This window comes from Leucopleurus acutus, assembly GCF_964270905.1.
Source record: "Leucopleurus acutus genome assembly, chromosome: 2".
Lineage (NCBI taxonomy): Eukaryota > Metazoa > Chordata > Mammalia > Artiodactyla > Delphinidae > Leucopleurus > Leucopleurus acutus.
The window spans coordinates 109,644,980-109,789,158 of NC_139143.1; the positions used below are offsets into that span (position 1 = coordinate 109,644,980).

General features: G+C 39.8%; 2 protein-coding genes across 7 annotated transcripts; both read right to left on the bottom strand.

The window, feature by feature from the left end:
* Nucleotides 1-7,203: 7,203 nt before the first annotated feature.
* Nucleotides 7,204-18,094, bottom strand: RWDD3 (RWD domain containing 3). Of its 2 annotated transcripts, none has more exons than XM_082834509.1 (4): nucleotides 18,000-18,094; nucleotides 10,046-10,533; nucleotides 7,794-7,909; nucleotides 7,204-7,695 (listed from the first exon to the last, which is right to left on the bottom strand). In XM_082834509.1, exons 1-4 carry the CDS (start codon nucleotides 18,082-18,084, stop codon nucleotides 7,581-7,583), a joined length of 804 nt encoding a protein of 267 aa, XP_082690635.1. In that variant the 5' UTR covers nucleotides 18,085-18,094; the 3' UTR covers nucleotides 7,204-7,580. The 2 variants fall into 2 exon arrangements, with proteins under 2 accessions (XP_082690635.1, XP_082690636.1); XM_082834510.1 differs by having other exon boundaries at nucleotides 7,568-7,695; nucleotides 10,093-10,533.
* Nucleotides 18,095-55,940: 37,846 nt separating this feature from the next.
* On the bottom strand, nucleotides 55,941-121,071 carry LOC309958201 (TLC domain-containing protein 4-like). Of its 5 annotated transcripts, none has more exons than XM_082833888.1 (7): nucleotides 121,003-121,071; nucleotides 98,807-98,972; nucleotides 94,752-94,841; nucleotides 92,942-93,000; nucleotides 90,670-90,764; nucleotides 75,528-75,601; nucleotides 55,941-60,764 (listed from the first exon to the last, which is right to left on the bottom strand). In XM_082833888.1, exons 2-7 carry the CDS (start codon nucleotides 98,959-98,961, stop codon nucleotides 60,446-60,448), a joined length of 792 nt encoding a protein of 263 aa, XP_082690014.1. In that variant the 5' UTR covers nucleotides 98,962-98,972; nucleotides 121,003-121,071; the 3' UTR covers nucleotides 55,941-60,445. The 5 variants fall into 5 exon arrangements, with proteins under 5 accessions (XP_082690014.1, XP_082690010.1, XP_082690012.1 ...); XM_082833884.1 differs by lacking the exon at nucleotides 121,003-121,071 and adding an exon at nucleotides 119,574-119,828; XM_082833886.1 differs by lacking the exon at nucleotides 121,003-121,071 and adding an exon at nucleotides 119,110-119,194.
* Between the last annotated feature and the right edge of the window lie 23,108 nt (nucleotides 121,072-144,179).

Genomic DNA, 144,179 nt, shown 5'->3' on the forward strand with positions numbered 1-144,179 from the left:
GAATTGAACAAAAGACTGACCTCCCCTGACCAAGAGTGCATTCTTCCAGCCTCGGCCTCCAGACCTGAACTGCAGCATTGACTCTTTCCTGGGTCTCCTGTCTGATGGCTCTGGGACTTTAACTACAACATGGACTCTTCCTGAGCCTGCTGGCCCACTGCAAAGTTTGGATTTGCCAATCTCCATAATCGCTTGAGCCAATTCCTTAAAATAAATAAATATATATCCTATTGGTTCTGTTTCTCTGGAGAATCCTAATACAAGAAGGATAGAAGGAATAAAGCTACATAACATCAGGTGATCTGAAGAAACTGGAGAAACTGAAATCTGTGATCCGGGTTGTCTGGAAAAAAGCAATGTAGTCAAAAACCAAATGGTGAAAAGCAAACTGATTGGGGCATTAGATTCGTTAAAATGGCAAACTGATCAAAAATAAAGATGCCACTCCCCAACTTTTTTATTTCTTGATAATTTTTATACATCACTGGCAGTTTTGCAACCTTTAGACATTTTTGTCTTTTTCACCAGATGAGGGATTTGCTATTTTTTTAAATTTTAAAATCATTTTCCTGACCAATCAAATTCAGACTTTTGCACATCAAGTGACAAAGGAGTCAGCTATCCTATGACAATTCCAAGATTTCAACAGCACCTTTTTATATAGCTGGATTTGTACAATCATTTAAATGTTACATTTTCCCTTTTGTTTAAAAATAAATGGAAAACAACAAATTAAAGGGCCAAAAATAATGCTAGCAAGCAAAGGTCTCATAAAGTTAGCACAATTGTGACAAGATGGAGATCACTTGGCATGCAAAGAAAAGTGGACGTACAGCTTCTGTCATACAATTGTTAATCTTTACTCAACTGCATGTTAATTATGAGACAGAGAACAAAATTAAGAATATGTAAGAAATGCCACATTTATATGATCAAATATTGTTTCATAGACAGAGGTAATTAGGAATTTTATAATATTTTTAGCTTCCCAGGACTGGAATGCCCCTTACAACATGTATGTCTATTATTCAACTTTTCACATATGACCCCCTCACATATTTTAAGAACATAGATATGTTGACAGGATAGTGCTTCTCAAACTTCAATGTGCATACAAATCACCTTGGGGTCTTGTTAAATTGTAGATTCTAGTTCCGTAGGTCTGGGGTAGTGCATGAGATTGTGTCTGTGAACCACACCATGAGCGGCATGGTTACAGGAGACTCACACTCAAAGGTGCATACAAACATTGCAAAAATTACTCCGCCCATGGTTCACCAAAAGTACCACTAGATGAAAAACCAGTAACTGATATTACTCAATCGAAACAATTGATTTTAAACCAATTTTTTTAACCAATCTGCTTTTGGAAAAATTATTTTAAATTATTTCATTTGCTGCCAAAACTTCCATTTGTTAACTTGTTGTTGGCTCGTAGCTTGCCCCCATACATGGAGGGCAAGGAGAGACCCAAGAAAGAGGCAGATCACTCCAGATTGGGAGGTGGTGGTTTTAATAAGCAAGTGAACTTACAGACGAGGCTTGTGTTGGATGGCCATAATATGAGTAAATCTCTGCACCCCACCAGAATCTTAAAAGTTTACATAGAGGCCTTAAGTGGGTTCAGTCACATATTCAGTCCAGGTGCTCTCAACCACCTTACTGTCTCAAGGCTGCATCCCTGAATGGCTCCTAGTGTAGGAACGGTGGGCAGAATATACGTTCCAAGGACAGGGGAGGGGTGAGGAGCCTCTGATTGCCCAGGTCCAGCTCTTGGGTCAACCGGCAGTTCATATCCTCTCAATGACCTCCTCCAACACTAGTTGAATTCATTTTTTAAAATCCTTTTTCCCGATAGACCTATAATGGCAGCAAAGAGGAGGCAAGGAAATATAATGACTTTTTCTAATATATCTCTCAAATAGGCTCCTTCCTCAGACTTCCTTAATTCACAAGTCAGTGGTACCATCATTCACCCAGCTACTAAAGACAAAAACCTAAGTATTGTCTTTCATTTCTTTCTCCTTCATCTTCTACATCCAATCTGGCATCAAATATACTCAGCTCTATCTCCAAAAATGTATCTAATATCTGACCACTTTTCTCCAATGCCATCACAACCAAGCCACCATCATCCCTCAGCTAGACCACTGCAACAGGTTCCTAACTGGCCTTCTTTCTTCCATTATTGCTCTCCTATTACTCATTTGCTCTGTAACAGCCAGATGATCTTATTAAAGTGTAAATTAGACATCACACCTGTTTCCAGTGCAACTAACTCCCACTGCAGTTAGCAAAACAGAAAAAGGCTTATATTGGGTTTTAAGACTCAACAGGAACAGGCTCCTATATCTGTCTCTCTCCAAACTTATCACTGTGCATGTAGATTGTAGATGTCACCTCATACATCATTCTTTCCCATACAGGTCACTCTTGTTTCTGACTATTTCAAACAGGCCATGCTCCTTCAGGCCTCAGCTCTTTCACACTTATTGTTCCTACTGCCTGGAATTCCTGCTGCCTCCTTTTCCTGTGGTTGGTCCCTTTCATTCAGCTATTGGTTCCAATGGCATCCCCTTACAGAAGATTTCCCTAACCACTCTGCTTGAAATAACCTACCTTCTCTACGTAACTTACAATTTTGTCTGAACCAAACTTCAGGATTAGAGAAATTGCTATTAATTACAAAGATTTAAGAATTACCCTCAATATTTTTCTTATTTACCAAAAATATAATAACTGGCGTTTTTTAAGCCAAGCCTACTTTTATAGGGGAAGAAATACAGAAATATGCATTAAAGTAACTTATAGCTTAATGAATTATTATAGGGACTTCCCTGGTGGCACAGTGGTTAAGAATCCACCTGCTACCACAGGGGACATGGGTTCGAGTCCTGGTCCAGGAAGATCCCACATGCCGCATAACAACTAGTCCTGTGTGCCACAACTACGGAAGCCCGCATGCCTGGAGCCCGTGCTCCACAACAAGAGAAACCACCGCAGTAAGAAGCCCACACACTGTAGCGAAGAGTAGCCCCTGCTAGCCACAACTAGAGAAAGGCGACGTGCAGCAACGAAGATCCAATGCAGCCAAAAATAAATAAACAAATATATCAAAGAAATAAAAATAAAAAATAATGAATTATTATAAAAGAAGCGTCTGAGAAACAGCACCCTGGTCAGGAAGTAGAACATAGCCATTCCCTACCCACCCCCCAGAAAAACCCCTCTTTCCAACCACAACCCCATCCTTTCACCCTATAGGTAACTGCCATCCTGACTTTTATTATACCAACTTCTTTTCTTGTCTTTTAGTTTCAGCACTTGAGTATGCATCCATAATTTAATATCATTTTGCTTGCTTTTGAACTTTTACAATCATAGGGTACCTTTCCTGTTTACTTCATTTGTTCAATATTGCTTTTAAAAGATGAATGCATGTTGGCTATAGTTCACTTATTTAGTTTGCTGTGCAGTATTTCATTGCATGAATATACCACAACTTACTTGTCCATTCTATGTTGATGGGTGTTTGGGTTGCTTCCTTTGGGCTATTAAAAATAATATTGTTATGAACATTCTTGTACAGGTAACCTCACACATACATGCACACATCTGTAGGGTATATGCCTAGAAGCAGAAATACTGGCTTATAAGGTATGGAATTGTTAGTTTTTCTAGATTATGCCAAACTGCTTGTTCAAAGCATTTGGGTCGATTTATAGTCCTGCCAATGGTGTATCAGTGTTGCCATTACTCTACTTCTTTGTCAGCTCTTGCTACTGTCCATCTTTTAAATTTTAGGTATTCTAGTGGGTGGCTAGAGGTGTCACTGTGGTTTTAATTTGCATTTCTCCTGATTACTAATGAGGTATTACTTCATCCATGAAATCATGAAGTTGGACATGTACAAGTGAAGTGATATGTACAAGATCAGGCTCAAGCAGGCCCTGATCATGAAGCTGCATGATCAAGTGGCTCAAATGCCTGTAGCGACTACTCCTGCACTGCTGCTTCTTCCTTAGTCCACATCTATGCTGTCATGGGGATACCCATAACTTATTTACTGCGGAAGAAAGAACTCAGGCCTGGTATAGGGATGGTTCTTCACAATGTGCTTTGGCAATTATCACTGCAATCTAGAGTGTCTCTGAAAGGTAGTGAAGAGAAATTTTCTCAGTGGGCAGAACTTTGAGCAGTACTTCTGGCTGTCTACTTATCTAGGTAAAGAGATGTCCACAGGCGTAGATCTACAGTATTTCATGGGCAGTGGCTAATGGGTTGGCCAGGTAGTCAGGGACTTTGAAAGAATAAGATCAGAAGCCTAATGACAAGGAAATCTGGGGCAGGAGTATGTGAGTGGACCTCTCGGGATGAGCACAAAATGGGAGGATATTCGTGTCCCATGTGATGTTCATAGGGCAACCACTGCAGTGAATGTCTTCCTTGCTCAAACGGACAGGCTGACTCATCCTCTGGATGTCAGTCATCCTCTTTCCCTAGCATCCCAGTGCTGGCTCAGCGGTCTCATGTACAAAGTAACTGTGGCAGCAGGGACAGACGTTATACACGGACTCAGCAACATGAAATTCTTCTCACCAATACTGATCTTACTATTGTCACTGCTGAGTGCCTAACCTGCTAAGAACAGAGACGAATCCTGAGCCACCAGTAGGGCCCCACTTCCTGGGAGACACCAGCCACCTGGTGGCTAATTAATTACATTGGATCTCTTCTCTAGTGCAAGGGTCAGCAACTGTTCTCATGAAAATATTAATTCTGGATATGAATCCTAAGTCTCTTCCTATAAGACTACCAACCATAATCTTACAGACATGGTTATCTCTCACAACATAAATTCTAAATGAGAAATTCATTTCACAACAAAAGAAATGTAGCAATGGGCTCATAGCTATGAAATTCATAGGTCTTTCCATGTACCAAATCACCCAGAAGTGGCTGGCTTGATAGAACAATATAATGACCTACTAAGACTTTGAACCAGTCACCAATATATGATGTTATTTCTCCCACTGCCGGAATACATGGGTCCAGGAATCGCGGAATAAAAATAGGATGGATTTCTCTCAGTATTATGTTTAATAACCCACTCACAGAATTTTTTATTACCATCCCTATAAAGGGGCTATGCTGATTTGGTGGTCTTAGCTCCCATGGAAAAAAAATATTTCTACCAGGGCACACAAAATGGTTCAAGTGAATTTGAAGTTGAGACTGACACCTGAATATATTAGGGTCCCTATGACAGTAAACCAACAAGCAACAAAAGAGGTTCCTATAATGGCTGGGGTGGTTGACCACATTATTACAGGGAAATTGATCTACTGCTACACAATGGAGTCAATAAGAACTATGTCAGGAGCCCAGGGGTTCTCTGGGTTGCCTCTTAATATTCTCTTATTCAAGAGTGAAAGTTAATAAACAACCAACTCCTAAGGACCCAGACCTTCCAGAATGAAGATTCGCCCACCCTACTAGGTAGAGGCAGCCACGAGCAAAGCCAAATGGAGCAGAGGAAGAAGTTATAAATATCAACTACAGCTTCAAGACCAGTTATAGAAACAAGTACTTAAGCAAATCTACTTCATCGTTTGCAGATATTTTTGTACATATTAACTATTTTTTCCTTCCCCTACCCCCTATCAAGTTACATAAGAAATGTTGGTCGTAGTGCACTTGACAGTTTAATTGAGGTGGGATTGTGACTGAACCAGGATAAGCAACACCACTAAGGATAATAGTAACTGATAGAACTTTACTTTTTCCCCTTTTGGGGGAGAGGTGAGAGTTTTTCCTTTGTACAAAAGACAGTAAAATCTGCATAGACTGAAGCATAAACTGTTGCTGTTGTACAGAAATTTAAATATGGGTAGAAGGCTGTGCGTGGCTGCTTAATAGCTAAAAGGGAAGGTCGTGCTCGTTACTCGCCATAGGCACTCAGCTCCCTCTCCCTCACTGACACACCCACCCTCCTGTATTCTGCTCTGTTCTCCTGGGGTTGGGACACATGCAAACTACATTTCCCGACTTCTCTGCCAACTGGACTCCTGTTAGGTTTGGTCAACAGGAGGCACCACTGGGAAGTCAGAGGCAGCAGAGGTTCTGGCACCATGGTAGTTGTTGGCAATGGCTGCAGTGGCAGCAGGGGTGGAGTGACTGTGAATGCCAACAGACCACAGATAGTACCTATCAGCAACCTCAGCTCTGGTCCAGGCAGTACCACTTGAGCAGATCTAGGATCAATTACAACAGTCTCCAATAGTGCAGTGGCGGGTACAGGCTCCTAGCAGTTTCTGAACTCTGAGAACATCACCCTCCCATAGAACAACCTAACTACATTTACCAGTTCTCCAGGAAAAAATCATCAACACCCTAGAATGACATAAAACGAACAAAAAAATCCCCTCTAATTAATGGAATGATCAAGAGGTAGGTCTAATTTAATTACAAGGGTGTCTGAAAATGAGACAATCAGACGGTACTGCCACAGTCACAGAGCAGCACTTTCAAGAAGCACTACTGGCCGTGCCACGGCATCTCCTTATTTCTCTCTCCCATCAGTTATAACTTATAATGACATCACTGTACCTCAGATTACAGTGAGGGAGATTTGCCTGGCCTTTCTTCTATTACTTGGCCCCTTATTTTAGGAGCACAGGTAGCTTCAGGAACACAAATATCCTTTCTCAAACATAAATGCCTGTCTATACTTTTGGTACAAATTTTAACACAGCTTTTATTTTATGGCTTCTCTCCTTACGTCATAATAAATATATTCTGAGATTATCAGACTTTAACAAATTTCATCAGAAATAAAAAATAGTATCTCCATATGATTTCTTCCCTCTGGTAAGCCAAGTTCATTTTGTGTAAAACACTTCTTCCCTTGTAAGTTTTAATTTAAATTGAAGAATTTTATTTTAATTTGACTCTCCAGTCCTATCACTAGTAAGTATCATGCAATTCTGGGACCCCAAAGAAAGCAATTGTAAATCAAGTTCTATAGAACTTCTTTAGTTTGTATTTAAACTAACCATTTATCCAATTCCACAATGAAATCAGTGTTATAATTTTCTTAACATTCAACTTAAAACATTAGACAGAATAATCTGAATGGGGGAAAAATCATTATCAAATGCTAAAAATGTAAACATGAAGGAAGTAAACATGAAAACAAATCTCTTTTTAAAAATTCATTTAATTACAAGAAAATTAGGCAGAAAATTGCACAGTTCCAAACAAATCCTCTGTATAAACACAAGGGCTCATTCACCATCATCTTTTTGTATTTATCTCTCAAATAACATTCCATCTATTGAACCCAGCCTATACTGGCAAAATTAGAATACATGGATATTTTTACTGTTTAATATTCCATAAACAGAATTGGCTTTTGTCCTTAAGTTATGATGGTGTCTGTCATTTTGCTTCAGAGAAAACTCTAAAATTGTTCCCTTATGAGTATTTCAATCAGCCACTCTCAAAATCCAACGCAAAAAACAAAAACAAAACAAAACAAAACACGCTGTTGTTTCACTAAAAGATACCTGTCTTCCACTTCATTTTACCAACCTAAGTACAAATTCGGAGAAAAGCTTCTTAAGTCCTGCAGTTTCAAATTCCTTTTGTAACTCATCCAACGATGAATACTCTTTGACTTCAAATGCCAGAAACCTGCATTATACAAGAGAAACTCATGAATATGCCTAAATTTGTCAGAGTATAATTATCGATTCAGTTGCTTTTCCATCTGCAATAGTACTAAATTATACCTTTTGTGTTCTGTCTGTACTTTTGTTTCAAACAGTACACTAATCATTTTCTCTTTGCATTTCTTTCCACTTGAGTCCACATCTACTTTGCAGGTTTTCTGAAGGATCAGGTACTCCTAAATGATAAATCAGTACGTTAAATACGTATCTTACTCTGAATCTCAAAGTCCTAGTTTGAAAGGAGCCATAAACCTATAGGCTTATTTCCACACTTACAGAGTACTCACTTTCTGAATCAAGCAGTAAGAGAGTTACACAGTGTTTTCACATACTTTGAAGCATAACATTCTGGTGAATGCTGGAGTAAAGAAGGGTCTAATCGAACTACGTAGGCTTAAATATAAACTAGATCTGATTCTGGGGTTAGTTATCTAGATCTTCTGTGCCTCAGTAACCTATTCCATAAAATGGTACTCATAACATCTACCTTATGGGGAAGTTGTGATAATTAAATGAGTTCATACATATAAAGCACTTAGAGGAGTTCTTGGCACAATAGTGCTTAATATAGTACCAGCTACTGTCATTATTATCACTTCCTCAAGGTCGGAATGAAGTTAACAGGCACACAGTACCGAACATTCCAAATTGATGGCATCTATAAATATGTGCCTGTAGTTCTCAATCCTGATATACAGTCTTATAAAAATTTAAGGGATATTTACATTAAATGACATTTTAGGGACAGCTAATAAAAAAGAAAGAACTCCTTAAAAAGTACTCTACATTACCAGAGGTCAAGCCATATGATTAAATAAATTAATTAACTGATGGATCCAATCTGAGAAACAACATCTGCAAAACAGCTACACTTAGCCTAATATGCCTGAGCTGGCTTAAAGAAAAATCTGAGCCTTTTGGGGATATATGAGCAAAGAAATTAATTTGTATTCATTTTGTCAGCCAGTATTTTATCCAAAAGGATCAAACTTTATAGATATACTGTAAATCACCTTAAACTTTGTGGTTCCGGGGCTTCCCTGGTGGCACAGTGGTTAAGAATCTGCCTGCCAATGCAGGGGACACAGGTTCGAGCCCTGGTCCGGGAAGATCCCGCATGCCAAGGAGCAACTAAGCCCATGTGCCACAACTACTGAGCCCGCGTGCCTAGAGCCCGTGGTCCGCAACAAGAGAAGCCATAGCAATGAGAAGCCCACACACCATAACAAAGAGCAGCCCCCGCTCACCGCAACTAGAGAAAGCCCACACACAGCAACAAAGACCCAATGCAGCCAAAAATAAATTAATTAATTAAATAAATTTTAAAAAATATATGTGGTTCCTTGGTCAGACCCCAACCCAATATCTTTATTAAATCTGAAAATCTGTTGTACCTATACACTATAACCCAGCACTACTCTGGTCAACTGAAGTTATTAACCAACAAGTTTTGGGATAAGAGCCCATAACAAAAAGCTAGGTAGTTATCCTACAAATCTTTAAGATGATAGGTTATGCAAGATAAATCTGTTTCAAATAAATTCCATTGTAATTATTCTTGACCCAACCCACTTGAAAGCATAAAACCTATTAAGTGATTTGCAGCTCTTTTAAGATTTAAAATGTAATAAGCAGCTTTCTTTGTCTGGTCCCACATAAAGCAGGTTAGATGAGTTTAGAATGAGAACTTGAAAACTCTGAAGAAGACGATGATTTTGAAAGCAGCTGCTGAGACAAGTCAGGTGGAAAGCAAAAGTTAGGGAGGAGGTGACAAGCTGACAGCCCTAATGATTCTACTTCCACTCACACTAAATCCTGGCTAGGAGGGAACAGCTCCTCTTTTCAGGTATAACAGATACCAAGTTCAAGCGTCAGAACATATCTTTAACTTCCAAAAAGTTAAAATTTTTGCAGGCTACCCAAAAATATACACCTTGCTGTGTGCCTAACGAAGGAAAGAACTATAAATACGCACAAACTTTTAGTGCAAATTTATAAAATTTAGGCTCAAAGCTGATTACAGAAACAAACACTCATGTACCACAGAGATTTTTTTAATAACCTATCACTTTCATTAAGTGGCATGATTTTTAAAACATAATCTTCTACTTATTCTTCAAGCTTTTCAAGTCTGTAGTTGTAATTAGAAGTTAAAGACAGTCTTTAAAAAGAAAGATCCATTAACATGGTAAGAGTGAAAGCAGAAACATCTTAATGATTAATCTGTCCCATTGTTATCAAACACACTTATAGACACACCATTTTAGCAGAAAATAGCCAAATTCATATTCAACATTAAAACTTTTTGGCACCTTGATGTTTTTTCTGTCTCCCTGCAGTAAAATCAGTATTAATTTACCCATGAACATCAGTCTTCCTGTCAGCCTTAAATCAGAAGCCCACTTCTCCACACTTTTGACATATTTGGTCTTTGCTCTCATATGATCTAAATGCAAAAGAGTCATCCACAATCCATCATCCACAGTCGTGCTTGCTGCAGAAGTGCACTTTTCACTGCCACCTCCAGCTTCTGGCCGCTTGAGGATGTGCCTGAGATTCTGCTGAATCCAGAGAACTAGCTCATGAACCATAGGTTCCGACAAAAGGGTCTCTGCTTGCTCCAGTAACTTCTCCTTCACAATCTCACACTCAGCCCTGGTCAGGTGTTCGGAGTTAACCACAATACCAGGCAGACACGACGGGTAATTAACCGGTAAATGGAACAGCAATCGTAAGGGTATATCCGCATCCATAAATCCTTCGGCTCTTGTGAGAATTCTGAACACAGTTCCATCTGTCTCTGGAAAGCATCCAAAAATAATGATTAGCTGTACCTAATTCAATTTGAATGGAACACTAACAAGTTAAAATTTTTGTTTCAAGTGTCAATTTATTTTTCATGTGAAAACTAAGTTATTTTATGAAGAGATACATCACACTAAGAAAGCCATGATTTACAGATTCTTACTTTCAGCCATACATATATATTCATAGAATCATGCTCACCAGCACCCAGGATTTCACTGGCATTTATAATTGCCATTATCCCATTTTTATTAAGGTTACCAGAAAGGTTTCTCATCATATGATGTTTTTCCTCCCCAGACTTAGTTGATAATTCAGAAATTCCTAATAAACTCATATGAACATTCAAAGAAACAGTATTGTGTATTTATAAAATCAGTGATTAGTTTAAAAGTTATACACTAAATCTGGCGAAAGTCATGTTGCAGTGAGTCTGAATCAAACCAAATACTGGATCCCGTGTGGTTGCAGGGGTACAGAGCAAACCATGACTGTGCATACACAGTAACTGCCTGGACCCGCTCTTTTTCACTTCAAATATATTCGTATCAGTGTAACATGAAGGCAGCGGGAGGAACTAAAATTGGGCAGACATCAGTTCAGCTGTTTCTGGCTCCATAAGGAGGAGGGGGAAAGGGGAAAGCGCACACAGGATACGAGATGAAACACTCTGCTCTCTTTCAGATTTGCTCCACTTCACCCCTCTGATGTGTTCCACACCACTTCACCCCACTTTTCAAAAGTTGATAAAACGTCAGGCTGATTCATTCTGCAGGGGGCAGAAGCACACAGATCAGAAGAGCAGAGTAGAACCGAACTGGGTGCTGACGAGGCTCTTTGAAGCTAACTTGCCTCCCTCTACCCTACTTCTTTCTCCACAGCCCTTGTTTCATTCTCCTTCACAAGACAGGCAGTCAGATTGTTCTAATTTTCATACCTGGATCGCTGCTCAACACCCTCAACAATGGAAACCTGAGTGCATTCCCATTTTAAAGAACCTAACAGAACATTAAAATGGCTCTCTAGCCATCCAATTCCATTTATACAGAAGCTGTTGTTACAGACATGGATTCATATAGGACCAAACACATCCATTACACCAGGTTTTTCTTTAATAGAACCTTCAGTATCAGCTGCAAAGCACTGCCATTTTAGGACACCACCCCGAAACCCAGGCAGTAACCATTATAAAGATCACATTAGGGCTTCCCTGGTGGTGCAGGGGTTAAGAATCCGCCTGCCAATGCAGGGGACACGGGTTCGAGCCCTGGTCCGGGAAGGTCCCACGTGCCGTGGAGCAACTAAGCCCGTGCACCACAACTACTGAGCCTGCGCTCTAGAGCTCGCAAGCCACAACTACTGAGCCCGTGTGCCACAACTACTGAAGCCCGCATGCCTAGAGCCTGTGCTCTGCAATGAGAAGCCACCGCAATGAGAAACCCGTGCACCGCAACGAAGAGTAGTCCCCGCTCACCGCAACTAGAGAAAGCCCGCGCGCAGCAACGAAGATCCAACGCAGCCAAAAATAAATAAATAAAATAAATAAGTTTATTTTAAAAAAAAGATCATATTAAAGTGATATAACTTAAATTTGTATTACATAAGTAAAATATATGCTGCATAAAGGAAGATTTTCCAAACAACTTAGTACATTCCTCTAAAATCCATCACCAGCTTCTCAAAACCCTTCTTTCTTCTATCCTGTTACCTATCCTTTGTAAAAAATATTTTATTATTAAAGTAGGCTCCCTAGATGTCAGTTAGATCACTGCACTTCACTAGATAAAATGGGCATTATAAATAGACCTACAGACATGTGACCACTATGCTAAATAAACCCTCCAGAAATCATCTAGAGGGTCCACTTTCCCTCTCAAGGGGGAGGTATAACTTTTAAAGCTCTTCATTCATCATTCAACAAACATTCACTGAGTACCTACTAGGCCCAAGGCACTGTTCTAGCCTGAGAGAAAACAACGGGTAGGACACAGATCCTGTCCTCTTAAGTCAATCCAGTTCCATAACACGAAATAGTGGACAGAGCCAAAGTGATCCTCCTCAACTTCTCTTCTACACCTAAAAATGTCTTTACTTATAAACATACATACATATACTTTCTATAAACCTGTATTTTATATATTTTTTTTATTTCCATGGAGATAACTCTCCATGGGAATAGCATTTTTTAATGTTTTCTGAACAAAAGGTGCCTCCCTGCTGACAACTTGACTACAGCCCCGTGAAAATGATTTCAGACTTCTGACCTCCAGAACTGTAAGAGAATAAATATGTGTTGTTCTAAGACACCACATTCGTGGTTATTTGTCACAGCAGCCACAAGAAACTAACACAGTATCTGTGCTCACAAAGCAAGGTTTTCCCTGCAAGCAAGGCTCCCTTTCTGGTAAAAACCCTGAAACCTAGAGTGTTCTCCAATCTCTGCCATCTAAACAGCCACCTATTCGTCCCCAGGGCAGTGACCTAACTGACAGAAACAGGCAGTCCAGGGAGAAGGTCTGGAAAGCCTACTGAGCTGGCTCTTCAAATCCTTACCAACTTTCATTCTTCTCTCTTAGTGATTTTCTGGCCCTAGTCAGCAAAGAGAAAAGCAACAGGAGAAAATCTTGACTTCCGCCTTAGAAAACCGTGAAATTATTAGTTATAAGCTTAGAAGGAAACCTACTTGGTCTTCTCTTTGACGCCCTCCGTAGCTACACACACACACACACACACACACACACACACACACACACACACACACACACACACACACACACACACACACACACACACACGAGCTGCAAGCTGAAATTACACAAAATGACGCTATCTCTGTAAGAAAATGAAAATCCCAACAACATACCCCATTCTGCTGATACTTAATGCAAGAATAAAATTACGTATTCTTTTAAAAACTCATTTTCTCCCTAAAACTCTAGAAGTATGTATATTACCCTTCCATTTCTCATCTGCCTTGGTTTGTACATGCAATTAAACTGGCTCTTTTTTCCTCAGAATTTTTCATGTAATCACATGTACTGTCAGTCTGATTTGGGGGGGTTTTTTTCCATTAAAAAAAGAAAACAAGGTTGTCCCTATCTACTTTAAGTTTATTAACAGCTTAGAAACAGAGTGATTAACAGAAAAATAATGGTGTTCTACATCTAATGCTAATCTCTGGCCTTCCCTGGCACCAAAAAACTCTAGTCATTAAGTTTAACTCACAAACTCATCATTCTCAATAAAATCTATGCCCTAGAAAATTTATGCCTGCCCCACAATCTAAAATTTTCATGAGTTCCAAGACTATTTTCATCTATTCTAAAGATTCTACCAAAAGATGTAAGTTTTGCCTCTGGTTGAAGCTTGCATACATATTCCCTAGTTTGGGTTTTTTTGGTTTTTTTAAATAAGTCATTGTACCTTAAAATAAGTATATCAATTTCATAACTAAAATAGGTTAGTTTCAAACCTTATTCTTCCTTACAAGTACCTGAAGGAAATTATGCTCCTAACCACACTCCAAACAACAGAAATTCAAACGAGAGAAACTGAACTGAACCCCAAATTCCATACTGTTATTTTTAAGACTTCACTCTACTTCATAATCACACACAATAAAAATTCAATAAATGCTGTCCAATAACAGAAGATAGTGGAAAATGTAAACAAAATTTAAGAGGATGAGTTCTTCAAGATTCATTTAGAGCCCATTAAGAAATCATTTATATACCATATACAACTGAATTTCCCTATACTTGCTTTTTTTTTTTTCTTTTTTGCAGTTTTATATGTCCTCAGGGTAAGACTTTGTTCAGAAAACCACTAAAAAGCCCCCAACACCCTCTCTTACCTCACTGCACAGGATTTTTTTCCTCTCGCTCTCAGGTGGCTCCCCACAAGTATACATCCACCAGTGCTTCTTTTTATGTTACAGCTGGAATTTTATACATGTTAAACGTGGTTACAGAAAAAAAAAATAAACTAAAAATAAGTGAAGCTAAAAGTGGCAATCCCATCCTTTAGACGTGAAGTTCAAGGCTGATTTGTTTTTAGAGACGACCTCAGTACTGACAATCAGCAGGACACAGGGCTGAGCAGATTTAGAGGGGTCAGTGGGTGACAGTCATGATTCATTTTGCAAGACGGCCCAATCCAATCTGAACATTAGTGTTAGCAGAATACAAAAAGCTACTCTGAAGCTACTGTGCGAACATATCATATGATATTGAGTCTTACACACCTCCCATTTTATAACTTCTTTATCTGTAAGATGATTTCCAGAAACACAACTCCACATATAATGAGCACTAACTATGGCAATATAATCTCTGTGACCTTCAATTACCTCATCAGGAAAATGCAGATTTATAACAATACCAAATCCCATCTACCTCATAGGTACCTACACAGGCATGCACACACACTCCCCTTCAGAACTATTCTGAACATAAGTGGGGTCATGCCCGTTTCTCTGCTCTGGGTGCTCTTCTTGCTCTCTTCTTCCTCGACAGGTGTCATCCTTGCTCTCCAAGAACTGTTTTCCTGATGCAATGGCCGCATCTCTGTTAAGGAGCATGACGCAATGCAAGAGTCCATATACTCTGGAGCCTGGTGGTTACTCAACCAGCCTGAGCATCTGTTATCTTCTTTATAAAATAAAGTTAAGAATACCCCTCATCGGGCTTCCCTGCTGGCGCAGTGGTTGAGAGTCTGCCTGCCGATGCAGGGGACACGGGTCCGTGACCCGGTCCGGGAAGATCCCACATGCCGCGGAGCGGCTAGGCCCGTGAGCCATGGCCGCTGAGCCTGCGTGTCCGGAGCCTGTGCTCCGCAACGGGAGAGGCCACAGCAGTGAGAGGCCTGCGTACCGCAAAAAAAAAGAATACCCCTCATCAAGTAAGACGCATTTAAAGTATCAGGTCTGTGGTAGGTGACCCCATTAAACCTGGCACCCTGTCTGACTGCACAGCACAGGGAGAAGCAGAATACCCCTGGTTTGATCTGCCCACAGCCCTCCCTAGTGGACAGGAATAGGAGCTTACAGAACTTGCACCCATCAGAGACAGTTACACCTGATGCCTCTTATGAGCTTTCTACAACCATCACAAAGAGGCCACAGTGTATGTAAGTCCCCTGAAATTCTCAGCACAAATTAGTCCAGCTAAAAGAATCCAACTATTCAAACTCTTCAATCTTATGACCTTCATAGATGACCCTAGGTTTAGCAGCCTGAGCCTGCCTGGGCTATCTCGTACCAGAAGTGCAATCCTACCCAATGTTAACCTGATTCCGGTGGCAACAAGGAGCAGCTTATTTGAGGGGAAGGCCAGGAAGGAACTGATGGTGTTCAGAATGTTCTTATATCCTCCAACCCAAGCTGACAGTGACCATGACAGTGGTAGCCAGCAGCCCACTGTATATTTACTGAGGTCTATTAAAGAAGTCCTTACCTTACCCTTAATTCCCAGTTGTGAACATCAAACGTCCCAATTTCAATCACTGAATTGTTCTATTCTCCAATGAACCTTTCAGCAACAAAATGTCCTAAGTTGTTACACTGAATTCTTTTATAATTCAATTACTTATTGATGCCAGAACACTGAATTAAATTAATTAGGAGGCATGGCTTGAAAGTCATGCTCAATTTAACAGCAGATAAAGGGTCCACAGTGCTCTTCATATAAAGAAATTGCTCTTTCTTTCTTTCTATGCTTACTTTTTTGGGTTTTCTCTGACCTGTCAGCAGTGTCATATGCTCAACCATACTCATGACCCAGACCACCACCACTCCATCCTCTTTCAGGTGTAATGGGAAATCATAGGTTCATTTTCCCAGGATATTCCTAGTTGAGCCATAATAAAGGAATTTAAGAAAACTGATGATCTCTTCAAACAGCCTGCCTCAAGCAGAAGTAATTATCAATAAAGAGAGCCAGAGACAGCAAAGTAAGATGACGAAGAATAACAAATGCTATCCAATCAGAAGAGAGGTGACGAGAAAACACTAAAAGTGAATAAATCCTTTCATATGGATTTTAAACAATTGTTTCAGAAAGCTACAAGACAGGCTAGGCACTGAAAAGAAAGCGGCTTCATTACATGAATTGGTTCACAGTGCCCAGAACATAACAGTGCTCAATGAACGTATAGACACGGGTGATCAAGAAAGAATAAATGAAAAGGAGCCAACTCCTGCTCTGTAGGTGAATAACACACCACGTAGATACCAGGAATGGATCCTAACCCTTGATGGCTTTCTCACAACATTCAGAACATTTTAGACTACCTTCTTAAAGGTCAACCAATTTATGGTCAGAAGGACAATTTTAATAGTAGCTGAAACATAACAGAAGTTTAAATCTTATGCCAAAAAATTCACAGAATGTATCTGAAAGCTAAGTAAAAACTGAAAATTATGTGCATCACTGCACTTTTTCATAAACTGAAGTTCTGGTTTTTACTTAATAGAAGCCATAGACAGGCAGAGAATAAGTTTTCACTATCATGAAAATATAGCCAAAAGAACCGTTCTAGACTGTAAGCTCCTAGAGGCCCTGAGCAGTCAGTGTCTTTGAAACCCTGTCAGCGCTTCCGGGGTCTCAATAAATGAGTTGAATGATTAATGCGCCCCCAAGAGCCTGTAATTGGCAACCACCCTTCAGCCGACTAGAAAAAGCAGGAGAAAAGCAATCAAACTGAGAGTCCTGACTGAGCACTGGTCGAATTCAAAAATTCATTTAACAAACATTTACTGCATACCTACCACTGTCGTAGGTTCCTGGAGTTTTGTGATTACAAAACGGACAGGGTCCCTGCCCTCTTGCAACTTGAAACAACCAAATACCCATATAGTTAAACTGTGGTGGGTGCCCTGAAGGACATAATGCATGGTGCTTACAAAGCACGTAGTTCAATTTGGGGAAGCTGGATTTAAACTAGGGGTGTCAGGAGAAACCTCTTTTCAAGGTCAGATCTGACGGGTAAGTACAGGACGGCCAGGGAAAGCGTGGGTGGGGGGACGCTTTCCAGGAGGGCGCGGCTGGCTCGTAGTGCTCAGCGAGTTGAGGAGACAGGCGAGTTAGAGAGTGCAACGGCAGAGTGGGGACGGGGGGTAACGGCGGATGGAGGGGGAAGGGCGAGTGCGGGTGCGACGGGAGAGTGGAGGGTGGGACGGACGAGTGGGTGGAGCGGCGCGGGAAGCAGGAACCGGTCCACGGGCCGCAAGAGCCTGAGCATTATGCTGTCCGTTCACTGCAGAGGAGCGAGCAGGGGCGCGATACTATTCACGTTTTGGAGGTCGCCGCACTCTCCCGCGTGCTTCCACACACGCCCAGTCCCGGGGCGTGTCGTTCCCTCATTCAACTACCCCGGCCCCCAAGTGTGGGCCCGGGGCGGGGAGCCCAGCCTTGGTGGTGGGGAACAGAGGGCGCCCAGTCCGTCTGGCGCGGGGGTAGTCACCTGAGCGACGCAGCACTTCCCACTCGCCGGGCCCGCAGAAAATCGCACCCAGGGCCGAGAGCTCCTCCCGCACCGGCTCCGCCATGGCCGCGCCGCTCGGCTGGCTCAACACCTCCCCTTCCGCCTCCGCCGCCGCCGCCCCCGCCGGCCCCGAGCAGCGCTGCAGGGCTGCCACCGGGGGGCGCCCCGCGTCTCCGCAGCGCGCGGCGGGCGGGAGGCCCCGAGAAGCCCCGCCCACAAGCTCCCGCTCACTTACTCCAGACGCGAGGCTCCTCGCCCTCTCGGGGGGTTTCTGTCCGAGGGGGAAGGCCCCGTGGTGTCTGCCAGAGGTCACCGTGCAGCTCACCCGCTGCTTTCCTGACGGAGGGAGGCCTCCCAGCAAAGCCCGAAATTCTCTAACTTTAGCTCGGGCTTTGAACACTAGCCCTTCCCGCCCAGACTTGGCCTTGAAAGGAACTTGGAGGTTAACAGGAGAAAACAAGCAGCGAAGTGACCAGAAGAGGTTAGCCTCTGTCTGGCTCAGAACTGAACTAGGTGTTGGGGGTACTGCAGTTAACAGAACAGACGAGATTCTCCGCCCACCTGGAGGCACTAGCGACCCAGGCGGTCTGGGACACCCGGAAAACGTCCGGGGTAGGAGCAACCTCCAGATGCTGAGAGGCAACTGGAGCTCGGACTCTGGACCAGAACCGGGTTTCTGGGACGTCCTTCTCCTAACAATGGTTGCAGAAGGGGAGGGTTGGACCTACCACCTCTGGCATTCTAAGGATGTGACTGGGGTGACCCAGAACCTTTGGGAGACCTATGCACCCGGGTGCTGGGAGCAACGACGTAATTTCCCATTTGTCTCCCGCCTTCACAGGGGACAGACCTGCTGAAATCGGCCAGGAGAACTCCTGGGCCTTTAGGGGTACAAAAAGTATGAAAATGTAGCAAACGCTAGCTTTTCAGAATTACTTATTTTGTGATATTTGATGCATACAAAGCAATGTGATTCTTGAAGTTCAATAATGAAATGCTCATCCTTGAACTCAGCACTTAAATTTAAGATTGTTTGCAGTTCCAATAGGGTAACAGAATTATCAATCCATTCTGTTTCAACTTTGATTTCATGAACAAGGTTACAGTGATTGTGTGTGATAGTTCTGTCAGTCAGCATCTTTGGCTTGTCCTTTTGTTTGTCAGGTAACAATTTAAAATTTTGCAGCCTCAGATAGTAGCTGGTCTAGCTCATGGAGGTCCCACAATTTTTTGTTTGTATCAGAGATAACATTTTCTGAGATAAATAAGGGATGTAGATGGCTACACAGTGACTCCTGACATTGACCTACAGAAGTCAGGAAAACGGGGCTGATTTGAAGACTGCATTCATGTTACCATCATCAGCATCATTCCCACTGTTGCTAAAAAGAGATTTTAAAAAGGAAAAGATACTGGCTTCCGAGAACAGAAAGGAAATCCAACAAGATAAACTGCAGGAGAAATGCTTCTCAGAGGATGCCATGGGATTTCAGTGACCCCAAGCAATTAAGAGCACTGCTGTGTACATAACTGGAAAGACAAAGGTTTATTTAAACACATAATTGTCTCTGATGTGGCCAATTTTTGTTTAATAATAGTAATAACTCCTTTGAGTTATTTCCAGAATAGCAGTTCAGTAGGTTCATAATTAGCTGCTAAAGAGTTTGGTGAACAAAAGAATAAATTTTTAATTTAAAATATCATTAAATTCTTTTTGATTTTAGCTTGAAGTCCAATGTTAGTATTAAAAGTGGTAGGAAAGGGCTTCCCTGGTGGCGCAGTGGTTGAGAGTCCGCCTGCCGATGCAGGGGACACGGGTTCATGCCCCGGTCCGGGAAGATCCCACGTGCGCCCGTGAGCCATGGCCGCTGAGCCTGCGCGTCCGGAGCCTGTGCTCCGCAACGGGAGAGGCCACAACAGTGAGAGGCCTGCGTACTGCAAAAAAAAAAAAAAAAAAAAAAAAAAAAAAAGTGGTAGGAAAATGTTAATTTAGTTGTTTGACTTATTTATTAAAGATTGACCAAAAATCAAGTAGTTCATATCTTATTTTTAATTTCCCAAATTCAGTATAAGTGGTATGAGTGAAATAATGTGAACAGTAAGACTACAGCCGTCAGAAATATTTGGAGGCAGTCCCTAAAGCCTGCTGTCAGCAAGGTGATGTAAGAGTACCTCAATCTATTTAAAATTTTCTTGTCAGTAGGTTTCTTCTTTGCTCTTCCTTTCTTCATTGATTTCTTAACCTGCTTCTCATACTCCATTTAGTATGTTTAAATAAAAAAGAAGTCGATATGAATGTCTTTTAAATTGATACTATCCTAAGGCCCTGAAGTCCCATGAATAAGTTACTACTCTCTGACATTTGGAAGTAATCAACACAGAGAAAGCATAATGTCAGCTTGATATTTCTCACACTATGAAAATATCAGCTACATGTCAAATATCTAAAGCCTACCTTAAAGCAATAAGTTTTCTTGTATTCATAAGCTACTGAAAATTCTAAATATCTAAATGTGCTATGATGTCTAGACATGTGGATGAATGTCTGGTTAGAACATTTCTCTTTCTCTCTCCACTCCCCTGCCCGCAGTAGTGTATGGTTTCCTAGAACAATATTATTTATACATGAAACTTTTCTAAATAGTTGCTTTCCCAAGACCATACAAAGGAGTAGCTTTAAATCTCTCACCTCCAGTTAAAACCACTTGCCCAAGAGATAGTTATTTTAACTTTTCTAGGAAAACGTTTCTACTCACTTTATCATGTGTAGTATGTAGACTTAAATGTTCAACTCTGTCTGCAATTTTAAGTGAAACCTTGTAGAATTGGGCATAGAAATGAGAACACACAATTTTAAGAGTATTAAGAGAGGTTAAGTGGTAGTATCATGTCAAAAAAGCTGAGAATCCTAATTCTGAAGTGAGTGGGGGTGTGATAAGAAAAGTGATCATATTAAGACCATGAGGCAAGTAAAAATGCCTTCAAGAACCACTAAGAGGGCTTCCCTGGTGGCACAGTGGTTAAGAATCCACCTCCCAGTGCAGGGGACACGGGTTCGAGCCCTGGTCCAGGAAGATCCCACATGCTGCAGAGCAACTAAGCCCGTGCACCACAACTACTGAAGCCCGAGTGCCTATAGCCCGTGGTCTGCAACAAAAGAAGCCACTGCCATGAAAGCCCACGCACCACAACGAAGAGTAGCCCCCCTGCTCGCCGCAACTAGAGAAAGCCCACACACAGCAACGAAGACCCAACGCAGCCAAAAATAAATAAATAAATAAACTGGGGGTAGGGGGGACCACTACGAGTAGGGGACTTCCCTGGTGGTCCAGTGGTTGAGAATCTGCCTTCCAGTGCAGGGGACGTGGGTTTGATCCCTGGTTGAAGAGCTGAGATCCCACATGCTGTGGGGCAACTAAGCCCACGTGCCGCAAGTACTGAGCCTGCGTGCTCTGGAGCCCACGCACCACAGCTAGAGAGAAGCCCCTGCGCCACAACAAAAAGCCCCGCCACGAAAAGATCCCGCATGCCACAACTAAGACCCGACACAGCCAAAACTAAATAAATAAATAAGAACCACTAAGAGTAAAGAACAAGAAAGGCATTAAATGCCCATTTGCCAAATGAACCCGAACTCCAATAAGCTGTGTGCTACTGGTTTTGTCTAAAGGTTTCCTGTATTTACTCACTTCATAAGTGTTCTTGGGCGCTCGTTGACTGTTGGTCGGCTTGACAAGCTGTTTTAAGATACAGAGAGGAAAGCAGCAAGCCTTTGCTCTCTTCAGTCTTTGGTCTAGACAAGTAAACCCAACGTGCAGCCATTGCAAGTTCTTTCATCCTGCTGAGGCTACAAGAATTTCCACATTCCCTGACTGGTGTGACGCTCACTATCACGGTAGAGGTGAAAGCGAAGGGGTGCTGCATGACATGTAACTCTTACAACTTCCCAGAGGAGAAATATGTCTGTAATGCTCAGGAGCATAGTAGGTTTCCAGAAGGACAAAAAGTCAGTGGTGTTGATTGGTCATAGTTATTTGTGTTCCGTTACCATGTGCGAGTCACAAATTTATTTTTCACCCAGACAACAAAATAAAAGCAAGTCAAATGTGTAAGAATTTGATACTGACACTGTAATCATACCCTTTTGTGGAAAGATCTGCCTCCACCTTGTCCAAGTAATCTGTACTCCCTCCAAAAAATTGGTCACATTCTGCCTGGGAGAAACATGCTTGATTCTCACACATGAGTGATACCAAAACAGTTTCAGCTTGCTTTGTGGGAAAACATCCACATGGCCCAGGTTCACTGACATAAAAGTTCAATGCCTTATCCATGTTATAAAAACAAGTCTTCGGTATCATTAGGGATTTAGACTTTGTCTAATGCCCAATAGTTAATTTTGATTACTACTGTAAGTGTATCCTTTTTATTCATTGTATTTTGCCAGTGCATATTACTAGTTTAGCGAGTTTTTATTATCTGGGGGGATGGGGGGAGGGGGTCCGCAGGGCTGGGGACTATGTGAATTTTATAAAAAATCTTTTTCTCCAAACTCGTAAAGGGACTATAAATGAGTAAATGCTGCCATTTTGGCAAAATAGATTCTCAGTGGTTGACAATTAAAAGGGAGTATATCAAAAAATCAAAACTGTGACTGGGAAAATTAGACCTGGATCTCCTTAAAAAAAAAAAGAGTGGGGGCCCCATAAGCAGAAGATGTATTAGCTGCAGAGAGAGGGAGGGGAAAAGGGAGAGAGAAAGGGAGAAAAGAAGGAAGGGGGAGGGGCAAAGAGGAGAACTAGGAAGATGAACGCTTTAGAAGGTGATGTGAAAAGGATGATTTTTATGAAGTGAAGGAAACCATGAGTTAGGAATTCGACTTTATTTCTAGAAGAAGATTGATTTATCAGCTTTTTACACATAGAGAGACCTGAAACTTTATTCAGTAATAATACAAGGCCTGAGGTTTGCTTCAAAATAACATAGGAAGGGGCTCCCTGGTGGCGCAGTGGTTAAGAATCTCCCTGCTAATGCAGGGGACACGGGTTCGAGCCCTGGTCCAGGAAGATCCCACATGCCGCGGAGCAACAAAGCCCATGCACTACAACTACTGAGCCTGTGCTCTAGAGCCCGCGAGCCACAACTACTGAGCCCGCACGCCACAACTATGGAAGCCCGCGTGCCTAGACCCTGTGCTCCGCAACAAGAGAAGCCACCGCAATGAGAAGCCCACACACCACAACGAAGAGTAGCCCCCGCTCACTGCAACTAGAGAAAGCCTGTGCGCAGCAACAAAGACCCAATGCAGCCAAGAATAAATAAATAAAATAAAATAAAATAATAACATAGGAAGGGGGAAGAAGCTGGGGAATGGATGGAGCTGACTTGACCATAGGTAAATAATTGGTGAGGCAGAGTTGTGGGTACAGGATTTGGCATTTTATTCTATTTTTGTATATTTTATACTCTCTATAATAAAAGTTAATTTTTAAAATGTGATTGGTAGATAATATATCAAGCTACTTGAAATTTGCACAGTACTCAATTAAGGAAAAAAGGACAGAAATAAAAGGGATAAATAGGAGCGAAGGGAAAAGAAGAAAAGAACTGGAGCTAAGTAGAGAGAACAGAGTTGGTGAAGGACATGAAGAGAGAAGATAACAGGTTCTAAAGTGATATGTTCAACAAATGCATGACTTCAGAATTTGTTCAGGTGAGAGAAGCACAGAACCTAAAACTTCAGTGTCTTTCACAAGATACAAGTGGTTTCCTCTTAGACCTTCAAATAGAGGGAGGCAGGCAGAGCTGCTGGGCCCCTCAGTGTAAGGCTCCAAACTCCTCTTTTTTTTGGATTGACTTAATTTTAATGTTTTTTAATTTTTATTGGAGTACATTTGATTTACAATGTTGTGTTAGTTTGAGATGTACAGCAAAGTGAATCAGTCATACATATACATATATCCACTCTTTTTTTAGATTCTTTTCCCATTTGGCCATTACAGAGTATTGAGTAGAGTTCCCTGTGCTATACAGTAGGTCCTGGTTAGTGATCTATTTTATATATAGTAGTGTGTATATGTCAGTCCCAATCTCCCAACTTATCCCTCCCCCCGCCCATCCCCTGGTAACCATAAGTTTGTTTTCTACACCTGTGACTCCTGTTTTGTAAATAAGTTCATGTGTCCAAACTCTTCTTCTGTGGCTCTGCTCCCCACAGCTGGGACCCCCTCGGTCATGCCATGGTCTGGGGTGGCCACTGGGGCCCCAACCACCAAGTCTACATGTGGTCAGGAGAATGGGGCTCAGGCACACCCCACTGGCTGAAATTTAGTCGCATGAGTGCTCCCAGCTAAAAGGGGGGCCAGGAAATGTCATTTTTCTTCTTGGCGGCCATGTACCCAGCTAAAGGTGGAGGAAGAAATGAAGTATTCTTGTTATTATTTCTTTCTTATTATGGAGAGAGGGAAAACAGCACCAGGAGGCAGCTGGCAGTCCCCGCATGAAGTCAAGTTTTGACCAAGAGGTTAAGTAGTCATATACCATAATTCTGTAGAGCTCACCCTTTCCCTGTCCCTCGACCCCCACCTTTACTCCTTGTCTCACTGTCCCATTCTATTTTTCCCACAACATTTACCATTACCTGAAATCTTGTTTATTTGCTGACAAGCATCTCATGGTTGCCCCAGAGAGAGCAGGATGGCCTCCCACCAGTACCACCAAATTGGTTCAGATGTCCAGAGTGACGAGGACACACAGGCCCCAAAAGGGTCTGAGAGGGTCTGTTACTCACAAGCTGAGATTTTCTGGGAAGAGCAGGGCCTGAATGAAGGCAGGGGCCATTGGCTCTGGGGTTCATCTGGTTAAGGGCAGGGCCGGGCTGGAGCTCTCCTCGGCACCACAGGGGTTTCTGTGGTCTGAAGGAGAGAGGGAGTGCCCAGACTTTCTTACCCACTTTCCCAGAGGCGAGACAGAGGGGAAAGGTTGGGGGGGGGGGCGCTTGAAAGCTGTGGGCAGTCTAACATCAAAAACAGAGTCAGGCATGTCTACTGTCTATCTCCACTAGCATTCTAACTCCCACGAAGCCAGGAGCCCTATCACCTCGGTATCCTCCACGTCTAAAACAGCACCTGGCAAATCAGGAACGCACTAAACATATATTTTAATACAAATAAACTCACTGCAAAGTTTATAAACTCTTCATAACAATTGCGTATTCAACTGGATCACGCAGTGCCTACCATATGCTAGTGACTTCGTGAGGACTCAGGCATTCAAGGCTATTAAATAAGACACATCACTGCCCTCCAGCAGCTCCAAATCCAGTCTAGGAGACATCAACCTTTCCTGGGGTGGGGTGATGAGTGTCCTGCCAGGTGAACGGAAGGCCATCAGAGGAGGCCCAGGAAAAGCCTGGTTTGGCTATTGTGTTAGAGGTTCCCCATCACAGGGCCAGGGGAGGAGGAGGAAAACTACAGGGAAAGATGGCTGGAGAGAGATCTCCGCTTTCATTCTTAACAAGCATTTATTGAGCACCTTACCATGTGCCGAGTATTACACTGGGTCCTGGTGAAACTGTGGTTGCAGTGAAGTGAGGGAGACAGGTCTTAAAAGACCACACATTTGGCAATGGGCAGCCTGTTGAAATCATGGAGTAGATGAGATTGCCTGCCCACATCTCAAGAATTTCACAATGAAGGTAATGTTATTTCCCAGCAGTTGGAACAGAGAAACATTGGTTTGCAAGTTTCTAACACAATCTGCGTCAGAACAATAGTTGCTTTGTGGTAGTGTCTATGTATTTCCCCGTTGTTTTCATTTATTTGTTTTACTCTGTGTTTAGTGAGGAGAAAAATCAAGCTGATAAAACAGAAAAAAGTTTCCTTTGTGGCACTATTAGCACTTGGAAGGGTCTCTGTCTCTCGTCTCTGTCTCTCTCTCCTTTGGAATATAAAAGCTATCTGAGAATAAAACACTGGACTAGAATACTTTGTCTATTGTTGTTTCAGATAAAATCCTGCTGTATTTATGTGATTCTTAGTGCCCTTTGAAACATTAATTGGCCAGAAATTTCTTCATTGATAGCTTCATTACTTTTAAAAGGAACATTATACTTCTGGAATAGGCAGAACCAGGGTTCCTACTGTTGGGATCATATTACCAAATACTTTGTCCTTAGCTCCAGTTCTCCTTTTTCGTAAGATATTTTCCCACATCTTTGCCTGGTGAATTCTTATTCATTCTTCATGTCTGAATCCCACCCATCCTTCTAAGTCTGAGTTGAAGACCCCTCCTCTACTTCCCCTCCACCTATCATATTTACACACCTGTCAGGCTGCATTATAGTTGCTCATGCGTCTACGATCCTGGTAGGGTATGACTTTCATGAGAGGAGGGGATGTCTCTCTTCCATCTTTGAAAGTATCTCCGACTCTTAGCACAGTGACTGGCATACAAAAGGAGCTCGATATTTGTAGAATAAATCGAAAATGAGTGACTGCATGGTCATAGTGTCAAAGTAAACAGACTGGGCTTTGTTTTTCTTGTTACCTCTACTCTGATTCCCACCAGTTTTTTTCACCCTTGAATATGTTGATACACATCAACATCAAGCAAGCAGATTACTACCCATGTCTTTACTTGAATCACATTCAGAGGAATGAAGAAAGCATGAATGGGCAAAGGAAAGAGTGGATTACTCCTAACGAAGCCCAACAGTTTCATACAGGGGAGTGAAAAGGGAGATGAAGTATATTGTCACATTTACAGTAACTTTTAACCTGTGAGTAAGAGTAGTCCACAGTTACCATTTTGCTTGACTATATTTTGAACAAAGAAAAAATGAATTTTAAAGTAATTATTACAGCTAATACACAATACTAAGACGGGAAGTCATGTGGTAGGTAAATCTATATAGTGTCTATGTCCCAAACTGAAATGGGACCCCACATGGTACATGATCCAGTCTGGCTAGAAATATATCATATTTCCACCTGAATGTGTGACTGGGGTATATATTTTATTTATTATTCAGGTTAATACTCATCATTTTAAGCCTTGGTTTTTTTGTTTTTTGTTTTTTTGTTTTTTGCGGTACACGGGCCTCTCGCTGTTGTGGCCTCTCCCGTTGCGGAGCACAGGCTCCGGACGCGCAGGCGCAGCGGCCATGGCTCACAGGCGCAGCCGCTCCGCGGCATGTGGGATCTTCCTGGACCGGGGCACGGACCCATGTCCCCTGCATCAGCAGGTGGACCCTCAACCACTGCGCCACCAGGGAAGCCCAATACTTATCATTTTAAAAATAAAAATGTCACTTGACAACAGGGTATTATATATAACAATGCAGCTGTAGTAATTACTTCGAAGTTATGGGACTCAGATTTTCCACTGTGTAACTCATGATCATTTAAAAAGATTCTTTTCTTTTCTCTTTTCTTTTTCTGATACTTCAATATGTTGTTGACCCATGATTTAAGTTAAAGGATAGATTATGTTGAAGGGACGGGGGATTGATGGGAGAGAGGCCCAGGGAAATTTTTGTCACGATAGAAACATTCTATTTCTTGATTGCGGTGGCAGTTGCATGAGTTTATGCCATTTAACCATACCTTTAAGAACTGTGCATTTTATTTTATGTATAATATATCTCAATTTTTTAAAAAGAGTATTGGTGGGAACAGAAAGTGTATAATACTTTTATAAGATCTCTTCATTTTTCTGAATTTGACCTGAGTATGCCCTTGACTTGAAAGCTGAAGGGAATTATTCTTGAAATAACTGAAATATTGAAACCTTGCTGCTGCTTGATTTTTATGTATAACAACAAATCTTGGCAAGAAAAAGCTGCAGGTTTCAAGTATCTTCAAATGGCACCAACTTGTCTCTCTGTGAGTAGGATGTTAATACAAATGAAGAAAACCATCCCTTCACTCAGGGCAAGTTGTTTTTCGCCTAAAAGCTCAGCCTACCGTTGTCTGTTGATGTAAAAAAAAAAAAAAAAAAATGACCGATACAAGTACACCTCATTTTATACAAACTAAAGAGCAATTATTCAAATATTATTAATGCACTAGATGAGCTCACTATTACAAATACTTTTATGATGACTTTTCTGCTAGGTGAGGAATGTGTAATGACATAGACCATCTACCATTTGTACATCAATTCTTAGATGCACATCGTTTTTTACATTTTAACATCTCTGGAATTGAAAAGCTTTATACCATGGATGGTACCTTCTATTGGCCATTGGCCAGGCAGCAGAGAAGATTGATGTGGCTTGCACGTGCATTAATTTGGTTGTTTTCCTTGATGACTTGATTTCTGGTGAGATCATGAAAATAGCAGCATCAAAATTTGCAGAATGGCAGTATGGGTATCAGCAACTTGGAAAAAGTTCTAGAATTCTAGCATTAGTGGAGCATCTTTTTTTTTTTTTTTTTTTTTAAGAAATACTGTCTCACTGATGCTTTCGTTGGAACAAAGGATGACATATGTGGAAAAAACAGACACCAGTGCCTCCGAGTTGATGTATGATTCACAGTCGACAGACACAGAATGTGAAGTTGTTTTAGGACTACTTTAGTTATTTTGGTTATATCTTCCTGTTTATGCGTGCACAAGAGTGATATTTGATAATGTACATCTACATAAGTCTAAAAAAGCTTTTTCAAGAAGTGTAAAATAGAAACTTCAAGTGATAAGAAAGTGAGCCACAGTACAATTGGCAGCATATTTTGTTTTGTTTTGCAGTGGTACATAAAATAATGACCCATCTTACAACTGATGGCATCTTAGAATCTATTAAAGCTGATCTTTGCACTTTTTGCCTGCTTGCTTTTCAGCCAGGGGGATGATAGAAGAGCAGGCAAGAAACACTTGTCATCAAATAATATCTTAAATTTATAATAATAACAATACTTTGTACTGAGTGGCTACTATGGGCAGCTGCTATGCAAAGTGCCTATGTATATCATTACATGTAATTCTCCCCAAAAAGCCTGAGAGAGAGTTGTTACTGAGCAGACCTTTATCCTTTCTGAGCCATTAAATAACATGTCCAAGTGAAGTTTGCAAAACCGAATCTGAACCTAGTTTTGAATGACCCCCAAAGTTCTTGATCTTTGTATAGTAGATTCTTCCCCTGCCTCTCTCTCCACCCCACCATCACCGTAAGTTCAAAGTGAAAGCTTACAGAAGGTGGAGAGAGAGAGAGATGAGAATCCGGGCATCATTCAGTTTCTGTTCAGGTTGTTCTTGAAGACAGCTTCATCCTTGATCTGGTGATACAGTTCTTCCTTCAATTATGTGCACAAAATACAATATATGATGACTTTTTTCCCAAAGTGATGCCCTTAAAAAAGCACATTAAGGGAATTTCCTGGTGGTCCAATGGTTAGGACTCGGAGCTTTCACTGCCAGGACAAAAACATATTAATAAGTGATTTGCAATTGTTAAAAAATATTTCTGTATTCAATCTCAGACAATCAGTACAATTTTATAAATCAAAAATTAAACTCTTCAGTCAAAATTGTGACTTGGAAAAACAAAACATGAAATGTGATTGGAAAATTATATTATTAAATATTTCTTCCAAAAGCACTAAGCATTTTTTTCCAGCAAAAGTGGAAGTGATTCAATAAAGTAACTTCAAGTTATATATAATGTATTTGAGGAGATACTCCTCAATGTTATTCTTATTTGTGGTGTCATGTAATTCCCTGGAGCGGCTATTTCCTAACTCAGTTCAACTATGGTTTGGAATTTTTTATCGCTTTCTATGATACCTAACTTTCTTATACTCAAGAAATTATTCAGGGGCATAATTTCTCTCATTTGATCAGTACTTTGGGTAGCATTTTAATAAAAGAAATCGAGGAAAAAACAAACCTACCTTTACTAAATACTAAATCTACACAGCCTTAAATGTTCACAGCAACAGATGGGGGTCCACAGGACCACACACTGGGAAGGGCTGTACCAACCTGGCTTGCTGACTCAGCCATCGCAAGCGCAAGCACACGTTCTGCAAGAGGAAAGATTGCCTTTCAAATTCCCCAACCCCAGATCTCCAAGCATCACAGCATCTTAATTATTCACATGTAGAGAGGCCCAGGTACTGTGCTAGTCCCAACAGTACATAAGTAAATGACTGTGAGGGCCAGGAGGAAGCAGGCTCTCCGCGCAGCTCACAAGCAGCTAGCAGCAGTGATCATCAAAATGTTAAACACTATTGCAGCTTGGGCTCTGACCAGTCTAACAAACACTAGGCATAAAGATCTATACTGGCTGCAGCAGTGCACCCTGGCTGAGTGTCACCCCAGGAATAGTAGCTTGAGTGACTAGTGCAGCTTTATAGGTTACAAATATAGTTTGAAATACATTATGTCACTTAATCCCCCAAAATTATGTTATGTAGGCATTACTATCATTCTAACTTATAGGTTAGAAAATTGAGGCTTACAGAAGTTAAGTAATTTGCCATAGCTCACACAACTAGTATGGGAAAGAGCCTAGATAAACTACCTACGGCTGCTTAACACAACCAGTTTGTTTTATTCTGTGGTTTCTCTTTCTTTCTTAGGGCTAATTATAAGGACATGAAACTCACTAACGTTGACTTTTTTTTAAGCTGTTCTATCTATTGAGAAAATTAGAAAATAAAAAGTGACAAAAAATGTTGATTCGGTACTTCAGCTTCATGTTATTCAAGTCACTCAGTTACCAGCAGTTCTTATTAAATGACTTTTTTCTTGGCCTATGGGAATGTTAACGACTAGTACAAGAAATACGTGCATAAGACACTTTCAGTGATATTTTTGTGAGGCTCTTCTTCACTGCTCTCATCTTCTGCTACTGTCAGCATGTTAATCTGTATTGGAAAATATGAACCAAATAGCTAACTTCCTGGATGAAATTTATGCTACAGGTTTAATCTTAGAAAGCAAGGCATGAAGTCATTGAGTCTTTTATAGGAGGATTAAAAATTCACTTACCCTAGAAAGAAAAGGCTGTGGTTCAGAAGACTTCCACATAAACTATGTAGATACTCCACCCTCACAGAGGCGAAGCCTGTCTCCTGATTCCTTGAGTGTAGGCTGTGCATAGTGATTTCCATCCAAAGAGGGCAGAATGGGAGAGGCCGGTGTGCAGGGAGTAACTTTACAGTGGAGAAACCTGACAAATAATATTTCATCCGGGTGATCAAGGTCAAAATCAAAAGTGATAAGTCGGGCTTCTCTGGTGGCCCAGTGGTTGAGAATCTGCCTGCCAATGCAGGGGACACAGGTTCGATCCCTGGTCTGGGAAGATCCCACATGCCGCGGAGCAGCTAAGCCCATGCACCACAGCTACTGAGCCTGTGCTCGAGAGCCCATGAGACACTACTGAGCCTGCGTGCCACAACTACTGAAGCCCACACGCCTGGAGCCCATGTTCCACAACGAGAGAAGCCACCGCAGTGAGAAGCCTGCAAAGAAGAGTAGGCCCTGCTCGCTGCAACTAGAGGAAGCCCGCGCGCAGCAACAAAGACCCAACACAGCCAAAAATAAATAAATAAAATAAATAAATGTATTTAAAAAAAAGTGATAAGTCACATTAATGGTATGTACCTTTGACATGATGTGATTAACATGGCATTCTGCAAGATGGTTTTTCAGAGACTCGCAGATCTTCCTGGTCGGCCAGCTTTCCAAATAAAGTCATACTCCTTGTCTCTGATTCACTAGTCTATCATGCGGCCAGCAGAGGGAGCTTGGACTCAGTAACAAACTTGGCTTAGCCAGCCAGGAGCCTTGCTGCTCCTGGCTAACTGGCCCCGGTCAGGGGAATACCGCGGCAAGGCCCTAACAGCTGCCAGGACCATTTGTCCTGAGGATCTTCCCTTCAAAGTTCCCTGAAGCGGCACTGGCTACCCCAGAGCTTGGCAGTTGAAGCAAGGAACCGACAAACTTCAGTTTGTGGCTATGGACTCGATTTGATTCTGGAGGGTAAGTCGAACCGGCGTGCATGCCGGGAACATATTCCCCCCATGATCTGGGCTTTTCCTTTACGGACCAAACCAATCTGGTTGGGGTACCCTGTTGGAGGGGGTAATTGTTGGACTCTACCTGATCCCGGGAACTGGTTCGCTGGGAACTAGTTCATTGGTTTTGTAGGGTAAGTCTACCCGATCTGGGAACTAGTTCGTTGGTTTTGCAGGGTAAGTCTACCCGATCTGGGAACTAGTTCGTTGGTTTTGTAGGGTAAGTCTACCCGATCTGGGAACTAGTTCATTGGTTTTGTCTTGGTTTTGTGTGCATCGAGGCTAGAATTTGTGCCTTTTGTGTTGGAATTTGTCTGCGTCTTTTGTGTCTTGGTGTTATCAAACTTTTAAAGGTGGAAAATACTCCATCTATCCCTAAGGAGAGGCCTTTGGGGACTATATTAGATAAATGGGCAAAACATAGCCGCGAGCCTATAACTAAGAAAGACATGATACACTATTGTAATAAGATGTGGACCCAGTATATGTTAGGGTCAGAAGAACGGTGGCCCCTGAATGGCTCACTCAATTATTATACAATCTCGCAGTTAGAAATGTTCTGCAAAAGAGCAGGGAAAAGAGATAAGATTCCATATGTAGGAGCATTTATGCTATTGCATCAGGAGGAAAAGGAGTCAGAGGGCTGCCACCTTATGGTGCAGTGGTCTGAAAGGAAACACAAAGGGAAACCTGTTCTACAAGAGAAAAGAAAAAGAAAATGCGAGTGGGGACATGTTATTTCAAAAGTTAACCCCCCAACCCAGCCTGTTCATCTCCCCAGGGGCCGAGCAGGCTGCACCGGCCCCTGTTCCAACGGACCCCGCCCCCTCCCACCCCGTGCCGCCAACAGATTCACCACCTCCTGTTTCCCCTACCTGTGGGGATCAAATACAAGTTTCTATGGTAACCCCCAGGACACAGGGACCTGGTTTAGTATCACCGTCTAAGACCCAACAGGGCACCCAATTTGGACCGGGGCCACTTCTGCAGCAGGGCAATTTCCCGTGCCCCGATATCCTGTAAAAGGCCAGGGGACTCCCTTGGACTTAAGGCGTCCGATTCTGATTTCCCCACAGGAGCCCCAGGTAACATTGACAGTGGGGAACAAGGTGATTGATTTTCTAATAAATACGGGTGATCTTAAGAGACTTATAAATATTAAACAAAGGGGAAACAAAGTCATCCTAGGAGAAACTTGCCTATATCTTTGAGATACAAATGTCCTGACTGGTCTTCTCAAAAACACTTATTTCTGCCATCTTTTTAAAATGCAAATTTTGAAAAAGAGGGTACTAAATAAAAAGTAATTTAGAACTTGACTTGTTTTCCATAAGTATTAGTAGAAAGGGTTTAACCATCTGAACAAGTGAGCTTAATTTTTTCCATCTGCCAGAAACCCAACTTTAATCCAACCTCTTTTGTAAACTGATGGGGTTTACATTGCTGTACCTGACTTGGGATGGAATTTTGAAATGAGAACTATGACGTCTGTTTGTGTGTTTGTATGTGTTTTTGTCTTTGGGTAACATTGCTGAGGTTAGTCTGTAAATGAGCTCTATTTAATTGGCTTAAAGAAAAGTGCTTACAAACCAAACAATTCTAAATACGAGAGAAATTAAGCTAAATGAGTTTCAGGTTCATGTGAACTGGGAAATATTTAGTATTAAATTAATGCCTGGTATTCATGTTTAAGTTTGTTGATCTAATTAATAGAGACATGTCTTTAGAGCCATCAACATTAAGTATAGTACTTTCACTGCACCTAGGTTTAATAGAAGTTAAATGAAATCTTGTTAGATCTGTTGCAAATTTGTCAGCAAGAAAAATAACTTGATATGATGAAACTTTAAAGTAAATAAAAATAAGAGATTTTAGGTAAACTATAAGAATAATTGTGTTCTAAAAATCATCTAAAATAGGTTCTCCAGATTTTGGTAACTATTACTTGCCTCTTGGTTGTCACTAGAAATTAAGGTTTTCAAGAGTTGGGGATTCTAATTTAAATATATAATTAAAGCTACTGAAAATAATAAAACATTTCAGTATGGTAGAATGTGTGTTTTCAGTTAAGAATGTATGAGGAATGGAATTACATTTTGCTGAGAAAGTTTTGTACATGATCAGGATTAACTAAGATTGATGTTAACTGAGTAAATGGATTTTTTTTTTTTTTAGATAAGCTAATACAAGACTGGAATTTGATCTCTCTGTGTTAGAAGTGCTTCTTTCGATAACAGATTATATAAGTTTCTGTGCCCTTAAGTGATCCATATTTGTTTTCTTTGAATCGTTTTGTGACTTTGGTTAAATGAATAAGTACTCTTTCACAGTGACCTACGATCCTGTTGTATTTTAAAACCTTTCTGATATTTTTAACAAAATTCCCATATATCAAAATCTGACTAAAGCTTTTTAGCCTCCATCTGACTCCGGTATACTTCGAAAGAACATCTCTGAAACATCTCAGAGAGAGATGTCAAACTAAGTTTATTTCGTATGTTAAATTACTTCAAAAACATTGTCAAGTGACTGGAGATGAACCTTAGATTACAGAGTATGGATAAATGTCATTTATAAAGATATTCCAAATTTTATATGGAATCCCTAACATCTGATATGTCCTGATATGTTATCAATCATAATACTAGTTATTCTAAAATGTTATATCCAAAATTACATTGTACTCAAATCTTTAACCATGCTATTTTAAGTTTTTTGTCCTGATGCTTTTACAAAATGAAGATTTTTCAAGAAGACTGATAAAAAGGAACTTTTTAACAAATATAAGTTTCTGATAGCCTTTAGATAATATCACTGGACTGGGTAACAAATGACAAAACTAAAGGGAAACCTGATTATTTCATCCAGATCAATGGGAATTAATTACGTGGGAATGAATGAACTGGTAAACATGATTTATAATTTTATGACTTTGGGAAATATTCTGGCTTTAATCTTTGTTTTTCAGAAAAATCTTTTCTCTTATGCTGTGACCTACAACAGTTGATAAAGTATGCCTTTGTAAACAAAGAGGAAATGTTTATCTTTTTCTCTCTACCTGACCCTGCCAGAATTTGTTTTCTCCAGCTGGCTCTCCTGTGGACTTCATACTATGCTAATCATTGTTTTAATTAGTTCTTTATTTCCAAATTGTTTGTGCTTTGTATCTCCCTGCTGCACTATGTCTTTGTCAATGTTACTAGCTGCATTACTTATATCCTGTCTATTTTATGAGTGTTGTCTCTTGCAGTACCAAGTGTGTAACCAGGCCTCCAACAAAACTGCTATGGCTAAACATCTTAAGGAAATAGATCACTTTTATAACATAATTGTAACAATGCGATTCTAGGTATGGGAAGAAGCAACAAGGGAAAATGTCTCCTGGATCATAATTAAACAGAGGATCCAGAGAATCTTTAATTATCAATAGGGCCTAATCCGAAAATTAGCACTTGGAGTGGCATATCAAGAATTTTCACCTGACCTGCGATGAGCCTCCCAGCACAGTGGGACAAAATTTGATCATGAAATGTCTCCCAACTATTGGTCAAATTCGTGACCAAGAGGAGAGGATCAGTCATCAGCGATCGCAGCCCTCCAACCTGAGCCGGTGAGCCCTGAGGAAACGCAGGAAGGAGAAGAATACCTGCCATCTAGCAGCCATCAGACTGCAGCCACTCCCTATGGTGAGCTCTGAGGAAACTCAAGATATGAAAATCCAGGATACAGGCCCCAGATAGCTGTGGTGCATATCAAACAAATGATTTCAGTGAGCCCAGACTCTTGCATCTTCCCATACATAGAAAAATGCTAAATTCCTTAACTTGAGATGTGGCCTCCTGGGCTTGAAGACCTCAAAATTCCTGATAACTCTCAACTTCTAGGTTATAAATATTTTCAACTGTACAGGCATAAAGTAGACACTTCCAAAGTGTAACACGAATCTCAACATTTGGATCACTGACACCCGATGGTGGACACTCCCAGAAAGATCCATCAGACGGAACAGTTAAAACGTTGTCACCCCTTTTTCCACAAGATTGTGGAATGGACATTGACAGTGGGGAATTGTAACAGGAAAGAGCTAAATCAGACTCCATGTTCAATCTGTTTCTTTGACTTTAACCTTTCCTTTTCGTTGCTTTTGTTAGGTTTTTTTTTCAGTACGCGGGCCTCTCACTGTTGTGGCCTCACCCGTTGCGGAGCACAGGCTCCGGACGCGCAGGCTCAGCGGCCATGGCTCACGGGCCCAGCCGCTCCGCGGCATGTGGGATCTTCCCGGGCCGGGGCACGAACCCGTGTCCCCTGCATCGGCAGGCGGACTCTCAACCACTGCGCCACCAGGGAAGCCCGCTTTTGTTATTTTAATCACACATAATGGCCTGCCTCAGGGAACCCTGCCCCTCTGCCTGAATGTTAAAGTGCCTTTGTTCAGCTCACAGGGAGAGGATCCGACCCCACCCACCTGTGGATGGCTTCAAGAAAGAAGAAATTAACACATCCCCTCGCTGAGGCTGGCCATTCCAGGGGATATTTGCAAAACTTCTGGCCTTTTTACTTTACTTCCTCATCTCCTCCCCCTCTCTGTGCTATAAAAGAAACTGGCATCCAAACCCCTGATAAGATGGTTTTTCAGAGGCACCAGTCTGCCATCTTCTCGGTCTGCCGGCTTTACTTGCCTTAAAAAAAAGAAAAACAAAAAAACAAAAACCGGCATTCTGGGGTCTTCCCCTCCAAAACTCACAACCCTAGTCTAATCATGAAAAGCATTAGACAAATCCCAGTTGAGGGGCATTCTACAAAAAAATACCCTGACCAGTACTGCTCAAAATGGTTGCGGTCATCAAAATCTAGGGAAGTCTGAGAAATTGTCAAAGCCAAGAGAAGTCTAAGGAGACATGATGACTAAATGTTACGTATCTTGGATGGGAGCCTGTAACAACAACAAAATATCAGGTAGACGCTAAGGAAATCTGAATATTGTAGGAACTTTAGTTAATAATAATGTACGAACACTGGTTCATTACTTGTAACAAATATACCAATACTAACGAAAGATGTTAATAATAGGGGAAATCTTGTGAGGTACATGGAAAACTTCTGTACTATCTTTGCAATCTTTTTTTTTATCAATCAGAAATTGTTCTAAAGAATGAAGTTTATTTTAAGAAAATAACTCATTTATCATTTTGATATTTCAGTAGGTGATCGCACTACACCAGGCCTTCAGTTAATTCAAAATTCCTAAAGAAGCAGATAAGACGAGGCTGGAATTCCTCGGAGCTACCCTTGCTGGTTCTCAGGAAGCCCACCTCCTACATCACCACCACCCCTACTTTATCCTACTTTGGTTTCACAGCCAAGGTTCTTGTAAGAAGAGTGTAGACTTACCGCCTCTACTCCACCTTTCATTCACTCTTCAAACCACTGCAGTCATGTGACTAGCCAGCCATAACTCCAAGTCGAAATCCAGTGGATCCTTCTCAGTTTTCACTTATTTAATCTGATAAAGATTGAAAGTATTGATCACTCACTTCTTTAAAACTCCCAGTTTCCTTGCCACAGTCTCTCCTGTTCTCTTAACTTTCCTTCTCCTTGGCTAAAAAAGCTGTCTATCCACCCTTCACTATTTTTTTTTTTAAACATCTTTATTGGACTATAATTGCTTTGCAATGGTGTGTTAGTTTCTGCTGTACAACAAAGTGAATCAGCTATACATATACATATATCCCTATATCCCCTCCCTCTTGCATCTCCCTCCCACCCTCCCTATCCCACCCCTCTAGGTGGTCACAAAGCACCAAGCTGACCTCTTTTTAAATCTGATAGAACTTGAGCTTCTTGGTCTGGAGAAGGGTCATTTAGTTGTGCAGATATAGGGCAAGTAGACATGCATGACTTACTTTCTTGTCTTAGCAAAAACTGTCTCTCCCATTGGTGTGCAGAGCTAGACACTGGGGAGGAGGTGACTCAGTCCCTACAAGGAACTGAAGGCCTGCTTGAGGAAAAGACATCAGAGCCCCAAACTCCAGACTCCATGGTTCAAAGTCAGGGAAGCCTGTTAAGGATCCATCAAGGAGTCCTGAGTAGAGTCTGCTAGGGGAGAAGTGACCAAGGATTCCAAGAGCTGAATATACCAGGAAAATAAGATACATCAGCACAAAGACCCCAGAATTCATGGGGGTGGGAGGTGGGTACATTGTTTTCAGCACACAGTGGCAGAATTACCTCCCCAACCATCCTGCCATTGCTGTTGCATGTTGGGGGAAAATTGCTGTGCATAAGTGTGAATTAAGGGTAGCTGTGACCCTAATACCCACCGCTGTGGTCTGCACAGTCATCTAACAGGCCAGCAAGGGCATCCCAACACCATCCATCAAACTGCAGGATTAGTCTTCAATGGTAATACCCTGTGGACTCAAGAAACAAAGGCAATGGACTTACTAGACTCCCGTGCTCTCTCCACCTGACGCTTGGAAGAAGACTGACCAACAAAGCTCCCAATCCTTGGGCTGAATCAGTACCTGCCATTAATGGACATTTTTGAGGAAGGAAATTATGAAACCTTGCTAATACGGACTCAGTCAATTTGTTAAACAAAAGATGTGATCATATTTGTACCCTAAATTTCTGAAGTTCACACCAGCCACACAAGTTCTGCTCACTCTACCTAACCCTTAAATATTGCTATTTTTGAAAATTTTGTACTCCACCTGGATAATTCCATCCAGTCTGTATCTTTATTACCTCCTTTATCCAATGTCTCCCATATCTCTATCTAGAAAAAAGGATTCTGAGCTATGTATTACCTCCAACTGCCTTCTTAACTTCATCTGGGTGTTCCATAGGACTGCAAATGCAGCCTGTCCACAAATGATTGTATTTCCCCAAAGTGCACCCACACACCCACAAAAAACATATTCCCCTACCCTTACTAGTGGCATTACCCCAAACAGAAGTATGGGATTCTTCTTAGTTGCCTCCTTTCCATCACCTCCCACATCTAATCTCTCCTCTTCTTACCACCTTCTCTTGTTTGCCACCTTCTTTGCACTAATCCAGACCCTCACTGCTTCTTGCCTGGACTTTGCAATTGCCTCTTGATGTCTTACACTTCCCCAAGCATGCTAATTCCTCAATTTGAAACATGCTTCCCATTTTCCCACTGTGTGCGCACCTGTCTTTTCCAACTCATAATTGGTTTCTCCAGAAGGCTTCCTTCACTTCCCAAGTCAGGATTAGCGGCCCCTCTTGTGAGATGCCCTATCACAGTGCTTATCACGCTGTACCCGGTTCTTGTTTATCGTCCTTGGGAAACTGTGGGCTCCTGAGGGAGGGGTTGTCTCATTCACCATGGCAGCCCCAAAGTCCAGCACAGTGCCTAGCACTCAGTAGGTATCTAATAATTTGATGAATAAATAAATGAATAAACATTAACTTTTGCTCCTGCCTTTTAGTCTTCCCCCTCCAGTCCATCCGCCACAGTCCATTCTCCACATGTGATTCTAAAACATCATGTTACTCTACAGCTTAAAACTCATCATTTATTTTCCTATTGTTCAAAGTAGTGTATCTGAAACAGTGTTCCATGTTACACTGCTCTGAGAAAAAAAAGCAAGGCTAATGATATTTTGCTTCTAAAATTTATTGAGAAAAAGAAAAGCAGCCCTCAACCTCCAGGAGCTGGCCTGCTACTATCAGCTATGCCTTAAGACTCTACTGTTGAACACAAACAGTTTCATAGACCATCAGCAAGAGACAAGGCTGCTCTTTGACTGTGATGGGTCAGGATAAAAACAAGGCCACTCCATAACCATGTCTGCACAGAGACATAACATGAACAGTGTCCAAACCACAAAAATGGCCAAACATCCTCCTATCCTGGCTGATATGAGTGACTGCTGCTTCTTTACCCATTACAGGCTAGCCTCCAACTAGTCTTCTCTCCTTTGAGTTAAGATTTATTAATCATACTCAATCATAGAATTACCTGTTTTCTGACAACATTTAATGCTAAGCAAAGCCCCACTTCCTCAAACTCTCCTGAAATCACTTAACCCGAACTCCAATCCTACAATAAACCCTTTCTAACACCATCTTACTGAGATGCACAGTTCCCCGTGGTGTACATTCTTCCTTTCTGCCATGAGTAATAAACCCACCTTCCTTGTTCAACCACAAGTATGTTCCTGGTGGTCTTTGGCTGGAGGGCATTGGCAATATTTTGTCCTATATCTAAGTAAAATACTAAACGTATTTATATTATTGCTTATGTGCTTATGTGACTCTAAGAATGACAAGAAGTTATGAACACCTGATGTTTGACCTGTCCATTGGTATAGATCCAGCATTTACCAACTAATTAAGCATTGCTTTATGTTGTCTATTAGCATGTCTTATCATTTCACTGTTTTTTTAATATTAACAGCATATCTTGGAGATATTGTCAGTTCAGTTCCAGACCATCATAATGAAATAAATATTGCAATAAAGCGAGTCACACAAATTTTTTTCATTTCTCAGTGCATATAAAAGTTATGTTTATACCATGCTGTAGTCTATTAAGTGTGCAATAGCATTATGGGTAAAAAATGTACATATCTTAATTTAAAAATACTTTATTGCTAAAAAATGCTAAACCATCATTTGAGCCTTCAGTGAGTCATAATCATTTTGCAATAGGAACATCAAAGATCACATCAAACATCAAAGATCACTATAACAACTATAACGAGGAAAAAGTTTGAAATATAGTGAGAATTACCAAAATGGGACACAGAGACACAAAGTGAGCAAATGCTGTTGGAAAAATGGTACCGATAGAAAATTGCTTGACACAGGGTTTCCAGAAACTTTCAATTTGTAAAAAACGCAGTATCTGCAAGTGCAAAAAAAGTGAAGCACAATAGAACAAGATGTGCCTGTATTTAATTTTATTACATATTAAACATTTATACTAAACAATGGAGCTTCCTGAATCCATCCAAACAGAAGAAAGTTTTTAGCTTGTTTGTTTAAAGGAGAGTTCTAAATAGGTGTCTGATCAGATACAGCTCAAATACCGGCTCCCTCCCTCATGAAGCATGAGCTTATGGGTGCCACTTACAGCACACAGTGCAGGATGAACACGGCACTTCAAGTAGTGAGACGATCCAGACGCAGAACTAATCCTGTGGAAGCAGGAGCCAGTAGTCCCTTTCAGAGTGTTTGTACTAGTGTTAGGTCAACTCTCCCTTTGTCTTCTCCCATCTCTATAAACGGACAATGCCTACAAAATGTTCTCTACGAATGACAACATTCTTGTGCAGGTGGATTTTTTGTGGAAATTGGAAAAGGTCCAAGTTTCGTCTCTGGGCTTATTCCATAAATTGTGGGAAAGTCTTCGGGTTTTCAGAGGCTAGAGAATTAGGGATGTGTTTTGATCTAATTTTGTCTAGATCTTGAGAGGAGGAAGAAGCTCCTTGATGCCATCTGGGCTGTATACATAATCTGAAAAATAAGCTAAAACTTTTTGAACTATAGTGGAAAATGGAAATGGCTGTAACTAGACTATGAACTCTTTGAGGATTGGCTGTTCTCTCCAATCCTTGGTACTCAAATTGTGGTACAAGGTGCAACAGCATTGGCATCACCTAGAAGCTTATTAGAAGCACAGATTCTAATCAACCCCAGGACCAACCCAGGATCAACCCCAGACCTACTGAATGAAAATCTGCATTTGAATAAAATCCTTGATATTTTGTATGCAAATTGAGAAGAACCTGAGTCAGGTACTATATACCTCACTCACTGTTGAAGGAGAGAAAGGATAGAAGGAAGGAAAGCAATCTTATTTCAAAAGCTCTTACACTAGATTATCGATGAGTATTTTAGGACTTTAACAATGAGGAGAAGATAGGAAAATATTTTTTAAATTAAAATGTATAAATTTTATGCATTTATACATGATATGTTCCTGTATTCGTTTGTCTCCTTTGTTCTCTAATATCTCACATCATTGTCACAAATTTCTCCCAACTTATTTTTAACATAAGTACTAGTATGGATAAAGTAGTACATTAAATCATATTTTTTATTACTTGACTAATTTGACATAAAAATGTTGCCAGCTTTGAATTAAAATTAAGGGCATCGATATTTTCTCTTTTTTAGCTACCCGGATAGCACTGTGGTTTTTATATATTATTTTCTTTTGATTTATGTTTTTAAGGTGATGTGGTTGTTGCCCTTGTTGTTGTTAGTATTCTCCACCAGAATTGAGCACCAACTTTCACTCATTTCTTTTTTTTTTTTTTTTTGGTAGGAAGTTAGTTACAAAAAATAAACTGCATTAAGTCCATATTCAACTTTAGGATTTGGGCTCCCTTAAAATTGTGACATAAAATTACAAGCACCCTCCAAAATTTCTTTCAGCTTTAGGTAAAATTAATGTTGGAGGTCACAATGGCATTTGATAATGAACCTTGTGCAGAAATAGTCTTGTTGCTATAAGTACTTCGAGAATTCCAAACACTGGCTCTCCTCCTCCTTAGCAAAGATAAGAGAATGTTGGAAGCACTCACACTGCAGCAACCTCAAGAACAGAATAAACAAGGAACACTAACCTGGAGGGGTAAAGACTTACTTAAATTTAATTGCCAGTTCTCCTTAATGTTTGCTGAAGAGCAAGAAGTTCCCCCAAGATATTCAACTATTAACTACAAAATTTTGATTCTTACAGGCAATCAAAAATTATGTCAGGACCGCACATCTTAGAAATCATATTTGTTATAGGAAATTATCTTTTTCCATGGCATCTAAAGGATATCTGTTATTTAAATGCTTATTATTTAAACCATTTAATTTACAGATGGTTTAGTATTTAAATTTAAATTGTTCACCATTCTTTAAATGAACTCAACAGCCTTGTACAAATTCTTCCCCCACGATACTGAGCATGAAGGGTCATTTAGTCAGACTCCAGGCTTAGCATTCCACCAGCAGCCTGCTCAAAATAAGGGGTGCCCAGAGTAGATAAAATTCCAAGCACACCAGAAAGCCTCGTTCTTCCACAGAATCATAATTAGGCAATTGTTATTTATCATTAACTTATTAAAGACTTTCCTTCCAGCCTACTTACCAATAATTAAATAATATTTTTAAACACCAGCTTGGAAATAAAGTGTTCTGGGGGAAGTTGGGGAGAGAGTTTAATAAGTGCAGCACAAAGCAAGTGTTTCAAATGTTTTAGGACAAATCTTAAATCTAATATTCTAAAGCCAGGGAGGGCTGTTGGCTTTGTTTTTGGGCAATGAATCCAAGAAGGGCCCAGAGGCGGAGTTTGCTCATTATTTTCCCTCTAAAGGCTCTTAGTCTTTATATCAAGCTAAACAACCATTGGGGCCACAACCCCAATGTTAAAACAACCATTGGGGCCACACACTCATATAGTTTTATTTTAAGTAATCTTTTCATTGATGTGCAGCATACAGAAGTTTGTACAAATCATATGAGGTTTCACAAAGTAAACTCATTCATGTAACCAGCACTGAGATCAAGAAACAGAACATGGCCAGCGTCCCAGGAGCCTCCATCCTGCCCTGTCTCGTCATTACCCTCACACTTCTCCAGTGTAACTGTTTTTTTTAAATTTCGCTCATCATTTAATACTTTTGCACCTTACCATGTTAACCATTTGTCTTGTCTTGTCAATATTTTTTGATATTTGTTTTGGATACAATGATTACAATTGTCATGTTTTTGAAATATATTTTTGAAACTATTGCTGTAAGTTTGAATTATATAATTTTCACAGAGGTGTTAGAGTTTCAGTAACAGATTGGGATCAATGTAACTTTTAACATCACAGATCACTTTTGCCTGTTTTTGAACTTTATGTAAACAGAATCATATGGTATTCACTATTTGTATTGAACTTCTTTTGCTCAAAAATAGCATGAGTTCATGTAATTCATCCATATTTGCTTGTAATTGTAGTTCATACATTCTGATTGCTGTGTAATATTCCATTATGGGAATATATAACAGTTGGTTTTCCATTCTATTATTGATGACATTTGGGTTGTTTCCAGTTTAAGGCTATTATGAATCGTGCTGCTACATTACAGTTTCTTTTTTTCTTTTTCTTTTTTTTTTTTTTTTTTTGCGGTACGCGGGCCTCTCACTGCCGTGGCTTCTCCCGTTGCGGAGCACAGGCTCCGGACGCGCAGGCTCAGCCTCCATGGCTCACGGGTCCAGCCGCTCCGCAGCATGTGGGATCTTCCCAGACCGGGGCACGAACCCGTGTCCCCTGCATCGGCAGGTGGACTCTCAACCGCTGCGCCACCAGGGAAGCCCTACATTATAGTTTCTAATCGAAAGTTATATAATCAGTTTGAATAAATAAATGTTTGGCAATACTTTTTTTCTCATCATTATTTTCCATTAAAAAGATGAGGTTATTGGATTAGATAGAGCAGAGATGAAACTTAGAGTCTAATAATCTATAACCTTAATAACCTTTCTTTGTATAAAAAGTAGCCTCTGCATAGCCAAGTTAGCACCTTTGTTAGTTTCTATTGATGCTGTAACAAATTACCACAAATTTAGGGCTTAAAGCAACACAATTTGTTCTCCTATAGTTCTGGAGGTCAGAGTCCAGAGTGGGTCTTAAAGAGCTAACATCAAAGCTTTGGCAGGCCTGCCTTCCTGCCTAGGCCTGGAGGCTCTAGGGGGGTTCTGTTTTCTGCCTTTTCCAGCCTCTAGAGGCTGCCCATGTTCCTCATCTCCTGGCCTCCAGCCTGTGAGACCCATCACTGCCAGCTGCATCTCTTGTCCCTTCTCTGATTCTCATGCCTCTCTCTTTCCCTCCATTATAAGGACTTTTGTGATTACATTGGGCCCACCTGGATAATCAAGATCCTTAATCACATCTGCAAAGTCCCTTTTGCCATGTAAGGTAACACATTCACAGATTCCAGGGATTAGGACATGGACATCTTTGGGGGACCGTTAGTCATCCTACCACACAAATCCTCTGAAATTATGTTCGGCTTCCATTTCCCAGTACACTTTTCCCCTGGCCACTTGACTGAAGTAAAGCAGACACTCAATATCCTCGTACCCTGTGATCTCAATTCAAAGATGTTTACAACATCAGCTCCTGGAGGGTAGGGATTGAACAGCTTTGTTACCTTTTCCCCACCGCCTGAATAACCTCTGATACTCCGTGGGCACTCAGTGACTTGGTTGAATGAATGCACGAAGTATCCCCTACATCCTCACGTCTTCTCCCTGCGAGGTAAGGAGCAGCCACGTGACACTGAAGGACCTGCAGCTGTGGTTTTATACGCTGCTCTGGCCTTTGCCAAAACACGTAAGATCTCTCCATGCCTCTGTTTCCTCATCTAATAAAGGGAGTGGCTGGCACAGGTAATATCTAGAATATCTGGCCAACAGTTATGTTCATTTTAAGTGGAAACAATGTTTAGGATATTCTGTAATGTGAAAAGGTCAGAATTCAAAATTTTATCACTGATATGATTTAAATTGACTGTAAAATTATGCACCATACTAATATAAAAGTTAATAATAGGGGAAACGGTTTGGCGTATACGGGCACTCTGTATTATCTTCATAATTTTAAAGTAAATGTTAAATTGCTCTAAAACAAAAAATTTCTTTTCAAAAAGCTGCTTGGCAATGAGATCAGATTATAAACCCCTTGAGGGCAGAGGCCTTGTTCGCCCTATATTTGTTTACATAAAGCCTAGGACAATGCTTCACAGACGGTTGAGTCTGAGAGAAAATATTTTTGTGGATTTCAGATGACCACAAACACAGTATCTGACAGTCTTATGAGAACCGTGAAATACACTTTGTTGTATGAAAGCCCAGCTGGGCTTGATGTAATCACGTGTCATAGAGGAATGGAGCCTTGGAGGAGGCTGAGAAGCATGTAGCTTTTTAAAATTTATTTATTTATTATTTATTTTTGGCTGCATTGGTCTTCGTTGCTGCACGTGGGCTTTCTCTAGTTGCTGTGCGTGGGCTTCCCGTTGCAGTGGTTTCTCTTCTTGCAGAGCACAGGCTCTAGGGCGCCCGGGCTTCAGTAGTTGTGGCACGTGGGCTCAGTAGTTGTGGCATGCAGGCTCTAGAGCGCAGGCTCAGTAGTTGTGGAACATGGACTTGTTGCTCCTTGGCATGTGGGATCTTCCCAGACCAGGGCTCGAACCTGTGTCCCCTGCATTGGCAGGCGGGGTCTTAACCACTGTGCCACCAAGGAAGTCCCAAGCATGTAGTTTTTTAAGGGATGCATCAGATGGGAAGTGAAAGAGGCCAGAAAGAGCACATGTAATTCAGACAAGCATATTTAATTATTTTATAATTGAAAAATTTGGAAGCCTGTGTAGCCAGGATTCTCAGTGGAAACAAAGATGGATGTTGGAGAGTGTGTGAAGTAGTAGTCGGCCCTTCATATCCACAGGTGCCGCATCTGTGGATCCAACCAACAGCAGCCTGAAAATATATAGAAAAAAGGATTCCAGAAAGTCCCCAAAAGCAAAACTTGAATTTGCCTGTGGGCCAGCAACTATTTACATAGCATTTACATTGTATTAGGTACTATGAGTAATAGATGATTTAAAGTATATGGGAGGGTGTCTGTAGGTTATATGCAAATACTATGCCATTTTATATAAGGGACATGAGCATCCTCAGATTTTGGTATCTGAAGCAGGTCCTGGAACCAGTCCCCTGAGGATACGGAAGGATGAGTATAGATGTGCAAATATCGGCACATATCCAAAACTGGTTATAAATTATGATGTGATCATGTATATGGATTTTTAAAGTTTGAAAAAACATTGGAGTGAATACTGGGTTCCTCATTAAAATGATTTTATTACAAAAGTAAGGCTACTCATTAAACATCAATGATCATAAATTTCTCTGCCTCCAAAACCATTGATTATCTCTAAACTGCTTATATAATTCCAATCCTAAACAATTATCTTTATGAAAGATTAGACAATGACCAAAAAAATACGCATGGAGAAAATTACATTAAGGAAACATTAAAAAATTAACCATGGTCATTTTTTTGTGGGTAGACCATGGATCATATTTCTTTCATTTTTAGTTTAGTAAGCAGATTTTATTTCTATGATAAAAATAAAATTAACATTTAAAAAGTGTTTTTAATTTTAAGAGTTTACATAAAAAGATTGTTTTATTGTCGGCTTGTAATTTGAGCAATTAATATTGCAGATCTTTATGCCCAAGAACATTTACAATCAGAGTTTTTTGAAGTGTTTAAGTGAAGATTTCTCGATTTCCCCTCTACTCCTCAAACATGTTCCTTCCTTGGTCTTCCCCATCTTATGATACAGGACCACCATTCTCCCATTTGTTCAAGCCAAAATCATAGAAAATCATCATTTATCAGGCTTTTCCCTTTACTTTCCCTCAAGTCTATCAATGACCACTGTCAACTCTGCTTCTAAAATACACCCTGAGGTCTTCCCTGGTGGCGCAGTGGTTAAGAATCTGCCTGCCAACGCAGAAGACACGGGTTCGAGCCCTGGTCTGGGAGGATCCCACATGCCAAGGAGCAACAAAGCCCGTGTGCCACAACTACCGAGCCTGCACTCTACAGCCCACGAGCCACAACTACTGAGCCCACGTGCCACAACTACTGAAGCCCACGCACCTAGAGCCCGTGCTCTGCAACAAGAGAAGCCACTGCTATGAGAAGCCCACGCACCACAACGAAGAGTAGCCCCCGCTCAGCGCAACTAGAGAAAGCCTACGTGCAGCAACAAAGACCCAACACAGCCAAAAATAAAAATAAATTAATTAAAAAAAAATAAAATACATCCTGAATATGTTCATTTCTCTCCTTCTCTACTGTCAGCACTTTAGTCTGAACCAGCATTTTGCAAACTGTGAGTTGCAACCCACTGGTGAGTTATGAAATCAGTTTAATAGGTAACAAACAACCAGTATTTCTTCTTTTACAGTGAAATCGAATAGAAAATCTCAGGATGCATCACTCATGGTAAGAGTATTGTCTCATGAAATTTTTGTTTATGAATATGTGTTTATGTAATGAGTTACCATAAAAAATATGTTTCTTCTTGTGGACTATAGTAAAAAATTGTTTGAAAGCCTTCATGAGCCCCCCTCATTTCTCACCTGGATTGCTTAAAACCTGGAATGTTTATTCTAAGCATGATGAGAAGCCAACCATTTCACAATGGCCTAAAGGCCCAATGTGGTCTGGTGCCTATTTATCTCTCCCCATGTCTTATCTCTCTCCTCCTCCTAACAGTGCCCCAGTCACACTGGCTGCCTTTTCATTGAACACACCAAAGTATCCCCACCTCAGGGAATTTGCACCTGCTGTTTTCCTCTGCCTAGAATACTCTTCACAATACTTGCAGATTCTGCCTGGTCTTAGTGCAAGGGTCACCTCCACAGAGTGGGCTTTCTAAAATGCCCCCAATCTCCCCTTTTATTTCTTTCTTAGCACTTTTGACTACCTGAAATTACCTTGTATATTTATTTCTTTTCTTCAGACTTGTTTACTGCCATTTTCCAGCTGCTAGAATGTAAGTTCTAAGGTAGCAGACTTCCTTGCCTGCCTGTTCCCTGATGTATCTCCGAAGCCTGAAATAAATCCTGGTACATAGTAAGTGCTGGTGAAATGTTTTTTGATTGTGTGAATCACTATGTGTGAAACACTATGCGAGATCTGGGATCGAAGAGGGAAAGCACGCCCTACAGAGTCGCTTGACATACCATATGCTTTCCTGTTCCTTACCTCTCTACTCCCGTCCAGCTCTCTGTGGGCAAGGCCCCCAACAGTGTTGTTCACTGTCTGTATCCTCTGCCTTGCATGGTGTCTGGTACCTACAGAATAAATGTTTTTTATTTATTCGTGACCGAGATCATGAATTTGTGACGGCTCCAACTACACAGGATTGAATGATTTTCCAGCAGGTCTCTGAAGCATTGGTTAAACACTGAAAATGTACATATTTGGTTAGATCCGGGATAAGGATATTCAAGAGTTGAAACTAATGATTGGAGAGTCATGAAAGGGATAGACAATGAAGTGTAAACATCTTCCTTCTGGCTTTGCATTTTTAATAAAAACCTGAGGTCCCTTTCTAAAAAGAATGGTCCCAGGTTATGAAAGTTTTCCTTTTAGTCATTTTTAAAGAAAAATACTAACATAATGTCACATCCATTTTCTCTTCTATTCTTTAGAATATAAATTCTAATTAGTGTTTATAATTAGCTCATTACAATGCTAAGAAATCATTCACATTTTCCCCTAGAGCAATGCAGAGCTACTTCTTACATTACTTTCTTCATGATACAGTGCCTTAGAGAATCCATCTACTGATTGAAAAATCTGGAGTGGTTCTTTACTATAGATAATTCCATCACCAGTCAGATAAGACCAATCAAGTTGCAGGAAACAAGTATACTACCCAACCAAGTCACAGACAATAAACACTGTCAGCATAATTCCCCCACCCCAGTTCATCCTGGCCTCTGCACAAAGTCCACCAAACAACTCCAGCAGCCCACACTCAGGGTCACTAAGAACACAGAAATCTTATGGAAAGTCCGATTACACAATACGGAGTCAATCAAGGTAATTGACCCATTGATGGTAACTGGCTCCTCAAAATAATTGGATTCAGATTTTCAGATTTTTTGTTTTGGAGAGAAAGAAATAAATAACTTACTATTTACATTTTCATCAGTCACCTATTTTCCTTTCTGATATTTCATTGTGGGAAACAAAGAAAATGGGTTCCATATTTGGATACCATGATCAAGATGTTTACATCTTCCAAAGGTTAACACTAGGAAAAGCACTTTAAAAATTGGCTTGAAATATAGTGGGAAAGAACATCATTAAAACTTTATCTCTTTCCCCTAAAAATGTTGAAGCACTCAGCAAATATTATACTCAGCCTTTCTGGCTAGCTTCATTGATTGCAAGTGATACCATCTCCTCTTGCAAGTGAGGAAGGTAGAATCATAAACAAGGGGCCTCACTCAAGGGCATACAGTCACAATCAAAAGTAGAATCTAAGCCGGCTCCCCAAAACTTACACAACTGAAACCAATAAACTAGAATTGCAGTCTGCCGGGTCTGCCATACCCTGGGCTAATTACCATTATCATAGAATTCGAAAGAAAAGGGGCCTTCAATTCCCAATTCAACTCCTCACTTTACAGATGAAAAAACAAATGCCAGTGAGGTGAAAGCACTTGGCTAAGATGGCTAGTGGTCGGTGGTAGAGCCAGAACTGGGATTCAGTTTTCCAGGCTCCCAGATGAAGTCCTTCCTCCACGTTACTCAAAAACATCCAAGTCTGTGCAGGAGGCTGAAGAGGGCTGAGCTCCCACAACTTGCCCAATCAGTGGAGGTGGGTGAACTAATTTTGACCTTTAGGCTGAGAGAAAACATAACGGCTTGGCTGTGGCTCAGAGGCTTACTCAGGATGGAAGTTCTGAGATCCAGACGCAGGCAAGAATGGGTTTCTTCACCCCGGTTGTTCCAGGAACCCACTTCGCAATCTAGCCAGCGCTTAATAAATATTAAAATGATTCGATGAGCTTATTCCTCTCGGTTCTACCTGAACTCATTTGTCTGTTTTGTTTTGTGTTGGTAAAAAAAGAACCAGTACTTTTTTTTTTTTTTCTTTGCGGTACTCGGGCCTCTCACTGTCGTGGCCTCTCCCGTTACGGAGCACAGGCTCCGGACGCGCAGGCTCAGCGGCCATGGCTCACGGGCCCAGCCGCTCCGCGGCATGTGGGATCTTCCCGGACCGGGGCACGAACCCGTGTCCCCTGCATCGGCAGGCGGACTCTCAACCACTGCGCCACCAGGGAAGCCCAGAACCAGTACTCTTAATACGTGTCTCGAGCATGAGTAGGCGACAGATGTGTGAGCGGAAAGAGGCACAGCAAGTGCAAAGGCTTGTGGCTGGACGAGCGGGTGCTGGTCATGGTACCCAGCTGGTGGGGCTTGAGTAGATGGAGTTGGTTTAAGGAATTTAGGCTTGGGAGTAGAGGAGGGCTGTGACACAAATTGAAGCTGTGTTTTTAAATGTGTTGGTCAGTAGCAGGGGTGACGGATGAGCAGGGAGAGCGTGGAGTGGAAGAGACCAATCAGGAGACTACGGCAGGCCGGGAGGGAACCCCTTGGCGATTCATGAACTAAGACTGGAGCCCTAGCACAATCACTGCAGCCTCCCTGCCCCTGCTCCAGGACACGCCAGCTTCTGCTACACCCTTGGAACTTCTGCCCCTCCTCTCACCATCCAAAGACCAGCTCACCTGAGGAGTCAATCCCATTGCAAGGCTGCGCCCTCTCCAGGGACCTGCAGCCAGACTCCATAGAAGGGCCTTGTTCTTTGGGCCTCTTACCATCATCTCTAGACCTTTCCCAAACTCTGGATGGCACTGGGCAGAAACCATGGGGAGTAATGATTCATGAGGATGGAGTGGAGAGCCTGAATCAGTGACCAGTCAGGAACCTGGAACGCAGACACGAGGGGTCAAGGCAAGACTGTGGGTCCGAAATGAGAAAAGCAGTTGAAACCACACAGTGACAGTGAGGCACTTTGAGAGACATTTTCTTTCTCCCAGATTGAATTCTTCACGTTGCCGTTATGTGACACCCACCACAGGCTCCATTCTGCCCTTCCACTACCATACCTTCTCTTTCCTCATTCATGGCAAAAGACCCCAGACCTTACTTCCCCCTTTTCCGTCTCATCCATGATGTCCCCTAAGAGCTGCCTACTCTCCAACCTCCCGCTCAGTCCATGGCATCCCACATTCTGATGTCACAACCACTAGCATCTGTCACCTTTCAGTTCCACAGACTCATTCGTGAGTCATATTGAGTTTTTCTAATCTCTCTGGCTCTCCCTCTGCAATATTTATCAGATCTGGCCCATCTGTTTTTTCTTCCTTGTCTTGGGCACACATCTGGCTTAACTAACCACTTTGTAGTTGCTTGGCTGGTTTCTCCATCACTAACCTATCTCTGTCCTCCCATTCACTGGACACTGAGAATCTCCCTCAAATGTTATTTCAATCACATGACCAAGCTTAGAGCTACTTCTGCTCCTTCCTAGTTGTTTTGTTCAAATTGGAGCTCTTACAAATATGACACAAGAGTTGGAAGAAACACCAGAGATACTTCAAATGTTTTTACAGGTAAACTAAGATTCACAGAGATTAAGATACATCTTCTAGGGCTTCCCTGGTGGCGCAGTGGTTGAGAGTCTGCCTGCCAACGCAGGGGACACGGGTTCGAGCCCTGGTCTGGGAAGATCCCACGTGCCGCGGAGCAACTAGGCCCGTGAGCCACAACTACTGAGCCTGCGCCCTAGAGCCCGTGAGCCACAACTACTGAGCCTGTGCATCTGGAGCTTGTGCTCTGCAACAGGAGAGGCCGCGACAGTGAGAGGCCCACACACCACAATGAAGAGTGGCCCCCGCTTGCTGCAACTAGAGAAAGCCCTCGCAGAGAAACGAAGACCCAACACAGCCATAAATAAATAAATAAATAAATAAAAAGATATCTCTTAAAAAAAAAAAAAGATACATCTTCTTGGTTCCCTTAGGCTCTCAGGCACCTCACTTTCCAAATTGCTCTTTTCCAATTTACAGTTCAAACAAAATCCTACCCTCTTGTGCCGCATCCATTCATGCCTCCTTTCTGTCCACAGCACAGTAGACGTTAGAAACTGCTCATGATCTTCTAAAACCTCTCATGATGAGGCTACCTGACAACACAAATCATTCCAGGAAGTTGAATTGTTGGGCATAGTTTGGCTTTTGGTAACTACAACAGCTCTCAGGACGTGGAGTTTCCTGCAGGCTCCGGCAGCCCACTAGGACCACTGCTCCACAAAGGTCACCTCCTCATTCCTGCGTCCACAGCAAGGCATCTGATTGTCCGCAGTGGGTGAAACACTGCTAAGATATGCTCTCTTCTATGTGTGCACACATGCACACACGCACACACACAATATCCCTACATATAAACACATACATATAGAAAGGCATCTAAAATGAATAATGTGAATATTTTATCTTAATATAGAAAAGACATTAAAATTCTTATACCACGTATAGGAATTTCATTATATTCATTTTTCTTGATAAGTTCATGTCACCCAGTGCAGTGGACACATACATAGCATTTTCTTATTCTTCCTATTCTCTGAAGTCCTTTCTCCTTCCTTTCCTGTGTCATTCTTTCCAAATTTTCATCTGTCCTTGAACTTTATCCTCAGCAGAAATGCAGCCCACCATTACTGACTTTTCCTTTCTCCCTACAAGTCACCTTCTTTGAAAGTTCTGCTCAGGTAATTTCTGGAGTGGTATAACCAAAGATTTGGGGAAAATAATAAAACTAGATGTGGCAGTACAATTTAGCTGGGGGTAGATGAAAAGAGGAAGGGGCTGTTTAGCCAGGGCAGGGAGGACCTAGGAGCACTGTGCCAGAAGCAACAATGGGCTCATTGGGCAGAAGGGGGTACACAGGCCGTAGATGAAGAGCCTAATTTTGTGGGAGCATCCAGGAACATCTGTCAGATGATCAGTTACTCACATGAGCGAAAGTTGCAAATCTGCCATCATCGCTTATTTTGTATATGTTTAAGGACAATCAAAAGGGAGGGAAAGCAGTATGCAGGCTTTGATGAAGACTGGAAAATAGGAGAATAAAGGGTGACTCATCTTTGAGACAGACTGAGGTAGGGGAGAGAGCGCCCATTTCCACTTGCTTAGAGGACTTCTGAATCCTTGGAATTTTACCTGTGACCTGCCTCCACTGACAGCTGTGACTGCTATTTAATTTTGAAATTCAGCTGTTCCTTTGCCAGTCCTGACACAACATTTTAGGCATGTTCTGAAGCATGACTCATGCTACTGTCCACAGGCCAAACCACTTCAGTATTCTATTCAATTAGCGCTCTGCTTCCTGATCTACTGGATAGTCTCAGACCAAGATGCAACGTTAAGACCACAGGCAATTTGGGAAGGTAGGAATTCCAGCCAAGACATTTGGGAAAAACACTAAAGACCACATGAGAGGCCTAAGGGACAAAGGGAAGGAGATTAAAAACATAATTGCCAGCGTCTTACTCAATCTAAAGGAGCCTATTGATTAGATAGCACCATTCCTTCCCTTAATAAGCAGGACTAAAATGTTTGCTGCGCCTTCTGATTTGCTACAAGGCTGGGGCCTTGGGGGCGGGGGGGGGGGGGGGAGGAAAGGAGGGAGGGAAGGGGGTAAACAAGCTCTACAAGCATCATGAAGAGTGAATATTAACGTTAGGATTCAGATGCTAGGAGAGATGATTGGATGTGAGAAAAGTAATTTTTATCACCCATTAATTATTATTCAAGCGTACCCCTTGTAGACTCCAACTTTTGCACAAATAATTGTGATTTTATTTTTTTCACAAAATACAAAGCTTTGCACCACATTATTAGTAGTGTTCTAACACAAGAAAATCCCAGTGTTTTCATTGGGGAGTGGGTTTGGAGTGATTTATATATAGGATATTGATTTTATACATTCTTAAAATAATAAAATTGTCATGACAAAGTAATGCCAACCTTGTATAACATGCAGATTATTGCTTAGAGCTTGCATATACTTTAAAATGGCACACATACAAAGTATACAAACATTTCAAATTTTTAAGGGAAATACCTAAAGATGTCCACTAACCCCTCCAAAGCACCACCAGAAACAAAACAAGAATACTAAGTTGCTATTTTAATATCTGATAAATCTGAGTAACACTGATTTGTAAATTACCAAGTCTTACATTCTGTAAATAAAAGTTCTTCAGCCTTATGGAAGTACATTAGAAGGTGTGTTCTCAAAGGTAATAAATGTATTTTGAAAGACTTCTAAAATCTTTGACAATTAAATATTAATGTGATATATTCTCAGAGAAAAATTGTGTATCACTATAGCTGTCACATTTACTTCAGGTTTCAAGTAACTTTTTCAAATTAAATCTATGTCTAAAAGTTATCATTACAAAATCAAATAATTACCCCCAAATCTCATAACTCATCCCAGTTACAAGTTAGTAAGAGTATTATCTGTGCAAAAATTCCTTGAGTAAAAAGTAGACATAATCGTATTAGAAGCAAACCAAGCAAGAAACAGAAAAATATAGGGCATATTTTATTTACAGTTATATTTTTATGCTTCATTAACCAAGGAGTGGCAAATACCTTAATGCACACTTAATTACAGAAAGAATTACATAAAGATATAAAGGAAAAAACATACAGATAATAATTAACGAGTTTTCAGCCAGAGGTATTTATATCTTTGAGATTTAGAATTTTTTTTTTTTTTTTTTGGTCTTAAATATCGGGCCTGATTTCAAAACTGTCTACTGCTTACAGGGAATCAGTGTAAACATTTTCAATGCAAACAAACCAATCTTTAGCTTCACTGCCACCCAAAATATCTTCCAAAGAAAGGTATGACCTTATCAAAGCTAACAGAGATAGTTAAGAGGTCTGGGCTAAAAAGGGACAGGGATCAAATACTTGGGTGTTGTACTTTGGAAAACACCCTGAGTAATCCACTCGCTATAAGCTTGTTTTTAAAAGAAACAGGACCGGGCTTCCCTGGTGGCGCGGTGGTTGGGAGTCCGCCTGCCGATGCAGGGGACATGGGTTCATGCCCCGGTCCGGGAAGATCCCACATGCCGCGGAGCGGCTGGGCCCGTGAGCCATGGCCGCTGAGCCTGTGCGTCCGGAGCCTGTGCTCTGCAACGGGAGAGGCCACAACAGTGAGAGGCCCGCATACCACAAAAAAAAAAAAAAAAAAAAAAAAAAAAAAAGAAACAGGACCATAACTGAGTTTGCTTGATGAAAGAGCAGGACTCAGTAATGCTGCCACAGGCCAGCACACCCTCCTCATAACACACAGCTACCTCGGTTCCTCCTCTGCCTGTCAGAGGGTCTGAGGAAGAACATTTAGATAATTTACATGCTTGCAATGAATCCCCAGCTGAAACACGTTATAAAGCTCTTATTGCTAAGTCAGTTTAAGAAAGAGACTACGGGTGTTTCTCAATAAAACCATAACATTATAAGCTTTGCTTGGTGTTGTAAATAAGCATTATTAAATGTTAAGTGGCTTCCTATAGCCTCTCAATAAATTATAGTTTGTTCACTACTGAAACTTACTGCAATGTTTTTGGGGTTTTTTTTTTCAATAAAAGAACACACTTGCGAACTTTTAAATTTGCCACAATAGACTGGCAAGCTTACAGGTATGGGGAGGTCTCAAAAGTTGACACAGAAAGGTGTTAGTATAAAGGAGGGAGGTGCTGATGAAGTCTTTAGGGTATTAGGAGGAAGAGATGGAAGGCTCAAGGGATTCAGAGAGAAAACTTCTGGATTGAAGGAGGAGCATCATGGCTCTTAAGGGCAAATCAGTCATGCTGTCTCCTCCAACCCCAGGTCCTGCTGGCTTTTCCTTGTTCTCACACATATCACACGTGTTTTTCAAGTCAGAATTCACTTTCAGTAGGTTTAGTGTGTCTATTGTCAACCTGCTGTGGTTAAGGCTGGGAAGGTGTGTGTGTGTGCCCCAGGCCTCTCAGCACAGGAGGGGTCTCGCTGCTGTGCTGGTTTGTACCTGTTGAGACATACTGTACCACACTTCTGATAAAATTATACCAGTTTGCTTCTTATGGAATCCAAAACACATAAATAAATAGTCTTCTATGAAGTATAATTGATGATGTCAACAATGACATGGACTTTTCAATTTCATCCAACAGATTAAACCACTTAAAGCCAATTCAAATGTATATTTACATATTTGGAGTGAAGAGTAACCTAGAAACTGAAATTTGTTCAAACACTTATTTTAATAGTGTCCTTTGGAACATGTTTATTTTCCTTAAAAATGAAGCAGAACAAACATGAATATTACAACACATTTTTCCCCTGTATATCTCCATGAGAAGAATATTTCTAAATACATGATAACAACTGGTGTAACCAACAGTAAAGGGAAGAACCATTCTCCAAATGCCCGATGCACCTCAGAGAAAGCATACAATTTAAAAACTGATACTTTTAGCAAAATTTTGATTTGAGTCAAATAGGTTATTAAAATTTAGAAAAGAATTTGATTCAAACACCTATAAACCAGGTAGTTTCTAAAACTAGTCCTTTACAACAGTACTGGGTCATCCACAGTATATCAGTCACTCTTAGGAATGGTGAGGACATTATTTCTCTTAACATACGGCTAATCCATGAAATACCAAAACGAACAGTTGGAATAAAAATTACATTTCAACTTACTATGATGTATCAAGACAATTTAAGCAGGAGTTCATTTCTTTGCATTCAGATATAACTCCATATTGTTTTAAGTAAATGCAAATAATATTCATTAAAAAGATTTTAGGCACAATAATGCAGACGCTATAAACTAAAGCTCATAATTTCTAAATTCTCTCAAATAAAATATCTAATGCAGTTATGATCTTACATGTTATTTTGTTGATTTTCATTCATTTTCAAAATTTTGTAAGAATTTTTATTTTCTAGAGTACTACACGTTCAGAGAACATCTTTATAGTTACAGGTTGTCACTAATCTTTTTCTACAAAAATAGAGTTGCTTAAAAATTTATACCAATTTGTTTTCATTTTCTATAAATATTTTAAGTTGTTAAATATCAGAATGCCTAATAGAATCATTTAAATTAATCCATGTAGTCAAAATATTTAATACATAAAATGTCTAGCAAAAGTTTGTCATTTAATAAATGAAAAAATTCATCATTTAACAAATGAAATGTTCTGTCTTTAACTACTTGTATCTTACGTAGGTGGATACAATCACAGAACAGCAAAGTATAGCTCCTGTAAAGATCTGACTTCAAGTAGCATGGCAGCTTGCAGTGTCTTTTTCATTTCATGTCTGTTTTATGAGGAAATGCATAGAAACTACTTTTGGGTATTAAATCTGGATATTAAATTAACTATCGTGCAGCCAGCATAAAATAAGAATTGCTGACTAAGGGAATAACAAACTTTAGTTCAACACATTGATATTTTAATTACACTTACTTAGTGAGGGGTTATACTGCAGAAAGGTGCTGTTGGTGAAAGTAAAAATGAAGTTTTAAGCATGAAATAACTATAAAAATGGAAATTGCTATATTGAAACTCACTAATATATAGCTTTATATTGTCTTCCTTTTTTTTTTTTTTATGGTATGCGGGCCTCTCACTGTCGTGGCCTCTCCCGTTGCGGAGCACAGGCTCCGGACTCACAGGCTCAGTGGCCATGGCTCACGGGCCCAGCCGCTCCGCGGCATGTGGGATCTTCCCGGACCGGGGCACGAACCCGTGTCCCCTGCATCGGCAGGCGGACTCTCAACCACTGCGCCACCAGGGAAGCCCTATATTGTCTTCCTTTTGATGGTGAGTTTAAAATCTGTGTTCAGAAGCCACAGAAATATCCAAAGTCAAAAATATTTATTTCAAGTTTTGTTTCTTCCTAAAGGAATGAATTTCCAAAATAGCTTTCTAATATAAATGTTTTCCTTTTAAAAAGCCAGTTTTCTTGCAAAAGAGCAAGAAAAGAACAAGATAAAACCACGTGCTTTCCTACCCCTGCTAAACAACCAATACCTGTTTAAGTGCCTATGTGTAGAAGGCACTAAATTTAGTAACAAATTATCAATGTAATATTAGCAGATTTAAAAACAAATACCTATATTTTATATTACTTTAATTAAGTCTTTCAAAAATAAGTGTACCTGGTATAAGCCAATCAATTTCAATTTTTCATTTAGTTACTGACCGAGATCTCAATTACCTTCTTCAAATGTTCTACAACGTATCAGGCCCCATCTGCATGGGACAGCCAAATCAATCAAATCCCATCAAATCAGAAGTCCTGAAATATCCAGCTAGCCTCCCTTCATCATCGTAACATGGACACTAAGAGTAAGTCACACATTCTCCTTCAAACGGAATGAATTAGATCTTCTGGTTTGGGTTCAACTAAATTCTAGTATTTACCGCTGATTAATTTTTTTCCTTAGGTAAGGATGATCATTAAAGTACTTGAGAAAAATAAATAAAGGCAATAATAGCTAACTATATAATTCTGTATTTGGGTTGTAAGGACCAAAGCAAACACAAACATACCCACAAACAGAAAAAATAAGTCACCAGTCATTTATCCTCAGATAAAGCAATAATATTGATAATCAGAATGCCTGGATTAAATTATCTATTGTTTTCCTATCCTTTAGGAAAGACACAAATTCAAAGCACTCAAAGTGCTGGTTAAGCAAAAGCATGGGTGTAAATTGTGAGTAAAATATGAATACTGATTTTGTTTCGTAGTCTTGGTCTCATCAAGAAGAGACCTACCTTAGGAGCATGATAAATACATATTGCATAAGATTTTGGTGCTAATGATGTTGTGTTCTGAACTCAGGGGAGGTTTTGCAAATAGAAATAATATATTTTTCATAGAAAAAGTGCAAGGGACGCAGATAGAGACAGCAGTGTTAAAGCTTTTTTCTTAATGATTCCTCCTATTAGCCCAAATAGTCATCTAGAACATGCATGTTTAGAAGGAAGAATTCATCTCTTAAGGAGCTCTATTAGATTGGTCTTAAGCTTTACTACAAAAGAAAAAAGCAATAATTTGAAAAAATGTTTAAAATAGAAATAATAAAGTGATGTCAGAAAAATCTGAAAATGCAAGAAATATTTTCCATAATTTAACTAATTAAAGATTCCCCAAATAAGCAAAATACTTCATTATTAGTGGATGACAGCATATCTAAATGAAAAAGACATCACTTCTAATAGCCTAAGAAAAAGAACATTTCAACAATTTGGAAATTAAACACTACACAGGTATTGACAGCCATAGTAAGAAATGAGTGCAATACAACAAAATGTGGAGAGCTATCTACAGATTTAAAAGCAGTTCCCATTCTTTCAGCAAAATCGGTGACATAAAACCAAGTGCACCAAATTAGCATAGTCATGTTTTCACAGAGAAAAATACCAATGCTGATTAACAGGTTTCTAAAAAGATTCACCACCATATTTATACATTTTTATTTAAACCTTGAAGATTTTATCCATGCTTACAATGCCGAAGAATATCAGAAAATAAATCTTCAGATAAAAACTAAATTTTAGTTTCTCTTTTCTAACAGTTAGGAAAAAAAGGACATTGAAACCAAGAATAACAAATATAATTAATAAAGAAGCACAAGAACATGCCAAGAATTCAACCTATCAGAAGATATAATGTGGGTAATCACGAAGTATGCTTATCAATAGCCCACTTTTAGTCAAGTTTTCCATTCTGAAGACTCTTTTTGGCTTTCTCTTGTCTTATGAGAGAGATGACTTTGATGCACCCCTTTGAAATTTTGATCATCCACATGACATTCATTACATCCAAAACAACACAAGTAGAGATCCAGGAACACTGAATTAAAAATCCAAGCCTCAGGTAGGCTTCTGTCCCTAACACAGAGTAAATGTAGCCATAAAAAGGAGGTATTGAGGCAATCCGCACTATGAAGAACACCACAGTCATGAGTATTCCATTGATGACATTAGCCTTGGAAAACTTAGGATACTTCAGAGCCTCAAAGAACCACCTGGGAAAAAAATTAAAGAAACATCACATTTATTCTGCATCTCTGAGGATTAACAATTTCTAGTTTTTCATTTTTAAAACACAGAACACCCCCCTAAGATTTATGTGGCAAGACGAAAGGCCTAGAATGGTCAACATAATACTGAAAAAGAATAAAGCTGATAGATTAACTTTCAAGACCTACTATAAAGCTACAATAATCAAGACAGCACGGCATTGGTAAAAGAACAGACAGGCCAATGGAACAGAATAGAGAGCCCACAGACAGACCCACACAAATATACTCAACTGACTTTTGATAATGGTGTAAAGGTAATTCAGTGGAGAAAAAACACTCTTTTTAACAAACAGTGCTGGAACAATTAGACATCCATATGCAGAAAAATAAACCTAGGCAGAGACCTCACATCTTACACAAAAATTACCTTGAAATGGACCACAGACTTAAAAGTAAAATGCAAAACTGTAAAACTTCTAGAAAAAAAACAGGAAAAAATCTGCATGATCTTGGGTTTGATGATAGTATTTTAGATATAATACCAAAAGCACAATCCATAGAAGAAAATATAAGTTGGACTTCGCTAAAATTAAAAACTTGCTCTGTGAGAGGCACTGTCAAAAGAAAATGAAAAGACATCCAAACCCTGGGAGAGATTGTTTACTGAATACATATATGATAAAGTACTTATATCCAAAATATATAAAGAACTCTTAAAGCTCAGCAATAAAGAAACAACCTAATTAAATCATGGGGAAAAGATCTTAAACACCTCATCAGAGAAGGTAAACAAAAGGAAAAAAAGCATATAAAAAGATATTAAAAATCATTTGTCATTAGAAAAATGTAAATTAAAACAATGACATGCTTCTACATATCTATTAGAATGACTACAATCTGAAAATCTGACAATACCAATTGCTGGCAAAGATGTGGAACAATAGGAACACTCATTCATTGCTGGTGGGGATGCAAAATGGTGAAGCCACTTCAAAAGACAGCATTGCAGTTATAATGCTAAACATATTCATAGCATACAATCCAACAATCACACTTCTAGGTATTTTTTCAATTGATTTAAAAATATATGTCCACACAAAAACCTGCATGCAAGTGTTTACACCAGCCGTATTCATAATTGCCCCAAACTAGAAGCAACCAAAATGTGATAGGTTGCTTCATAATGTTATTCACAATGGAGTACGTGAATGGATAAACAAATTGTGGTATGTACACACAATTAAATGCTATTCAGTGATAAAAAAAGAACAAACTATCAATTCATGTAACACCATGGGTGAATCTTAAATGCATATTGATAAATCAAAGAAGCCAATCTGAAAAATGCTACCTACTGTATGCTTCCATTTATATGACATTCTGGAAAAAGCAAAACTATAAAGACAAAAAACTAGATCAGCGGCTGCCAGAGGTTCAGGGAGAGCAGGAGAGGGTAGAATAGGTGAAACACAGGCAATATTTTAGGGTAGTGAAACAATTTTGTATGATACTGTAGTGGGGGATATATGACATCATGCATTTGTCAAAACCCACGGAACAGATGAAGAGTGTATGCAAATTTTTAAAAAATCAATAGGAGGTTGGGGCATGCCAGGCAGAATGTAGCCTGTGACAAAAGAATCTAACTGCATTCCAAATACATGACATAACCTCACTGGAGGGAGTGGGGTAAAAATAGGTGACCTAAGTAACTTTGAAAATGAATTAAGACTGTAAGACTAAAGACAAAAGAAACTGTACATAGGCACTTTGCTCTAGCTGGTAAAATTGTTATCTCGTGGGGGAAGAGGTTAACAATTCTGAAACCATTATACATGTATACTGGTATTTAACAAATAAGTAAATTTGTCTGATGGTGAAGTGGGAACCAGATTTCTCATTGTGGGAGTGGAAGGTTACAGATAATTGAGTGCAAAAGATTAGATTGATCCACATGATACTGGATTAGAGCTGGAAACTTCAGTATAAACTCATGCTTAGTTTAATACATATATACAGATGGACATATATAGAAATAATTATAGATATGTGTGTATACACAGTACATTTCCAAGTTGTCAGCTGGGAGGGCATAGAAACAATGATGCCCCAGTAGCAATGAGCACACCCAGGGCCCATATTTTGGTTTCTAATACCACTGGCCAATAAAAGAAAACAAGACTCCTTGAGAAATGGCTGATTCTAGCACTGGGACAGAGAATACACAATATAAATCTAGAGTATTTTTTTAGTATCAGAAAATAAAGAAGTGCTCCAAAAAAGATGATGAAGTTATGTCAAAGGGACACAGAAGACAACTGAAAGAGCTCCCAATGGCAAAAGTTGTAACAATTTGAACAAAATAAGTAATGTAGTATTGGATTCAAACTCAAAGTATAAAATAAATATCCGTGAAGCCATGGTAATATAAATGAATGAATGAGTGAATGAATAGGGGAGAAAAGGTAAATATCCTGTACAGAATAATTGCAAATAAGTTATGTAGATATTGCACCCTCAAAGAGGTGAAGCATAACTCCCCACTCTTCAAGGGAGGGACTTCGTTACAGAGTTCAGTATAGACGGCAGGTGGGGTGGAAACAGTTAACTTTAAAATTGAGAACTCTTACAAACCCTGCCTCAGCCAGGTGAACAAGGTAAACAACAGTGACAATCCATGTTTATGCAGGTAGTCCTGATATAATGTGATGAGAGTGGCACTTTACTTCTGTGGTCTTCCTCCAAAAACCCCATAACCTCAGTCTAATCATGAGAAAAACATCAGACAAACCCAAATTGAGAAATATTCTACGAAACAGCTGACCAGGACTCCTCAAAACTGACAAGGTCATCAAAAACAACGGAAGTCTGAGAAACTATCACAAACAGGAGTCTGAGACGTGACAACTAAATCCAATGTAGTATCCCCGCATGGGATCCTGGGGCAGAAAAAGGACATTAGGTAAAAACTGAGGAAATCTGAAAATACTATGGCCTTTAGTTAATAATAATGTATCAATATTTGTTCATTAATTATGACAAATGTACCATACAAATGTAAATATTAACAATAGGAGAATCTGAGTGTGGGGTATATGGGAACCCTTTGAATCATCCTTGAAACTTTTCTAGAAGTCTAAAATTATTCTTAAGTAAAAAGCTTATTTTAAAAAAATTTAGTATTTGCTGTATTCTACTTTTTCCTCCTCAAAAAAAACTATCTTGCCTAATGTTACCTCATTATATTTTAGAGGTTAAGTTGTAAATGTAGTAAAATGTTATCCATGTATCTTAATATTCAATTTGACAGAATTAGTCATGACTAAGCTAGAAACTGCTCAACTTCAGAAACTAAAAATTAACTGTTAAAAAAACCTTAAAATATTTTTCAGAGATATTAAAATATCAAACAGAAATAATTTGTAGGATAAGACGGGTATTACAATTTGTAAGTATGTGTAGGGTGAAAAAAGAAGGGCTAAATTATTCAACGCAGTTAAAAACAAACTATTTAGAGAGTAATGCTCAAATTAATAAAATAATATCACATATAGGAAAAATGTCACTAAAGAAGTAAAGTCAACATCTTTTGCTCTATCCAGATCTCCTATCCTCCAGACTTCTCTACTCCAAAGATTTCCCCTCTGACCCTCAGCCATTCCTTTCTTTGACTACATGGTGGCCTTGGGTTTAATCAGAAATGCTATACCTCAAATAACCCATCCCCTTCTAAGCACAACTCGTAGTACCCCATATTTCTCTTTACCCAATTCCACCTAAATCTCTTTTTTGACCTCCACTCCCAAATCCCTCACTACCAGCCTTTGATTCACTTCCTTTCCTACCTACCTGAGCTCAGTTACCTTCAGAACACACATGGGCACCCTCAGTTCTCTTGCCCCTTCATCCATCACACTCACGCTGCCTATCCCCAGCTTCTCATCAGGCCAGCTTTCCTTAGGCAGAGTATAGAGGGAAGGTGGGTACTGTATTCTGCAGTCAGAAGGCCCAGGTTCAAACCTGCTTCTGCCACTTAGCAGCTGTGTGGTCTTACCTCTCTGTTATTGACCTCTATGTCTCAGTTTGATCCCTACAAAATGGGGATAATGATAGCACCTCCCTTATACCATGAAGCTGTTTTGACACATAAGAACTCCCCTGCACTAGGAGCTCAATTAATAGCTATTATTACTCACTAATATTGATATTAACATAAATAGCACAAATGTAACTTAAAGAGCTCTGAATTTCAACTGAATTCTCAAATTTGCTTGGCATTCCTTTTACTTAACTCCACATTCTCCATAGAATTGCTCCCCAACCTGGGTCTCACAAATCAAGTCACTTCCCTTCCTTATTCACTTCTACTTCTCAGTTCCATCAGAGGAACTGGCCTCTTCTACTACTAAGGTATTTGAGTCCATCAAATGAATTCCTCAAACTCTGACCCCAAGGCCTCAAATCTTCTTTTCAAGCACCTTTTTCTCTATATTCAGATGAAGAGGTTTCTCTCCAAGGCCAATTGCTTCTGTACCCATGCTCTGTGACTTTAGGCCATCAATTATCCCCTTTCCCTTGCTCCATCCAGTTCCCCATGTATAGGTTGATTCTTTCTTCTCTCTTACCAACATGCCCGATTCTTTCTAATCCAAAAAATCTCTCCTTCTGTTTTTCTTCCCTATTAAACTCTTAAAAAGAGAAGTCAACAGTGTATTCACAGACATTCTGGCTATACTTCACAACCCAGTACAATATGATTGCATTCCCCTACAAAAGAAATTGATCACCAGTGGCATCCCCATAACCAAGACAGTGGATTCATCTCAGCCTTCATCCCAGGTGACCTTTCTATAGCATACGACACTGCCAACCATCATACTTGCTTTCTCCTCTCCTGATACTGTTTTCTCTTGATTCCCTACCTATACTTTTTCAGTCTCCGTTTCCTCTGCCTGTCCCTTAAATATTTGTGCTTCCCAGGCACACTCCCTTCCATATGCTCTATCATGGCCATTTTATACATTCTCATGGGCTTAAAGGGGTTCAGAACAAGCTTCCCAAAATGTGCCACTTTGGCATGCAGAATATTTTGAGCTGAAAGCAACTAAGACCCAGCAGACTCAAGAAAAACTCCTACATCTCCCTGAATTACCTGAAACAATTTAGATAGGTGTCCTGGCCCACAAAGAGCTATTACCAAGAGATAACTTTTTATCTGAATGATCTATCTGTATGGCAGGACAAACATCTAATTTCCAAACATCTGCTCTTCTTATCGTCCTGTGAATCACCCTCCTACGTGCAGCCCCTATCCCACTCCTTAGCTCAAGACGGCTTATGAGCCTCTACTGCCCGGCTTGTCCTTGGGTCTCATTGTCTTGTGGGACTCTCACATATATGTAATTAAATGTTTTTCTTCTGTTAATCTGCCTTATGTCAAACTGATTATTAGACCCACCAAAGACCCTTGATGAGTACAGGAAAAATTCTTCCTCCTCGAAGGCTCAAACACCCTGACAGAAATCTCTGGTTTCAAGTCCTCTCTTAAGTTCTACTTGTGGTTCCATATTTCTCATTTATTGCTGAGCATCCTCACCTGACAAATCACCAATTCTCAAATATGCCTAAAACCCAACATGCATAAAAACAATACTCTACTCTTCGCCTAACATCCCTTTCCTCCATGACCACCATGACAGAAAACTCCCATTATGAATCAGTGGGATCACCATTGCCTTAGTCATCCAAGTCAGAAATCTGGAGTCACCCTAGACTGTTCCTAGTCTGGAAGCAAGCCCGATCCATTTTATCTCCTAAGATTCTTCCTAATCCTTCCCCGACTCATTCCATTCCACCTTCTGCCATTATAATTTTTGGTCCTCGGTGTCTCTTACCTAGATGACTGCAATAACCCAACTGGTCTCCCTTAACTCTACATTTCTAGCCTCTTCTCTTCGATGCCACAAGTCCTACATTACATTTAGCCTAGACTACTTCCTGTTCTCCGGCACTTTATGCATTTTCCAATTTTTTTGTTGTCTGGGAAGGTGATTATCTAAAAATCTAGACTTTAAGAACTTGTGCTTTGGCTTTACTGTACAATCACTGCATTTATCTTCGGCCAATTTTCCCATGTGACTGGTGCCTGATCTTTAAGCCAGTCTCTTTCAAAGGAAATAACTCACATATTAATTCAAGTTGAAATAATATTTATATAATTGTCCTTATCTTTCTCTCTCATGTCAGAAGGACCACTTATTTTATTGGAATCTACCTCTTCTTACCTAATGAGAACACCCCTTCATTCCAACAAATAAAGGCTAACAGTTTGGGAATATATGTGTTGATGCCGAGAGGGAGAGGAGCAGAAGAAAGCAAGAAGACATGCAGGTGGGATGGAAGGAGAGAGGGAAAACACTGTCTTTCACCACCATCCACAGTTATTACTTAGATGGGTAAAGAAGAAAAGACACCGAGGACCAAAAATTATAATGACAGCAGGTGGAGTGGAATGAGTCGGGGAAGGATTAGGAAGAATATTAGGAGATAAAATGGATTGGGCTTGCTTCCAGACTAGGAACAGTCTAGGGTGACTCCAGGTTTCTGACTTGGATGACTAAGTCAATGGTGATCCCACTGATTCATAATGGGAGTTTTCTGTCATGGTGGTCATGGAGGAAAGGGAGGTTAGGCAAAGAGTAGGGTATTGGTTTTATGCATGTTGGGTTTTAGGCATACTTGATTGAATGTGTGTGTAATCCTCCCCAACCCCATAGAGAAAACTCTGTCTTTGGTCATTTAGCACTTCTTCCTCCTCCAGCTCTTCTAAAGGGACTTGGAGCTTTTGATTAAGTTCCCTGGGAGTTAATTGTGCAGAGTGCGGTACTAAGCACATGCAGTGTAAAAACAAGGCATTAGCAGGTATAATTCACATTTGGAAAGAGGAGAGAGGGCTACTTTCAGGTAGAGAAAGAAAGAAAAAAAAAAGAGGATGGGAGCAAAGGATCCATCCCCCTATATGGTACCGGTTTGGTGACTTTTAGGAGTTGAGAGTCAGAAATGTGAGCTTTTGGGAAAGCTACAGGGTCCAGGAGATACTGTGAGTTCAGGAGGAAAGAAGAGACTTTTAAGAAGTGCTGCTGTAACAAACTGGACCTTTGTTGACATCCTTGGAAAAACTCCAATAGGGATTTACATGTTGTACTGTTGCTGGGACTCTACATGGAGACTGGGTTGTGAGCTGACCCCTGGGTTTTATCTTGGTTGCAAATGTAATTCTTTCATGCATGTGAACACTGTATTTAACAAATATTAACTCTGGAAATTTAGGAGTTCGAAAACTTAATTTTAGAAAAGTTGTCCTCCATCCCAATATTATTCTGGCTCCCCTTCTACTTCTAAACTTTTCCTTTATTGTATCTACTCTTCCTTCTCTTCCTTCTCAATTCTAGACATTCAACTTTACACCTTTTAAACACCATCTTTTCTCATGGCTTCAAATGTAACCTCTATCTGATCATTTCAAAATGCCTCTCTACCTCTTACTACATTTCCACTCAGATGCTCTGTTTGTCCTCTAACGCAGCATCTCCAAAGCAAACTCATCATCTTCCCGCCTATTCTTCCTAATCCTCATCTTTTTCATTTTTCTAAGTCCAATGTAGAAAATATCTTAAATTTGTCTTTTTTTCTCTATCTCTAATTTCTTATTACCAATGTCACTTTTTCTACCCTCAAAAACCTTTATTCCATCATATCTACTCTATCATGACAGCCTAATTTGGGCTCCTATTTATTTCCTGGACTAATGAAATTACACCAGTCATTCACACAACTAAGAGCTGTATGCTAACCTTCTAACCCAAGCTTTTGCCTTTCATCTTACCATCTATCCCACAAATACCCAAAACTAGAATTACTCAGTGTTATTTTCAGAATGTCTTTCTCCACTAGAATACATTCTCACTGTCCACTGGTCAAGTTCAATCAGCTTTCCCTGGCATTCAACACCGTCTCTATCCACTATCCTCCTAAAACATACTCTTTGATCCTACAAGTCTATGAAGTTTCTCTTTCACATGGCATGTTTATTCCACTTTTCAAAACCTTATGTTCACGCCTTTCTCCCTTCTCCCTTTCCCATCCACTTCTTAAAAAAATCCTAAAACATTTAAGAATGTGTCCCAATTTCTCTTTGAAGCCTTGCATGACAAACATCAATCAATAATAGGTCTCAAAACGTGATTCATGGGCCCCTGAGACTTTTGGGGGAGTCTACAAGGGAAAACTATTTTCATGATGATACTAAAATATTATCTGCCTTTCTCATTGTGCTGACTTCTATTCTGATGGTGTAAAGTACTGATGGATAAGACCATTGGCATCTTAGCACAAATCATAGCAGTGGTACAAAATGGTACTAGTCGCCATTGTAATCTATGCCACATATTTGCAGTTAAAAACAAAAAAAGAGGGGTTGAGTGGAGAAGTTTCACTTAAGAATGTCCTGGATGAAGCAGTAAGAATGATTAATTATATTAAATCATGTCTTTTGAGTACCTGTCTTTTTAATATTCTGTGATAAAATGGGAAGTACACACAAAGCACAGTTGTCTGGAAGAAAAACTCTTGGATAGCCTCTGAAGAGTTAAAAACTTTTCTGATGAGGTCAGTAATGGGTTTTTAAAAAAATATTATCTAAAAAATATATATATATATTATCTAATAAATGTATCAGCATTTATCATAAGACCTACATAACTCAGTGAACCAATATTTTCTAAATGACCAAGGCATAATGACACAAAATTATGTATGCATAAAAGATTCGAAGTACAAGACAGACCAATGGATTTGAATATAACAGTGTATCAAAAGTCCACTGATATGGTTTCAGATTCCACATTTAACTAATCTTTAAGAAACTACCTCTTGGTATATTTTGGTGTAGTATTAAAGCAGGATATCAACAATTATTTGAAAAGGCTACTAAAATACTCCTTTACCTACTACACTGTTAACCCTGAGAGTTAGATTTTTTTATATGCTTCAACCAAAATAACATTTCACAACAGACTGAAAACAGAAACAAACTTGAGAATCCAGCTGAATTCTATCATGCTAGACATTAAAAAGATTTGCAAAAAATGTACAACACTGTTCCCACGAAAAATTTTTCATTTTGGCAATGTAGTTTATTTTTCATAAAAATTACATTAACATGAAATATTATTGTTAATAGTAAATGACCTAATAAATATTTTTAAATGTTTCAGTTTTAATTTCCAATCTGGTAAATATCCATAGCTATCAGCCTATAGGAAGTAAGAGTTCATTGAGGTCCTCAATAATTTATGAGATCAACAAGTCTGAGAATGGCTGTTTTAAACCATTAATAACAGCACTTTTCTTCTTGCCCTTTTTCACACAATGTCTTATTTTACTAGCTCTTTATTTTGTATTATTAAGTCCTATTTTCTCAAACATAGACATGACACCAGACACTCTAGTGAAGCTCCCTGAGGCAGGGACTGGAACATTTAGGTACTGGGAAGGTATTCAATAAATACTGAAGGAACATATTAAGGAGCATAGGTACAAGTTTTTATAAGGTATTTAACCTTAACAGCAATTCAAAAATATGTCCTCATAACAGTTAAGGGCATTTAGGCAAAAAAGAAGTTACCACCATTAAATTACTTTTTACAAAAAGAAACCTGAGGCATGGGTATAACTCAGCAGCTGAAAATTAACTGAAGCCCAGGTGTCTAACCTTTGTACCCCACCACATGCATCCCATGTGTCTTCTTAAATTATACAAAGCTCTAAAATAGAGAGAACATAAAAATATCACAAACTAAAGAAAATAATTAAACTATGGAAAACTCTAACAGTACTTAAGTAGCTGTGCTAAATTTTGTCATAATCTTCTTGCTGTTCCATTATACCATTTCTTGCTCATATTCCAACCCCGCTTCTCAATTTCTTAATTTACAAAAGACTTGAAGCTTTTAAATAAAGGTATAGCATAGCTTTTTACTACAAAATTAAAGAATAAGTTAAACTCTCTAATATTATGATTTTTCAAAAAGAGCTTCAAACAGAAACAAATTAAATTTAAGTGTCAAGGTTAATTTTCTCCTGCTTTAAAATCTCAAATCTAAATCATCTTCAAGAGACAGACATTGCAAAGCTTAACTGATCACCGCTTGGGACTCATTCATTCAAAAGCAATTAAATGGCTACTATGTGCCAGATAATGTGTGGATGCTGAACCATGCAAAGTTCAACGAAGTTTGGCTCTTGACCTAATGAAACGCAGAGATAAATAAGAAACAGGAAAAAGAGAAAGAGAACTTTACAATAATTTAATTTATTAATCATAATGGTATAACTGTGTGTCACTATTATGGAAGCACGGGTGAGAGACACCCAGCCCAGCCTGGAAGAGGTGGGGTTTCGTGATGGAAATGACCCTTAGGCTGAGTCATGAAGGATGAGCAAGGAGGCAGGAGGCCTTTCTAGCACAGAGACAAGTTGGGGTGAGAGGAGGTTTCTGAGGAGGAATATGGCAGAAAGAGAGAAGATAGCTCTACTTGGAGAGCTTTCTGCATCACATTACAGAGCCCATATTTTATACTGGAAGCAGCAGGTGCCACTGAGAGGATCTAACCAGGAGGCTACGTGTTCATTTTTGAGTTTCAGGGAGATCGCCGTGGAAGATAATAATACAGGAGAGGATGAAAGGGGAATAGGACTGGAGGCAGGCAGACTGCCTAGAGCAGGGATCAGCAAACTTCTTCCATAAAGAGCCAGAGACTAACACAAAGTAAGGGGTTTTGGAAGCTCTACCGTCTCTGTGGCAACTAATCCACTCTGTTACTGTGTGAAAGCAGTTGTGGTGAACAAAGATGCATGGCTGTGCCCCAATAAAGCTTTATTTGTAGAAACAGGCAGCAGGTTTGGCCTTCAAGCCTTGGTTTGCCGACCCCAGTCTAGAATAGTTCTTTTCTGTCCAAAAGAACTTTCTGCAATAATGAAATGGTCTATAGATGTTCTACCCAATTCGGTAGACACATGGGGCTAGGAAGCACTGGAAATGTTACCAGTTAGACTGAGGAATTAAATTTTTAATTTTATTTAATTTTAATTAAATTAAATGTAAATAGTCACATGTGGCTTGTGGCTTCTCTACTGGACAGTACAGAGTTAGAGGCTGGTGCAGGAGCCCAGGCAAGAGATGATGAACTAGGGCACTGACAGCAGAGATGGAGAGGAAGTGGCCAAGGCAAGAAATGTTTAGGAGGTGATACGTAGGACCTGGGATGGACCAAACACAGGTGAGGGAGAAACAAAGATGATTCCCACATGTTGAGCAGAGTTAACCAAGAGAATGGCCAGGCCACATGCTGAACAGGAGCATATAAGAGAATACAGAGGGAGATATGTTGCATTCTATTTTAGACATGTTGATTCTGATGTGCCACCTGGGAGGAGAAAACACTTGACTATAATACAAAGAAGTAGGTAATATTAAATATGCCCTTTTTATAGAGAAAGCAACTGTAGTACAGGAATGTTACATAACTTAGCCAAGGTCAGAGCAAGGTTAAATTGCAGCCTGAGCTTATATGATTCTAAAATTCATGCATAGTCCATTACACCACATTGAGCAAATGGGTAATAGCTGAAACCCTGAAAGCACAACCCACTCAGGGAGAAGCACAGAGAATATCGGTGGGCCCAGAAGAGAGCCCTGGGGAACACCAGCATCTAAGGAACTGTCTCCGACAAAGAAGACTGGGAGACGATGGTCAGAGAACTACAAGAACCAGGTGAGTGCAGGGTCACAAAAGCAAGGGGAGTTATGGCATTACAAGAAGGAGGTGGCAGTCCTCAGAGAGATACAATAAGACAGGCACCGAAGAGAGTTCACTGGATTTTGCATCTGGAAGTCAATGAAATCGTTCCAGCAAAATGACAGACGAGGAAACCTAATTTTGATGGGTTAAAGAACAAAAGAGCTACTACAAAGTAGATAAAGCAAACATAAACTATGCACTTCTAGTGCTGAGTAAATTTTAGCATATTGAATATACACTACATTTAACACTTACTGCATATGTACTGAATGACAAGCACTATGACAGGTGCTTTACACACATATGTAAACATATAACAAAACATATAACCACATAGAATCTTCACAATAAACTGTAAGGCCTATAGGTATCATTATCCCTGTTTTACAGGTAAGAAAACTGAGGCTCAGGAAGATTAAATAATCTTCCACTCACACACAATGGTAAGTGGGGGAGCTTGAATTTAAATCCAGGTCTTCTGCCTTCAGAGAACATGCTCTTTGCTCTCTATACTTTCACATCATCGGAGTCTTTAAAAATTGCAGAAGAACTCTTATTTTAAAAATTTTAAACGGCCAAGCCTAAGGAACTTAGTATCTTCTTGAAATAAAATTATAACATATGAAACACTGGCAAACAATATAAAACAGTACATAAGTACCTGGGAAAGCAGCAGATCTGTAATCTAATCTCTCCTGTTTGGAGGTGGAAGGACCATCCCTTCCACCTTTGGCAAGAAAAAAGGGTGATGAGGGTAACTGCTTGGTAAGCATACTAATGGTATTTGGAGTAGAAGAGTCTTCATCCATGGAATGCTTTCAGGATATACCTATTCTAGTATTGCTTATGATAAATGAACCTAGAATGTATGGATTTATGGGGTCTGACCCCTGCCCCAGGAAAGTTATATATGCTATGTAACTATCTGAGTATTAAATGGAGATGGCTTCCTAACCAAGAGAGCTCCTTCCATGTCAGCAATATGAACTATACATATCACTTAGAGACCTCATAGGTAACCTCATTCCAGAGAATGCCCAGTGCAAAAAACATCTAGGGAGCCATGCTGATGGTCCTGAACATCTCCTTGCTTTGCCAGTATCTCATGATTACTTGTATTCTTGAGATTATTAGTAAGGATTGACACAGGGTAAGCTCCCTAACTCATGAGTCTGATTTGACTCCCAATTCTCTGGGTTATCTCTGTACTAAGTTACAAAAGGCTACATGTAATTGTGGGAGCCTACCCAGGGTTTGGGATTTTGACCTAAGACTTGAAAGATAGGTAAATTTTTCGAAGATGGAGGGAAAATAGAGGATGGGAATAAAGGAAGAAAAGTGAGAAAAATCCACAGGTGCGTGAGACAGTAAGGGTGCAAAACTAACTCTAATGAGTGGTAAGAAATAAGGCTGGAGACATGGTGCACATCACAGAGAGCTTCGAAAGTTCAGAGAAGAATCTAAAGAGGATGCAGTGTTTAGTAAGAAAGGAAGGTACTGAAAGTGGAACACAAGGAAGATGACTTTGGTAGCACAGTGAGGAAAGGACTGAAGAGTGGGTGAATGTGGAATTCAAATTAGGAAGTCAGTTGGAAAGCTATCGCAGCAATCAACCATGGAGATCCCGAAGGCCCTAAACTGGGACCATGGATGTGGAAGGAAAGGAGCAGCTAAACATTTCACAGAAAAAATGTCAGCAGACCCTGTCAAATGACAAGACAAGGGTAATAAAGGATAATAATCAATCCATTGTCAAAAATGAGCAACTACCTCCCTCCAGGAGGTGGAGCTTAATTTCTCTCTCCCCACCCGCTTTGAGAGTGGGCTATACTTCATGCCTTGCTTTCAAAGAGAGTAAAGAAAAGGAAAAACTTCACAGTGGAGAAAGCTGGCCAACACCACCTCAGCCACATGATGAAAGTTCACATCCACAATGATGTCACATGGGTATCATGTAGCCCCTGATACGTGATGAGAAGGGCACTTCACCTCTATAGGATTCCTTCCGAAAACCTATAACCTCCATCCAGTTATGAGAAAAACAGGCAAATCCAGACTGGAGGACATTCTACAGAATACCTGGACAGTATCCCTTAACATTGTCAGGGTCGTGAAAAACAAGGAAAGACTAAGAATCTGTTACAGACGAGAGGAGACTGGGGAGGCGTGACAACTAAATGCAATATGGCAGCCTAGACTGAACCGAAGAACAAAAAGAAGATACTAATGGAAAAACTCCTGAAATCCAACAAAGTCTCAAGTTCACTTAATAGTAAAGTATCGATGCTGGTTTCTTAGTTTTGACAAATGTTCCTTGATAATGTAAGATATTAATAGGGGAAACTAGGTGAAGGGTATATGGGAGCTTCTGTGCTATCTTTGTAACTTTCCTGTGAATCTAAAATGAAAAGATTATTTTAAAAGAGGGACTAAGATAATGTTGGTGTCAGAATTTGGGAACAGGAGGAAGTTGGTGTCAGGAATATTAACTGGACCCAAGATAAATCCAGTAAAACAAAGTATCATCATACCACAAAGAGAGCTGGGTTCAAGAGCCAGGACCACCACCTTCTAGCTTGGGAATCTTGGATAAGATTCCCTAACCTTTCCAAGGCTCAGTTTCCTCATTTGTACAATGGTGATAATTCGTATCACATACTCTTTTTTTTTTTTTCCGGACGCGCAGGCTCAGTGGCCATGGCTCACGGGCCCAGCCGCCCCGCGGCACGTGGGATCTTCCTGGACCGGGGCACGAACCCGTGTCTCCTGCATCAGCAGGCAGACTCTCAACCACTATGCCACCAGGGAAGCCCATACTCTCATTTTTATATTTAGGATCTTGGGGGAAAATTTCCCCAAACCAAACAGCCCAAGTTTAAAATAATTAATGATATCAGTTACCTACCGCTGATTCACAAAAGGGCTGGAAAGTTCTGCAAGCAGGCGAAAATTCCCAATGTATCCCAGCACTCCATCCCTCTGGGTGATAAAACATAAAACATAATGTCAGGGAAAACATTCTTATCAAAATTTCCAAACATCGAAGAAACATTCCATAGCTTCTCAGCATAAAATAATGATCAATATAAACACAAACCAAGTCTGCTAAACGGATTTTCTTCTCCGTGAAAACTTAGAAATGTCATTAGAATTCTACAGCATTTTTTAAAGACAACATATTGCATACTTATGTTCACTTATGTATACCATATTCACTTAGAAAAACAGATTTCAAGCAGTTGTCTCACGCTAAACTAATGAATTCTGCACATAGCCATTAGTAACAGCATTCTCAAATTACCGTAGAAATAATGATTAAAGTAGTGTGAATTTAGGAAGTTGAGAAATTTTATAGCAATTAAATATCAAATAGGAATGTAGTTTAATATCCATTAGGAGCACCTTAAAAATCTCAAGAGTGTATTTCACTTCCTAAGTAACAATATATAAGCCTGTGAGCAGATACACATTTGTCAAACATAACAACACATGTTAAACCATATCTGTCATATTTGACCTGAAAAATATATTTGTCAATCAGAAGATACTATAGCTAAAACACACACTTTGGGGACCTTTCTGAATTTAGAAACATAATGCCTAGTACTTTCCACTAATTTAATATTCGGAAAAGTATACTAAATAAGCATTAGAAAGAAAACCGAAAGTATACATTCCAAAAATTTTACGTAATTTTAAGTGTTACTAGTTAAATGGAGTCATTCTAGCACTTCCAATTAAATCAATTGTGATTACACACCAAAAGAACCTGCCCCTTAAAACATCAGATATACCAGAACTTCAGAAATACTTTTCCTACTGTTTATACCACACTGCCTTCCAAATGGGAAAAATATAAAGCAATAATGAAAAAATAATAATGAATGGACTTTTTATTTGAAGATTCTCAGTTCTTCTCTATGTAAATTATTTTAGGGATTAAAAACTGAGAGCTGGACTGCAAGAGTTAGCTTTCCAAAAGGAATCTAAAACTTTTTATAATCTCAAACCCACTGTCCTTAGTGAAACTGAAATGGGTGATGAGGAAGAAGAGGAGGACAGCAGAGAGACAAAGACAGTGGCCAAGATGAGCACGATGCACAGAGGTGGCGGGAGAGGAGGATGCTCAACATGTTACAGTCAACCAGACACAGCCACAGCAGTCCAAAGCCACATGACAATACACGGGAAATAACTACGCGCATGCGTTATCACTTTAACACAGAAATACGTGTAAATTTGAATTTACATATTATTCTGTACTATTTACTTTTCTGTTACAATAAATGCATTTATTTAAACAACAGGACCAGTTAATGGTGGCAATTAGTAATTAATAGTGGGACTAAACAAATAAAATTGTGGAAAAATATAATATTTTTAGAATGTTTCTGGCCTTTTACTTTTCTTTGTTAGATATTTAAACGTAGTAGATTACATTATTTTTTTTATTGTGTCTTTAAGAAGCATAAATGTAAGACTTTTAAAAAGGAGAATGTAAATACAATAGGACTAAACAGTTATTACCTGTATTTAATAAAAAAATAATAATGCTATCTTTCTATCCATGACACAGTAGGATAGTTTTACTCCTTATTTCCTTTTCCAATAATACTTTTCTGAAATGCCTGCGGCCTTTAGGATAGCCTTATTTTTTTGCAGAAGTAAAACAACTACAGTTAAATGTAAAATTCACTTTGACTTGTAACTCTGCTCTTAGAGGCCCACATTACTGTTATCAGTCCAGTATGATGATCTCAAGCTACGTATTTTCTCAACAAAGGTGTTTAAGCATAAAATACATAAAATTTTACTTACTAGCAATAGCAGGCTTTTAGAATTATAAGAATTAAGTTTCCAGCTCTCTAAGAGTATCTATCCACTTTGTATCTACAGGCTTGTTCTGGTAGATCAGCTGTTTGTAAGGTCATCTGTATGTATAAATTCATCGTATATGCCATCTATTTCTAAAATATCTATCATTTTAAGACACTCTAGAGTACCCTAGATGGATTCCAATAAGTTACAATTTTAGTTTAAAAAAAAAGTACTATTTAAGTAGCTACCCTTTTCTGGTAACATTTTTGTGTTTTGTTTTGTTTTTTTAATTTATTTATTTTATTTACTTAATTTTTTTGGCTGCATCGGGTCTTCATCGCTGCGCGCGGGCTTTCTCTAGTTGCGGCGAGCGGGGGCTACGCTTCGTTGTGGCACGTGGGCATATCTCGTTGCAGTGGCTTCTCTTGTTGCAGAGCATGGGCTCTAGGCACGCAGGCTTCAGTAGTTGTGGCACACGGGCTCAGTAGTTGTGGCTCGCAGGCTCTAGAGCACAGGCTCAGTAGTTGTGGCACATGGGCTTAGTTGCTCCACAGCATGTGGGATCTTCCTGGACCAGGGCTCGAACCCGTGTCTCCTGCATTGGCAGGTGGATTCTCAACCACTGCGCCACAGGGGAAGCCCCCAGTTTTGAGTTGTGAAGCAGTTTTAGTTCCAAACAATGAGCCATTATTTCACTGTATGAGTTTTTGTCACAATCTGCACATAACATCAAGCAATGCAGGTTCCGAGAGTTCATCCTTTTCTAGCTCCTCGTGGCCTCTTCAATGATCATCAGTTTTGGAGAACCAGTCCATAAATATCTGTTTCACTGCAGATATTCTATTTGGACAATTCATTATAATTAAGCAATTAAGTTTGGGGAGTCAGGGATAGTTAATGAATGATCATGGGCCTGGGGTGTGCAGGCCAGGATTTGAACACTAGCTCTCCTAAGTGACCTTGGGCAAAGCTGACCAAAACCTCAGTTTCTCCATTTGTAAAACAGGCAGAATACTGTCTTTATGACAGAATTGATGTGAGAATAAGACAAAATGCAGGGGCTTCCCTGGTGGCACAGTGGTTAAGAATCCGCCTGCCAATGCAGGAGACACGAGTTCGAGCCCTGGTCCGGGAAGATCCCACACGCCGTGGAGCAACTCAGCCCGTGCACCACAACTACTGAGCCTGCGCTCTAGAGCCCGTGAGCCACAACTACGGAAGCCCGCGTGCCTAGAGCCTGTGCTCGGCAACAAAAGAAGCCACCACAATGTGAAGCCCGTGCGCAGCAACGAAGACCCATTGCAGCCAAAAGTAAATAAATAAATAGATTTTTTTTAAATTTAAAAAGACAAAATGCACACTAATGGCAAACAGGAAAAATACTAAAACAGAAAAGGCACTCTAAAAAAAATTAAGTTAAAAGTGAAATTGAACCAGGTAATTTTTCTTACTATAGCTATAAAGAAGATTAAATAAGTTTGAACAAGTCCTAAAAGGACCTATTCCTTCTTTCCTAGACAGAAGCCTCCACCTCTAGTCACTGATCCCTGAGCCTTGGATGACTACACAGGACTAAGGGCCACACCTGAAATGATGATGATGAATGGATGATAAGAAAGACAGATCACCATCACCATTAGTAAGGACTAAATGTAGGTTCACTACTGCTACTTTACTATAAAAGATGAATCATATTAATAATCACTCCTCCAAAAGTAGTTAATGTTACTTTCTAATTGCTGCAGAAAAAAATCCAGGTTGAAAAGGAAAATAAATACTTCTAAGAGAAGACTCACCTGTTTTATTTACCCAATAGGTTATATCAACCTTTTACCTCACTTTGCACAACTATACTGCACCCAACCCAAACTTAATTCTTCACCACAAGTTTATGCTCATGACCATCACAGCATGGTAGAGTTAAAATGGCCTCTGAAGATTGCCTATTTCAATTACCCACAGATGTTTTAAATCCCTTCTACAAAAGCTCTTCCAGGTTGCCCCCCAGCGTGGACAACTCCATGGTGAGTAGAGTAGCATCTCCTAAAGCAGCTTTCCAAAAGTTCCAGAACTACACTGTACCCTCTTTTTATTTTTTTATTTTTTTGCGGTACGTGGGCCTCTCACTGTTGTGGCCTCTCCCGTTGCGGAGCACAGGCTCCGGATGCGCAAGCTCAGCGGCCATGGCTCTCGGGCCCAGCCGCTCCGCGGCATGTGGGATCCTCCCGGACCAGGGCACGAACCCGCGTCCCCTGCATCGGCAGGCGGACTCTCAACCACTGCGCCACCAGGGAAGCCCTACTGTACCCTCTTTGACGTCCACCTGCCAGTCCTACTCCTAATCCTGGCTATCCAAAATCTCTTTTTCATATGACAACCCTTCAAATATTTAATGACTGTCCAAGTACATGTCTATCTTCTTTCCAGATACCGTTTCCAATTTGCTCAGAAAATTCTGGCCCACCCTCTTAAAAGTTTCTGAGCCCTATGAACTGCCAGTATTCATAAAACAAAAACAAACAGATCCAACAACAAAAACCAACGAATCTCTTGATGAAAAGAACCATTTACACATAATAATCTCTACACATTAACCAGTTAAATCACATACGCACATACATCTTTTTGAGGGGACAGGGTAACCTTCCTAAAGAGAATTTTAGTAGAACATGTCACTACCCTTAAAAATGTACATACCACTTGCTCAGAAATCCCACAAAATTAGTCTTTGAAAATAATTATGTATAGGCACAAATAGGAAAACATAAGAATGTTTCCTCAAGTTATACACAATAGTAAAACTGAGAACAAACATGCAACAATAGGGAATTGATTAAATATGATTATATATCCATATGCCATCAACAGAGATAATGATAGAACCAAATGGCCTGAAAATAAAAACATCTTCAGAACTTGCTGAAGACTTAGAGAGTAAACCTCTTTTACCCTCTTTCTTAGACAATTATTTGAGGATATGCTGCAGCACGAGTCAGTAAACCAAGACATATGGGATGCAGGAAACAGTGACCCCAAACCAGGGGAGTAATGGCAGGAAGCCTGGGACATCAAGTAGCAGACCTAGAGAGCAGGAGAATGGAGAGCTCCAGGGGCAGGTATCTGGGGGAAAGACGACTGCAGAGATGGGATGCTATCCTCCAAGATATGGAACAACTCAAATATAAGACAAAGGCGTATGTTACAAGAAAAAAAGGAAGGCGATTAGAAACTCGAAGCAAAAATTAGACAGGAAATGTAATCCTGGTTGTGCAGTGAACTATTTTAATACAGTCATAATAAACACTTGATTTTCTCTGTGTAGGATCAACTGTATATAAAGGAAAACAATATGATTATAGAATAAAAGGCAAATATGTTAAAATCTTGGTAATACAAGTACAAATGACAGAAACTGGGAAGCACAGTGGGAGTGACAGAAGTGGATGGAAGGACAGAAGCACAGACATCTTCACCTTAAAGGATCCAGAGGTGCCACAAACCAGAAATAAAAGTGTTTAAAGTTTCCAAAGGAACGGAGAGAGAAAATCAAATTACTTTAACTACATGGGAAAAAAGGCAAGGAAAACAGACGTGTGAGTGTTAAATTCTTACCCATCATGGCAAGAAGATAATTAACATGTCTAACATTGACAAATCAAGAGGTGGCTGACAGTCACCTAAGTGACCACCATCAATTCCTTCCCTTCCTCATATCAAGAGGTGGAGTCTTACTTTCCTCCCCTTGAAGCTGGGCTGCCTCAGTGACTCACTCGACCAGCAGAATGCAGTGGAAGTGAAGTTCTGGGTCTTCTGAAGCTAGGTCATAAGAAGCCATGCAACTTCCTCCTGGGTCCATTGGAACACTCACTCTTGAGATGCTCTCTATCTGAACACCATAGCCAGGCTATGAGAAGCTCAAGCCACATGGAGGGGCCACATACAGGAGCTCTAGGCAACGAGCCTGCTGATGTCTGAGCAGGAAGCCAGCATCAACTACCAGCTACTTAAATGGGCCCCTTTCAACCCAGTTGACCCTTTAGATGATCCAGTCCCAACAGCTACCTAACAGCACACACATGAGACCTCGTGCAAGGACCACCAAGCCTTCTTCCTTCTTCTTTTCTTTTTTTCAATATAATTAAGATCTCATGAGTCAATGGGTTTCACTGGCCAAAGTCAGTATTCTAACTGATGATCAAAATGTCACTTTTTTAGCCAAAGTGAGAGCCATCACGTTGGTTCCTGTGTCTTTTCGACAAGACCCTTTTAGTCTTTGATAGGTTCCTTGCTTTCTGACACAAGATTACCAGAGTTATTTTGTTGTATGCAATACTTCAATATGTAAAACAAATTAAAAATTTTTGGTTTTGATCCCATTTTTGTAATATATATTCATACCCAGAATGCTAGTTTGTTTTTTTTTAAATATTAATTTATTTTATTTATTTTTGCTGTGTTGGGTCTTCGTTTCTGTGCGAGGGCTTTCTCTAGTTGTGGCAAGCGGGGGCCACTCTTCATCACAGTGCGTGGGCCTCTCTTGTTGTGGAGCACAGCCTCCAGACATGCAGGCTCAGTAGTTGTGGCTCACGGGCCTAGTTGCTCCACGGCATGTGGGATCCTCCCAGACCAGGGCTCGAACCCGTGTCCCCTGCATTAGCAGGCAGATTCTCAACCACTGCGCCACCAGGGAAGCCCGATAGTTTTTTACTTATGCATATATACAAGTAGGATACACTCCTAAATGTAAATGGTAATTAAGTAAATATAAATAGTTATCTCTGGGTTGTGGGATTGGGACATTGTTTTTTCTTTTTTGCTTGTCAATATATTCTAATCTTCAAATAACAATGAGTGACCTAATTAATTTTTTCAAATACCCTCTGCTTGTACATTACTTATCATAGCTTTTTAACTTACAGTGTTGCTGTAAGGGGCCTTAACCACTGTTTTCCAAATGTATTCTTTTGTGGTTTTCTTTCTACCCTTCTGAAATTCTCCTCTGCTTCTTTTACAGGACCAACCTTCTTTCTGGTCCCTGACCCTGACTGCCCTCCCCCAACAAGACACACCTTATTTCTAATGGCACATGGGCCCTTCTCCCCTGGAATAACCATGTATCACCACAAACCTCACAACATCTACAAGCATATTCCTGCCCAAACTCTTTCTCCCATTTCCTTCAGGGTCGCACATTTCTCTAGTGCCCTGGGTCACCTTGCCTTCTTCTTTCCCTTCCTTCTCTGAAATCCAAAATTAGTCACCATGACCTACTGACTACAAAATGGCTTTTAGTTTAGTTTCTTCCTCACTAATAAAACCACCAAAGTTACGTTCTTCATAATCTATCATCTACATTATTCCAATAACCTCCTCAAAGAGATCTTCTCCCATGCAGCTTTCTTTTTCCTATGTTATCACCACCAGATTTATTTTTCTAATATGCCAACTGCATCAAGTTATCTTTTGGCCAAAGGTCCTACAACAATTCTGTGAAAAGTAAAATGCAAGGCTGATGAGTTAGAATGTTCACTCCATCAGGCAGCCCCATCTGACTCATCCAAACGTACAACCACCGCTGAGCCCACATGAATCCCGTAGGCTGACAACCCAAGTCCTTCCTACCACCCATGAAGATCTGACCTCTTCTCCTCATGTTTTCCAACCTAGAAAGCCTTCCCTACTTTTATCTGCTGATCTAAACATGCTTTTATCTTTTGTTTTGGAAGACTGACTAAGTCTCATCTACCTCAAAAGCTCTCTTGGAAAATTTTAAAGAAACACAAATATATATATATGAAAATTCCCGAACAATTTATATAAACTGCAAGAATATACATAAGTATTGTCAGTAGTTATCTCTGGAGACTCAGACCTAGAAAACGTTATACTTACTAAGCCCTGTATGTCTACAAACTCACAATTTTTTTATAAACATGCATATTCAGACAAAAAAAATAATGGAAATTAACACATTCATCTTTCCATTTCCTAAATTGCTATAGCATTACAGAGTTGTCACGGGGTGATGTGTTACTTGAATTTTTAAAGATAGTTTCCCATAGTTAAATCTCGGAACCTGCGGGACTGAATTAGGTAGCTATCATATTCTTAATTCCTTACCTCTCCCCACCACCACCTCCTCAGTTCAAAACCACTGCGAGCCAGTGAACTATGCGTCAGTAGCCTGGCTTCCATAGTCTCTGATCCTGCACATCAATGACTCTCGACCTGTTTAATCCAGTTCACCCGTGAGAGTCAGCATCACGTGTGGCACAGGCTTCCACAGGCACAGGTGGCCATTAGATAAGATTCAGGTTATGTATAATTCCTTGTTACCTTATCCTTACCCCACCAACAAAACCTACTAAAACACAAGTGAGATAGACACTAGTAAGAGGACAGGTTTAATTCAGCTCTAATAAATTATACATCTTGATACTTTACTGTTAGTAAATTACGGCAAAACTCACAACTGACTCTGGTCAATGTGGTGTTTCCACTTCTGCCATCTATCTTTAAGGAGCTTTGCCTATAGTAAAATTCATACTGGCCATGGCCTCTGCATGACTCTATGAGGGAAAACAAAATAAGATTTGTCTGATCCCTTCCAGAGCTTAAAAGAAAATTTTCCTTTCAGCCAGTGATTATGAAAATCTGGATTTTCTTATCACAGGACATTTAATTTTCTAACAGCCAAGAGTGGCTAGGGTCAGGAATTTAGAAGGTGAGGGAGAAAGATAAATAAAATTATTATGCACCTACTACTGCTAGCATGATACTAAATACTGTGCCACTATCAATGGCTTGGAGTGGGATGGGCACACTTTCCCACCACTAGGGCTATGTAATTTGTGTGAGGTAAGTTATGGGCACTGGGGTTTATATAAAAATGTGACTATGTTCTACTGTAGCAATTAGGAGGTACTTTTTCTAGGCTATTTAGACTGACCCATAATCTTAGGACATTTCCGTGGGAAACCCTTTCAGAACACCATGAATCTAGAAATGAGATTTGGGAACACAATCCACCCTATATTTAATTACTCTTTGCCTAACTTTAATCATTCAAGGTTTTTGATTATTTACTTATAAGACAGAGTTGAAGGTTTGAGCTAACACACAGGACCGGATTGGATTGCCCAATCTGGCTCATGTGAAACAGTGATCTTACCTAGAATTAAGCTTTACTAACTACTACAAGGATAGAGGCTATCAGATAATTCAGAGGCAGTAGAGAGAGGCTTGGGACGTGAAGGGCAGTTGGCAAGCCAGGTCCTTCCTGTGTTGAACAAGCAGCACTGGCCCAGAAGGTGTGAAGGCTCTACTAGGTGAGGTTCACCAAGTTCCTCACATGCAGTGAGAGTTCATCTTATAAAACATCTCCATTTTATACCTCCAAACAACTGTACAGACTACATGACATTCTCCAAAGAGCCAGGCCTCACAGAGCCTGGGTTCTCTTTACTATAGGGAATCCTTAGCCAGGAACAGGCTAAGAGCATTCCAGAGTTAAGACCTCTTTCTCCTAACAAATGTCGGTACATACCCTATTTACCCAAAGGTCCTGTCGACAAGGAGATTAGACCTGGGTCACTTGCCTTCTTTTCTTCCCCTCCCTTTCTCCCAAGGAAGTAAATGCATCTGCAGACCAGCTGCTTTCACCCCTTCCTCCCTGGGTTACTTAAGAACTTGGTGACAAAACGTAGCTTATTCTTACTTGCCCATTGCCTAGCTCTCCAGTATTAGAACTAAATCCAATCATTTCATCAAAACAGTTGAATCACAGAATCTCAGACTTATAGAACTTTAAAGATGATTTAGTATAAGCTCCGACCTAAAGCTTCTACTTATTATATCTATCTGATTGAAGATATCTTACGGTAAAAAGAACCACTTTAAAAGGCTGTTGTTATAATCTATTCACTGGGAATGTCTCTGTTGTAAAACAGCAGTCTCCCCTACCTCTCTTTACCATCCCCATTGGTCCTAATTCCAATGTCTGAATTAAATCAGAGTAAGTCTACTTCCTCTTCCACTTAACAGTCCTTTCACATTTCCAAGGACATTTCAAAGCCATGTAGTTGTCCTACAACTTATCTTTTCTAAGCTGACCTCTCTGGGTCCTTCAGTTGTTTATCCCAGGGCAAGAGCCACCTAATCTAATCTCCCCTCTACAGTTATCTGGCAGCTCGCCCCAGAACATATGCAATTTTAGAGACTCCAGATGCTGTTAGTATGGTCTAACTAGGAAACTGTAATTTGTTTGAACTGGATACTGTACCTCCCCTAATAGAGTAAACATTTAAAAACAGCTTTCTTTTTTAGCAGATGTGACGTGCTATTGGTACAACAATTGTGGTCATCTGCCACTTCCCAGTCATTGCTCTCTTTTTATACATTGTCAAGTCCAAGTGCAAAACTTGACATGCATCACTATCCGGTTCCATCTATTTGTTTCAGCTTATTATTCCAGCCTGAAACTTTAAAAAATGTAATACATCATCCAACATATTATTAGCTCCTCTTCCTAACCTTGCTTCAGTTAATGGATAAGCTTGCATATTTTAAACTTTATTTTATTGTGGTAAAACATACATAACACAAAATTTACCCTTTTAACCACTTTTAAGTGTACAGTTCAGTGGCATTAAGTACATTCATGTTGTTGTGCTGCTATCACCTATCCACCTCCAGAACTTCTTTATATTCCCAACTGAAACTCTTACCCATAAACAGTAACTTCCCAACACCCCCTTCATCCAGCCCCTATCTTATTTTCTGTCTCTAGGAATTTGACTACTTTAGTTACCTCATGTAAGAAGAATCATATAAGATTTCTTTTTAAAAAACCTAATTAAGAACAAAATATCCACTAGGGTAATGAGGACATGGCAATCCTCTTCGTTGACACCTATTTTATCATCACACATCAAGTCCAATACATGAACTGTTTTCTTTCCTGGTTATTAAAGGGAAATAGGTTTCAAAAAATCAGGCCAGCTTAGAGAAAGAAAGGGACACAGCTCTGCTAAGGTAATCCCACTATGCATATCTGAGGAGATGCTCTGTGCCCACAAAAGAGCATGAAGCAGTAAACACAGAACCAGGAAGAAAGAGAAGAATTCCTCCTTACCGAAACTGAGGAAGGCCTTAGAGGAGGTTTGTTATGTTCGTGAAATACGGGAAAGAAATGCTCACATCAGGTATTCTATATTAAAAATGAAATACTGAAACAAATTCCAAAACCAAAAACACACATACCTATATGGAATATGTATGTATCTTTACATATACACACACATAGAACACATATTTTATGAATAAAAAACTGAGCACTTAATATTTTTACCATGGCTAATCCCTCAGTTAGTAGTAAAAGTAATAAACTAACTGTATCATAGCGCTTTTATATAGATTTGTATAAGCGAGCTATAGAAATACTAATAAAACAATTTCTAAGACTTACTTCTGCTAGTCTATCATTCATTACTGTATAAGAAAGCTATCAATCTTTTATTTCAGTAGGAAAAAAGTTATCTAACATATTATACAACTTCTAAAAATAGTTTTGTTTGATTTAAATACTTAAGATGTCTTATTGTATGTAAATTTAGTGGGAAATAGAGATCACAAAGACCTTACTGGTGAATCTTGCTTTAGTGAGCTATATTAAGTACCTATTTTTAATACCTACCTAGTCTACAGAGAAGTTAATTTTTGAAATTTTGTTATCTTAAAATGTTGCTGTAACAGCCACTATAGTTACCTAAAATTTTTCTTTAAGGCTATCTTAATGGGAGAAAAAAAGGAAATACATTATTTAAGTGTAACTGAGAACATGCAACACTATTTAACTCACCTTAAAACAGTAGTTTTTCTTTTTTAACACTGTTAATGATAAAATGTTAGTGAGTCATGGCATTTGTTTCACAGCACTGTGGAAATTTTTGTGTAGACTAAACGTAAGACCAGTATTTTTCTACTTCTTGTCTCCTGACGTAAATTACAACTTTACCTTATCTTACATAACGAATCTCATTTTTCAGTACCACTTCATACACAATTGTTTGCAAAAGGTTTTTAAAACACAGATAACTGGGGTAAAATATTAAACAAAAATCAAAAATCTTCACCTTCAAAGTATCACAACTAATACTAATACCCTTAAATAAATGTAACAAGAGGCATTTGAAACCAAATTTCCTTCTTAAATTGCAGCAGAATGGTTTAATGATTAGATCCTAGGGTAATGGAAAGATGCAGAAGAGTTGGCAAAGTAGGCAGAGACTCAGTGATTTTCTTGTCAAGTTTAAAAGTTTTCCAAATATACTATAACTCAGTATCTAAAGATGTGGTTTGATTGGGGAGAGGAGGTGATTCACAAGGAATACAGGAGAAAACTAACGTTATCCAAGATGTCAGAAAGGGAGAACAAAAGAGGATGGTTTATCCCTAAACATAGAACATTAAAGCCTAAATGTGTCACTTCCTTTATGATAAGAGATTAACCTGTCATATTTTCCCTGATAATGAGTATCCTCCCCAAGGGATGAAAGCTGAATATCAAGAAAAAAGCTGTAGGATTTTTACCTTTCTATGTAGGCAGAAGAGAAGATTTCTTAAGCTCTAAATTATTCCATGAGATAATTTTAAAACTCCAGTAAATATATTAGAGAGAGGATCAAGACATTATACAACTTATTTACAACCTACAATACCCTAAGTTCAAAAGACTCTTACTTAAAAAAAAAAAAAAAAAGGGCTTCCCTGGTGGCGCAGTGGTTGAGAGTCCGCCTGCCAATGCAGGGGACACGGGTTTGTGCCCCGGTATGGGAGGATCCCACATGCCGCGGAGCGGCTGGGCCCGTGAGCCGTGGCCGCTGAGCCTGCGCGTCCGGAGCACAACGGGAGAGGCCACAACAGTGAGAGGCCCGCATACCGCAAAAAAATTAAAAAAAAAAAAAGACTTACTCTTGTTACGTCAGATAAGGTAAAGTTGTTATTTACATTCAACTATTCAGTAGGGCGTACATTTAAAACCTACAGGTAATTAGCCTCTATTCTTCACTTTAAGTTTTAATTAGTTCCAGTTAGAAAATCTTTTAAGAAAAAAAGCTTACTACAAACAGCTTAAATAGTTGCAGAAGTATCAAGTCGAAGTGCTTTCCAAATGTCAGTTCTCATTGCATAAGGGATAAGAATTTCATAAAGTTTATACAAAATAATAATAGTAGTAGTACTTGCTGTTGGTATTTTGTTAGCCTTACTTAAAATGCACAAAGTAACCTGGGAATTCATTGCATGGGAAAAAATTTTCTTATATTCAAATAGTAAATGTAAGATCTATAAATGACATAGGATCTCTACATCTATAAATATTTATTTCATCAATTTTGTTTCTATTTTGTTTCCCTATGAATAGATTCACTTTAATTAGATAATTTTCTTTCATACCATTCATTTATTTCATACAATAGAACAAAGGAAGACATATCAAAAAAGCAACCATCTCTTGAAAAAATTGCAGTTGATTTTCTTATCAACTTTACTAAATAAGGCAGCAGTTAATTTCTTTTTTAAAAATCCAGCATTCACTTCACTAACATTTTATAAAGGCATAAAAGTCCAAAGAGAAAACAGTATTCCTCCCACATAATGAAATATTCAACTTGCCATTCCATGCACAGCAGCCATTTGCCAGGCCTGTGACTTCAGTGGCCGAGAGAGAACAGCAGTTCTTATTAGTCACATTTACAAATGCATGTAAATGACCTGTTATCTTTCACCAGCTTATATTCTTTTCGTAGCACGATGATTAATTGTGACTTATGTTTAGAGACCATACTTCTAACCTGCAGCAGGATATTAAACTCACACGAGTACCCACACACATTCTTCCCTGAGTCAACCAATATTTTGTTAGTCAGTTTCCACGTCTCTTTAGCAAAAGTGTTCAGGAAACAAACTGCATGTATTGCAACTATCTAAGACCTGTAAAAGGTAGAAGTCTATATGTTATAACTACCTATAATGTATTAAAATCTAAAAAGGAAGACAAGGAAATAAACAGTAGGAAATGCCAGTAAAAACAGCCTATTTCTTCAGAAGAATAAAGTGATTATGGATCCCTACTGGGATCCTATAAATACCTACTTATTTATAACATTAAAACCAGCATAGTTTTTAAAACATTTACATTAATTATTTAGACTTATAACTTTAAATGGGTGATATAAAGAGATGCTTTGATGTATCTTATTCTTGCAGAAATAATGTAATCTGATGTCTTATTCACCAGCTATCCTTGTGTGGGGCAATATAAAGAAAAATAGAAGAATATTATTAATACACATTTGTATGAGTTTTTTAAAAGCCCTCAAAATCGTCACAAATGTCCAGTAATATACAGATTTTAGTAATACCAAATAAGAAAAAAAAAAAGCCAGTGGTTACATTTATGTTTTAAAACAGGAAAAACATGGAATGGTATACCACATGTATTACATAAAATTTATACTATTCGAGTTTACATACGTCTATTATTTCCCAGTATCTATCTTGGGTTTGGTGGTCTATATAGGTTGAAAAATAATTGATTGAGAAGAAACCTAACAAAGATGCAAGGGATATAAAATTGCTAATTTACAAATGTATAATGTATTAAAATAATGTTAGAAATAAAAGTTAATATGCACTAGTGCCCCAGATTTGCTGGATCCTCTATTAGCTCAGTCTGGAAGTTCTGATGAAGCCTCTGAACAAGACTCCCCCCTCCCCCCCACCCCCCCCCCCCCCCCCCGCTCTAGCGTACTCAAGTGTAACTATGCTTGTATGTGGAATGGTATATGAAATTAAACAGAAAAGAGATACTTCAGCTGGTTATACAGGAATCTACAGCTAGCTCCGGCTGATAAAACATACATGCATCTAGAAAGATAGACAAATATCAGTAGCCAAATAATCCTAAAGGTTTTGAGTGAACATTCAGGAAATTGGGGTCATCTGACTTTCTCAAAGTGTGTGAATCCAAATAGACGCACTAATACAAATGCGTAAGTAAAGCTATTATTTTTGTTAATACACAGGATAACATCACAAGAGTGATTCCTGAATGCATTTGGGGTTGATCTTTATAAATTAAGAATTGTATGTTTAGATTTATCTTCACCCTTGAGTCGTTACTCCCAATCTTGTCTGCTTGTCAGACCACTGTAAATCCTGGCACTCACCAGTACAAAGTAGTATGCATACAGCGCTGTACAATGGTGAATTATAAAATACTTGTCACCAATCACTTTCCAATACCAAATGAGAATCAACAAATCTGTAACAAGGAAAAATAAGATATTACACAGGAAGAAAGCTTCATTGTTTTTCAAGTGTATTTAACTTTCTCCTGACATCACATCACAGTCCACTCTGAGCCCACAGCACTAGTCTCGTACATCAGGAGCTCAACTACCCCTTTTACCACGAAGTATGTGCTTCCAGATAACTGTCTCCCCTACACTACTGGGACTTCTCTAGGAAGAGGACCAAGTGTGGGCATCCAGCACAGTGCCAGGCGTATAGCTATGTAATGTAAAGTATTTGTTAAAAGTATAAACAAATTAACTTGTTAAAAGGGTTAAATAAAATGAAAATATTACAGGATAAAAATAATTTTAAAATAAGGCTAAATTACTGATTTTTGTCACTATAATAACTCAATCGGGTAAGACGATCTCAGAAAAGGTATAAAACGACTAACTCGTGTATAACACAAATTCAGCAAAAAAATTTTAAAGTTAACATAGAATGTGGTTAAATATCAAAATAGCAAAAAAAAAAAAAAAAAACCCAAACACGAAGAACTATAACTATTAAAAAGATATCTTAAAAAAGAGCTCAAGGCATCCATTTTTCTTTAAATTCTAAATCAATACCACAATTCAGAAAATTGTTTCATTTAATAAAACAGAAACAGTTCCAACTGTGAACACAAGTATTTTCTTTACCAAATGGTTAAACATGAAATTTAAACCTGGAAACAAATGGCAATCATGGATGGAAACCAGAGTCTGATTCAGGTTTTGTGGGTTTGGAGCTTATAGCATGAGGAGCTTCTTTTATAAAAAATAAAAATTACTAATACAAAACTAGATGTGAATATATATAAAGGTAAAAGAAATCATCAGATTATAAATTTTAAGGAGAGGAAAAAATACCACAAATGTGGAAATCAAGAAAATTTAAAACTATTAGTAATTAACTGCCTGATATGCTTCTCTAGATACATTTTTCCTATATTTGGCTGTATATTCTTTGGTCACCAATTTATATGATAATGATCTTATAATATTTTCTATAGAGAGAATAAAAGAATTCACCTTTCATTCAGCTTGGTTTAGAAAGTTTGTTTCAGTTCATAACTCATTTTTAAGTGTTTTGAATTATTACCTTATTTGAGAAAATCTTTATCAAGTTTCTTTCATACAAGATTTCCTGGGTAGTAACTACTCTCTGAATTGACACTCATTAACCAGTGTATGAGGCATATTATAAATTTTGTGTTAACCTTGTCAATGACAGCATTTTGTGCCAAAGAGCAAATCTTTTCCCAATATGTCCACAAGATACACTCTTCTTTTAATTGGGCCGTTGAATAATCCAATAGCCTATTCATTATTTCTATCCCAAATGTATCTTTTCCTCTTAATAAATTACTGTGTTTTAGTTTAATCTAATTTTTTTTTACAATTCACTTCCTGATGGCAGAAAATTTTCTACCGAGTCCATCACTCATCTTTATCACTTTTGTTTCATAGTCCATTATTTTTACTTGGATTTTCTTTCAGCTGTTTATTAAATTTGAAAATTACAAAATAGGGTTCCTTGCATAAATGTCCAAATCAGAGATCTCTTATTTCTCGTTTTATTGAGACAGTCCAAAATGTCTTTTCAAAGAGCAGTTTAAATGGCATATTCTCAACTTAACTTCCCCTCTCTCTCGTTGTGTAAAAGGTTATTCCAACCTCATCCAACATGAGAGAAAATATGACAGAGGGAAATGTGAAGTAGAAAGAGTCCATGATCTTAACTGATTATGACTAAAATACCTTACTTTTGCAAGTCTTACCAAAACAATACAAAACCATGACCATGGGAGCACATTTCAAGGGCCCTTGCAAGTGAGGACCCTGAGGCTTAAACTTCCTTAGCGTCATGGTAATTGCACATGAGCAACTCTTTAGTCCAAAAAGGAACCATCACTAGTAAAAAAAAAAAAAATCCAGGCCTAACTGAGGCCCCACTCTGCAGCTCTGATCTTTGAGAACCAGAGAGCCAACATGAAAAATGTTTCATGTTCTACCATTACAGCAGATATTTTTTTCCCTCAGTATGGATCCTAAAAGTTGCTTCTTAAATAAATAAACCAAAAGCATAGACTATGTATGTATTCTTTGCATAATTCCATAAGTAGTCTAAAAAGAAACAGACAGTGAACAACATATCACATACCAGAAATGAGGTAGCCTGAAGCAATAGCAATATTCACTTTCACAAGAGATGGATCACCCCTATAAATATTAAAAAACAGGTTCCTTTTTTTAGCACATGGTTATAGATGACAGCTACTTTTTTTTCTATTGAGATTTAAATATAACTTAAATGTTCTCTATAGGTGCTCAAATGGTAACTTGTCATTTGCACAAGGTACTCTGTTAGCTACAATGCTTCTAACTGCAATAATCATAATTGCTTATACTTATTAGCCCAAAGTTTTATGAAAATAATATTACCAAAAGACAACATTTTATAAGTGTGTTCTCATATGATTTGTTTGTGAAAGGACTCAAATGGAATTCCAGATGCTGGTTGTTGTTGTTTTGATTCCTTATTCTGAATCAGAGACTCAAATAGCCTCAAGAAATCATCTAGCCTGCCCCTGATTTAGAGGCACTATACTGTTACCCTCACTTTACTGAGGACTGGAGAGATTTGCCTGTTATCACAAGTTAGAAATTGATCGGAACAGAACAGTTTAATCCTGCTGTTTCGACCCTTACACATATCAAGATCCTACACTTTTGCCCTGCTCATGCTCTTGGCTCCAAGAAACAGATACAAATCATCAGTCCTTTATCTGACTTTTAATGTGAACTACTGGTAAAATGAACATAAAATAAAACTGACAACAGGTAAACTACAAGTGGAAATATTTAGTAGAAGTCATGTCTTCTTTACAAATTTTGATCTGTAAATATGATCCAGGAAAATTGAACCTGGAATAAATTATGGTATCTAAGAAAATGTTAAAATATCAAAAAATATAATAGGTAAAAATTTGATAAGGACAAATTGGTCAATGAATCAAATCTTTGTCATAAAATTTACTTCCCAAAACAACTGGTTCTGTTGACAATCATGTGGGTAAAATAAAAATATGAAAAAAAAGTAGCAATTGTTTAGGTAGAGCACATTAAAACTTGGTCAAGGAATGAAATTCACTAAATTAATTCACTTTGAAAAATATCTTCTCAGTGAAAATGTATGAATACTGGTATAACTCTGACCAGCATAATTCCATATTTATGAATAAAAAACAACATCATTGCAGTCAAATAGAGATGGTCAAAAGACCTGGTCAAATTGCCCCACATCCCTCAGAACCCACGTCTATCACATCCCTGTGCAGTGCTTTTTCAAAACACTCCCAATCCCTCAAACTAAACTGAACTAAGTCTTCTCATATAATGCCAGGAAGTACAGTTTGTAAAACTTCTTTCATTGGAATGGCATTTAAATTCTTAAAAAAGAATCATCTTACAAATTATCGTGTTATGGCTAAACATAATTATTATTCGTGCTTCAAATCGTCTCATGTGGTACTAAATTCCTCTCACATGGACATCTATAATTCTCATTTTCCTATCTTTGATATCAAATGATGGGTCAAACATAAATTTAAAGACTAAGTCTATCCTATCTATCTGACTATCCTATCTCAATAATAACTTATTTTTACTCAGAACAGTGTTCACAATAACTTGATTTCACTCACTAACACGGTATAAACGCTTACATAATAATCATATTCTCCCTGTTTTGGATAATAATTGCAATACTAATGCAAAATGGCCCTCATTATTTGTATTAAATCTAAAATAAATCATTCTAATGCACCTTGCTGAAATATGTCTGAACACAAGCATTTTAACAAACCATACACTATCAATATGTTTTCTGTTTTAAAGTAAAGAGATGTTCTTATTAATAATTAAAAGCAAAACATAAATCAAATTGACTATATTGGAAAGAAACAGCTTACCAAAGTGGATCAGCAATAGTAGCCTCATCAAACAAGAATATGTACAAGCCAATAACCCCAACCACCAAAGAATGACACGTAGACACTACCCTGCAATGAGATGAAATAGACACAAAGATTTTAGAATCTGTGCAATAAATTTTAACTAATTCTGGCAAGTCATTTAACACTCTGAAGAAGTTAAATGTGGAAGCATTTAAATATAGGATTGGAGTACATCTGAGAATATAATACAAAATTGCTATTTAGAAATCCAAGGGCCACAACTTTACTTTGGAATCAATAACAAGAAAGATGCCCAGGTCTACAATTTCCTGCTAGACAAATGATGAATCACTTATTGATTAAAGGGTCTAAAGCAGAAGCATATCTGATGAACCAGTTGACAGAGTTTTGTGCAAACAGATGGCATTTGGTAAGCACACTACCCTGCACCCTGCTCCATCCCCAGCAGCATCACTGCGGGATTAGTACCTGCTCCAATCAGTCAGGAATGACTTCCAAATCTACTAGCCTTAACAAACTCCATATTCATGGATCAGAATTGGAATGGATCATGAAATGAAAATGTATTCCCTTGGAAATTTCAGTTTTAATATACACATTATTGTACTTGATTCTTGTAACAAATCTGTGAGAAAGCTAAGGTGGCTATTATTAGTGTCTCATCATTATTATAAAATCGCTTCTAAATAGAAAAATGGAGGACCATGAATTTTTTCAGAAAAAAATCTGTTTTTAAAAGAAATGCCCAAGTGAAAACAAAATGTTCACATGATCCATGTGGCATTTTCTTTATAGAAGGAATAACTTTTAGTTGAAAAACATCAGTTTCTATGAACATATCTTGCTAAAAATTTAATGACTTAACCAATATGCAAGTTCTATGACATCCTACTTAAAGAACTGTATACAGGATACTATATGCTTACTCACATAATGAAAAAGTTTATGAGTAATGAAGTTTCTCTTCTCTTCATTAGAACAAAGGATGAGAGGAATAGCAAAGTTTTCTCTTTAGAAATTAATTGGTATGCAATGAATCTCTCTACAATATGACCCAAATCTTTAAAAGTAAGTGAAATATATCAACCAATACAAAGTTTGATATTAAAAAGTCTCATTGTAACTTGAAAAATCAATATACTTGATCTAATATATGATGTGGTCCTAAGTAAATATATCAAATTAAATCAAATCATATTTTAAATGCTCAAAGAGTCTCACTAATTTAAAGGCACTGAGTCCTTTGTAATACCAAAATACATTTTGAAGTGTGATAATTAACCCAATTAACCTGGTTTACAAGTCTGGAATTTTCACGCCAAGCACACCTGTGTTCCATTTGAACATAGCAAGATAAAAATGTAAGTTCCTTGATCTCAAATAAAACATGCCATCTAAATAATCAGACAACCAGCTTTCTGTTGCCATTCAAAAGTTCTATTAAAGGAAAAAGCATAACCTTTTACTAACCTGTTGGCTTAGTAACCTTCTATCAAAAAGTTTCCTTTTGGAAAATATCTGAATTTTTGTTCCTGATACTCAGGCCTCAAATTCCCTACTCTGTTGAGATGCTATATGGTAAAAGGGAAGAATTACAAGCCCTCAGCTGATGGAAATGGCATATAATTCACGAGAGAAAAGTTACATGTTACTGGATCAAATAGCTCCCACTATAAGGAAGAGGAGAAACAAAACACCCTGTGCTTACATGCTATTCTGTATTAAAAGTCTATACATTCAGAAACTTCTGTTAATGAAAATTTCATATTTCATTCTTTAAAATCAGATTCCTGGCAAAGCATAATGTATATTCCTCAGGGTCTTAAAAAAAACACCAAGATAAAATATTTCAATTTTGTTTAAAGAAGGTTAAAAAGGAATGTTTGTTGGTTTCTTTTTTTTTAAGGAAGTAATGACAATTTTAGAATAGCACTTTAAAATTACTGATGTGATCACTCGCAAGTAGTATGAGTATTACCAACAGAAATTACATAGCTCAATCAGACAAAAGTTATATTTTGAAGAAGCAGATTTAAAAATTAGGAATATTTCAGCACAACAGGACTTTCCATGCCATAGGAAAGCAAGTGGAAATAAGAAATTTATTTAATTATATAATGTTAATAACATCTATAAGTATGTATGTTTGCAGAAAAAGTAACAATTAAGTATAAGATTTTCTCACTTATTAATTCAACTGTTACTCTCAGGTGTGAATTTTCTGGAGAGCTTTTCTGCCTTCTGTCCTTTTACTACTAGACGATTTGAGCCACTCATCGTTCAGAGACTCTTTCCTGATTACTAGAGAGAATTAATGTGGGTTGTGTTGATCTGTCTGTTTTAAGACTCAATCTGGATTTCAAGACATATATGTGTATTCAAAGAGCAGCCAACTGTTTTTCCTTCTTTGCACTCTCCACCTCACAGTTTAAGTGCCATGTAAAGCAAGCTGGAGTGGGAAACAGGAGTAAATTTGAGAGAAAATAGCATAGCATAATAGTATTTGAATAGCATAATGAATCATATAATCCCAGACTCCTTTTTCAAATGGGAACTCAGTTTCCCAAATGGTGATTCCATGTCTCATAGAATGGCAGTGATAATAAGACTGAATAATGCAAAGTATTTCTCAATTGCATCATTTCATTTCATTTTTACCTTTGCTTCTATCTATCTGTACCCTCCCTGTTTCTTTGGCTTGCAGCTCGCCAAGATTCAAATGCCTTTACCTACCTTAACCATGTTGAAATGGAAATGAAAACAGTTCAAAATTTAGTCGTAGAAAATGAATGTCCCCCTCCATATCCCTTTCCTTCTCTTTCCCAACTATTCTATCTTCATGTTAGAAATGGTTTTACAAAATAGTGGTTAGTATCTTTTGTATCCCACATCTGAACAATACTTTTGTGCTATTGTTTAGACAAAAGAATCATACCTCTTACTTTTCAAAAATACGTGGAGAAATAATTCTCACTCTTGGGGAGAAGAGCTATAACATGTATGAACCAGACAAATCAGTGTAAGGTGCAGAAGAAAACAACTAGTCTTCTTCACAGTCTGAGTTATAAAAGTGAATGCCTGTAAAACAATTTGGCTCAAATAGATAGGGCATTTCAGGTCACATATGACCATTCTCAAATAAATAGACTTTGGCAGAAGTTTCTAATTCCGAAAGGAAATTTCAATGAAAAAATAATTATAGCAATTTTGGAGATCTGCTGAGTTCATTTTATAGTTAGCATTAACTTCAACAATAAACAGTATCCCATAGCTGCTCTAATTCACTGAGGTTTGCAAATGCACAGAGGTGTTTGGGCATCTGAAATGCTCTAAAGCAAGTGAAGCAGTCATCAGAGTCCGTCTGTGTTTGAAACCTTGTGAGAGATTAATGAGTTGCACATACACAAAAAATTCGCAAACCAACTAATTAAAACTCTGGCAGGTTTCTATATCCTTAGATGTCTTATTCGTTTTCCATTTACTCTTTTGTTTAAAAGATCTAAAAAGCAATTTTTACTTTAGAATTACATAACAAAAGAACAGATTCTGGAGGGCTATGAATTAAAATGAAAAGTTCATTAAAAGAGAGACATGTGCTAACCGTGCACCAGGTTCTTCGGTGTGTAGTGTTTAACTGTCCTAGGTTGGGCTGAGCCAGCCTGATACTATATATAGGCTACTCACAGCCCCAACTAATGTTACTTCTGTTACCATTTCCAAAGAACATGTGTTTGTTATCATAAATATTTCAGAGGAGAATGCAAAACAGTGCCTTCCACCACAGTCTGCCAGAGTCTACTTAACACTTCCCTAGACAGTTAAATAAATTTTTCCTAACATCTTTCAGAATAAGAATTGAAAATTTTTTCTTGTATGAGATCTATCTACTTGTCTTTCCTTTTATTCCTAATGTCAAATAAAAAAATTTGACCTAAGATTTTGTTAGATCCTAAATGAAAAAGACTTTTTTGGAAATATTTTAAATGCATAATTTTATTTCAAAAGACTAGGTATTTTTTAATCAGTCATTTACATTTCGTATGCTTTACCTTGAGTTCCATTCAATCTTCTTTTCGAAGTTGAGATTATTAAAACCTGGAGAAACTTTTGCTGAAAACCAATAACTTACAAAGTGGAAAAGAAGCTGAAAGGTGAAAAAGCTGGTAAAACCAGCGCTGATGACCAATATGGTGTTGGTATCCATACTTCTTCAACCTGTTAAGAGAAATGTTGGCTATAAAATCCTTTAAATTGCTCATAATACACCTAAATTAATTTTTAATTTTAAAAGAGTATGTGGTTGTATTTTTAGTGATTTATTTTAATTTCGCACAAATGTAAGAATACAAGGAAACTATATGAATTTTAAGCCTTTACCAGCTATCTGTCATGTATCTCATATTTGTACTTAAAAGAGGGGAAGATCTATTATCTTAACGATTTCAATATTATAAATGTCAGGAGACAAATTTAACATCATGATACTCAAAATTACCTAAGTCTAGAGTTTACCACTAAGAGGGAATTTCAAGTACTATAACTGAAGGTATTCTTTTAGTAATATTTTTAATTAAACTAAGGACAAATCACCTGATTTCTCTATGCCTCAATTTTCTCATCTATAAAAGAAAGTTGGTTAGATAATTTCTAAGAAACAATTAAGCCAAAATAAGAATAGAACTAACATTATCTGCTATAGCAAAACAAAAACCAATTATATAAGAAAAAAATAATTGTACAGTGTGACAAACACTTAAAGTTTAAGGAGAATAATACCATCTTGGAAATAATCATACCACTGTTACTGCTTAAATTAGTATTTAACTTTTTTTTTTTTTTTTAGTATTTAACTTTTAAAAAAATATTTTGCAATCACAGATATCCTTGAACCAAAAATCCTCCATGGATTTTTATCTCTAAAAGAAAACATTTTTATAAAAGAGCTCCAAGTTTTAAGGATAGAGTTAGCGCAAAGAATGGTAATATGCATATATACACAGTCAAAGTATGTTTTCTATCTCATTGAGCTAAACTTTATCTGGCTCCTAAAAATCTTAGGAACATTCAGACCAAAAAAAAAAAAAAAAGACACTGAAGCATTTGCTCATATCCAGCAAATACAGCATTTCTACGGCTCCATCTTTTTTTTTTTTTTTACGGCTCCATCTTTGATAGAGCTGACCCTCAAATGAAAAGGAAATGAATCAATACATATTTCCAGCTGCCTAATGTGAAGAAATAAAGTCACCTACTGAAGCCAATTCACTAGAGAAAAACCACATCATTGACTGCACTAGCAATAACCCCACTTCATTCCCTTCCAACCAGGATATCATAATAAGAATCAGTCTCCCACAGGGCCTCTTCTGACAGAATTCATGTGTCTGTAATGAATTCTTTCCTCATTCTTTTTTTCTGGTGTGTGTGCACAGTAAAAATATTGATATCACAATTCTTCTCTGTGAGATTCCATTAACTTTACTGCTCATTTAATTGTTTTTAATTCAACATGTGTTTATTGGGCATTACAAAATTTAATTTTAACCTATCTTGGTCTTTTAACCTAGGTTTAATATTAACAAAATAATACATAAAAGTAAGTTTTATACATAAATTAAACATCACTGTAGTTTGCTAAGTGAGATGTAAAAAGGAAAATGTTTTTCTAAGATTAAGCAAATAAGGATCTGCATGCCAGGTGGGCAGATAAACGAAGACAATGAAACCAGTAACCAGTAGTGAGTGGAGAATCTAATCTTAAATGTGCGGATGATTTGTCCTGAAGGGTTCTGTGTGTTCCCGGGAGGTTATGGAGGGTGGCTAGGCAAGAGCTGCTTATTTACCTCAGTTAAAATTCAATGTATACAATGAGTATTTATTTCATGAATGTTTGCTAAAAGTTATGTTATAAAACATAGTAGGTATCATGCAACATTTTCCATTTTATGGATTGTTAATTTAAGCAATACATTAAAAAATCAAACAATTCACTATTAAATTCCTCATTCCTAAAAAAATTTAGTTTGTATTAAGTCTTTGTTATACTGGGTATCTTATATTTTCAACAGACTTTCAGTTAACTAGAGTTTGGGGGGTACATGTTGAGAATCTCTCTTTGCAAAAACGTTCCATTTAAAACTAAAAAGCTCCACATACTCAAGTTATGGCTTCCTTTAAAGGCTCAACAGACAGAAGCTAATTAAATTGTTCTACTCCCAGCTTTGCTTCATATTAAACAGCTGCTTGCTTCATCAGTCATGCCAAGTCAGGGACTAATCTAAGGAATTAAAAAAAAATTTTCCCAGAAAACCAAAGCTTCCGGTAGGAAGCAACTGCCCCTGTTCATTCACTGAATCAGGCAAGAAAATGGTGAAAATGGATAAAACCAAATAATGCTCATTACTGACACAAATTAAGGGCCTTTTAGAGTTTAGTGATTATTAAGTAGAGGAATACACAGTAAAAGTAGAAAAGTATTAGACTTGGTTCATACACCTCTACATATGGCTAGTAGCTGGCAGAAGGCTTGGATACTATCCTAGAACACAGCAGCCAGAACAGAAGTGGGAAATATTTCTGTGCCAATTTACAAGGGGAGTGTCTAGACATGAAATTTAATTAGCCCATCCTGATTCCCAGGAATTATGGACACCAAAGAAACTCTTCCAGAGGCTTCCTGAATACAAAGGATGTTTGTACTTTTCCCCACAAGATGGTTTCCATAAACTTTAATTCAAGTTGGTTTCTTGGTAGAGAAAACCATGAAAAGGTTTGAAGGATGCCTCTTAACCACCAGCTTGTGAGGGCCCTTCTCCAGGAGGACTCCCAGAAGGAGGACCACTGGAAACAGCCCAGCCAGACTGATTCAGTCTTTACTTCAGCCAACAGTTCACCCAATACCTGTCATGAGTCCGCCACATACCAGGCACTGTGCTGGGACTCAGAATACAAAATGGGAGACATGCTCATGGGCTAGTAAGGAAACAAGAAACCGATCACTCCCACATAAAGTGGTAAATTCATGGTGCTAAGGGGGCCACTCCCTGCTTTCCTGGGAATAAATACCCAGCAGAGAAGACGTATAAACAGTGAGGAGATATCTGAAGGTACTCAAGCTAAACCAAGAGAACATCTTCTCATCTATTAAAATCCCAACAAGATGCTTTAAGGTTGAAACCCCTAAAGATTCAGTTCCACCAGGTGACTCTAGAAATACTGACCTGGGAATACAACCTTTACTCTCATTTCCCCATGTTCATTATCTCCTTGTAGCACAAGGGATTCCTTAGGGAGTGTGTTGGAATCACCAATGTCACCTCCAATCATCAATACACATACACAACCTTCACGTTCTGATACAACTTCCAGGGAAGAACCACTGCTGTACAGATTAGCAGTAAAAATCCTTAAATACAGGGGGGAAAGGTCTTATGTGGTTGTCTTTAAGGGCAGCAAGGAAGGGGGAGCTAGGAAGAATGCCCTACACATGCTTAGCAGTCCTTTTCCCATCCCTTTCCTTTTTCCCACATTGGCTCCAAATATTCATTGCTCTCAAATCTCCAGTTCTCCCTGTCTTACAATAGATGAGGTTTCTTCCCATTTCACCAAAAAATGGAGGCCATCAAGCATAAACTCCTGATGATGGCAATGTTACTACCTCCCCTCGCCCCAATCCAGAATTTTTCTCTGCACATTATAGGCTCTGCTGGGGTATATGCCCCACACATTCAACATGGTTTACATTGTGCAACCAAACCCCACCATCTTCCAATGTACCAGTCCTGGATGGTCAGCTACCCTCTGGGTGGCTCCATAAGGGCATCCTGGAGGCCCACACGCTCTACATGACCCAAGCTGAACTTAACCCCAAACCAGTCCTCCCCCCAGGGTTCCATATCTCAGAGGATGACACTATCACCCGCAAACACCTCCTCACCTTTAATCTAGAACAGCTCAGTCATCCTGGTCTCCTTCCGATTTCCTACTCATATAATTAACTGACTGCCAAATCCTTGTAGATTGAAGAATACCAAATGAAGAACAACTTGATTCCAGGAAAGTTCTGAAAGTTTCTCATGAGATCCTTATTAATAACACAAAGAAATGTGGCTGGATAACAAAATTAGGTAAATCTAGAGTTAGCTGAAAAACTAGAACCAGCATTTAGATCAATGATCTGAAAGAGACTTGAGAAATATCTCCTGCGATATCCCATAAGGTTCTCTCTTTTTGGTCTCTTTCAGTAATATTTTTACAAATATTTATATGTTTACTCAATCTGCATATAACACAGAGCTGGGAAAGATAGCTAATATAATCAGTTAACAGAATCAGGTTTCAAAATGATCTTCAGAAGCTAAAATAATGAATCCCAATCAGAAAGATAAAAACCTGAATAAATTTTTCAAAGGCAATACCCAAGTATAGGACTTAGCATAATAGCTATATAACACATGCACATGCGCGCGCGCACACACACACACACATACACACATGTAATATTAGCATTTTAATTTACACAAACCAACAAGAAATAATAATGTAATGAAGATACTAATAACAAAAAACAAACCTCAGAACCACTTACACAGAGTATAGATCAAGACACGTATCAGTCCCATTTTACTCTGAATTAATCACATGTCAAAGTACCTTTAGAGCAGGGTAACTAAGATGGTGATTTTTAGAAACCATATCATATCATGAAGAGTTGAAGGGCTGAGTAATGTCAGCTTGGGAACAAGATTACTTAGAGAGGACTGAAGGGCATTCTTCGGACATCTGAAGAACTGTCATGTGGAAAAGTGAAAGAGGGAACTTACTCTGCACCACTCTAAATGGCTCAAATGGGCAAAAATTACAGAAAGGGAAGAGCTCAGCTTAAGTTAAGGAAGACCTTTCTAACAATTTAGAAGTGCCCAAGCATCTGTCATGGAAGTGGTAAACTGACCACAGGGAGGGTTGGTCTGCAAAGGGGTTGGGCGCTAGTCTAACCTTTAGAGCACTTGCAAAGTAAGATTCTGGGATTCTAGGACTGAACTTAATTGTGGCATCTAAAAAGATAATTTTGTATTAAATACTACACTAGCCTTTCAACAGTCTATCACTTATGTTTTACAAAATCAAAGTTAGGCGTGTAAGAAAATATTAAGTACGTATGACATGTTGGGAAGTACACAGGCTCTGTTACAGTCTTGAGTTTGAACCTCAGTTCCACCACTTGTTCACTGTGTGACCTGGGGCAAGTAACTTGCCTTGCCTTACCTGCACCTTGGTTTCTTCATCTGGAAAATGGAGATAACGACAGTACTAATCTGACATGGGGAATACACCACAGAACGCTGGGCGCTTAGAACAGTACTTGGCATGGGGTGCACACTCGGGAGTACTGTTTCTCCTTCCACCATCGACCACCTCCAGCAGCATGCAAGACATGCAACTTCTGGGCCTGTCATCACTCCAGCCCAGGGAAACAAGACCATTCCCTGGCCACTAGGCCCTATGCCTCTAACTCATCCCCTTTACATTAGTCAACACTCAAAATGTAGGCAGCCCCACTGCAGAGATCTAGCCTCCATCACTGGACTATCCCTGTCATGCTCCAACGTTCCTTCCCAGCCACCTGACCCAGCCCATCACCCCCTCTACCTCCCAAATGCTTCCACTGGTTCCCTGGGACTGGGCTCCCCACCCAGAAAACAGTGCTCTATGCTTGGCCTCTCCTCGGCCTGCTCTGAAGACACCCCTCTTCTTCTGCAACCTCTCAGCTAGTGGCTGCCTAGGCCCTCATCCTTCAGTGTCAGGAGTGGCCCTACAGGCTCTTTGCTCTCATGGTTCCCTTCAGGGCTTACTCCTCCCTTCCCTCACCTCCTATAAACACGCAGGGTGCTTTGGTCCTGCTATTCAGTTATACCACCTTCTCCCTCTTCTCATTGATATCATATTCCAACCTCCTGAACATCTCCTCCCTTTCAAAGACTTTGGTCCTGGTTCACTTATGGTCTTCAAGCCCTGCCATTATCCTGAATGACTTCCTATATATGTAGAAGGCCCAGGTTTCCTTAACAACTCAGTCCCTTAATCTTCATCTGGAATGGTACCCCTTCCATGCCACCTCAACCATTCATGGACCTTTACTGTCCCTTACTCATCATTTTTCTGCCTCCAAAATAACATTTCTAGAATTCTCCTTGTTGACCTTTCCTTCAAGTGTGCTCAGTATTACAACATTCTCAGGTTACATTGACCTCTCAGCTTTTCCTCAGTTCAGTAGCCCTTTTCTCTTTTTACTTCCCTCTTTAATCAGCTTAGATCCTAGAGCACATCATTTCAATAACAGTCTTTCTAACACCCCACATCCCCTTTCCACTGCCAAGAGCCGGTGAAACTCCAGCCGAGGACAGGCCCAACAATTTACTCAGTGACAAGGCAAGCACAGTCGGAGCACTGTTGGAAAAAGTCATATACCAAAGTTTATACCAGTCATATACTGGTGAGTGTGAAATTACAGTGGGATCAAACAGCTCTCAACTCTGCCCTGCACTCCTAACACATTGCCCTCGCCAACCAATCCTTTCATGCTCCACAATTAAATTTCCAAGTTGCCCCTACTCTTTTCAAACCTCCAACCATCCAGCCCCACTCTCAACAGATAACCCCCATCCTACTTCACAAAAAATAGAAGCCAACATATGAAAAGTCTCAATATCATACTATCAACCATTCAAACTACCCACCTGTCCTCCCAGCTCAAGACAACCTAACCTGTGCACTTTGGAGCCATCCTCTCTGGCCTTCTTGGGAAACTTTTCTTCCCCATTATCCTTTATTCTCTCCTCAACTAGACCTTTCTATTGGCTTTTAAACTGGCTCAAGTTCCCAGTAAAAACAAGAATCAGGCTTCCCTGGTGGCACAGTGGTTGAGAGTCCGCCTGCCGATGCAGGGGACACGGGTTCGTGCCCCGGTCCGGGAGGATCCCACATGATGTGGAGCGGCTGGGCCCGTGAGCCATGGTCGCTGAGCCTGCGCGTCAGGAGCCTGTGCTCCGCAACGGGAGAGGCCACAACAGTGAGAGGCCCGCGAACCGCAAAAAAAAAAAAAAATATCAACAGACCCACCACCTCTTCTTCAATTTTATATCTCTTTTCCAGTATAGCCTCTTGCCCTCTCTCCCTCCCCCCCGCCTTTAAGGACAAAGTTCTAGAATGGTTTTTCCATATTGTCATCATTTCTCAGGTCTCTCACTCTTCAGCCCACCTCATTCTTGTCCCCACCCTCGTCACTCCCCTGAAATAGCTATTGCTAAGGTCAGCAATGACTTCTATGTGTGGCCTTCGTGTCACCTGACATCTCAGCAACATTAGACGCCACTGACCACTTTCTCCTTGAAACACTTTCTTCCCTGTGTTTCCATGACATCACACTTCTTCTTCTGCCCAGACACTGAGGAACAGAATTCCCTAAGCCTCAGTCCCAGACTCTCTTCTACTTGTTCCCTGTATGATTTCACCTATACCTGTGGCTTCGGTTACCACTTACATGCAGAAAAATCTCAAGTTTTAATCTCCATCCCAGGTCTCCTCTCTGAGCTTCTGACATGTATGGCCAACTGCCTAGCTGTCAGCACCACACAGCATTTCAAACACATTTCAAACCAAGCTCATGGCCTAATCTCTAAACTTGGTCCTCTTGCAGCTTCTTCATTTCTGTGAATGGTACCACTGTACACCCCCCATGTGACAGCCAGAAACCTAGGAGCCGTCCCCGATAACTTGCTTTCTGCACCCTCCTGCTAAGCCACCATATCCTTCCCCTTCTTAAGCAGCTTTCAGAAACATCCATTTTCCTCAAGCTGCTACCACCACTTTTCTGAATTGTCTCCAAACTGGCCTCCTTAGTGTAGAGAACAGACTAGAGGACTCCAAGGGAATTGGCTCTAAAAGCTGTCTCTGGTCATGCCACCTCCTCACCTACTCCCAACTTAAACCTTCACTGGTTGCCTAGTCCTCTGATGAGGGCCCTGCTCTCCCCAGCCTCAAGTGGCACTTGCCCTCGCTTGCTGCACCCCAGCTAGTGTGGCCTTTCTGACCCTTAAAGATGCCATGTTCCCTCCCTCTACAAGGCCTCTGCATAAGCTATCCCCCGACTCCCACCCCGCCCCTCCATCCCCCACTGTAACGCTCAGGCCCCTCAGCTCTCAGGTCAATCATCACTTCCTCAGGGAAGCCTTCTGGGAGCAATCCCCCCCCACCCCCCCACCCCCCCGCCCCGGTCTGCTCACATGGCATCATGTCCCTCTCCTTTACAGCTGCAATTTAAATGAACATCTCCTTCCCCCAGAGGAATGTGAGCCCCATGAGGGTGGGAAACACAAACATTTCCCCCCCACCATGGTGTCCCCATACCTAACACAGTGCCCGCCACACAGCATGTGCTCAATAAATGTCTATGAAATATAATAATGATGACAACAGACATTCGTATTCTTACACGTGTTTTCCATTCTGCTAGTACCTGATCAGTCACAGGTCCCTCATTTTACCAGTATAATCAGAACACTAGAAAGAAAAATTTTCTAAATTGACAACCCTAGTAGTATAGTATGAACACAGATTCACTGCAAAAGGATTCTCACCTCCAAATATCCCAAAGCTAAGAGCACCAATGTTATAAATGAAATAACATTGAGTGTGTGCCTTACTCCGTTTGTGCTGCTGTAACACAATACCACAGACCGAGTGGCTTATAAACATCATACATTTATTGCCCATCGTTCTGGAGGCTGGAAGTTCGAGATCAGCGTACCAGCATGGTTGGGTGAGGGCCCTCTTCCAGGTCACAGACTTCACATGGCCGAAAGGGCAAGGAAGCTCTGTGGCATCTCTTTTACAAGAGCACTAATCCCATTCATGGGGACTCCACCCTCATGATCTAATCACCCACAAAGGCTCCACCTACCAGTACCACCACTTCGAGGGTTAGGATTTCAACACATGAATTTTGGTGGGGGTGGGTCACAAATATTCAGACCACAGAGGTATGATATTTGGTTTGTCTATGCCAAACTCCTTACAACGTGTGATATATGTTCAAAGACTTCATGTGTATATTTAACTGTAATTTGCACTGTATTTTCATACTCTCATCAATTACAGATGTACTTATTTATTGAACTTATCTACCATGTCAGTAGCCCTAACACGTAAAAGTTTTTTAAAAGTCTCTACTAGCAAACTGTAAATCATTTGTAAATGAACACGTGACTACAGAAAATGAGATATTTACCAGACCAAACAAACAAAAACCCTACCAGAAAAATACCTGCTCCCCACCCATTCTGGTTTTACTTGCATTTTCATACGGGTGGTATGAAATCATTGCAATCATTGCAATCATCTTTCTCAATGCTCATGAAATGTCAATAATTAACCAGAGACGTTAAAACCCCTTAGTAAAGAATAACTCATCATACCACCCACTTTTGACTTTTCATTCATGTAAAAATTTAAGCATCTAATCAAATGTGTACAAAGTTTTCAGCTAACTACACTCACCGTTTTTATTTTTCATTGTTGTTGTTAATTCTGCGTTGAGAGCTATATGAAAAAAAGCTAGGAGAATTCCACCTCTTTTTCTTTTCTGAGCATCAAGTTCGAGAACCATTAGCATCAGAGTGGAAGTCTAAAGGAAGCCAGCCGCATAAATGCCAACTGAACTTCTATAAATCCTCCAGTATTCATGGTGCTGCTTTTTAAACTGAAGCAAATGGAAAGAAATGAAGTCTAAACCTGGAAAGGCTAAGGAACCCTACATTAATATGATTAAGTTACACTCCCTCTCTCGGTGATATGATGTTACTTAAGATTCAACAAAGAATTGCTCATTACTATAGAAAAGATTTCTCCATGGTTCTTCCCTGTCAGTTAAGATCCTAAACTCTGAATAAGGGTGTCCTTTATATTTTTCCCATACTTTCAACCCTTTCTCTTCCAAGAGCATATAACAGGATTCAAGTTAAAGTGTTTGATTCCGCCTGTTACAGACCTTGGCGATGGATACTCCCCTGAAACAATTTTTTTGGATTATCGATTGTTTGATGAAAACAAAGAATGAAACATTTAAGGTTAAATAGTCATTTCTAACTGGCCTTTATTTTCCCCACAATTCTACGTAGTAATTACAATCAAGGTGGGTTAGGACAGGAAGGAGCGAACTCTGTTCCCCAAACGGGCTGTAAGAGTCATCCACCCCCAGCAAGAAACGCCCTCACTCAGGGGCTCTGGGGTGGTCCCATCTTGTACCGCAACTCAGAGAACTGTTTTGACAGTTAGCTCATATTGTTACCTATCTCCTTATACAAGATTTCCCTTTTATCTCTCATAATCCTGTCCCTTTACATCCTACGCTAAATGCCTTCTAGGAATCTCTGATCTCTCTAATTCATATGTTCATATCCCAAAGCTTCCCCCAACCCCTCCTGCATCACACAATATTTTCTCAGTATATGTTCTGCTTATTCCTACCAGTCAAGAAGATTCTGTAAGTCTCCTTTCTATAGTTTGTTTTCTGGGCAGGGGGTGGGGAGATAAGGTTTCTTGACATATATTTTTCACATAGCCCAGAGTCCCCACCAAGAGGTTCTGACAAAACAAGGGTGAGGGGTTATCCCATCTCCTTAAACCCCCCTGAGAATTCCTGCTCTTTCAAGAAATAATGTTTCGCCTTAATTGCCTACCACACTTGATCAATTCTCCCTCCTATTATAGGTATTTTTAATTAGAATCTTAACAAAACTTTTATTCTTATTCTCCTAGCTTACATTTACTGATACGTTTTACATGTTCTAGCTATTAACTTAAAAATAAATCAAATGAAATCTAATATAGTTAATCTGTCATGGCAACTTTTTTGTTGTTCTTATTTTAAATTTTTTATTTCATTTTACACTGACTCCTGGCTTGGAATTTGTTTTTATAATGCCTAACAAGAAGTGTGGCTGTAATGAAAAAAGCCCTTCTTTCCCAGCTCCCAACCCACTGAAGAATTCTCCCCTTAGGAAATTCAAGAGTTCATTTTCAGACTTCCCTGGTGGAGCAGTGGTTAAGAATCCGCCTGCCAATGCAGGGGACACGGGTTCAATCCCTGGTCCGGAAAGGTCCCACATGTCACCGAGCAACTAAGCCTGTGTGCCACAACTACTGAGCCTGCTCTCTAGAGCCCGCGTGCCACAATTACTGAAGCCCGTGCACCACAACTACTGAGCCCTGGAGCCCGTGCTCCGCAACAAGAGAAGCCACCACAATGAGAAGCCCGCGCACCACAATGAACAGTAGCCCCCACTTTCCGCAACTAGAGAAAGCCCGCACGCGGCAACAAAGACCCAAGGCAGGCAAAAAACAGAGAAAAAAACCCTTCATTTTCTAGGGTCTTAAGGCTCAAAGCACAGACGGCACATTTTATTTACTTGGTAAATGTTGCTTCTTAGCATCTTACTCCACTCAAAACTTTCATAAAGAAGTCTTTGTTTTTTAAACCTATGAGCTCCAACCACAGCCACTGGATTTGGAATAAACCAGAATGCCTTAAGCCAGAAGACAATGGTAATTAGAAGGTCACACTAATACAGTATCTGACACAAATAAAAAGTAAGGTGCTGCAAGTTTATGTAATTTCAGAGCCCATCTTTAAGGAACTCAACATTTCAAATACAACACACTCCCTGAGCCTCAGACGGGGTCCGTGTGAGTGAGGGGCTCTGAAGCTGAGGTAGGGACCGGGCGACACCACATCACCTGGGGGACTCCGGAAGAGGCAAGAGGTTCTGCATTCAACCTCTACCAGCTTCTGATGTACTTATTTCCACATTTCTGCTCTTCCTTTCCTGGAGGGATCACAGAAGGAGCCATTCGGCTGGGGACATCTCTTGGCTTTCTGCCAACACTATGAACTCAAGGAAAAGCTGGACAGAGCAAGATTTTTGCAACTATGTTTTTTTTCTATTATAAACTTAAAATAACACAATTTATAATAGGGCAACTATGTTTTGTTCTTTTTTTTTTTTTTTTTTTTAAGGAATCACTGGGACACCTGCCAAGCAACCTAGGAAGTCGGGACCTAAGGAGACAGGGAGGTCTTCTCACCTCCAAATTGTCGATCTGATTACCCCTGAGGAAGTCCTCAGGTTGCAAGGAAGTGACTGAGGCAGGGCTCTGCCCGCCTGCCCCCTATTTCTCTCTTTTGCTCGCTCCCCATAGGAAACAGGAGACGGCATTAAATGGGTTAGAGGGGCTGATGAACAACTGAGCAAATTTCTCCCACCTGCTGAGTTCTTAAGCCAAATTCCATTTGGCTAGAGAGAGCAAGCTAGAATCCAGTCCTAGTCCCAGTATTCATCAAGTGGTCTTTCGCTCAAGAGGAATATGACCTCTTGACCTGCAAGTTCTACAAAATGGAGATAAGAACGCCAATGGGGCAAGACGGTTATGTGGCTTAAATGAGACAAGTTAAATACACCTAGCACAGTGCCTGGCACATCCAGCCACTTGTGGTAGATCATTTAATGACCGTACATTCCTTTGCAATGTGACACTGCCATCCTACCATCCACAGCAAAAGACCTTGCAGCATCTGCCTTTCACACTCTTAGAGCATTGCCCTGAAACTGCCGTGTAAAGAAGGCTGTCTAGCCTACTGTAGGATGAGAGGCCGCATGGAGAACTGAAGCTGCCCAGCTGACAGGCAACACTCAATACCAACTGCCAGCCATGGTGGCAAGCCATCCTGGACCTTCCAGCCCCGCTGACCCCCCAGCTGAATGCAGACACATGAGCGAGTGAGCCTATCACCAGCAGAGTAGCTGCCCAGCCACCCACAGAATCATGAGAAATTGTCTTAAGCCACTAGGTTGCTGGGGTGGTTTGTCGTTCGGAAATAGATCCAAACACCACTCCATAAAGGACATCGTTTATTATTACCACCCGTTCCTAACACATTTCCTAACGGGGAAACGTTACACCTGACTCACCAATGGCACCAAGTCACACAGGGATAGGCTATTCTGTATCTTAAGCAATATGATCATTTCCGCCTCCTATTAACCTTTGGCCTAGGGGCCCTGAAGCTTGTCTACACCTATGATCCAAATGGGAAATCTGGTGGCTTAAATGAGAAGACAGCCAAGGAGTTACTAAATTGTCTAAGTGGACTTTTATCCTGTTACCTAAGAGCAACTTAAAACCCTACCCAGGGTACTTTGAGAGTGGTTTCTCTTCTGACCTCCTCCCATAAGACTGCTGTTGCCTCACACTGATTCCAACTGCACTATTTTCCAATAAACATGGTACTTATCTGACTCTGTATCTGGTTTGACACTATCAGGTAGCCAAAAAATCTAAATGCAGTGACGTGTTTCTTTGAACCATTTCACAGGCCAGAGAGGTGATGATGCACAAAACACATCTGATGTGGCTTCAGGTGACCTCAAGTTTAACATTTATTACAAACGTCATGTTTAAATACAGGCTTAAGTCCTGTCAAATACCTAAGCTTAGCCCATAGACTTGGTAATAAAGAACGTTCTGGGGCAATGTTCCTGAGGCCAGACTTAAGTGAATGGGGTTACAGAGGCTCAGATCCAGGTGGCTCAGGAAAGTTGAACTTTCCCCAGCTTTACAAAACAGGGTCAGGTGGCCCCAGCTCGTAGACCCCCTAATCCCAGAACTACTCATTCTATAACCTATTAACAATTTTAAGCCTGGTGATGCCCTCAAGGCTTCTTGGAATGATGGCTCTGACCTTTCTAACTTGTGGAGCTGACCAATGTGAAGATTACCATCCTTCCTACATGGATCAAGTGCAGAGTTTTGCTCTTTTTTATTTTAAAGGAAAACCTTTTTTTTTTTTTTTTTGCGGTACGCGGGCCTCTCACGGTTGTGGCCTCTCCCGTTGCGGAGCACAGGCTCTGGACGCTCAGGCTCAGCGGCCATGGCTCACGGGCCCAGCCACTCTGCAGCATGTGGGATCTTCCCGGACCGGGGCACGAACCCGTGTCCCCTGCAATGGCAGGCGGACTCTCAACCACTGCGCCACCAGGGAAGCCCAAAGGAAAACCTTTTGTTCAATCTTTGCTATGGTTCGAATACATTAATGCCATCAAAAACAACTTCACTTCTTGCTTTTTAAGTTGCAAGCCTAGTATTCTTGGGCAAATGGGTTCTACTCACAGAAATTCCACTAAAATTATATATTCTCTACTACCTTGTAGAAAAAAATTATCCAGGAACAATATCAGATTGCTGTTTTCATTGGTCATGCATCCTCTTAAAGCTATTTCTGGATTAAACCCATGAACTTACACCTCATCCTAATGACCCTTCACTGCTCAGTGCCAAGGCATGACACCCCTGGCCAGAACTGAGGAACATGATATGAAATGCATCATAAAGCAAGGTCACTAGGTTTGACTGTACTACACTACCAGGAATGTGGTTGAGAAGGCCGGCCACTGCAAAGGCAGCATTTTCTGGATGCAAATCCAAAGGAGACATTTGTTTCACCTCCTAGAATCAGGACTAGATGGGCTTCTCCAATGTGGTTTCTCTTCTGGACACCTTGAAGCTTGTTCTGGATTGTTTGCCTCTTTTCCTTGGCTGCTGGGAAGCTGACAGCCAGAACTTCCAGGAAGAAGAGAACAGTACTTCAAAGTACACTCGCCCGCATACCTCCATCGTATTTTCCTTTGACTTATTTTTCTTTTTCATCCTGAGTTTATTTTATCTTGTCATATGTATGCATCTTTGCAAGCCTTCCCTAATCTTTTTTGGAACAAGGTGGGGTATAAATAAAAGTAAAGATATTATAGTCAGTGTGTATGCCTAATCCCCCTACTCTAGAGAGAGAGCTCTGGTAAGCAAGGGCTGTGCATTGCCCCACTTTAAAATCCCTACAGTGTCCAGTGCTGTGCTTTTACTGCTAAAAAAATATTGGGGGGAATTAAATGGCAGAATATGTACTTTTTGATAGCACTATGTTACCTGAACTATGAAATACACAGTATACTAATGATTTTATCTTTTATCCTCAAAACAAGTTCACATGAGTGTGAAAGGATGCACGTACAAGAGTATTAACTATAGCATTAGTTATCAGAAGCAACCTTAAGGTGCAGTGCTAGGGAAATGCTTAAATATATTGGTACAGGCACACTATCCCAAGTTACACAGACACTGAAATGAACAAGAGGATACAGAAGAAATGTCCATCACATACTACCACGTAGGAAAAAAGTAGGCTGCGAAACGATAAATTTGTCATAAATACATAGCTTGGCACGCTCTGGCATTTGTACAGAAAGAAGGTCTGAAGAGCTATACCCCCCAAACTGCTAACTGGTTGAGATTGGGGGTGAAGCCACGAGAGGTGGGAGCTGGGGGAAGGGGAAGAAGTGAACTTTCATTCTCTTGAACACTGACTGTCTGTAATGTTTCTTATAATATGCAAGTGTCACTTTTGTAATTTAAAAATAAAAAACACTGAAGGAAACATTTAGAGACTTGAGGCTATAATGCATTCTCAAATCCTCAAAATGCCTAATGTCTTAAGGGTTTGTTCCAAGAGACTCAACTGGGATACTCCAAACATGCTGCCTTTGCTCCAAGCAGCCAGGCCTCCCCTTCCCGCAACTTGGCCTTCCTCCCTATCGACTTTATCTTGTCCTGGATTTCTGCACAAAGCGTGTAAGAAATTGATGTGTTCAGTAACACTCATACACGTTGTTAAAATATGAAAAGGCAAAGAATCTTTCTCCGTCGGAACATAGCTATAGAATTTATAAGCCCTTAAAACAGCATATAACAAATTATAAAGCATTTAAATTCATAATTGGCTCAATATTTTTATATGTATTAGAGCAAAACATGTTAATTGAGAAAGACTAGTTTGGGGAATTATATCCCTAAAATGAAACACTTTGTAAAGGGCGGTTTTTCATTTGTTCTAAATTTTTTTATCAAATGAAAATTCCTCCTTCCTCCTCTTCCACTAAATAAACACGTGCCAAACAAAGAGAAGTTTTCTGTGCCTTCAAAATGTCCTTTTTAAAGGTTTTTTTAAAGCCTATTTGAAGAAAGCTAATTAAATTAACTTGACCAAGATAGTTTCTCCATGTCCCCAAAATTTTAAAGTTAAATCAAAACCGATGTATAAATCTACCAATGTATCAGTTATTTCTAAAGCGGCCATGTCACAGTGGACACCAACACAGCCCAGGCCGGGATCCAACGTGGGCTCCAAGCCTGGGCTCCATGGGAACAGTCAGGTGGAGACTATACGTCTGGAGCTCAGAGATGATGTCAGAGAAACCAGGATTGAAAGCATCAGATAGACAGCAGACAGCGGAGGAGCAGCGAAGTCAGACACTGAAAATATATCAACTAAGAAAATCAGACAAGGCAGGGATGGGTCAAAGGAAGGATCCAACTAGGTCAGAATGTGGATGATAAAAGCAAGCAGTAACCAAGCAACCCGGGTGATCTCTGATACCTGTGTACGTTTTCCTCCCGGCTTTGTTTTATTTGTCCACTGGTGAGGGTGTTAGGTATTGGAGTCAGATGTTAATTATTATAAAAAGGAAATCAAAGGCCTACAGATAGACTCTGACCTTGATAAACATCCAGGGCACAGCTAGTGGAATTAGCTCAAGGATGCTGGATGCTGTCTCACCTATTTCTCCAAGAAGCTTTTTTGGCAATCCCAAAGACTATGAATGATGATTCCAGTTTGACTGTAGATCTTGAAATAGATGTTTAAAGAAGTCTTGATAAACCCTTTTATAAAATGTAATGAGAATACTTTTCCAATTCACTGTGAGGCAAGCAGCCAACTTCCTAAGGAGTTTGATCAGCAAATGGGGTTTTGAAACAACACATCCATCCGCTTCTTCTGCAAGAACTTCTCAAAGCTGGAAGGGGAGACGTGTGCTGCCTACCCACCCACTCTGCACTGTGACGCCCTTTGCTCCCTACCCAGCTGATCAAAGTGGCCTAAATCTACCAGCCAATTAGTTCTGGATCCATTTGTCTTCTTATTTAACCTACAGAGAAAAATCTACTGCTCTAAAGATACTACTTTCAAATCCAAGCTTACTCCTTCCACGCCTCCTTTTCCCTCAAAACCAACTGTTTTGCTTTGAAGTGGACAGAACTGGTAGGAAGTTCTATTTTTGCACCTGCCCATCCAGCTGCCTTTCACTAACGTGAGTCCTTCACCCTCCAGACACCAGATGAGCTCCCACACTTCCCCCTGTCCCCACCGACAGGGGTCCAGGGATCTCCCAACCACTCTAAGTGCCCCCCACTTCCTCCAGCGTCTCCAACCCCAAGACCCAGGCTGCTCCACTGCAACCTGTTTTACCATCCAGCAGACAAATGGTTTCCAAAGAGTGGACTGTGACCCATTAATAGTTGACGAGTTTCTCAGAACACAGAACAGAAACAGAAATAGAGTAGAAATAGAAATGAAAATAGAAACAATGCACAGTAACGGTACATATTGTTTCATGAAACCTGTTTCAGATACACATACACTTACTTGTGCTCTGAGTCAATGTGAAAATTGTACTGTGCTGTCATCCAGAAATGCCTGAAACAAGTCTTTCTCCATCTAGTCAGACCTCCCCCTTGCTACTGGGCCCGCTGCTCAGAGACTCCTTTCCCCGTGCCGGCTCAAGCTCTGAACAGACTGCCAGTTGTCTTCTTCATCGGCTGTTTGCACAAACCTTGGCCTTTTAGAGTGACTCACAAGCTCCTTCTCATGTAGCCACAGGACTGCCCTCTCCTTGAACAGACCAATGTTCTGAGCAAACACACACACACACACACACACACACACACACACACACACACACACACACACACACACACACACACACACACACACACCCCTTTGCTATCCTTAGCCCTCTTTTCAGGATCTGCTCACAGCACCTCCAACTGTCTCACTATGAATAACAAACCCAGAGCAGCAGGACTCCATTTCTTTGCTACCTTTCATCTCCAACAAGAAAAAACATCACCAAAGTCACTCTTGAAACACCTTAGATTTTCTTACAAAATTAACTTCACTTTCCTGATGTAATGCGTTCCCTGATGTAATACATCCAGTGCCTGATACCAACGCCAGGGGAAAGGAGCTCATCCCTAAAGCCTGTCTGCCATCCTTGAGAACAGATGGCTACTCCACCGCCATGTTGCTCTCTCTTCTTCCTCTCACAAGGCAAATGGAAGGAGAGAAGGCACAACGAGGTGATTGTAGGAGCATGGGGGCATCCTTTCCTCTCTCAAGGACAAGGGCGAAAGCTGTCCAGCACAGCTCCACCCCCAGTCCTGCCCTCCCGCGTCCAATCGCCCACAATTCTCACCCAGACAATTCATGCATTATCTTCCTCTACAGAAAAACTCGTTTTCTGTATCTTCCTGTAGACCGTTCAGTTTACTTTTCGCAGTCAAACTGAGTATCCCACTTTTTAATCTTCCAAGAGATAACAAAGCTAAATGAGTCCTTAATCTGCAGGATGTGGGACATTAGTTCAACAAGAAGGGAGTGGGGAGACAATGAGGTCTGAAGGTCTCTTATGAAGCAAACTGCTCAGTTTCCTCTCTTACACGGAAGGCCAGCTTTGAGGGAGGAACATAAACGTGGGGCATCGGTTAGAGCACCAAGGGAGAGAGTGAACAGGTCTGAGAACTGCAGGACAGCTGTGCTAGGCTCTGAAGGGCGAGAAACACTCTCAAAGGGAAAGGGAAAAAGGGCAAGTCACATCTAGGGCACATTCTAGAATTCTCCTCACAGCCCCACCACTCCCTTTCTGCGACCCGGCCCTTTCCCCATTTCCCAGTCAGGAATCCAGGGCTCCTTTAGCACCTCTCTGGTCACCTGGTTATTGGGAGGACAGGCCCTCCAGCCCCACCCAAGTCGCTTCTTCCTCCTTCCCCACTCCTAGCTGGGAAAGTTCTTAACCAGTCTAGCACTGAGTTAAATTTCTGATGGCTCCCTGCTCCGGAGGCCTCTCTTTACCTTGCTAATCAAATGAATCTCTCTCCGATGGAAATTTCAGAAAAATGAAGGAAAAGGTAGGCCAACTCTTGCATCCATACCCTAGGGTCTATGTAGAAGGCTTCCTTCTTTGGAATTTACTATAAAGTTTCAGCCCCTTGACCACTGCCATTCCTAGGCACCTCGAAGTATACAGCTTGAGTCGCAAAAAGCCATTCTTCTTTCCAACAAGGTAAAGAAGGATTAGAGTGAAAGGAACAGGAACAGAAAGCTAATAGTGTAAAAAAGCATGACTGACTGAGCAGCTGGGTGTGAGGCATCCACCCTAGATAGGTAAAACTCACGCAAGATCACACAGTAAGGATTCAAACTCTGGAGGGAGGTAATGTGACAAAAGGGAGCTGCAGGGGTAGGGAAAAAAAGGCATCCTGAAAATATATTATCCTCAGGATCACCTAATGGCAGAGGAAGGAGGATGGCAAATAAACTAAAATCCATGGTTCCTCAAGCCAATCTTTCAAATTTTCTAGTGTTGCAGGAGTCCACTTTTCTAACTTAGTTTCACCCATACAATTTAAGGACAAGATAAACAAGGGAAAAATTCTCTACTTCACATATAGCACACTTAAAAGGGGACTGGCATTAATTCTACCGTATTACCTTAACTGGCTACACAAAGATGAAACTGCATTCCAAACTATACCCTGTGCTCACACAGCAGTATCTCACTTAAAATACACAATCTAAGATCCATTTTTCTCAACTCCATTTATGAATGGCTAAAGATTTTACTAAAGTGACAGGTTTTTTTCCTACGACACATCAACTCCTAACATCCACACAGACTCTTCCAACTTGTCCCCAAATTGGAATCAGATTCATTTAAACATTATCAAAGATCACTCTTTAAGAATAATTTTATAATTTCATATAAAAATGTGCACCACATTCACACTCAGATGTGTACAACTAAGAAAATACTGGCCAGCAACAGTGAACCTTTAATGAACTTAGACAACTCAAAGCGCTTTCACGGAGGGCGACAGGAAAATGCTAGCATTATGGATCCCATTTCATGGCTGGGTAAACCCAGGTACTTAGTTCAATAAACTTGCTCGGGTATACAGTGGTAGAGATGGAAGCAGAAACCAATTTCTCCCTCTGACTCTGCGCCCAGTCCCTCTCCCACTAGACTCTTCAGCACTCGGTAGCTAAAAATGGGACCCACTTGAGAACTGCAAGCGTAAATAAAAGCTTCTTGTTTTATTTAGTAGTGGGGAGGTGTAAGAGGGGGAGACTTACCCACTTGATGCACCTGATCCTGTACCGGCCTCTAACAAGAAAGCTTTCCCTGGATGCCCAAAGCACCCATCCCTTTGAGCTGAGACCCGGGAGGCACCCCCAGGCAGCCCCATCAGCCCGAATCACACAGCCCGGGAAACGCGAGTGGAACGCTGGGCGTCTGGGCAGCGCTGGGGCCGCGGGCCTCGGGGACACCATCTGCGCCCAGAGCTGCGCCGGAGCCCGCCGGGCTAGGAGGATGCTGAGCCGGCAGCACACACCTGCTGGAGCCCTCCGCGGAGCCCCGGGCCGCCTCCCGCGCCGGGGACGCCCACCCAGCCTCCAGGCGCCGGAGCCCTCGGCCGCGCTAGGCCGGGGGCGGGAAGCCGCGGCGCCCCTGCCAGCGGGCTGCGCTCGGCGGCGCAGGAGAGCCACGGGGCAAAGCGAGCCCGCCCTCCTCCCGAGCCCTCTCCAAACGGCGTCACCTGTGCCGGGTCCCGGGGCGACTCGCGCGCGGGCAGTGGTGCGCCGGGCCGGGAGAGGGCGGAGAGTGGTTACAGTCGCCTGATCATCCGGCCCGGCCCGAGGGCTGGCGCCGGCCAGAGCCGCCCCGCGAGATGCTCTTTGGGAGCCAGGGGAGCCAGGGGAGCCAGGGGAGCCGCGGGCTCCGAGCCGCAGGGAGGAACAGCCGCGGAGGATACTGCTACCGCCGCGGCCGCCGCGCCCGCCTGGACTGCGGGCTCGGGTTACCGCAGAGCGGCTCCTTAAAGGGGCCGCGGCGCTCGGGCTCAGGCTCCCGCTCCGGCTCCAGGAGGCTCCGACCCCAGGCCAAAGTGGGCGGGGCCCGGGGCCCCGAGGCCGGCAGTAGGGCAGACCTTCGGGTGCTGGAACTTGGGTTCCGGAAAGGGCTCAAAACCGGGAACACCCGAGGCGGGCTGCGGTGGGATCCTGGAAGAGCACACCTCGCCAGGGACAGAGCGTAAGGTTCCTCGGCTTTCCAAAGCAAGTAACAAGACTAGCAAGTGGGACAATGGTCTGAGTCCGCTTCCGCAGCGGTCAGTACCTGGGCTAGCCACGTAACCAAAATTCTTTTCAGATTATGAATTTACATTTTTCCTTAGATGCCCAAATTCTGGTTAATGAAGCGCATGGTTTGATTATCAGAAAGGAGGTGAAAGGGCAATTGCTGATTTTTCCTGCTACGTCTCTCTTAGCCAAAGTCCCTCGCAGTTTTTGGTTTGGGGCTGCAGATGCGTTCCAAACTGGGTAGGGGGCGTGTGTGGAAGAGGCAAGTTCTTTTGGAGTAGCCTACTCCGGAATCCCTGAAAAACACCACCTACACGCGGAGCCCCTCTGCTGTCAGGGTGGGGAAGTAGGATTTGGAAATTTTTGGGTGCTGGCTGAGAATTTCAAGTTGCCCAGTGCATAAAGTTTGCCGTTAAATAGTAGCTCTTCTGACCTGTTAAATACGGCCTCAAAAACTTCCGGGTGTCCTGGATCAAAAAGATAGAATTGTTCTGAATAAAACAAAATAATGAAGAAATATATTTAGGCTGTTATAATTTGCAAAAAAAAAAAATCATTAATACTTTTTTTAGAAAGAACCTCACTGAGGTTCAATTTCTTCATCTCTATAATGCGGATAATAATTCACACACATCTCTGAAGTGTCTTGGCAAATGGACTTCAGACTGACTTAGAAAAGACAAAACCTATTCCAAGCTACAGTGACAGAAAACTGCCCTGTAGTCAAGCAGGGAGGAAGATCTTGCAGGCCCCCAAGTGCATGTTCCCCTTTTTCTCCCCAAGATTCTCAGAACATACCAGGGTACCAATACCCTTTGACAACAACCTGTCCCATCACAGTCGCTTCACAGTGTGCATAGTCCTTGACAACTTTGGTTTGCCCCATACCTGTCTATGCACTCACACAGGTATTTCAGAACTATCCACGGACAGGATGGTTGTAGGTGCACATCAGTGGGATCAGCCCTGCAAGTACAGATTACACACGTTATCTCAGGAATCTGCATCAAGACTACCTCTTCCAGGGGCTTCCCTGGTGGCAAGGTGGTTAGGAATCCACCTGCCAATGCAGGGGACACTGGTTCGATCCCTGGTTCTCTTATTTTCTTCCCATAATATATATGCCTTACTTTTGTCTGTATTTTTATTTTTAATGAAAGTAATACAGTTAAGTGAAAATTCAAGTGGTTCTTAAAGGCTTTTAACAAAAAATATCCAGGAGTCCCATCAGTCCCCTGACCAACTTCTCCCCCACCTAGCTTCACCCCAGTTCCCCACAACCCTGCTAGGTGTTCTTCATTTCCTAAATGATAAACTTATACCAATGTTTCTTGATTTTCAGGTTTAGACATTACTTATTGACTTCTTGTCATGGTATTTGAGTATTTAGCTCTTTTATACACACCACCACCCACTTTGCCCTCACCCTTCCTTCTGACATAGCCACATCCCAACTCTCGTTCAAGTCAGCAGTTAGGGTTGTACCATCTTGACAATACAAATATAGGGTGTTGCCGAATCAAGTAAGTTACCATAATAACGCTTTTCTTGAAAATCTCCTGTTCTTTCTGGAGTTAAAAATTGCTTTATTTTTTCACTTTTAAAAAAATGTACCTAACCTGAATTTTATCCAGATGCTTCAATGTAACTATCAAATGCCCATCAATAATGTCTTCTAGGGCTTCCCTGGTGGCGCAGTGGTTGGGAGTCCGCCTGCCAATGCAGGGGACAAGGGTTCAAGCCCTGGTCTGGGAAGATCCCACGTGCTGCGGAGCAGCTAAGCCCGTGCGCCACAACTGCTGAGCCTGTGCTCTAGAGCCTGTGTGCCACAGCTACTGAAGCCCATGTGCCTGGAGCCTGTGCTCCGCAACAAGGGAAGCCATCGCAATGAGAAGCCCGTGCACTGCAACGAAGAGTAGCCCCTGCTCACCGCAACTAGGGAAGCCCCGTGCACAGCAACAAAAGACCCAACACAGCCTAAATAAATAAATAAATAAATAATAAAATAAATAAATTTATTAAAAAAATAATATCTTCTAATGCCCAAACACGTGATTTTTCATTTATTCTTTTACTTTGCTAAAGCACAGAGCCCAGCAGCTTACTCAGAAGGGGTGCATAGAAGATAAATTTTTAGAGGGCTTGACTGTCTGAAAATGTCTTTATTCTATTCTCATCCTTGATTGATAATTTGGATAAACTGAAGATCATTTTCCCTTAGCATTTTAAAAGCATTGTTCCATGTCTTTTACTTTCAGTGTTGCCACTGCAATGTCTAATACCTTTCTAGTTCCCATTCCTCTGTATCTGACCTATTTTTCCTTCTAGAATCGTCCCATTATCTCTAGTAGTCTAAAAGTTCACAGTGATGTACCTTAGAATGGTTCTTTTTTTTCATTGATTGTGCTGGATACTCAGGGGTTCTTTTGATCTTATCTGCAATTATTTTCTTTTATTATTTCTTTGCTAATTTCCTCCCTCCCATTTTCTTGTTCTCTCTTTGTGAGCTCTTGTTACTAGGATGTTGGGACTTCAATATTATTCTCTAGATTTATTGTCCTTTTATCTGATTGATCATCTCTGCATCTTTCTTTTCTACTGTCTAAGACAAAGATTCTAAATTGGGGGGGGAGGGGAACTTCCCTGGTGGCGCAGTGGTTAAGAATCCGCCTGCCAATGCAGGGGACACGGGTTCGAGCCCTGGTCCAGGAAGATCCTACATGCTGCGGAGCAACTAAGCCCGTGCACCGCAACTACTGAGTCTGTGCTCTAGAGCCCGCATGCCACAACTACTGAAGCCTGTGTGCCTAGAGCCTGTGCTCCACAGCAAGAGAAGCCACCACAATGAGAAGCCCGCGCACGGCAACGAAGAGTAGCCCCCACTCACTGAAACTAGAGAAAGCCTGCCCGCAGCAGCAAAGACCCAACGCAGCCAATAAATAAATAATAATAAAAAAAAAAATGGCGGGGAGGGAGAGTTGATTCTCCCCACCCCAGCCATTTGGCAATGTCTAGTGATATTTTTGGTGGTCACCACAGGAAAAAGGGGCATGCACTGGCATCTAGTGAGTAAAGGCCAGGGAGGCTGCTAAGCGTGTAACAATGCACAGGACAGCCTCCCACGACAAAGAATTTCCAGCCCCAAATGTCAGTCATGCCAAGGCTGAGAAATTCTGGACGAGGAGAATTACTTAACTTTATCTTCCAACCTTCTAAAGTTTCTATTTCAGACATATTTTTCTTTCCCATTTTCTGATTAGCTCTTTTGTTATGGGAACTCTCCATCAAAAAATAAACTCCTTTCTCCAGAAAAGAAATTTCATACTTCACAGAAAGATTGTGTTGGTAGTGGTACAGTCAGGGTGGAGTGCCTGAGTGCAGGCTGGCTGTATGAGGTGGGGAGGAGAACCAGTGGTCCAAGAGCTTTGTAAACAACTTTGGTCAATCCCCCTTCTTCAGGTTTATTCCTCAACCTGCCTTCCACCATACAGTGCACCTCCAAATGCTGTCTCCTCCAAGCACTTAGGTTAGCCCCTCTCCCAATTTGCCAAGTCAATTACAGTCGGCCTTCCATTCCTGTGGATGTGGAACCCGGTCATAAGGAGGGCAGACTGTACTTCACCATTTTATGTAAGAAACTTGAATATCCATGGATTGTGATATCCAAAGGAGGTCCTGGAAGCAATCCCCCAAAGATACCGAGGTATAACTGCATCTCTACTCCATCCAACTTCTGGCTTCCAAAATTTACTGAGATCTCCCATCTGCTGTGTACTTTTCTCCAGTCCTCTTCTTTCTTGTGGCTTATATCTTGTAAACCCCTTTGTACACTATCATTTTAGTGCTACTCTGCAAAGAATAAGTGATTTTAAAAAATTAAGTAACAGAAAGGGACCCAAAACAGAGGAAGGGGAAGAACATTAAATTTCTAAATTATTTTTTTAATTGTGCCAAAATATTTTCATAAATTAAAAAAATTTTTTACAAATTAAATAGATGTTAACAATTGCTAGTTTACGTATATGCTTATAACTTTTAGATAAGTTTGTTGAATATCCTTCCAGATACTTTTCCATGCATACTTGCATATACTTTAGGATTTTTTAAATAACAAAATGAATTAAAACAGTACATATTATTGTGTAATTGCTCAGACTATTCCATTCAATGGGTGCACCATAATGTATTTAACCAATCTCTTACTGTTGGACATTTATAGACCTTACTGTTGGACCAAATTTTCAGTTTTCCCAATACAGTAAAGTAGTAATGTCTGACTAGAAATTAATTCTAAGATTCAAAGCCAGTTTCAAGGTTAACGGGGAAACACTGGAGGATTCCTGCTCAGATCAAGAGGAAGAAAAACAAAAAAAGAGGAAGACAAGGGGGATGGCCACTCTCCCACTGCTAATACAGTGGTACTGGAAGTATCAGTCAAGGGTACTAGTGAAAGAGAAAAAGTAAAGACAATAACCATTGGGAAAAAAAGATTATAAAGTTGTTAATATTTGTAGATTATTACATACTTGGAAAACCCAAGAAAATCAACTGAAAAATATATAAACAATAGAAAATTAAGTATGGGAGCAGGATATAAAATTAATTTGTGGAAATCTGATATATATAGATATATATGTATACATATAACTGTGTACATGTGTGTATATATACATATATAAATACACATATATATTTGTATACACACACACACACACACACACACACACACACACAATACCCCCTTACAAAATAAAAGAAAGAAAAGCTTCCACTTACAACTGCAGCAAAAAATATAAAGTGCCTAGGAATAAATTTAACAATACGAATAACAATATAAATATGAAAAACTTATATGAGAAAACCTTTAAAACACTCCTACAGGACCCAAAGTAGACTTGGAACAATGAAAAGATAGACCATGTTGTTAAATAGGAAAAGTCAATGTATGTCAATTCTCCCTAAATTTTAATTTTTAAATTTATTGCAATGTCAATGAAAATACTATTTTCTGGAATAGGACAAGCTGATTCTAAAGTTCATATGGAAAAATAAACAAGCAAGAATCACAGAAAAACTCTTTTGAAAAGGAAGAATAGCTTCCTATGTATTAAAAAATACTACAGAACCTCAATAATGAAATACTTTTGGATAAGCCATAGGAATAGAGAGACTAATGAAATTGAATAAAAAGTCCAGAAATAGACCCAAATTAGGGGCATCTCAAACCACTGGTATAAAATAGACGTTTTAATAAATGGATAACATCTGGAAAAAATTAATTTAAATCTATATCTCATATTGTATACTAGGATAAATTCCAAATGGGTCAAATATTTAAATATATACTGTGAACACACACAAATATACTCTAAGAAAATATAGGTGAATTCTTTTCTTACCTTGGAATGGGAAGGCCTTTCTAACTGTGACTCAAAATCTAGAAGCCATAAAATATTAATAAATGTAACTAATTAAAAATCAAAAACTACTATAAGGCAAAAACTAATAACAATAACATAAGCAAAGTTGAAACACAAATTACGAACTAGGGAAAAAAAATCTGGTACTCAAATCGCAGATAAAGGGCTAACCTCCTTAATGTATAAGAAGCTTCTAGAAATCAAGAAGAAAAAATTCTGCCACTCAAAAAGAAAAAAGAAAAGAAGACCTTAACAGAAAAGTGACAGAAAGAGAAATATAAAAATGACCCTTACACATTGTAAATGGCCCTCATTCATAAAGATAAGCAAATTAAAACTAATCAACCACATCTCATACACAGATTGTTATTTTACTTTCTCACTATTCTCTGACTTTGGAGCATTCACTTCCCACTACATTCTCTTTAGATTGGAATCTACCCACTATCATTTTGAGAAAAAATGGGAAATTTATGAAGCTATGTCTTTCTTTAAGTTCTATAGCAAATTTTGTTAACAGGGCAGATAGAGCTTAACTGGATAACATTAGAGTGTTACTGTTTATCAACATATAAAAATATATGCTTGCTGTTTTGAAATATGAAGAACCCATATATCATTACGATAAAAATCAGAACAAGTATGTTCCCTATCTTCATCCTATTAACAAATTAAAAAAAATAAAGTTGATAGTTAAATTATTCATAACTAGAGTTAAATACAATTTTAAAATTTAGAAATATTCCTTAGTATAAACATCTCCTACCCTAGCCCCATCCTCTGCCAAATATATTCAGTTCCAAAAGAATCAAATTTTTGTAGTGATATAATTCAACTACTTCACTAGTCATGTGTTCATATGCACTGATCATATGAACTATCTTAAAAGTAACTAAAAAGAAAAAATTTCTTAGCAATTTCCATTACAGTATTGTTTTAATATACAAACATATTATCTCCCTTATATGTCCCAAACAAATTGATCTCCTAATGTCATCATGACTATCATTCATGTGATAGTATTACTGTAATCAACCCAAGATTTAAATCCTGTTCATCACTAACTGAAGTTCCTGTTTTAGGCACTCTGTATGAGAAGTTAGAAGCATCAAGAATGAGAGTTATGGGGGATTGGTTCAAGATGGTGGAGTAGAAGGACGTGCTCTCACTCCCTCTTGCAAGAGCACTGGAATCACAACTAACTGCTGAACAATCATCGACAGGAGGACACTGGAACTCACCAAAAAAGATACCCACATCCAAAGACAAAGGAGAAGCCAAAATGAGATGGTAGGAGGGGCGCAATCACAATAAAATCAAATCCCATAACTGCTGGGTGGGTGACTCACAAACTGGAGAACACTTATACAACAGAAGTCCACCCACTGGAGTGAAGGTTCTGAGCCCCACGTCAGGCTTCCCAACCTGGGGGTCTGGCAATGGGAGGAGGAATTCTTAGATAATTAGACTTTGAAAGCTAGCAGGATTTGATTGCAGGACTTCAACAGGACAGGGGGAAACAGAAACTCCACTCTTGGAGGGCACACATAAAGTGATGTGCACATCCGGACCCAGGCGAAGGAGCAGTGACCCCATAGAAGACTGAACCAGACCTACCTGCTAGTGTTGGAGGGTCTACTGCAGAAGTGCAGGGTGGCTGTGTCTCGCCGTGAGGACAAGGATCTCATTCAGATTCGATGGAGAAATCAAAAGCTTTACAGACAGGCAAAAGCTAAGAGAATTCAGCACCACCAAAACAGCTCTACAACAAATGCTAAAGGAACTTCTCTAAGTGGGAAACACAAGAGAAGAAAAGGACCTACAAAAACAAACCAAAAACAATTAAGAAAATGGTAATAAGAACATACATATCGATAATTACCTTAAACGGGAATGGATTAAATGCTCCAACCAAAAGACACAGGCTCACTGAATGGATACAAAAACAAGACCCATATATATGCTGTTTAAAAAAGATCCACTTTAGACCTAGGGACACATACAGACTGAAAGTGAGGGGATGGAAAAAGATATTCCATGCAAATGGAAATCAAAAGAAAGCTGGAGTAGCAATACTCATATCAGATAAAATAGGCTTTAAAATAAAGAATGTTACAAGACACAAGTAAGGACACTACATAGTATCAAGGGATCAATCCAAGAAGAAGGTATAACAATTATAAATATATATGCACTCAACATAGGAGCACCTCAATACATAAGGCAACTGCTAACAACTATAAAATAGGAAATTGACAGTGACACAATAATAGTGGAGGACTTTAAAACACCTCACTTATACCAATGGACAGATCATCCAAGCATAAAATTAATAAGGAAACAGAAGCTTTAAATGACAAAATAGACCAGATAGATTTATTGATATTTATAGAACATTCCATCCAAAAACAGCAGATTACACTTTCTTCTCAAGTGCACACAAAACATTCTCCAGGATAGATCACATCTTGGGTCACAAATCAAGCCTCAGTAAATTTAAGAAAACTGAAATCATATCAAGCATCTTTTCTGACCACAGTGCTATGAGATTAGAAATCAAATACAGGGAAAAAAACGTAAAAAACACAAACACATGGAGGCTAAACAATACGTTACTAAATAACCAAGAGATCACTGAAGAAATCAAAGAGAAAATCAAAAAATACCTAGAGACAAATGACAATGGAAACTCGATGATCGAAAACCTATGGGATGCAGCAAAAGCAGTTCTAAGAGGGAAGTTTATAGCAATACAAGCCTACCTCAAGAAACAACAAACATCTCAAATAAACAACCTAACCTTACACCTAAAGGAACTAGAGAAAGAAGAACAAACAAAACCCAAAGTTAGTAGAAGGAAAGAAATCATGAAGATCAGAGCATAACTAAATGAAATAGAAACCAAGAAGACAATAGCAAAGATCAATAAAACTAAAAGCTGGTTCTTTGAGAAGATAAACAAAATTGATAAACCATTAGCCAGACTCATCAAGAAAAAGAGGGAGAGGACTCAAATCAATAAAATTAGAAATGAAAAAGAAGTTATGACACTGCAGAAATACAAAGCATCCTAAGAGACTACGACAAGCAACTCTATACCAATAAAATGGACAACCTGGAAGAAATGGACAAATTCTTAGAAAGGTATAACCTTCCAAGACTGAACCAGGAAGAAATAGAAAATATGAACAGACCAATCACAAGTAATGAAATTGAAACTGTGATTGATTAAAAATCTTCCAACAAACAAAAGTCCAGGACCAGATGGCTTCACAGGTGAATTCTATCAAACATTTAGAGAAGAGCTATCACCCATCCTTCTCAAACTCCTCCAAAAAATTGCAGAGGAAGGAACACTCCCAAACTCATGCTATGAGACCACCATCACCCTGATACCAAAACCAGACAAAGATACTACAAAAAAAGAAAATTACAGACCAATATCACAGATAAATATAAATGCAAAAATCCTCAACATAATACTAGCAAACTGAATCCAACAACACATTAAAAGGTTCATACACCATGAACAAGTGGGATTTACCCCTGGGATGCAAGGATTCTTCAATATACTCAAATCAATCAATGTGACACACCGTGTTAACAAATTGAAGAAGAAAAACCATATGATCATCTCAATAGATGCAGAAAAAGCTTTTGACAAAATTCAACACCCATTTATGATAAAAATTCTCCAGAAAGTGGGCATAGAGGAAACCTACCTCAACATAATGAAGGCCATATACAACAAACCCACAGCAAACATCATTCTCAATGGTGAAAAACTGAAAGCATTTCCTCTAAGATCAGGAACAAGACAAGGATGTCCACTCTCACCACTATTATTCAACATAGTTTTGGAAGTCCTAGCCATGGCAATCAGAAAAAAAGGAAATAAAAGGAATCCAAATTGGAAAAGAAGAAGTAAAACTGTCACTGTTTACAGATGACATGATACTATACATAGAGAATCCTGAAGATGCCACCAGAAAACTACTAGAGTGAATCAATGAATTTGGTAAAGTTGCAGAATACAAAATTAATGCACAGAAATCTCTTTCATTCTTATACACAAATGATGAAAAATCTGAAAGAGAAATTAAGGAAACACTCCCATTTACCATTGCAACAAAAAGAATAAAATACCTAGGAATAAACCTACCTAGGGAGACAAAAGACCTGTATGCAGAAAATTATAAGACACTGATGAAAGAAATTGAAGATGATACAAACAGATTTACAGTTATACCATATTCTTGGATTGGAAGAATCAACATTGTGAAAATGACTCTACTACCCAAAGCGATCTACAGATTCAATGCAATCCCTATCAAATTACCAATGGCATTTTCTACAGAACTAGAACAAAAAATCTTAAAATTTGTATGGAGACACAAAAGAACCCGAATATCCAAAGCAGTTTTAAGGGAAAAAAATAGAGCTGGAGGAATCAGACTCCTGACTTCAGACTATACTACAAAGCTACAGGCAACAAGACAATATGGTACTGGCACAAAACAGAAACATAGATCAATGGAAAAGGATAGAAAGCCCAGAGATAAACCCACACACCTATGGTCAACTAATCTATGACAAAGGACGCAAGGATATACAGTGGAGAAAATACAGTCTCTTCAATAAGTGGTGCTGGAAAAACTGGACAGCTCCATGTAAAAGAATGAAATTAGAACACTTCCTAACACCATACACAAAAATAAACTCAAAATGGATTTGAGACCTAAATGTAAGACCAGACACTATAAAACTCTTATAGGAAAACATGGGAAGAACACTCTTTGACATAAATCACAGCAAGATCTTTTTTGATCTACCCCCTGAGTAATGGAAATAAAAACAAAAATGAACAAATGGGACCTAATGAAACTTAAAAGCTTTTGCAAAGCAAAGGAAAGTACAAACAAGATGAAAAGACAACCCTCAGAATGGTAGAAAATATTTGCAAATGAATCAACAGAAAGAGGATTAATCTCCAAAGTATCTAAACAGCTCATGCAGCTCAATATGAAAAAAGCAAACAACCCAATCCAAAAATGGGCAGAAGACCTAAATAGACATTTCTCCAAAGAAGACATACAGATGGCCAAGAGACACATGAAAACTGCTCAACATCACTAATTATTAGAGAAATGCAAATCAAAACTGCAATGAGATATCACCTCACACCAGTTAGAATGGGCATCATCAGAAAATCTACAAACAACAAATGCTGGAGAGGGTGTGGAGAAAAGGGAACCCTCTTGCACTATTGGTGGGAATGTAAATTGATACAGCCACTACGGAGAACAGTATGGAGGTTCCTTAAAAAAACTAAAAATAGGGGCTTCCCTGGTGGCACAGTGGTTGGGAGTCTGTCTGCTGATGCAGGGGACGTGGGTTCGTGCCCCAGTCTGGGAAGATCCCACATGCCGCAGAGCGGCTGGGCCTGTGAGCCCTGGCCGCTGAGACTGTGCGTCCGGAGCCTGTGTTCCGCAACAGGAGAGGCCACAACAGTGAGAGGCCCGCGTACCACAAAAAAAAAAACAACTAAAAATAGAATTACCATATGACCCAGCAATCCCACTACTGGGCATATACCCAGAGAAAACCATAATTCAAAAAGACACATGCACCCCAATGTTCACTGCAGCACTGTTTACAATAGCCAGGTCATGGAAGCAACCTAAATGCCCATCAACAGACAAATGGATAAAGAAGTTGTGGTACATATATACAATGGAATATTACTCAGCCATAAAGTGGAACGAAATTGGGTCATTTGTAGAGTTGTGGATGGATATAGAGACTGTGACACAGAGTGAAGTAAGTCAGAAAGAGAAAAACAAATATTGTATATTAACGCATATATGTGGAACCTAGAAAAATTGTACAGATGAACTGGTTTGCAGGGCAGAAATTGAGACACAGATGTACAGAAGAAACGTATGGACACCAAGGGGGGAAAGTGGCAGGGAGGGTGTTGTGTGATGAATTGGGAGATTGGGATTGACATATATACACTAATATGTATAAAATGGATAACTAATAAGGATCTGCTGTATTAAAAAATAAAATTCAAAAAAAAACAGTAAAAAAAGAAGAATGAGAGTTATAATTATTGTTTATATAGAAAATGCACATGCTACATTCAGATCTCCCACTTAATCATGAGGCCTACGTTCTTTGCATTTTAGTACAAACAAAACATTTTTGCCCTCTAGCAAGTAACAGTTTAAAAAAATTATCCATTTCCATCTCTTTTCGAAATACTTGTTATACTTTGCAATATACGAAGAAGTCAATCTAGTTTTAGTAAAAAAGAAATCATCCTTTGTAAATTTTTTTTCCAACAGGAGACGTGTAGTTCTAGTCACAGATTTTTATTTCATTTTATTTATTTTTAAATTAATTAATAATTTATTATTCTTGGCTGCATCGGGTCTTCATTGCTGTGCATGGGCTTTCTCTAGTTGCGGCGAGTGGAGGCTACTCTTCGTTGTGGTGCACGGGCTTCTCACTGTGGCTTCTCTTGTTGCAGAGCACAGACTCTAGGCATGCAGGCTTCAGTAGTTGCAGCACGCAGACTCAGCAGTTGTGGCTCGCGGCTCTAGAGCTCAGGCTCAGTAGTTGTGGTGCACGGGCTTAGTTGCTCCATGGCATGTGGGATCTTCCCGGACCAGGGCTTGAACCCGTGTCCCCTGCATTGGCAGCTGGATTCTTAACCACTGTGCCACCAGGGAAGTCCCTAGTCACAGATTTTTAAATTATCCTTGGCAGAAAATACAAGGTCAAAAATAATTATTGAAAGACTGTTACAATTAAGTGTCTTCAAACTTTGTCAAATATATTCTGTAATAAAATGTGGAGTATCCCAAAATGCTAACATAATATTTAATAGGCAAAAAGTAGGTAGGAATGAATTTTGGGGTAAAGAAAATTTTAACTATTAATTCTATTTATATGTGGCATATTAGGAACTATAATATCAATAATCAGAAGACCATCAGGATAAGGAAATTTAATTTAATCTATGAATTCTTCCTCCAGTCAAATACAAATCAAGCATTTCACAAAAATAATATATATACCAAGTCAAAATGAAATGTCAGTATTTTTAGCATAGAAATTATTTCTTTTGATGTAGATATGAAATTCACTATTTCTCAAAACATGTAGAGATAGAAGGTGAGGTCTTCAGAATTTGGATGTTTGGTGATAACCAATTGGCAGAGAGAATATTATCTGCAGTGGTTGTCTATCTCTCTGCATGGCTAACATGATCCACCAGTAACTGGAAGTCACCTTTGACTCCTTTCTCACTCCACAGAAGCTTTAGGATGTGCATTAGAGCAACTGCCTGCAAACTAGTCTCCTTTGTTCCAGTCTTGTTCCTACATCTTCTAATCTACCTCAATTGCTGCCGTCAGTAAGAAAACAATGAATATTTTCTGAACTTAGAAATAAATGAAATCACATACTCACCCAAAGTCCAGCTGACTTCTGGACAAGTACCTAATTATCAAAGCCCACCACCAATAGAAGAGGCAACATTATGGTACATCAGAGTCCAAAGCACAACTAAGAGTCTCACAATTGTGTTCTGGGAGTTTGATCGCTGAACACACATGGATTTTAAGTTGGTTGAAGACAAAGTTTCTGTCTTCTCCACCTTTGCACCTTACACTGCACCTTGCAAGGTGGGTGCTCTCTATGTGTTCTCCCCATACCTATTTTCCCCACTTTTCTTAGCTAGCAAAGGAACTCAGTTAAGAGTTGGAAGTTCTGGGACTTCCCAGGTGGTCCAGTGGTAAAGAATCCACCTTCCAAAGCAAGGGACACAGGTTCGATCCCTGGTTGGGGAACTAAGATCCCACATGCCTCAGGGCAACTAAGCCCACGAGCCACAACTACTGAGCTCACACGCCTCAACAAGAGACCCCGCGTGCCGCAAACTACAGAGCCCACGCGCCCTGGAGGTCGCGCGCCACAACTAGAGAGAAGGCCTCGCACGGCAGCGAAGCGCCTGCACGCCGCGTTGATAGAGCCTGTGTGCCACAGAGAAGACCCGACGCAGCCAAAAAAAAAAATAATAACAAATAAAATAAATAAATATTTTTTAAAAAGACTTGGAAGTTCTATGGCTAGGGGAGAGTCTAAACTCACAGTCTACATTCTAGAGTGGAAAAGGGCAAAAGAACGACATGTTTTCCCTCATTTTTTATCCTGAGCAATTATCTAAAGTTAATAAAAGGAACCAAGTGATTTAAAGAAATACTTTGCCGTTCCTTTTAGAGCTCCTACAGAGAGACTGCCCTTTGGTTTGTACAGGAAGCGCTGTACCAGATGACATTTTACAAACTATCAGGATTTGGCTTTTAACACAATTTTATGCACACAATATTCTACGAGTACAGAAAGGGAAAGTAGGCCCTCTAATATATCACAAGTGAAAGGAACTCAATTTCAATTCACTTTGTCTTAATCCAAATTATTAAATCTTTCAACAAAGAATGCACATTGTAAGGGCATCACGGGAAAGTTTTTAAATTGCATAATTTTGTTGTTGTTGTTGTTGTTGTTTTTGCGGTACGCGGGCCTCTCACTGTTGTGGCCTCTCCCGTTGCGGAGCAACAGGCTCCGGACGTGCAGGCTCAGCGGCCATGGCTCACGGGCACAGCCGCTCCACAGCATGTGGGATCTTCCCGGACCGGGGCCCGAACCCGTGTCCCCTGCATCGGCAGGCGGACTCTCAACCACTACGCCACCAGGGAAGCCCTAAAATTGCATAAATTTTGATTGCAAGCCAGACAAGAAATTCTTAGAAAAAAGTAACTATCACTAACAGCTAAAAACACCAACTGTCTAGATTCAGCATTTATTATACTGATTTGGAAGGGAGAGGGGACAAACAAACAAATAGAGCTAAAGTTCAAAACCATGTGTCTCAATATTTAGATGTGTTTTTTGGTAGATCTGCCCTTCTTTGGTTTGTAACGACCATTACAACAGTAAAAACCAATCATTCTTTGAAATTGGAAATCAACATAAAAATACAAAGAGTCAACTCACTGACACCCCTGTTGTGCTTCATCACCCTGGACCCAGAGTTCAGCCCTCTCTCTAGTTTTCATAGAAAATTATCTCCAAGAATTTCAAGATTTACCCCAACTTTACAGACGATTAAGGAGATTCCTGAGAAGTTGAATGGTCTGCCATCAACTCTGTTCCTCTCTTTTTCCCTACATGACAATTGAATGGGCATCTTCTGTCTCTCAAACTCCTTGGAGTTTCACTGCTTACCTAAAGTAGTTCTTCCAAACAAATACAGCACGAATCCTAAAATAAGTCCTGTGAAAAACTTTCTTCAACTTGATTCACCTCCCTCGCTTTCATTTCTCAGTACACTCTTACACTCTCCTAGCCCCTTGACATTTTCATCTCCAAGTTTTGACAACTTCTTGAGTAACCTGATAACATATGGGCTTTTCTGCTTTAATTCTGAGCTCTAACTTTTGCAATTAACCTTTACTCAGTTCACTTCCACCCACTCCAGGTAACAGCCTCATCCAGTTTTGGACCTGTTTCAGCTTTGTCTCCACTCTGTTCTTCCTATTTCCACAATCCACCAAGGTACATCTGATATCAACTCCACTTACACAATAGCTATCTAAAGCTCTCTTTCTTGAGCTCCAGACCGACATTCCCAATATCCCACTACGTGTTCTCAGGTTCTTCAAATGCAATAAAATGTAACTCATTATTCCCCCACTCCTCCCCATACTCTTCTTTCTCACTTTTCTCAGTTTAAGCAATCATTGTGCACCTAATCACCCAACCCAGAAACCTCAATTTTCCTAGACTCCTCCCTCTTACTTAGCTCTCTGTATCCAAGTAGACACCAAATTCTGTCAATTCTACTCCCTAAAGATCTTTCATATATTTATGTCCTCTACCCTTCCTCTTTCACTCACCCAGTTTAGACCCACGTGCCTTCTTTAACCTCTGATGTCTCTCTGGTGTCTTCCCTCTTTGAGCCTTTACACAGAAAGTTCCAGGATAATAATTTCCTTCCCAGTGCCTAGCACCACAGGTTTCACACATGACAGACCATCAATAAGCATTCATTAATTACAGAAGAGACTTCAAATCCTCGTGATCTCACATCTTTCCTTTCCTCGCCATTCATTGATTGCCTCTGTCTCTACATCCAACCTCATGCTTCTTCAGGATTCTTCTAACTTGCTGTTGATTTTCTTCTTATCCTTTTACCTCCAATCAAAGCTTTCTATTACTCTTTATTGCCTATCAAGTAAATGCATGGCACCAAGATCCTCCATTCTAGCTCAGACCTACCTTTCCAGTCTTATTGTTCATACCCTCCCTCTCATATTCTTTACTCAATTTAGCCAAATTCAACCACTAGTCATTCTCCCCCAGAATGCTGTGCATTTTCCTGCCTCTTTGCCTTTGCTCATGCTGCTTCCAAAACGCAGGATGTCTTGCCTTCATATCTTTCTGTCAAAAGCTTTCCTAGTTTTAAGGCCCAGATCAAATGCCACTTTCTTCATAAAACTTACTGTTTCTTCCAGACAAAATTTCTCTCTTCCTCTTCTCTCCTTCTTTGAAACTAGTTTGCTACTTGCTTTGTACAAGTATTTTATTTCTCCTACTAAAGAAGCAGTATCATACAGTTTTTCAAAGCAGTGCTTTTCAGACCACCAGCAGCAGAATAACAGGAGTCTTGTTAAAAACAAAAACAAGGGCTTCCCTGGTGGCGCAGTGGTTGAGAGTCCGCCTGCCGATTCAGAGGACGTGGGTTCGTGCCCCAGTCCGGGAAGATCCCACATGCCGCGGAGCGGCTGGGCCCGTGAGCCATGGCCGCTGAGCCTGCACGTCCGGAGCCTGTGCTCCCCAACGGGAGAGGCCACAACAGTGAGAGGCCCGCGTACAGCAAAACAAAAACAAAACAAAAACGCTACTGAATCGGACTCTTTTGAGGTAGAACTCAGAACTCTGCAGTTTGAAAACAGGCTCCCCAGTAAAGGGCACAGAGAAGTTGGAGGCCTGTGAGGTACAGAAACGGGCCTTGAAGTCAGTCCAACTGAGAGTTGCATTCCAGTTGTATCTCTGTTAAAAGATAATTTTCAGAGAAAGCAAAAATCGTGACTCTGATACAGATAGAAAAGAAAAAAAAGTTAAAGATGTTATTTAACTCGTTCAGTGAGGGAAACAGGGAGATGTTATAACCTGTTCAAAAGAGAATCTGAGAAAAGACATTTATACAGAGTTGTAAAATGATGCAAAGATGATAAACGGCTATGATCAGATAATCCAGAAGGATGTGCAGTAGTTCAAAGACAATGAAAGGCAAGAGTGAGATGACCTGGAAGGTATCTTGTAGGCAATGCCAAGTTTTCTACTAAAACATGACATTTTTTCTATGCCTCTTACTGGCTGTACAATTTTGAGTATGTTAACTTCTCTGATCCTCAGTTACTTTATCTGTAAAATGGTAATAAGATTTCATAGTTTTTGAAAAGTTTAAATGGGGACAATAATTACCTGACAGAGCTATTGTGAAAATTAAATGAGCTAATGAGTTCCAAGATCTTAGGACAGTGATGCGCACGTGATACTCGATAAACATCACACAGCGGTAGTAGTGCTACTGGTACTATTACTACCAACTAGAAGTTCCTTGAGACTCATTTTTGTTTATTAGTGAATGTAGTCATTCAATCAATCAACCAATGTGTATAAAATACCTATTTATGCTACGTTTGGGTGGATTATAAAATGGTCTCCGCCCGCAAGGAGTCCAGGCCAGCAGAGGAGATGAGAAGTTAAACAAATAGTTACACAGGATACAAAAAGTAAAAATAGAGGTATGTGAGTACAACTAACAAAATGGCTAACCGTGTGTGGAATGTACAGAATGCTTCCAGAAAAGCATTATAGAGGTGAATTTGAGCTGAATTTTGAAGGGTGACCAGGAAGTCACTAAGGAAGCACAGTGCGCTAACAATTATTGTGCTAGATCATTATGTACGTTAATCTTATTTAATTCGCACAAGGGCCGTATAATAAGAGCGCACACAAATTGAGTACTTACTTTGTGTCAGGCCCTTTTTAAAATAACCTTCATTATCCTATTTTATGAAGAAAAAGCCCGAGGCTTAGAGAAATCAAGCAACTTTCCCAAGATGATGCAGCTGGTGAGTGGCAAAGCCACAATTCATCCCAGATAACCTATTTCCAAAATGTAGGAAATATCATCTCCATTTACTAATAAGAGAATCAAAACCCAGAGAGACTATGAGAACTTCCAGGAAAAACTGATTGGCAACTGGGCTCCTGGGTATTTTTTGTTTGTTTGTTTGTTTGTTTTAATATATATATTTTTACAATTCACATTCTTTTTTTAAAAATAAATTTATTTTATTTTTTTAAATTTAGTTTTGGCTGTGTTGGGTCTTTGTTGCATTGTGAGGGCTTCTCATTGTGGTGGCTTCTCTTGTTTTGGAGCATGGGCTCTAGGCTCATGGGCTTCAGTAGTTGTGGCACGCGAGCTTCAGTAGTTGTGGCTCGTGGGCTCTAGAGAGCAGGCTCAGTAGTTGTGGCGCACGGGCTTAGTTGCTCCGCGGCATGTGGGATCTTCCCGGACCAGGGATCGAACCTGTGTCCCCTGCACTGGCAGGCGGATTCTTAACCACTGCACCACCAGGTAAGTCCCCTGGGTTCCTGGTTTTAAAGCCCAGGCAAGTTGGGGAGGAAGAGCACTCCAGAAAGAAGGAGAAAGAGCAAAACCTTGGAGGCATGGAGGAGCGTGGCATGTCCCCAGGAACCAAAAATGTTTGAAACTCAATATGCATATATAGAAACAGCAATAGGAGATGAAGCCCCTAAAGATCACTTCAGAGATTGTGAAAAATAAATTATGCCACACTAAATATTGCAGACTCTGCTCAGGAGCAAATGAGGAAACAATGGATGACTTTAAGCAAGGGAATAAAGCAAACAAAGGTTTAGATTGGAGGCAGGGCAACGAGTTATGAAGCAGCAAAGGCTAGTATTATTGAGATCAAGAGTTTTGGAGCCAGTCACCATGCCACTTATCACGACCTAAGGAAAGAGAACCTCTTTGAGCCAGAGTCTCCTCATCTGTAAAATGAATATAATACAGTCATTATGAGGTGTAAATGAAAGAACATAGGTAAACACCTGACTGTACTTTAGATCTAGTAGGCATTCAATAAATGATGGTGCTTGTATTAACAGTTGTTTATTGCCATTTTTGTTGTGAGACAGATATCTTGAGACCTAGTTTAGGTATTTTTGAAGGAAGAACATGTTAAATACACTTAGTGGTGTGCTTTTATCTGGGTCGTTTAGAAATAAAATCAATACTGCTTGATTTTTTCAGACATAGTAAATTGACCTGTATAAGAACAGCAAAGTCCCAGGAGCACAAAGAGAACCAGATTTCAGGAATGGCATGAGGTTGAGGGTTCAGTTTATCAAACATTTCTTGTGTCCAACACTATATTAAGTGTTGCATACATAAAAATAGTTAAAACACAGTCTCCCTTCACAAGGAGTCAAGCTGTACAGTCTGTATCTACAATACAGTTCTTTGGGCTGATTTCCTTTATTCTAGATTCCTGGCCTCCTCTTTTACTTACAACCTCTCACTCGTCCCTTGGGTCTGATATTTACACTACTCTTTGAAAGTGATCTTGGTTTCCCTACTTCATTACTCTCCTCCCCCAAATTTGTACTCCTTCCTTTCCTGGATGAGTAAGATTACACTTCATCTGATCGAAACCTATCCTCAGAACCCTACCCTGGTTCCAAGGAACCTTGCTACTGTAGTGAAGTTAAACCAATTCTCTCAACAGCTGGCACCAGAATTCTTCTCAGAGGGAAATACTTTGATGAGTTGCTATGAGTAGACACGGAGTGCTTGAGAACTTGGGTCAGCAAGAGAGAGGATAATCAAAGACTGTTCTACATTAGAAATTCACTTGGGGGGATGGAAAAAGTTGGGGAGAAAAGAGAAGACAGAAGAGAAAGAAAAGAGACAGAAGGCAGAGTAACTCCATAATATGCCTAAAATGTTTTTTCTTCATGTGCAGTATTCTAAGTTATTTGCATTCCTTCAACTCCTCTCATGTCTTCCAAATCTCCAGTTAGTCTTCCATTACCCCTACACAATCACACCTCCCCACAGTACACACATTGTGAGTGGAGATGTTGGTGGGGTAAGTAAAGAAATCATGGGGCCAAGTTCCACTGCTTGATCAAAAAGGAAAAGAATGGAGACAGCACACCTAGAAAAATGATACAGTACACAAAATGAACCCATCAGTAGAAGCAGGGCCCAAGATAATGCTAAAACTGTATATGTCTAGAAAATTGGCAGAACACTTCAGGAGATACTGTACTTTGTTTAAGAGTTGTGTAATAGGGGCTTGAACCGATCTTAACATGATACTATACGTAGAAAATCCTAAAGATGCTACCAGAAAACTACTAGAGCTAATGTACCAGGTGAAGGACCAAGATAAAACCCCAGAAAAACAACTAAATGAAGTGGAGATAGGCAACATTCCAGAAAAAGAATTCAGAATAATGATAGTGAAGAGGATCCAGGACCTTGGAAAAAGAACAGAGACAAAGATCGAGAAGATGCAAGAAATGTTTAACAAAGACCTAGAAGAATTAAAGAACAAACAAACAGAGATGAACAATACAATAACTGAAATGAAAACTACACTAGAAGGAATCAATAGCAGAATAACTGAGGCAGAAGAACGGATAAGTGACCTGGAAGACAGAATGGTGGAATTCACTGCTGCAGAACAGAATAAAGAAAAAAGAATGAAAAGAAATGAAGACAGCCTAAGAGACCTCTGGGACAAAATTAATCGTAACAAAATTATACAGGTCCCAGAAGGAGAAGAGAGAGAGAAAGGACCCGAGAAAATATTTGAAGAGATTATAGTTGAAAACTTCCCTAACATGAGAAAGGAAATAGCCACCCAAGTCCAGGAAGTGAAGAGAGTCCCATACAGGATAAACCCAAGGAGAAACATGCCAAGACACATAGTAATCAAACTGGCAAAAATTAAAAACAAAGAAAGATTATTGAAAGCAGCAAGGGAAAAATGACAAATAACATACAAGGGAACTCCCATAAGGTTAACAGCTGATTTCTCAGCAGAAACTCTACAAGCCAGAAGGGTATGGCATGATATACTTAAAGTGATGAAAGGGAAGAACCTACAACCAAGATTACTCTACCCAGCAAGGATCTCACTCAGATATGATGGAGAAATCAAAAGCTTTACAGACAAGCAAAAGGTAAGAGATTTCAGCACCACAAACCAACTCTACAACAAATGCTAAAGGAACTTCTCTAAGTGCAAAACACAAGAGAAGGACCTACAAAACAAACCCAAAACACTTAAGAAAATGGTCATAGGAACATACATATCAATAATTACCTTAAACATGAACGGATTAAATGCTCCAACCAAAAGACACAGGCTTGCTGAATGGATACAAAAACAACACCCATATATATGCTATCTACAAGAGACCCACTTCAGACCTAGGGACACATACAGACTGAAAGTGAGGGGATGGAAAAAGATATTCCATGCAAATGGAAATCAAAAGAAAGCTGGAGTAGCAATATTCATATCAGATAAAATAGACTTTAAAATAAAGAATGTTACAAGAGAAAAGGAAGGATACTACATAATGATCAAGGGATCAATTCAAGAAGAAGATATAACAATTATATATATGTATATGCACCCAACATAGCAGCACCTCAATACATAAGGCAACTGCTAACAGCTCTAAAAGAGGAAATCGACAGTAACACAATAATAGTGGGGGACTTTTACCCCTCACTTATAGCAATGGACAGATAATACAAAATGAAAATAAATAAGGAAACAGAAGCTTTAAATAACACAATAGACTGGATAGTTTTAATTGATATTTATAGGACATTTTACCCCAAAACAGCAGATTACACTTTCTTCTCAAGTGCACACAAAACATTCTCCAGGATAGATCACATCTTGATCAAGCCTCAGTAAATTTAAGAAAATTAAAATCGTATCAAGCATCTTTTCTGACCACAAGGCTATGAAATTGGAAATGAATTGCAGGGAAAAAAACACAAACACATGGAGGCTAAACAATACGTTACTAAATAACCAAGAGATCACTGAGGAAGTCAAAGAGGAAAGCAAAACATACCCAGAGACAAATGACAATGAAAACACGACAGTCCAAAACCTATGGGATGCAGCAAAAGCAGTTCTAAGAGGGAAGTTTATAGCTATACAAGCCTACATCAAGAAACAAGAAAAATCTCAAATAAACAATCTCACCTTACACCTAAAGGAACTAGAGAAAGAAGAACAAACAAAACCCAAAGTTAGTAGAAGGAAAGAAATCATAACGATCAGAGCAGAAATAAATAAAACAGAAACAAAGAAAACAATAGCAAAGATCGATAACACTAAAATCTGGTTCTTTGAGAAGATAAACAAAATTGATAAACCATTAGCCAGACTCATCAAGAAAAAGCAGGCGAGGACTCAAATCAATAAAATTAGAAATGAAAAAGGAGAAGTTACAACAGACACCGCAGAAATACAAAGCATCCTAAGAGATTACTACAAGCAACTCTATGCCAATAAAATGGACAACCTGGAAGAAATGGACACATTCTTAGAAAGGTATCACCTTGCAAGAATGAACCAGGAAGAAATAAAAAATATGAACAGACCAATCACAAGTAATGAAATTGAAACTGTGATTAAAAGTCTTCCAACAAACAAAAGTCCAGGACCAGATGGCTTCACAGGTGAATTCTATCAAACATTTAGAGAAGAGCTAACACCCATCCTTCTCAAACTCTTCCAAAAAATTGCAGAGGAAGGAACACTCCCAAACTCATTCTATGAGGCCACAATCACCCTGATACCCAAACCAGACAAAGATACTACAAAAAAAAGAAAATTACAGATCAATATCACTGACGAATATAGATGCAAAAATCCTCAACAAAATACTAGCAAACTGAATCCAACAAGACATTAAAAGGATCATACACCATGATCAAGTGGGATTTACCCCTGGGATGCAAGGATTCTTCAATACACACAAATCAGTCGATGTGATACACCATATTAAGAAGTTGAGGAAGAAAAACCATATGGTTATCTCAATAGATGCAGAAAAAGCTTTTGACAAAATTCAACACCCATTTATGATAAAAACTCTCCAGAGAGTGGGCATAGAGGGAACCTACCTCAATATAATAAAGGCCATATACAACAAACCCACAGCAAACATCATTCTCAATGGTGAAAAACTGAAAGCATTTCCTCTAAGATCAGGAAAAAGACAAGGATGTCCACTCTCACCACTATTATTCAACATGGTTTTGGAAGTCCTAGCCATGGCAATCAGAGAAGAAAAAGAAATAAAAGGAATCCAAATTGGAAATGAAGAAGTAAAACTGTCACTGTTTACAGATGACATGATACTATACATAGAGAATCTTAAAATGCCACCAGAAAACTACTAGAGTGGATCAATGAATTTAGTAAAGTTGCAGGACACAAAATTAATGCACAGAAATCTCTTGCATTCCTATACACTAATGATGAAAAATCTGAAAGAGAAATTAAGGAAACACTCCCATTTACCATTGCAACAAAAAGAATAAAATACCTAGGAATAAACCTACCTAGGGAGATGAAAGACCTGTATGCAGAAAACTACAAGACACTGATGAAAGAAATTAAAGATGATACCAACATATGGAGAGATATACCATGTTCTTGGATTGGAAGAATCAATATTGTGAAAATGACTCTACTACCCAAAGCAATCTACAGATTCAATGCAATCCCTATCAAATTACCAATGGCATTTTTTACGGAGCTAGAACAAAAAATCTTACAATTTGTGTGGCGATGCAAAAGCCTCCAAATATCCAAAGCAGTCTTATGGGAAAAAACAGAGCTGGAGGAATCAGACTCCTTGACTTCAGACTATACTACAAAGCTACAGGAATCAAGACAATATGGTACTGGCACAAAAACAGAAACATAGATCAATAGAACAAGATAGAAAGCCCAGAGATAAGCCCACGCACCTACGGTCAACTAATCTATGACAATGGAGGCAAGGATATACAATTGAGAATATACAGTCTCTTCAATAAGTGGTGCTTGGAAAACTGGACAGCTCCATGTAAAAGAATGAAATTAGAACACTCCCTAACACCTTACACAAAAATAAACTCAAAATGGATTAGAGACCTAAATGTAAGACCAGACACAATAAAACTCTTAGAGAAAAATATAGGAAGAACACTCTTTGACATAAATCACAGCAAGATCTTTTTTGATCCACCTCCTAGAGTAATAGAAATAAAAACAAAAATAAATGGGACCATATGAAACTTCAAAGCTTTTGCACAGCAAAGGAAATCATAAACAAGACAAAAAGACAGCCCTCACAATGGGAGAAAATATTTGCAAACGAATCAACAGGAAAAGGATTAATCTCCAAAATATATAAACAGCTCATGCAGCTCAATATGAAAAAAACAAA

Coding starts and splice junctions, on each gene's coding strand:
- RWDD3 (XM_082834509.1), bottom strand. CDS start 18,084: ATGGCGGAGCCGGTGCGGGAGGAGCTCTCGGCCCTGGGTGCGATTTTC. Junction 10,534..17,999: donor GGAAGTGCTGCGTCGCTCAG/GTGACTACCCCC, acceptor GATGCTTTCCAG/AGACAGATGGAACTGTGTTC. Junction 7,910..10,045: donor GAGACAGAAAAAACATCAAG/GTGCCAAAAAGT, acceptor TTTATCATTTAG/GAGTACCTGATCCTTCAGAA.
- LOC309958201 (XM_082833888.1), bottom strand. CDS start 98,961: ATGGATACCAACACCATATTGGTCATCAGCGCTGGTTTTACCAGCTTT. Junction 90,765..92,941: donor TTCAGGCTACCTCATTTCTG/GTATGTGATATG, acceptor TCCTTGTTACAG/ATTTGTTGATTCTCATTTGG. Junction 60,765..75,527: donor AGCCCTTTTGTGAATCAGCG/GTAGGTAACTGA, acceptor TTTTTTTCCCAG/GTGGTTCTTTGAGGCTCTGA.